The sequence below is a fragment of the Epinephelus fuscoguttatus genome, linkage group LG1, assembly GCF_011397635.1.
Source record: "Epinephelus fuscoguttatus linkage group LG1, E.fuscoguttatus.final_Chr_v1".
Taxonomy (NCBI): domain Eukaryota; kingdom Metazoa; phylum Chordata; class Actinopteri; order Perciformes; family Serranidae; genus Epinephelus; species Epinephelus fuscoguttatus.
The window spans coordinates 20,240,921-20,385,099 of NC_064752.1; the positions used below are offsets into that span (position 1 = coordinate 20,240,921).

The 144,179-nt window shown below is 41.1% G+C and overlaps 4 protein-coding genes across 7 annotated transcripts in view; 1 reads left to right on the forward strand and 3 right to left on the reverse strand.

The window, feature by feature from the left end:
* The first annotated feature begins 2,414 nt into the window (after positions 1-2,414).
* On the forward strand, positions 2,415-26,781 carry LOC125892317 (dual specificity calcium/calmodulin-dependent 3',5'-cyclic nucleotide phosphodiesterase 1B-like). Its single transcript, XM_049582266.1, has 14 exons — positions 2,415-2,623; positions 4,695-4,808; positions 7,347-7,529; positions 7,991-8,057; positions 8,191-8,307; positions 8,710-8,850; positions 10,737-10,837; positions 14,735-14,860; positions 18,376-18,477; positions 18,697-18,817; positions 23,245-23,326; positions 23,501-23,618; positions 25,423-25,559; positions 25,940-26,781. The coding sequence occupies exons 1-14, from the start codon at positions 2,571-2,573 to the stop codon at positions 26,035-26,037; spliced, it is 1,560 nt and encodes a 519-aa protein (XP_049438223.1). The 5' UTR covers positions 2,415-2,570; the 3' UTR covers positions 26,038-26,781.
* Positions 26,782-29,003: 2,222 nt separating this feature from the next.
* LOC125892357 (protein phosphatase 1 regulatory subunit 1A-like) lies at positions 29,004-76,003 on the reverse strand. Its single transcript, XM_049582332.1, has 7 exons — positions 75,592-76,003; positions 58,484-58,544; positions 45,523-45,560; positions 45,280-45,343; positions 39,234-39,416; positions 34,226-34,351; positions 29,004-32,139 (listed from the first exon to the last, which is right to left on the reverse strand). Exons 1-7 carry the CDS (start codon positions 75,670-75,672, stop codon positions 32,060-32,062), a joined length of 633 nt encoding a protein of 210 aa, XP_049438289.1. The 5' UTR covers positions 75,673-76,003; the 3' UTR covers positions 29,004-32,059.
* A 17,086-nt stretch (positions 76,004-93,089) lies between these two features.
* npffl (neuropeptide FF-amide peptide precursor like) lies at positions 93,090-96,645 on the reverse strand. The gene is made up of 3 exons (XM_049582357.1): positions 96,343-96,645; positions 95,402-95,517; positions 93,090-93,455 (listed from the first exon to the last, which is right to left on the reverse strand). Exons 1-3 carry the CDS (start codon positions 96,487-96,489, stop codon positions 93,335-93,337), a joined length of 384 nt encoding a protein of 127 aa, XP_049438314.1. The 5' UTR covers positions 96,490-96,645; the 3' UTR covers positions 93,090-93,334.
* Positions 96,646-99,565: 2,920 nt separating this feature from the next.
* Positions 99,566-144,179, reverse strand: part of itga7 (integrin, alpha 7) — a 52,019-nt gene continuing 7,405 nt past the window's right edge. The window contains exons 2-26 of one of the 4 annotated variants that reach the window (XR_007449720.1): positions 128,763-128,890; positions 127,978-128,057; positions 127,495-127,750; positions 125,409-125,540; positions 119,143-119,350; positions 117,603-117,799; positions 117,251-117,339; positions 116,982-117,109; positions 116,664-116,759; positions 115,629-115,690; positions 115,184-115,353; positions 114,690-114,839; positions 113,894-114,009; positions 111,792-111,978; positions 111,601-111,675; positions 111,273-111,352; positions 110,713-110,790; positions 109,590-109,692; positions 109,219-109,434; positions 108,827-108,943; positions 108,584-108,697; positions 107,596-107,694; positions 107,200-107,325; positions 106,205-106,369; positions 103,585-103,718 (exon numbers count right to left, since the gene is read on the reverse strand). Coding sequence is in view for 3 of the 4 variants with exons in the window: in XM_049582222.1 (XP_049438179.1) it covers positions 103,563-103,718; positions 107,200-107,325; positions 107,596-107,694; positions 108,584-108,697; positions 108,827-108,943; positions 109,219-109,434; positions 109,590-109,692; positions 110,713-110,790; positions 111,273-111,352; positions 111,601-111,675; positions 111,792-111,978; positions 113,894-114,009; positions 114,690-114,839; positions 115,184-115,353; positions 115,629-115,690; positions 116,664-116,759; positions 116,982-117,109; positions 117,251-117,339; positions 117,603-117,799; positions 119,143-119,350; positions 125,409-125,540; positions 127,495-127,750; positions 127,978-128,057; positions 128,763-128,890 (3,163 nt within the window). In the remaining variant the exon portion in view is untranslated. Of the gene's footprint in view, positions 103,719-106,204; positions 106,370-107,199; positions 107,326-107,595; positions 107,695-108,583; positions 108,698-108,826; positions 108,944-109,218; positions 109,435-109,589; positions 109,693-110,712; positions 110,791-111,272; positions 111,353-111,600; positions 111,676-111,791; positions 111,979-113,893; positions 114,010-114,689; positions 114,840-115,183; positions 115,354-115,628; positions 115,691-116,663; positions 116,760-116,981; positions 117,110-117,250; positions 117,340-117,602; positions 117,800-119,142; positions 119,351-124,567; positions 124,676-125,408; positions 125,541-127,494; positions 127,751-127,977; positions 128,058-128,762; positions 128,891-144,179 lie in introns of all 4 variants that reach the window. The other 3 variants (XM_049582227.1, XM_049582222.1, XM_049582232.1) reach the window with 3 other exon arrangements.

Below are 144,179 nucleotides of genomic sequence, written 5' to 3' on the forward strand. Positions count from 1 at the left end.
TCCATGATTTATCCCTGTTTGTTATTTCATTTCATTTCATTTATTTAAAGGACAGTGCACATTAATCAACATTTCTGTAAATGTGCCAGTGTTAGCCAGCAGGCTAATTTTCAACTCTAGTCCTTTGACAAGATGTTAAGCTAGACACAGGATGGCTAAAAAATAAAAACATATTGCACTGTCTATTTTGTTGTGCTAATGACTACTGTATGTATCTCAAATTGTCCCTTGGAGACATTAGAGTTTTTCCTTACCTAACCTTACCTGACCTCACTGTAGTGATGTTAAATGTGTTTAACTCAGCTTTGACTTTTGGTTTCCACATGGGACACAAACCCTGTTCTCCTGAGGCAAAGTCCTGTATCTGCTTTTTGTCTCATTAAACATTGATAAACATTCCCTTTGGTGACACAATTGCTGCTGGCACAACTGCTGATGTCTTGCTAAAACCCCTGCTTTTGTTGTTTGTTGGTTTTCAACAGTGATCTGCAGCTTTGCAGCCATGTCACTGACTTTTGGTTTCACACGTGACACAAGCTGCGGTCTCCTGGGTCAAAGTCCTGTGTTTGTTTGACCCATCTACCACCCCAATCATCCTCCCTATGCAGACTCTGTCGCTCTTTATACCTCGTGACTAGACTTCCTCCTGTCATATGTGGGTGGACAGCCTGCAGCGCATAGGTCACATGATCACACCCCCCTGGCTCACAATTACATGAGTCATATACAAATTATAGTGCATTACTTTTCTTCGGTAAAAGTACGAACAGTGACAGAGATCAGCCCGCCCAGAGACCAGAGGAAGTTAAGATAATTAACCATTGACCCTCTGGCCATTGTAATCAGTGAAAAAAAACCTCTTTGAATTGGTTAAAATCCGTTGCCCCTCAGCACCCTCAGTCCCTTGAACATCCAGTTCCCACACTGAGACACGTCACAGTTAGACGTGATTTGTGGTGCCACAGAGTCAGATTTCTCTCTGTCTCTCTCTGAAGTGTAGGGCCGGGTGAGTAATAACTGGCTCGTGTCACTGAGTGGTCAGAGAGAGAGGGATCGTCATCATCAGAGGGAGACTAAGAGGATGACGGACTAATGGAGAAAAAAAACATAAAACAGTTTGGAGTTTAAAGCAAGAAGCTGGCAAGCAAACAAAGGAAATACAGTCTTGAGTTTTTACACAAGATGAATTTCTCTTCTGTGGTCTTTCATTTATATTTTTAACTTACACCACAGTGTGAATGTGAGAGTAAGACTATTAGGAGCATCATCCTCTGGCATTCTCCTCATTCTCACTGCTTTTGGTGAAAACTAAACAGCTCAAAGTGACACAGGAGATGGAGAATCAAACATCATGATGTTACTTCTTTTCATTTTTGCAATATGTTGAGCCATGTCAAAGAGCATGGGAGCATGGGAGCATGAGAGTCAGTCTGACCCAGCAGCCAAAGCAGGACAAGCAAGGAGGGACAGCAGGCAGGGGGTTTTCCCATGCAAGCCACGTTGTCACACAGCTCTCACAATGCTCTATAAATAAAGACGAGTAATGGTTTTAGGACCTTGGACTATAGAAGTGTTTAGGGATGACTTTCATTGTCTTGTCTGAGCTTGTAGTTTTATGTGTTTTCCATTTTTGGCGTCTTGGTGGATAGAAAACCTGTATTTTAGCTCGATGCTGCTTCGAAAGCACTCACTGACATTTAGTGATGTGACATTTTCAGTGAAAATATTTTGACTCTGCTGTTAAAGCAAATTATTGACATGTTTTTTATTATGATTTCAGCCTCTGTGCTGTTGATTGAAGCTGGCTCTGTCTCTGCAGGTTTTGTATTTTGTGAAAAAGGGAAGTCTCTGTCACAGTGTTTATTTATTTTTATTTTTTTTGCATAATGAATTCTGTGAATCAACTTCAGCTAGAACATAACAGTAAAAAAAAAAGAGGCAACCTGTCAAAGCAGTCAAAGAAAAATTATTTTCAGTGTAAGAGTGCCTGTTTTTTTCGCCTCTCATGTTTTCTGTGCACTGCAGTATCGAGAACAGCAGTTAACCTATCGGGCTGTTGTGGGTGGCTTTCGAGGACAAGCTTTGTTTATATAGTTTGGTTCGGGTGACTCTGGTGGGTTTCTGTGAAAGACTCTCTGTGTGGTTCCCTAATTTGTGGCTGCGGTGGAAAATTCTCATTTGGGATTTGAGTACACGCGGCTTGAAAGCCTCGCAGTCAACACTTCATCAGTGAGTGAGGTCAACTCACTCGCACTTCACACAACGAGTGTACACATATACACAAACACTCACTCACTCACAAAGACACTCTCTCTCAGACACACACACACACACACACACACTGACACAGTTTGGGCCTGCTTAACCAATCAGAGTGAAGTGGAGTAGGTCCCCCCAGAAGTGGGTGGGAAAGCTGTTGAAACAGAAGTCTGTCTCAGGACACACAAAGTTTGCGTTGGTGGTTTGGAGAACTTTTCTGCTTGCAACTTCTGCAATAATTTTCCTTTTTTGTCCTGTTATTGTTTTTTTATTGAACTCTGGGGTCCATCAGGGCACAGCTTGAGTGTGGAATGGCTGAACTGGTGCGAATCCGTAAGAAACGGCTGCAGATCCCCATCTCTAGGTAAGACAGGGGGTTAAGATCGATGCAAATGAAGTCATAGTTAGTTAGCCTGTCTTGCATAAATAAGGCTGGAGGACTTTACCAAACATGCTACATCTTTAAATTTAAAATGATTGATCACTGCTGGGTGCAGTAAGGCTGTTTGTATCTCACTCTGCTGTAAGGGTTTTCTTGTTTTGCAGCAATGGAAATATGTGAGTCAAAATACACCCTGTGCTGCACACAGTGATGAGTGATAATGAAGCAGAACTCTGTGGTTTTTCTGACACATTTTATATCTGCAGATCACTGCAAAGCAAACAAAAAGAAGTTTTCGCCTACCTTAAAAAGTCTCCTTTTTAAAAGATACTTGCCCTCTGATTTGTAATTGTAGGTTTGACAGATTTCATTAGGATTTTCTACAACTATACTTAGCAGCATGAGAGCTTGTCACTCCAAGTTGTTGTGTGATCACTCATCTTAGTCATGCTTTGGCTGTGGGAGGAAGAAGTGCTGCAAAGGGTGATGGGTCATGTGGTTTTGTTTTGGTTAACACATTGATGTATTAGTGTCTACAGGGTTCAGAGCTCGACGTCTTGTTGGGTGTTTGCTCCATAAATTCACACATAATTTGCGTCATAGCAGTCAATATTTACAGGTGTCGATTCATAACACTTTTATGTTGACATTAGATATGATCTTATGTGGATTTAAGTTTTTATTTTCTTCTTTATTCTCAAAAAAATTCATGAAGGCACAGAAATCTATTTAGAGATTTGTGCTGACAAAGCTGATACCATTCAAGCTCTGTAACACTGCTGTGCTCCGAGTAACGATGACACTACGCAGCATGTAGATTCAACAAAGCCCGAGCCAAAGGAAGATTTGTCATTTCTCTCTATAAACACAGTTTCACGAGTGCACTTGACGAGTAATTTCCTGTAAACGTCCTGTCAGAGGCTCTTCTTCTCTGAACAGTTGAAACAAAAAAGGCCGTGTTATCACGAAAGATTACTTGAGATTGAAAGTGAGCGGTGGCATTCAGATGCATGCTATTTTTATGACTCAACAGCTTTTGAAAGCCCTTGCCAGCGTGATAAACACTTGAAAAGCTGTGAGCGTCTCATCCCCAGGAGTTGGCTCCACGGCGTGGCCTGGCGCAGTTTGAGCACAATCATTCTGGTCACAGCGGTGCAGACACCAAAATGTTTTGGAGAAATGATCTGTGTTACAAATGTGGTATCAGATCAAATGGATCTCCCTTTCACATGCTCGCAGAGAAAATAAAACCCAATCAAAAGAAGAAAGATTTCACTCCTATAAACGGAGGGTGAGATTTTTCATCAGAGCTGTATTATGCTATGACAGCTTTTGGATTTGTTACCGTGATGAGATTACATTAACACGCTGCAGGTGGGTTACACTGAAGGTGACATGTGCTCCAAGCATTTGCTTTTTATTACGCTGCAGGAGATTAATTCTGTTCCACCACTTCTCTATTGTAATTCGATTAAAAGTTTAAAATTGAGCAACATGTTCTCAGACAAGATCAGAATGTGGCCAAGACTTAAAAACTCCAAAACATCATTTTTCACGGAGCCCACTTTGACAAAATGTGGGTTACATAAGACCTCAACCATGGGAAGTTTTCCTCTCATGGAAAATTTGGCACTAATGATGCCCTTTTGCCACTAGCTCTCTTTGGACAGCTTGGCATTTAAATCACTTCCAAATGAACTCTTTCCTTTCACGATGATTTCTCAACCTGTTAAAGCACTGCTCGGACCTTGTTTCACTCCCTCGAGACAATGACAAGTGCTCTCGATTTATAGAGCTGTTTTAGAAAGCTTGTAAGTCCCCATTTTGTTCAAACTGCGCTTTCTTCCGGAGCTATAACTTTTATGGCAGTACCCAGTGTGATTTAATGTGAAGACTCTGATGCCAAACTGCTGTAACCTCCAACAATTTTCACACCACTATTACCTCTCAGAGATTGCTGTTTTGAGAGCTGAAAACAGCATTTCCAGTGCTTTCAAAAGAATTATTATTTTGTTGTGATCAAATCCAAATAAACAATTGTGTTTCCTCGCAGGCTGAGGAGCATTCTGAAACAGCTGGAGGAGAAAGATGTCGACTTTGAAGAAATCAAAAAGAATCTGGATTTCACGGCGTCGTTACTGGAGGCAGTTTACCTCGATGGAACAAGGTAGGATATTGTGGAATAATGTGATGTTGGTGTTTTCTTCTGAGCAGATTTTTATACCAGCTCTTTCAGTAAACAGTTTATTACTTCGAACTTTCTTAGTACAGGTCCAAGAAGAGTGTCAGATAAAAGGCCTTAATTTGTGTTAGAATACAGGTTGACAGTGGGCAAGAAGCGGAGTACACCCTGGACAGGTCACTGGCCGGTCACAGGGCTAACACCCATTCACACTTACATTCACACCAACAGGCAACTTAGAGTTATCAATTAACCTTATCTGCATGTTTTTGGTCTGTGAGAGGAAACTGGCACAACCCACAGCAGGGTGTGAGGTGACGCCCCGCTGCAAACTAATATAACTTTTTATTGATTTAAAAAAAAAAATTATTTACTGAAAAAATAATAAAGTAAGCGACTGCTGTCCTTAACCTGGAGCCATTACATCACCAACTCAAGCCTGTCTCCTTGAAGGTGTACATGTAGGTTACTAAACTGCTTTAATTATGTTGTGGCAACGTAATTGCTGCCTGGATTGTGTTCAGGGACAACATTATTTTAAGGTAATGAAACACTGCATTCATGCAAGGAGGTGGTTGGGGAGGATGGTGGCCATACAAAGTACAGGACTGTGACACCTGAACCCTGGGTTTGTGTCCAGACTCTTGTCTTAGCTTAAGACAACAAAGCATTTCGGTAAAGGTTTGGAAAAGATTGTGATTTTGGTTAAATGTTTCCATAAAAAGTAATCAGAAATAATGCTTTAGTCTATTTGAGTGAATACTGTATTGCAAGTTTGCCTATTCTCGTAGACAACATCTGAAATACTTTGTCATTGAACATTTTATTGATACATTCAGTATCAACATTTTTGCAACTTGTTAGATATGTTCATAAGAAACATTTCCTCATTATCGTTAATTTGTTTCCCTAAAAAAATATATATGTTGTTAGATGAATATAAACATAATTTCTAGGAGACATGCATGCACATACTACACCCGTAATTATCAATATAACACTGATTATCAGGTGCCAGAAGAGTTATAAATCATTAACAAATGTGCATTCAAAGAAAAGTCCACACCGCCTATAATAAATCACTTTTAGAGTTTTAAGAAAACAGCTGATATGAACTTTCATTGTTCCGCTCTTTACACAGACAGGGTTTGTATCTTATTTGCAGGAATGTTCTGAGAAATCGTCGTAAATGTCGACACAGTCATTCTACAACTTCCTTCAAGTTTTACTTATTTAATCCTAAGATACCAACTCTGTATCTTAACAGATAACAGATAATTACTCCTTACTTGTATAGTTCTGTGATTACGGTTATTTAATGTTCTATTTTCCCTTTCAAACTCAGTAACATCGCCTGTAAAATATAGTCTGATGATGACTTCTGGTTAACTGCCATCATACAGCGGCATGTTCCAAAGAAGAGACCTAATATACGACATTATAGCACAATAACTCTCCCTAGTTCTTTTATTTACTACACTCAAATCCATCAGCTATCAGTCTGACAGCGATAAGCCTCAGGGGGCAATGGTCAATATCTTAAGGGATCCAGTGTATCCAGCTGCTCTCCAGACCAAAACTTTCTCTTACGTGTGCCAATTTTGTTTTTTCCTCGGATTGCAAAGGCATGACCCGTCCTATTTGCACTCTGATTGGCTAGTACTTGTTTTCTTAGTTAGTTAGGTTTAAGCAAGAGGAGTGTGTTTGGTTAGGGTTAGGGTAACAATGGGTAAGCCAGTCAGAGGCAGGCAAGGTAAGAGTAGGCCAGGTCATGTCGTTACCTCGTGCACCACTAATTTCGGCTAGTCTCTTTATACAGAGATATTTAAACAGACTTTATTGCTACCTCATGGACTGTTTACTTGCTGTTCAAAAGTAATTGGTCAATACTACTCTGGCTACAAACAGATATCAGCCTGCTTCCAATGACAAAATCTTGTACCGCTGCATACAGAATCTGCATACATGTGCAAATACCTGTTGATAGAGATTAGCACTCCCTCTATACAATTGTAGAAGCTCAATAGTTTACTCTGTTGTAAGCAGTAAATTAGGATTTCGGACAATCATTTTGCGTCATCACTGACAGCTGTAGAGTCACATGACTGTTCACAAATTTTCACAATTGATTTGACACCAAAAATAAAGAGGGAACAATAATGCATATTAAATAGGGACTGATTCTGGACGCAGTTAGTGATCCTGTGGTGCTTTAATCCAGTACTGATCTTTGACTCTGTGCAAGGGCGAAGTTTTTGTTTCAACATTGGGGGAGACACATATGAAACAGGGGGTTTGGGCGTCCACAGTTTTCCACTCTCAAAGACTTAATTAATTGCGTTCTGGTGAATTTTTATGCACCAGTTTTCCCTTTTCTGAATAAATTTATGGTGAAAATGTCTTCAGTACCATCAACATAAAAGCCCTCCACTATTTCCCCCCTGAAGTCTACATCCATGCTTCTGTTTTCTTATCATCTGTTTAACAGCCACTGTTTGTGTATATGCGTGTTGTCTCTCACAGGCAGTGTCTGGAGTCTGAGGACGACCTTCAGCAGCTGCAGTCAGACGGCGTGCCTTCAGAGGTCACCGATTGGCTGGCGTCCACCTTCACACAGAGGGTCCGGCGGCCTGTGCGGCGCTCGGACGAGAAGCCCAAGTTCCGCAGCATTGTACACGCGGTGCAGGCAGGGATATTTGTGGAGAGGTAAAATAACACATAGGTTCACTCTGTCTCTATTTCAGCATTATAAGATCATGATTCTTTAGAGGAGGCCTGTGTGATTCATCAGGATGCCTGTAACAAAGCAGCTGCTGCATGAAAGAACCAGTCATACGGCTATATGTATTATTTATGGGACTTAAATACAATAAAATAGGTAAACTATAATCTCATACCATAAAACTCCCATTGTAAATGACTGATCTCCATGGCTGTACTATAACTCTAATGTAAGCTCATACAGTGTTGTTACTATAACAGCCACAGAAAACACAGACAGCTGCACTGGACTGTGAAACATTAGCCTCCTTTTCTCTTTAAAACATCCTTCCAAAGGGGACAGGGACTTTGGAGGATTTATATAAACAGCTCCTGAGACGAGTTCGCTGCACAGTGTCAACATCTGAACTTTACCTGAACTCAACATAAACATTGCATTATTTCAGGATGTTCAAGAGGGCTTACACGACAGCCATGCCAGACCAACCTGCAGCGGTCGTAAACTGCCTCAGGGTAAGCCTCCACTCATCATAAATCTCTCCGCGCGTCATGTGTTTGTGCAATAAATCGGACATCACAAAAGGGATCATATACACACCACAAGTATGCATCAATAACGCAGTCACTTTCCCCTCCTTCTCCTCAGGATGTTGACCGCTGGAGCTTTGACGTGTTTGCTCTGAACTCAGCCAGCTCTGATCACGCTCTACGAACTCTGTTCTTTGAGCTGATCACCAGATATGGCCTCAACAGCCGCTTTAAGGTCTCTTTGGATTTCTTTGCACAATATATATAGTGCACTTCACATTCAATATGTTATGATAGAAATGCAAGAATGTGAGTGCTTTGGATAAAAAAAAAAATAACAGTAATATTTTCATTACTGCCCTTGTACTTGTAACCTCTGCTTCTGTGGGAAATGTGTGTTGTAATTGCAGATATCATCAGGCATATGGGTTTTATTATCAGTTTGGAACAATGGGTTGCCAAATTATGTGTGCGGATCACATGTCATCATACCGTAAAACCCTGTCAATCCGAATCCCAACTTTATTAGAACATTAACATCATCACTGTTTGAGCTTTTATTGTTGACACAAACTTTGTGAACCTTGGATTCTCAAACACGACTCTGACTTTAACGATTATGTAATACACTTTGCAGATCCCCATCTCATGCCTGACAGAGTTCCTGTCTGCGCTGGAGAGAGGATACTGCAAACACAACAACCCTTACCACAGCCATGTTCATGCTGCTGATGTGACTCAGACGCTGCACTGCCTGCTGCTGCGCTCTGGACTTGTGGTACTGTGGGCTCATTTTAATAGTCTTTTTTTATTTTGGGTGCTCCATCCTGTTTTAAAAAGGATAAGGCTGGTTTTTGTATAGTGTCCCAACTGTCAACAAATCCAATGTCCAAAATAGACCTGCTTTTCATTCCTTTACCTTCATTTGTTTCCATTTAAAACGCTGCACTTTTGATTTTTAACATGAGCAGATAACACATTACAAATTCATTGTGTTCAGAATAATGGACATAAAAAGACACAGAAAGTATTTTTGTTGTGTGTGGGAGGGGTCCAATAAGCACAGGACTTTGACAAATGAGGCTGGTGTTTGTGTCCCGTGTGAAACCAAAAGTCAGCGTTTTTTGTGTGACAAGAGTTGTTAGTCAGTCGCTCCTCAGTTTTTAGTCAGGTGATGGTCACATTAATTGACTAATGTGAATGATGTCAGCAATGATATTTTCCTAATCCTAACCAAGTAGTTTTGTGGCCTAAACCTAACCACTCATCAAGATACAACTCAAAAGGTTGCCCCCACCATCATTTTATGCTGCTGGAGGCTTCTGCCCAAATGACAAAACACAACAAGATCCCATTAATTGGATGGTTTGCCATCAAATGTGATACATACATTCTTGTTCCTACAGTATGAACAATCCATTCACTTTAAAGACACCACAATCATCAGGTCAACATGTTAATTTGTCCAATACTTAGCATGCTAACATACTAAACTAAGCTAATTACCATGATAAACATTTTACCTGCTAGCTTAACATGTTCATGTTAGTATTGTCACTGTAATCTTGTAGCATCCTGACATTAGCGTTTACAGCTAGCATGGCTGCAGAGTTATAGTGTTTGGTCAACATAAGCTACATCAGGGTTTTGGCTACACAGGTGGGGATGTGTAGGGTCAATTCTTTGTTGGTTTTGACTTTTTATTAGCCTGAAAATCCAGACTCAAATCTAGAAAGATTTTGAGTCTGGCCCTCACCGATACACCCTTCCTACCCAAGGGGCAGCACTAACTGAGGCATTTCAAATGCCGCCGCACAAAATTTGCCAATCAGAGCAAAAAACAAGGTGACCTATTCATTGCACTAAGCCCCATTTGTTTGCCGAAAAGTGGGGCTAACCAATATATTATGCTTTTGCCGTATCCCGTTGGCAAAACTGCAAAAACGTCCTTCGGGCAGTCTTCTGTTCCTCTCTCAAGGAAAAAGATAAGTGTAGTTGGCTTAGAGTTTCTTCCAAAGCTAAACTGAATGGACGTGGTTCTTCGGCAGCTGCCATCTTGGCTGTTTACTTTTCAACTCCTACGGTACCTATGGTACAGCGCTGTCGTCATCATGTTACGCCCGCCCAGAGCCCGCCTCTGTCAGATAGACTGATCAGATTGGTCCGATGGCGATTCAGCGGGCTCAGCTCGTCGGGGCCAGATCTCCGTGCAGAGCAAATTCTAATTTGCTAGGGGCGGGGCATCTGGATTTCCAGGTTAACTTTTTATAGGATTTGCTGACAAAAAGTGCAGGAACACTATGGTGGCGAAAAGGCAAAACAGTGAATGGTCCTATCTAGCACCAGTGCTTGATTTGTCCATTCTGTGCTGCTGTAGAGACAACATGGCGGACTCCGTGAAGAAGGGCCCTCTTTGTATGTAGACATAAATGGCTCATTCTAAAGTAACAAAAACACAACTGTTCTTATTTTCAGGTGAGTATATACTATGGAAAACATAGTTGTGAAAATAAGATACAATTTTCTGCCAATTAATGCTCCTAAATCCTACACTGGTCTTTTAAACCTAAGTGATCTAAGGACATATAAACTGTAAACTCTGTGCACCCTGCTACACACAGTTCGTTTTTGTATTGATTTGTCCTGTCTCTTGTGTCCATCAAGCACTGGCTGACAGAACTTGAGGTGATGGCGTCACTATTTGCTGCAGCCATCCATGACTATGAACACACGGGAACCACAAACAACTTTCACATCCACACAAAGTAAGCTCTTTTCCTGAACCTACTATATCAACCCAGTCGTATAAAGAACCAGCTATATATGCTGCATCCTGTTTTGACTTTTGTAAAAAGGGATTTCAGCGACATAGGAATAGTAAGGTAGTGTTTCTTAGATGTAATTTTAGGGGGAGTGGAGGGAGAGCGTGCACTCTAAAGCAAACACATCTTCATGGAGGGAATGCAGTATTTTTAGATGTCCATTTTCCACATAGGAGGGCCGAAGAACGCAGTCTCTTGGCACCCATCATCATCATCATGCTTTATTTTGGGAAAAATAATTGCCCACAATAAGAGAACATGTCTTAGATACAGAATCTACAGTAAACCCCTGAGTCTTTCTTAAGGTCACCCAAAATATATAAGTCATACTCCACCCAAAATATGTCCTCTCAGTGTCAGACACTGACCTCCAATAGGCTGCAAATACTGGCTGTTATAAATTAACTGCTGTTTCCTTACTAACGAAGAATAGTGGCTGCAGTCAGCTTGAGAAAAGTATCAAAAACATCCAAAGAAACATTTAAAACCACTCCTGCAGCAGAAAGCACTTCTCCACTGTCCACCTGTTTGCTCCAAACACTAAACATTTTGCCAAAATATGACTAAATAAACAGCTTCATGTGGTGCACCATGGGGCTCCTCAAAGCTCTGAAGCCCTGACTGAGGCTGTGTATAAATGCTGCAGGACTAAACTGGAATTCATTTGAAGTTTCTGTGTATGTCTAAAAAAAAATTCCCAAAAGAGTTGAGGTTCAAATGTTAAAAAGCATTTGTTATACTTGTTTCTATGCACCGTGACAGTTAATTTTATGGGTGCTTTAGTAAACTATAATTTCCTGAAAGGGAACTGATAAGTGACTTGAAAGCCATATGACTGTTCCTCTATCAATGACTGTGTAATTTGATGGTAATTGTAGGGTAAAAGGAAACAGTGTTCAGCTGGTATATTTCCAGCTAATTCATTAATCACAATTAACTGCCAGCATGAATTATTTTGTCAGTAGCAGCTCAGTTGGCATTTAAAATGTCTCTACAGGTAAGCATAAAAGAAGGATTAAGTTCCAAATAGTGAAAGTTGATAATAAAAAGTAAGGCTGGCACGATATCAGACTTTCACCACATGATCATCGCGGCCAAAAGAGTTCATGATAATGATATTGTTGCGGCATCTTTATAAATGTTGAAAAATAATAATCACATTGCTATAAATCAAATTCATTTTTTAACTTTGTTTATTGTGCATTTTGTCTCTCTCTTATGGCAAATTAATTACACTCACAATATGAGTATAGGGAGGTGGAGTGAGAGTCTGTAACCATAACTATACAAAACCGCACCAAAAGACCAGTTAGGCTTTATGGGGAGTAAAACCAGGTGGTGTTGGGAGAGGAAGACAAAGTGAGAACAGAAAGAAAGGGAAATGATTTAAAAAGGGCTTTATTATATACACAATATTATCATCTGTGTGTTATTAACATAATATAAATATTTCATTAATAATTATCTTGTCAATAACAGCATATCGCAACATCCGTAATAAACAGTAATAAAAAAAAATATTAAAGATGGTTTAAATGGAGCAGTTCTTTGTAAAAAAATTCCTCTGGAAATAAATGACGCCTTATAAACTTAACAAAACTTGCAACAAAAGGTGCAACAACTAATGTTTCAACCAAGGAGCGACCTCTGGGGCTGAAAAATAAAGCCTACACGACAAGTGCCAAAAACTGTAGTCCATCAAATAGCCACTTGAGGCTGTCTACAAAAGAGAGTCAATCCCCATAGACTAAAATTTAAAAAAAAAAAAGCCCATCTTTACAACAGAAATAAACATGTTTACAGCCTTTTACAAAAAACGATTTTGGTCTCTATAGCTAGCATAATAGGTAGCATTTTATTAAGGGGACATTGTGTAATATTTTCAATTGTTTATTGGCAAAAATCGATGTCTGCATTCATAAATATGTCATCATTGGTGTATTATTACCTCCACCAATAATCTGACTTATTCTCGTAAAAGGAGAATTTCGGATTTGTTTGTACATTGTGCGGGTAAGTCGTCTGGGGCGGTTCCATAACGTTTTACCGGTAAGGGACATACAGCCGTTTTTGTTGAGAGCCAGGCCAGCGCTGCGTGACTGAGAAGCCAAAGGAGAGGAGCAAGAGGTGCTTTGCTACTACCCCGGCACTACTGCAGCATAACAAAGTCCCACTCTTTGAGCATAATGCAGGATCATACATATGCAGCATCACGGGAGACAAAATCCTCGTCGCCAAGAAAGCGCAAAAGGAAATCAAAAAGGCAACGTGACTGGTGAATTCAAAAATTGAGGGTCAACAGCCGGTTAGCCTTTCCCAGGTGGAGAGAGCTGCTGAAGGAGAAAGGTAATGCAATCACAGGCCAGTGCCGCTGTCAGCGGCACAGTGATGCGAGGAGAGGGATGAGATGTGTGAGGTTGAACATCTTGTCAGTTGTCAAAGGACAAGACGTGATTGGTTTGTTTCAGTTTCCCAGGAACCCAACAGTCCTACGTTGTAAACACAGCCAGCATGGTGACGAGGGGGTTTGTCACTTGTGTCGCGTGTGTCCGTGTAGGAGCCTGAATGAATACTCCATGTAGTATCGGATGACATGGTTTCATCAATGTTATCATAGCTTTTTGGTACACAGCTGCTACTGTTGTTGCAATATGCGTTTGAAACAGTGAGGCGCTAGAGTGCGCTATCCGTTTGAATGCAATGTGTGATTTCAGTGTTAGATGGGAGAAATTCCTACACACTGTGGCTTTAAGGCTTAAAGTTACTCATGTTTAAGGGCATGGCTCTTTGAATGACAGGCTTTCTGCAAGGCGTCACCACAATCTATGAGTCAGATCCACCTCTCGCTCCTCCCCAGTTTCACCCTCTTGTCCAAAATGGTCACTTTTGGCTTCAAAAATCCAAGATGGCGACGGCCAAAATGCCAGACTAGTATCAATCTAGTATTTCTATACAGTCTTTGGTTTCAACATGAAATATTTCTTTTTGTTTAAATTGCCTGAACACTGGCCAACAATATAAACATACATAACAAAAAACATAATAGAAAAATCATAGAAGACAAGATTAATTTCTTCATTTAGTCCTGTTGAATTGTTTGTTGTTCATTCCTCCCTCAGAGGATGAGGAAATCTTTTCATTTTACTTTAAGTATAATTACAGCCACTCTACATACTTTTTACCAGGACTCTACCATCCTAGGAAATTAAAGGTTTTCGGTAATTACGGATCCGTAAAATAAAGTGTTGCTTGAGTTTATTTTCCACCAAGAAATGTTGGCATTATTTAAAACCATTATAACAATCATGAATTGAAGCTGACCGCAACCACTCTCTCTGTGAAGAATAAAACTTTTTAACAGCCCCCTGAAGGCCATTTAAACACACAGCTCAATGCTTCCTTTGAAGACATTTAACAAGTGTTTTGTTTTATGTTTGCTTTAACAAAATAATCACTAATTGGAAAACTTCTCACATCGTACTTTGTTACCCATTTCAATAGTCTAATAAAGTAGATTATGCAAATTGAGTGGACACCGGATGCCTGATTGAGGAATAAGTTAATTAACTTGCTATACTGAGTCATTAATACCCACATGGTGCCAGTTTTTATCACATCCCACTCCGTCCTCAGCACTTTAAATTCATCATTTCAGACCACAGTCATAGTGCTTAAATTACTCCCTCAGGAGTCTCTTTTTTATCTCATCCTCACCTCCTCCTCCCCTCACCACTACAGGGTTGTAAAACTACACTTTAATGCATACTCACACTCTGTAAACTTCTTCTTTGCTCTGTGACGATCAGCTCCTGTTTTGCTTTTTCTCTGTCTTTGTGCCAGGTCAGAGTTTGCATTGATCTACAACGATCGGTCGGTACAGGAAAGCCATCATCTGAGTGCAGCGTTTCGCCTGCTGCAGGATGACCAAATGAACATCTTCACTAATTTGAGCAGAGAGGAATGGATGTAAGACAACTATTTATTTACTTATTTACCATCAAAAAAATGTGTTCTTTATTGTTGTTTCAGTTAGTTGACACTGACGTCAGGGAAATGACCATTCATAGAAAAGAGTTAGGCAGATATGGCAGAAAAGAGCTCTTAAAGAATCCAAGCTCCAACAAGGACTCTGTAGGGTTGGCTGGAAGAGCAAACCCAACACCTTTGTTAAATCTTAGTTAAATCAAAATCAGAATCAGAAATACTTCATTGATCCCAGAGGGGAAATTGTGATTCATTACAGTCGCTTTGATGTAAAGAACAGAGAATTATAATAAGTATAAGCGTATGAAATAAAAGTATGTAAATATAAAGCAGCATAAAAATCTCTGTGCATAATTGAGAGATTAGAATGGTCTCTGAGCTGCAGCAGTAATCAGTGTTGGCATGAGCATCATTTTTAATACCCATATTCATACAAGTGGATGTGACTAATCAGCCTCAAAGCTGTGAATAAACCAGTGAATAATGTGAAGCATAGATGAAACAGCTGGTGTCAGTCAACTAACGCAAGTGCGACTTTAAACACAGCTTAATTTACTATTAACTTAAAGACTTTCTTGAGGACTGGTTCTACATTCAGGGAGGATACAGCAGCCACCACAATTTAAAGGGAAAATCTAATCTTAAACACTCGACCATTTAAAGTTCTATCATCTTTGCCAGTCACAAGCCTGGAGAGGATGCGTTTGGTTGTGTGTGTGTGTGTGTGTGTGTGTGTGTGTGTGTGTGTGTGTGTGTTTGTCTGGCCACAGCTAATCTTGCAAACTATTGGACCAATCAGCCTACTGTTTTGTGTTTCTTTGAGTAATTTAGGATCTCCCATGGTTGCAGTCATTCAAAATCTTTGAAAAACCTGTTTTATTGACTGTTTTATGCAGTAATGCTGCAGTCACTGCTGACTCCTCACTCCTCCGACCGCAAGTCCTAAATAAAAGCATGTAGCAAAAGTATAGACCAAAAGTCATTTCTGTCAATCAGCTCGGCTAAAAACAAGAAACCTTACCATCTGTTGCAGGTCACATAATGGCCTTCATCATGGTTCAACAACTGACATCTTTAGGAAAGTTCAATCTCATTTTGATCCTGTGCATCTGCAGATCAGTTTTATACTCAATACACTTTTCTAGTTCTCATTGTTATATGAAGTTTTTCAACATGGTGACAATGGAAGTCACTTATATAATCAAAGAGTAAAGGTGTCATTGTGGTTGTGTGTTTTGCACCAGTGATCAAACCAGAGAGAAATCCATCACAGAAAAGGCAGAGATAATTAAAATGCACCCAAAAGACCAGGGTGCATTTTGAACAAATGTCATGGCAAGCCTTTTCTGGGAAAAACCCAGCTGATCTCCACCTACATAACTACACAGCTGAGTGTAGAGAGTGTCTGAAAACTCACTTACTGAAAAAGAGAGAAAGCGAATAGTCAACAACCTTCTGAGGTTTGCATCATGACAAGAAGAAAGTAAGATATGGCAAGGCAAGCATATTTATAAAGCACCATTCAGACGCAAGGCAATTCAAAGGGCTTTACAAGGGCATAGAAATACAGTAAACATTAGAAAATCGTGACACTTTCTGCAGCACAGAGTGGGAGATACTTGACAAAATTCAAGAACATATTATTGGCAATATCTGCCTTTTTGTCTTATTGTCAGCAAATCTTATGAAAAGACAACACTTGAAACTCTTTGAGGGATTGTATTAGGTACTTATCCATAGTCAGTGTATCACATACAGTAGTTGAAAGTCAGCACATCCCCAGTTTGGAGAAGCAGGCTGGAGTTCGACATGGAAGCTAGACAAGAGCTGTGGAGGGGTCAGCAACAAAATGTATTTTAGCCACCTACCAAAAGTCCCACCTAAAAAATTGATATAATTTTAAGTGTACCCTGTATTTAGAATATTATCATTGCTTAAAGCCATTCGACCGCTCTCCTCAAAGCCAGACTTCATTGAGAAAAACATTGATTTAAGATTGCTGAATACAGGAGCTGCTGGTCTACTGCTGCCTCAATCATTTAGTTTGTTTTGTGTTATTGTGTGACTTTGGTGTTTGAAATGGGTTAGTTCAGATTCACCAAAGTCACACAATAACACAAACAAATTAACCAATCGAGACAGCAGTAGCCCAAAAGCTCCTTTGTTTAGCAAGCTAAAACTACCGTTTATCTAAATGGAGCCTGGTGGCTTTGACAAGAGCATAGATGGGGAACTGTAGCTGTCAACAGCTTCCTCATTAAAACAGGCTGTCTGACGGAAAGGTAAAGCAGTGAAAATACTCTCAGCATAGCATAAACTTGAACTGTTATTGCTTTATTTGGGTGGGACTTTTTTAGGTGGCTAAAATATGTTTTGTTGCTGACCCCCATCCACAGCAGTGCATGGCCTCTGTGGCAGACTCCAGCCTACTTCTCCAAACTAGGGGCATGCAGACTGACATCTGCTGTATGTAATACACTGACCATGGATAAGTACCTCGTATAACCCTTTTGTAACAATCCCACATTCACTGTCCTGCTGCTGTACTGTTAATACTCACAAGAGCACCAAATGTATATTAATCTGCTGCTTAAAAAAATGAGACTATAAGTTTGTGACCTGTTTTTAAAGATGTACAACTTCAGACGGAAGTAGTGTGTTTGGAAGAAGTAATGGCAGCCTTATGGTTTGAAATACAACTGGAGTGGTGCCGTTGCATTGGTGGATTTAAAATGGATACATGGTGAAATACTGACAGATGTGGACAGGAGGGAACAAATGAGGGCAAATATCTGTCCTTAGATGAGTCTTTGAATCCTTACCAGCGACAAGGCTGCTCCTCACACTGTCCCTGACCTCTGACCTCATAAGATAAAATGTCTCTTTTAGGAATCAATAAAGGATCATGTTACTATTTCTGTTTGGTGACTCATTCACTAATCAGCAGTTGGATAGTGAATGAGTCACTGTGTACTTCCTGTGACTGCACTAACCACCGATCATGGATGTCGTCAGGGAGCTAAAATCATCATATTTTATCTTTCACTTTACCAGTGTGATATGTGACGAATATTAACAATTAAAAGTGAAAAAACTCAACAGAGGTTGATGATATGGGTACTGGCTCACTTTCTCTCCACGTATGTACATATATTAGTTGTGCAAACCATCCCTTTCTGGACTAAAACACAATTTATGATGAGAATATTTGAACTGTATAAACAGTATTTATACTAATGGCAGCTGATGCTTCATACATCACAGATACAGTATGTGACTGTTTTATTCATAGAAGCGCTCTGCAGATATCGCCAAAGATAAACATCAGCAGCATTATATGTAGTGGGCTTTTCTAGCAGTTGGCGTTACCATGGGAACAAGAAAATCCATCATGCAATCTAAAAAGGTTACCCCACTGAATCTGCTGTTTTTACTCTGTACAGTTACTTCCCATAATGCAAGGTCATCTGCTAGACTGTTTGTGTTTTTGTTTACAGGGAGCTGCGATCGCTTGTCATAGAGATGGTGCTGTCCACAGACATGTCCTCGCACCTACTCCAAGTCAAAGGGATGAAATCCTGTCTACAACAACAAGAACGGTAATAAGACTCTGTTCTGTTTGTTCACGCTGTGGTGCACAAATCAACAGGTCATAAAATGAAATGTTCAGAGCAGCTGATTCAAACATCCTGCACTGAGAGACGCACAGTCAAATCAGTGTGACAGCAGCTGGTGTCAAGTCTGCTTTTTTCACACATGTCTGAGACACACAACAAAACAGCAAAAACAAGAAGTGCATCATGTTTTTTCTCTGACAGGATTGACAAGCCCAAAGCGCTGTCTCTGTTACTCCACACGGCTGACATAAGCCATCCATCCAAGCCCTGGGCGCTGCACTCTCGCTGGACCAAAGCCCTGATGGAGGAATTTTTCAGGCAGGTAGGAGCTCTAATGGACCTCAACTGACAATGTGACTCCTTCTCTGCTTCTGCTTCTGTTCTTTTGAGGTCAAGCATTGTATTATCAGATTTACTGCTCTATGATAAGGTCAAACATGAAAAATAAGGTAGAATACATAATCATTAAGGAAATAGTTTGACATTTTGGGAAATAATTAAATATTTAGGCTACTTATTTGCTTTCTTGCTGAATTTGTTTGATGAGAAAATTGACACTCTCTCTCATATCTGGATAGCAAATATGTGGCTCAGCTTGTAATTTTAACACTTCGTTTTTTGTAGTGAATAAACAAAAGAGAAATAACATATTAATTAGTGATATTTTCCCTTCTGAGAGAAGTGAAATATTCAATAAAACAATTTACATCGCCTACCCACACATAAAAACAGCATGAATAGCCTTCTTAATGTCAGACATGTCTAGCCAACGAGCTAATTATGGCCCACAGACCAATTGTAAATGGCCTGCAGCTTGTCTTTCAAAATATACTATATGTGATCTCATGATATTGTTTTTTTTTTTGTTCCCCTCACAACGGCAGGACTATCATACAGTTTTTAGACATGCACCAAGTAGGAACTATGCAGGTGAAAGTAATGTGTTTTCATAAACAGGCAGTAAATAAACAGATGTACAGCTACCTAACAGCAGACATTTCCAGCTAGGTAGCAGACATGGACATTGCAAAGAAGTGTTAAATCAACAGCGAGGGCTGGACTGCTTTCAGGAGTGGTGGAAAGTTGTATACTTTTCAGTATACAGTTTGCGTTTGTCTCATTTGTATGATTTTTCTTTCTTTTTTTTTAATAACTGATATGTTGCCCCCAGTTATTTTCACATTATCTAGTCTGGTCCCCTGGACATCCCTGCATGATTTCTAAGTAATCGCCAGCATAAATTTTTGCAGTGAACGTTTCTGCAAACCACAGATATGTTTCATTTGTACATTTCATACTGTATATAGCACATATGTTGAAACTGTTGGATTAGGCACAGACCCACTCGGTTAGGATTATGAAGATAATGTTTTGGCTTAAAACTCCTGGTATGGTTGCTAAAAAGTGACTTAAATATCTAGAACTGTGTTATTGTTGTTTGTTGGTCTTGAACAGTCTCACCTATGTGTCATGACATTCACGAGCCTCTCCTCCTCCTGATGAAAACTCATGAAAACTCAAATATACATTAAGCTCATATACATTTTACTAGAACTACATTGTTTTGGAAATATTGATATGATGCATATGTACAATGCCAAAACTTTATCCTGATGACTAGGCTGTGTAATTTCATGTAATTGTGATAAGTGATCTAAAGACAGAAGACCAAAGAAACTCTAAATATTCACATTTTATTCACACTTTTTTGCTTAAAAAATGACTGCATCAATTAATCAGTTATCATAATTGTTCCCAATCAATTTTATCTGGATCAACTAATTTTTAAATTGAAAAATTATTTAAACTCTACTGAAGAAAATAAAGTTAAGAAGTGTTTTTGTAACTGGGATAGGTGTACCCCCACAGGGGCACTTTAGAGTGCTGCAGGGGGTTGATGAGTTTTTTTGAAAATGTTCATTTAAAATTTATCAGTCATGCATAATTCCCAACATTTTTAAATAAATAAATAAATTGTGGGTGCAATTTGTTCAGCAGTTTGTTGCAACAGCAATACAGTCTCCGCGTTACTGCATGATGACAGAAATATAACATGACAAATATAATATGGCATAACAGCTATGTACAAAAGTATAACAGGAAAAGGGACACTATTATAGAACTATCATATGAAAAGCTTTTGAGTCATTGTGTTGATTTTATCAGTGTTTTTCGTTAGTTCTGTAAAGTCTGACTGTGAGTGTAGATGTCAGAGTGTTGTAAAGAGAATATTACTTTCACATATGCGCCGATCATTTCTACTCTGCTCTTTCATGTCCTACGTACCTCTATTCTTATCTGATGGGTTTGATCTGTAATCATCTCTGCATGATTGATGAGTCAAAAGGTTGGATGCGAAATAACAGCTGTTCAGTTTTGTAAATGACTCATCGGAGTCTGAAAGTCAGAGTGAGAAACCTTCAAAGAGGTTTATTACGTCAGAGCTAAAGAAAACGACATAAATAGCACCTCAGGTATGAAGCAGAGACAGTCAGAGAGAGGAAAGTCATTTTGAGAAGTTTATTGAACATGCACTTTGCATAGCTGAAGCCACACTCGATCTTACAAGCTCAGATTTTGCACAAGATTTAAGCCTGGTAAAAAATCCACAAAGAATCAATGAGCCAGATACACCAAATGGTGATGGTGTTTTTCAAAACTCCCAAACTTCATAAAAAAATGGAGCCTAGAGAAAGATTGTTCTTGACCCTTTGGAACAATATGTGTAACAAAACAGCACAGCGATATCTCTGTAAAAAACAAACACTTTTATTTGCACTACCCCTGCTGAAAACACAGCAAATTGCTACAAAATGTCCATATTTGGTACCTTAAAAGCCACTGGAAAAAACAGCAACAGGTCACTAAAACACAACTGGTGTAGTTTGTTGGTCTCAAACACTGCTCTGCAGCTTGGCAGGCATCTCACCTAGGTATCACATCATCCACCATCACCTCCACCTCCTTTTGACAAAGCCAGCTCATATACATCACCTCAGAAAAATTAATAGGTAACACTTTACTTAAAGGTATCTACATAAGGGTGACATGACACTGTCATAACTATGACATGACACTGTCATGAACTTGTCATAACATTATGTACATGTCATAAACTTTTATGACTGCTGTCATTAAGTGTCATTCGGTTTTTGTCATGACAAGTTGACATTGTTTGGGTTGTCTTGATTATGACAACCTGACATTAATCAGGATGACATTACCAGAAGATATCTTTGTATCAATCATTATGTCAACTTGTCATAAACACAAAAAGAGGTGCATTTCTTGTTAATGTCAAATTGTTATGACAAAGACACGTTTTGGTAATGTCATCCTGGTTAATGTCAAGTTGTCATTATAAGGACATCCGAAACAAACTTAATGTCAACTTGTCATGACAAAGACAACTTCTGGTAATGTCACTTTAATTAATGTCAGCTTGTCATAATCAAGACAACCCAAACAATGTCAACTTGTCATTACAAAAACCGAATGACACTAATTAACAACAGACATGAACGTTTATCACATGTACATAATGTTTATGACAAGTTCATGACCGTGTCATGTCATAGTTATGGCAGTGTCATGTCTCCCTTAAGTAGATACCTTCAAGTAAAGTGTAACCAATTAAGATAATATGAATGACATGTACAAATGTAACGTATTCATGGTTTGCAGAAACATAAAATGCCAATGCTTTCCTCTGGGGACTGGTCTGTAACAACCGGCAGTGCTACAGGAGTAGAACAAAATATGAATGAGTAGTTTTGAAGCTAATCAGCTGAGCTTAGAGTGGAAAACAAAAGGTTTTTGACCTTATAACAGATGACAACATTGTTAAATTTTTTAAAAGAAGCTCAGGGGGATTTACCTTGTCAAAAGAAATTGAAACCCTGAATGGATCTGGATAAAACGGGAAAACAAAGGGACTGAGTTATTAATAAGTAAACAAGAGTGCCCACAAGGTCCATTTAGCAGCTGTTATGGAGCTTTACAGGATATAACATGATCCTAATCAGCACATGGTGGTGTCATGGAATTAGTGTTTGCTATTTATATATTTCTAAGCTGTCATCTATGTGAAGTCCTTCAAAAGCTCTGGAAATGGTTGTTTGAAAATCTAGTTTCATGACAAGTCGGAAAAATCTGGATCACGTGATGTAGAACTGCAACTAAACGGACCTTGAGATGAGGTTGTTTGACAAAGTGTTTAGCCTCGTTGTTACAGATATCAAGTGACGCGTGGCTCTGCAACTCTCCTGATTGAGGCTGATTTTGTTTATTGCTCAGGATACATTTGGCCAAAGTTACTACAATTACACGTCCTTACAAATGACTTAAAATGTCATTATTTTCACACGAATTCTGAGTCTTGCCAGATGTCAGTGAGAGAAGCAGCTGCTACTTTGACTGAGTGGATGTCCAATACATGCAAAAGCAATACGTTTCTGTGCTGGCATCCTCTCTGCTCTATTTTCACTGCCTGGACTTGAAGAATAAATAGAATAGAGGAGGTGTCGGGCAGCCCTACTCTCTTTGAAAAGAATGTGTTTGAAACTGATCTCAAAAAAGGCTCTTTAATGTTTGTTGTGTGACTTTAAAAAACAAAAGCAGTATATGGTATTCTCTGAACAATCTGAAAGCCGCAGGTGCAGAGTGTGCTGGAGTCAAATCAAGTTATTTTCAGGTGACGTGTGGGATGCCCTTTAAGATATCTTCTCTCTCTCTTTCTATCATTGTGAGGGTGATAGAGAGGCGGAGCTCGGCCTTCCCTTCTCTCCTCTGTGTGATCGAAAAAGCACCCTGGTAGCTGAGTCTCAGATTGGTACGTTTCACAAAAAACACTTTCTTTCACTCATTTTTCTCACTGATATTCTATAAAATAGATTTAGTTACCATTCATACTTCTGTTTGGTGAAGTCGTGAATCTGCTGTAACATATATGAGCTTGGAGGCATTTTAACTTCAAATGTTAATATGGCGATATCGTCTTTTGCAGGTTTCATAGACTTCATTGTGTATCCTACATTCTCTCTGCTGACGGACATGGCTGAAAAGATTGTTATTCCTCTGGTGGAGGAGAACCCAGGTCCGCCAGACCCCTGCAACAGACACAGGTAACAACAGAGAACACTTAGTTGTTGGAAAAGTACATGTACTAAATTATTTCTGCCTTTGTGAAAGCAACAGCCGTACCCAGAGGCATTATGTTTTCGAGTTCTCAGTCCGTCCTTTTCTCATGAATGTGATCTCTCAGGAACGCCTTGAGGGAATGTCTTCAAATCTGGCACAAATGTCCACTTGGACTCGAGGATGAACTGATTAGATTTTGGCGGTCAAAGGTCACTGTGATCTCACAAAACACATTTTGGGCAGTAATTCAAGAATTCATATGCTCATTCACACAAATGTTTAATCGGATAAAATGTTGAAGTGATGACATTTTATATCCAAATAGTCATCTTCACAGTTACATGAATGTAAACTGCAACTTGACTGGTTGGTGGAGGCAGTAGTTGTAGTTTGGTTGGATATTCAGCTGGTTTGATTTTGAGGATAAAGACTGGAAACCATGAATGTATTAAGAAAGCTGTATACAACGCCTCCACTCAGTGTTGTGACCAGTTTGTCCCAGTGGCTGCTTGTGGCATTGCAATGACAAATGCTCTGTGGCCCTAAAAGCATCGTTGCCATAGACTGCGACAGAAAACCTTGAACTGCAAACAAGGTCCATTATTACTCTTTGTAATATCAAAGTCCTTAGGATGAGTGGAAACACTAATGTGCAAAGTGTGGAAGTAAGCTAAAACTTTTTTTTGGCTGATATACTTAGCAAGCGATTTCCTGTGATATGAACCATCTTGGAGTCCAGTATCCACTTCTTAAAACACATCCATGTTGGATACAGGGGGACACAGCTATCCTGGCTCTGTCCACAGTCTGAAAAAGTCTGCCTACCATCACCTCTCACCCAAAAACCCCCAAAAAGCTGCCATATATGTTGTCTGTGCAAGCACTTACAACCCATATTTATGTTTACGATAGGCGGCAACCTCTAGTGACCATTGTAATTATCACAGGAGAAAAGGAGAAAGTCAGGTGACAGAATAAAAGGCAAAATGTCCATGTAAGCAGGAGGTTGGGGTGGATGGATGTGTCAAACAAACAAAGGACTTTCCCCAAGGAGACTGCTGTTCCTATCCTGTGTGAAACCAAAAGTCAAAGTTGTTAACTCAAAGCAACAAAGCAGATAAACATATTTATCAAATGGTTTTGGCCTATGTACAGTTGGAAAGAAAGAAAGAAAGAAAGAAAGAAAGAAAGAAAGAAAGGTCAAGTTTATTTATATAGCACCAAATGTTATTCAAAGTGCTTTGCAGGAAAAATATAAGAAAAATAAAATGATTAAAAAAAAGATGACTGAAATTAGGTAAATAAAAACACAGGCATGTTTAATAAAAGTAAATAAAAGTAATAAAGGTACCATAAAAACTGATCAATGAAAAGCTGTGAAAAAGAGAACAGCATTAAACTTAGTTTTAAAAATGGGCTACAACTGGGGCATATCTTGGTTCAAGGGGAGCATAATGGCTGAAACCTGCTTCACCGCATTTGGACTGAACTCTGGGCACCACTACCTGACCAGTCCCTGCAAACTGGAGAGACTTACCTGGCTTGAACTCAGCACACATATCAGCAATATACTTTGGGCCCAGACCACTGAGTGACTTTTTGACAGTAAGTGAGGCCTTGAAGTCAATGCTACATTTAAGTGGAAGCCAGTGCAAGGATTTTAGATGAAACTGATGAAAAATGTTCGAAAGAAAGAAAGAAAGAAAGAAAGAAAGAAAGAAAGAAAGGTGAATGGTAAAACTGGGGAACATAAAGTATTGCTATGAAAGCACTGTTACATCTCAACAGTAATCTGTGGAAGGAGAGCTCCAGAGGTCTGCAGTGGAGTCTCGCTCATATCACAGCTGAACTGGTGAGCTTCCGCTCCATTTGGACACGACACACCGAAGACAACAAGCTCAAATGGAAGGAGAGTGGCTCCAATGGTATGTCATATATTCATTCATTCATTCGTTGAATGTACTGTATGCACTTTGAAAAGTCACAGCTATCACAACACTGCTTACCATTTAACAATCCTGAGAAACGGTTTTACTCATCTTTCTCAACCATTTGGAATTAAAATGCTCACCTGTAAATGTCTGACATCCTCTGCTAACACAGTATGAAAGATCTTTGTTCTGGATGTGTGGCTGATTTGGCAGACACAAAGCCACTCTGCTCCATGAATGTGCTCAGTGTCCCTGATTTGATTTGTTATCTTCACTCATTTCGCAGTGATCTCATGAGGAGATTTACAGATATTGTTTCCCATTCAGCTTAACAGAATTTTCCAATGCCTTTTCCAATCCCCCGTATCCTCCAGGATTTTCAGACCCCGACGTGACAAAAGAGCAGAGATCCAGACAAGAGGAGCTGTCAGAAAAATCCCTGCAAGAGCCCATTACAGACACCAAACAGTAGACGAGACTTCATGCATGATATGTGCTGTTTGACATAGAATACCTACAACAGTTACCTGAGGTTAATGCTGAGTCACTGTTTGTAACAAAACCACGATGCCTTCTTACGTGATGGTCGAGGGAGCTGCAGGAGGGAGGGGTGGTTTAAGGTTAACATCATCTTCCCAAGGTAAGATGCAGTATAGTCACAGAGATGTCCTCATGTCTTATTTCAAGTGTAGTATACTGTGATAATTTAAATGCAAAGTGTACATGCTGGCCATGTTATACAGTATAGTGCATGTTATTAATTTAATTTGCCACCAAAACACTTGTAAGGAACATTTTACCTTTAATAGTTTGACCTGTACACAAATCATTTAACCATGCAATAAATGCTGAGAAACTCTCCATGTTTTTACGTAAAGTATTGATTTATTATGAGGTTGGCCTAGTTTTGGCGAGATATTGTGCTCCGTTGTTTTTAATTAAAACATTTAAGGGATTCAGCTGCAAGGCCAGACACCCTAATCTTTGATTAAATTGAAGCTGCTGGCCTTGCATCATTTTAACAATTATTTTATTCTGTTCCAAGTCTGTGAAATACAGTAACAGCACATTTAGTGGCTTATTCAGCAAAGCCATAACCATAAAATACAAGAAGATAATGTTCTGCACAAACCCAAGAGCACATTTTGGCTTAAAGGCCGACTAAAGTGATATCTCCACTGTTTTCTACTGTGATATATAATCCCTTTTTAAAAATATCTTGCAATCTTTTTGAGTAGTTTGACTGTAATGCTGAGTTCACACTGCGAGCAGAAGTGCGCCAATTTTCTGTGGCTGTCTGCTTGCTTTCAGTGCTTATGTTGCACAATTATTCTCATTAGAATACACTCTTAGAAATAAAGGTTCCAAAAGGGTTCTTGCTGAAAGGCTGAGGTTTTACTGCAGAACCCTTTTTCTGATGAGAACCTTTTTTTAAAAAGGTGGTGGTCATGGTGAAGAGGGAGTTGAGCCACAAGGCAAAGCTTTCAATATACTCGTCCATCTATGTCCCAACCCTCATCTATGGTCATGAGCTCTGGGTAGTGACCGAAAGAATGAGATCGCAGACACAAGCAGCCAAATTGAGTTTCCTCTGTGGGGTGACTGGGCTCAGCCTTAGAGACAGGTTGAGGAGCATAGACATCCGAAGGGAGCTCAGAGTAGAGTCGCTGCTCCTTTGCGACGAAAGGGGTCAGTTGAGGTGGTTCGGGCAACTGATTAAGATGCCTCCTGGGTGCCTCTTGTTAGAGGTGTTCCATACATGTCCCACTGGTAGGAGGCATCAGGACAGACCCAGAACACACTGGAGGGATTACATATCTCATCTAGCCTGGTAACGCTTCGGGGTCCCACAGGAGGAGCTGGAAAGTGTTGCTGGGGAGAGGCTGTTGCTCAGCCTGCTGCCCTCATGACAGGGCCCCTGATAAGCAGATGAAAATGGATGGATGAATGGATGGATGTATTGAAAGTATAATTGTAAATTTATGTCCAGCAGGCATGGTGGTGTGGTGGTAAGCATTATCGCCTCACAGCAAGAGGGTTGCCCGTTCGATCCTGGGCATGGGAGCCCTCCTGTCTGGAGTTTGCATGTTCTCCCCGTGTCAGCGTGGGTTCTCTCCGGGCACTCCGGCTTCCTCCCACAGTCCAAAGACATGCAGATTGGGGACTAGGTTAACTGATAACTCTAAATTGTCCGTAGGTGTGAATGTGAGCGTGAATGGTTGTCTGTCTCTGTGTGTCAGCCCTGCGATAGTCTGGCGACCTGTCCAGGGTGTACCCTGCCTCTCGCCCAATGTCAGCTGGGATAGGCTCCAGCCCCCCCGTGACCCTCAAGAGGATGAAGCGGTTAGAAGATGGATGGATGTCCAGCAGTTTAGTATTAGCCTACATAAACTTTGGGGACTTGAAAGAGACAGCTTGTTCAAGATTTTTCAAAATTAATGTGGCAGATTTCTTGACTTTTAGTTCTTAATATGCGTTGAGTTCCAAATACATGCCAAACCTTGATCCCATTCTTCTCAAAATGTAACTTGCTGTCAAAGTGACTTTAACATGCACAGTAAAAATGTGAAAGTGCCCCTTTGTCTGATACCTGGTAAACCAATGACTTCAGTTCTCTGCTCTTCCAGCTGGAGGAGCTGTAGAGCAAAGTGAGAGAAGTGGCTCCAGGGTTGCCCAGAGGGTTCAGCTTCAAACACGCACACACACACACACACACACACACACACACACAAAAAGGCACCAATACTGTCACCTTACACATGTACTGTACATAGTGAATATGATCTGCAGAATCTCAGCACAAAAACAATAAAGCATATATTTTCTGTATGACATTCTGTATTTCTTAAGGTTTATATTCTTTTCTCAACCCAATTTAAAAGTTACGATCAGAGCGTTTTTTACCCTGATATAGAAAATCAATAAAAAAAACTGCAACTTTAGTCTTTTACTCTCAAAAAATCCTGCAGCCTATCCACCTAAAGTGATGACTGCAACGTGCTTTCACAGCAAAAACGTGAAATAGAGGTGATCAGTCTCTCTCAGGCTGTGTTAAAAAGGCAACTGGAGGTGTATTGATACCACATGTAGCTTAAATTACTGCAGTGTTTCAACATATATTTGTGAAACCAGTGCCGTGTATGAAAAATGAATGTTTTTATGCTTCCGGCTCTGAGTATATTGAATTATTTATTGGCAGAGTGCCTATTTTTAGGCAGTCAACCTCTACCGAACACATAACTAGTGGTGCAGTGTTGTCAGAAGCTGTAAGTTAAACTGACTTTAACTTGAGAATTTCCCCCAACACACCTCTTTTTTATGTTTATAATGGGAAAGCAGATTTTATCTTGACTGGATGCAGAGTTCATAGACCATGCCTGGATGTTAGTGTGAAAGAAAAACAGCCAATCACCAATTTAAACTTTTTTATTGTATCAAACAAATTTAGATTACATATGTAATCATCAATCAATTCAAGTAAAACTGGAACAAAACTCCCCAGATTAAATCCATGTAAAGAACACTATTACCATTCAAAAACAGAACAAACATTACAGGGTCCATAAATACACTGCAGAAGAAAAAATCAAAAGCTTGCACAGGAATGTTTTTACTGTCTTTCTTGTTCTTTGTGAACATAGTGGTCGTAGTTGTTGTGATCAGTACTTCGGTGGCTTTAGTTTTCGGTTTCAGTTTTATTTCTTTCAGGTATGTCGAGTATAATGTGAAGGTTATGGGAGGATTGTCACATACTCTACATAATAATGCCACTTCAGTGATACAATTAACAGATGAGATAACATTTAAGAGTGCGGTGATGACTTTATAATGTCCATGTTTCATACAAAAAAAAGGGAATGTCGGTAATAACAGTTTGTGTACTGTATTTAAAATGTCAGATTCAATGTTTTAGTAAGTTCCCATACAAAATGAAGCACAGTAAAGAAAAATCACCGTTGATTCAGTGCCATGCAGGAAAGTGTTTCATGAGCAGGATTAAGATTCCCAAAAAGCATTCCAGTGTCAAATATAAGGGTGCAATTTGTTCACTGGAGAGGGGTTTGTCCTTGTTAGCTCCAAATATGTAAATGCATCTGCAGACGCACCCCTCATTAACATCCCTTCTTTTAGAGATGTACAACCACACAGTTAAGCTGGTGAACGCTGGTTATTAGTGTATTACTGTAACCAGACATGATAATAACTGATGTTTTTAATTGGGATTTAGCAGTAATTACTTCCCACTTTGAAGTCCAACTGACAAAAATAATGTTTTTTATGTATTGTTCATAGTTACAATGTCAAAGATAAGGGTCTTGAATAAAAATAAAGAAAATATCAGATGTACTTTCGCCTCAGCAGCTGAGGGTGTGTCTCTGTTTGATTGACAGCTAGCAGGTGACAAACTGATATTGTAGTCTACATGTCATAGGCAGACAGGGTGCTGTTAGCAGTGGTATTGAAGACTGAGGACTACACCAGCATCTAACCGGATATTTGCAGGTAAGTTTACAAGCTGTTGCAGCTGAGTGACTAATCATTATGGAGCCCCTAAAGTTTCACCAGACATTTTCTTATCCTGTGCATATAAATTAGCCTCTTGTGCTTATGATAGGCATGGGTTATTATCTCATTAGCGCAAGATAATAACTTGTTCCCACAAAATAATTATCTTGTATACAAAAGTTAACTGTCTTGTGGGAAAATAATATCACCAGGACCTCAGGGGCTCCATAAATGAGTGTCGAGCCTGCAAAATGAACTTAGCAGAGTACTTTCCCTCAGTGGATGTTTGTTCTGTCACTCATTCAACAAGCTGAACGTTCGGGGCAAGGCGTGCGTTCATGTTTGCAAGTTGGATAAGAAGAAGAAAGTTAATGTGGGTTGTTTAAAGTTTGTGGCTCTTGTTGCTCGGGCTGCTGTCTGAGGTCAGTGCTTTATGCAACTATAGTTTAGAATGAAGTGATCTGATTGGCTGTATGGGAACAAGGTCCCCATCCACTTGGATGAATATCAGAACAGTATTCCAACAAATTTATGCAAAGATAGGGGGAACCATCATCAAACCAAAAACTGTAAAATATAAATAGTTTTCCCTTTTGGTTTACGTTTTTGGTCTTTTTTTTTCTCAAAGTTGAACACAGGACAGGTGATTTACAGAGCTTTAACAGCATGATGTTCGGGCTGCAACTGGCAACTGATAATTTTCTCGATTAATTGATGAATCATTCTGTCCCTCAGTGCCCCTCAGAGTTTTTTAAAGTTAGAGTTCAAAATGATGTCTTCAAATGTCTTGTTTTGTCCGACCAACGGAACAAAACTCCAAAACATAATCAACGCAATCACCATAAAAAATGTTCACATTGTATATTTCTGCAAACCATCGATACATTATATTTGTACGTTAACTTGTAGCAGGTTCATTGAGACTTTCTGTGTGGTGATGTTTAGGTACACACACCACTTGGTTATGATAAGGAAAAGATAATGCTTTGGATTAAAACACCCACATTTGGTGGCACAAAAGCCGCTGGAAAAGCAGGGATGAGACAGTGAAATAGGCTCTGTGGCTCAAACGCTGCTGGGAAACAACCAGTGTTGTTGTTTGTTGGTTTTGAACAGTGATCTGTAGCTTGTGAGGCGTCTCACCTAGGAGACACACCACCCACCATGCCCTCCACCTCCCGAAGACAAAGTCATCTTATATATTATATCACTTTAGAAACATTAGTATATGTGTAAAAAGTGCAAATGTAACATATTTGTGGTTTGCAGATGTGTGCAATGCAAATATTTTCTACTGGCAACTGGGCTGTGTTTCTGTTGGTGGAAAACTAAGGAAAGATGATAGATGGAGGATAAGGATAGCTGTCCAATCCAGTGCTGTAAACATACATGAATATTTTAAACTGTCAGTCAATCCAGATGTGCGAGCCACTCATTTCAGATTCAGTGTCTATCTAACTAAAGGATTGCATTTGAATTTAAAAGTGATGTTTTGGGTCCCAGTTATTTATGAGGTACTAATTCATTTTTATTGCTTTGAGATGGAACAATAATTGCAGGAGTCATGGCACATATTTAATGATAGAAACTGACTAAAAGGATTGTGATAGAATATTTGTTGCCTTTGAACATTAAGCGGGACATTATGCATGTGAGCGTTGGTGGTTTATGATAATGACTGTGTGACTGGGACAGGAAAAGATGCTCTCTTTCCCGTAAGGTTGATACATTAGGCTAGTTTTAGTTTAGTGCAGGAGAAGCTAGAAAACCAATATATCATAATTAAATAATTCACACAGGATTTTTGACACAAAATAAGTGTAGAAACCTTTGTTCTTGTTCTCGGGGTGGTAACTAAGGCCTGACCGTAGAGGAACATAGATGCCCTGATGTTTCTAAAAAGTGGATCTGCAGACACAATCTTCTGTCATTGTGCTGGGCTGGCTGAGCAGACTGAGCAGCTTTGTGTTGTACAGAAGAAGAACGCTTTATTTTTCTTTCTCCAGGCTGCATTTCTTTGTCTTCTCCTCCGCCGGCTGACTCGCGCTGGATGCTGCTGCTTTTGTGTCTGCAAAATATAGACAGAGACATAAAAGACTGGAGGACAATAAAAGAAAGAGAAGAGGCTGACTCAAGGGATTTTAATGGACTCTTGCAGCTAAACAATAAATAAACATTCAGGAACACTTTTTTATTCCAACAAAGGCATGGTTGTTTCTACAAATGGAGAGCAAATTACACTCTGTTTTCTGTTTCTTGCTCGTTGAACTATATAGAAAAAATATATACATTCACCTTGGCTTTACAGTGGAAGGTAAAGTTCTGTAATTTACTGTCACTTTCTCTTTTTATATTTTCTGATATCATATAGATATGAGGGTAAAAGTCATCCTTAGACTTTTCATTCAGTGTGGTAAGAGTGATTATGAAGCAATTATTTATCTAATTTGGGCAATTTGGGCAACTGTGCTCACACTCTAGTGACAACACAACAACATGACAAGCCACATTATCACCAAGTTGCTGCTGAATTGCTGTTCAAGCACTCGGAAATGTAGTTACGTCGTCATGGGCTTGTGTGTGTGTCTCTGCTACTTGCCTTAAAGTACCTTGACTGAATGTCAACCACTGTCTGTATTTGGTCAAAAGAAATCTGTGCTTTTCTTAAATGTCTGAGCCTCATTTTAAAATGACATTCTGTCTACGTATTGTATCCCTGTGTACACCACAGTGCACAGATAGCTGACAGTCATTCATTCATTCATTCATTTTCTGTATCCACTTATCCTGGTACAGAGCTGGGGGGGGGGCTGGAGCCTATTCCAGCTGACATTGGGTGAGCGGCATAATACAGTCTGGACAGGTTGCCAGACACAGACAACAAGACAGACAACCATTCATGCGCGCATTCACAGCAATTTAGAGTCACCGATTAACCTAACCTGCATATCTTTGGATTGTGGAAGGAAGCTGGAAAGAACAGACGCTGACATGGGGAGAACATGCAAACTCCGCACAGAAGTGCCCCGCAGGCCTGTGGATTTGAATCTGCAACCCATGGAAAGCTAGCATACTATCAGCTAACTGAGCAAAACAACAGTACCCCTGCTAGAAACAAAAACAACTGGTTGATGCTTTGCTGTCAACCAATCAGTTGCAGCCAGCTCATCTCTGATTTGTAACACGTTACGCCCAACCACAGCGACAAGTGTTGGGTGTCAATGTGTCGCTTCATGTCATCAGCCTTCACTGAAAATGACTTATGGCCTGTTGCTGTGTCGTTTGTATGTTGTCACACAATTAGACTTTAGCAAGTAAAACATACTCATTGGAAATATGAATATTAAAGAAAAAATCTAGAACTAAATCACATGGAAACATTCAAAAGTCAGTTGATGTTACTGACTTTTTGGCCCTCAACCTGACCTGGGTCCTTTAGAATTGAGTGTCTGTCAATTCCATGTCCAATCTGATCCTTATATTTACCTAAATGTTCATCAGTTATTCATCAGGACATGGCCTTTTACATAGAAAGCCACTGGACACTCCCCCATAAATGATCCTGAAGCAGTTTTTTTTTAACTTGCTCAGAAGCATCAGCGCTGCAATTTATGCTTCCAATCTTTATCTTTCTGTTTATTATGTATCCGATTGTGCCGCCTCTACAATTAGCTCTGTGAACACACAGTAAAACATCATGATCCATAATGAAGGTTCAACAATTAAGCCTGACTTTTATATCTACACACTTTAATTAGCTTCTCACAGAGTTAACCAGTGATTTGCAACAAATTATATTTTCTTGATTTATATTTATATGTCCACGTAGATCAATGCTTTAGACAAATAAACAAACAAAGTCTACGGTAATGACAGATCAGCCACAGTATCAGCTCAACCCCATCAGCCCTACAAACAAATTTTTCCACTTCCATACGAGCTGCCTCCCAGGGCATTGCAGCCACTGCAGCGCTCTGTGAAGTGCGGATCAAAGCCACTTCACAGATGTTTGTTGACAAGCCATGATTACATGACACCAAGCCAAGCCTGTTGAACTGTTTAACATATCGAAATAAACCCGGCCTAGTGAACGGGTGATGAAGAGTCCCCTGAGGGAGAGGATTCCTGTGTAAATGCAGCTCTTTTGACTCTACCTGCTTGTGCGTTGTTTTGTTGCGATGAGGGATCTGCTACGTTGGCAACGCTGGAGCAATCAGCCTTCTCCTTGGAGAGGGGGCACTCGAGTCCACCAGCAGCTTCTAGACTCTCCCTTGAGAACTCTGCAGGGGGCAGAAGGACAGACAGAGGACGACATGAAGGTGAAGAGCGATGTAACTAAGCAGAGACAAAACAATGCACTTTCAGTCACCCAGCAGTGTGGATAAAAATAAAACATATTTTCTGTTAAATTATATTAGAGTACCAAACTTAACCACCTCGTCACATCAATCAGCTTCACCTGACATTTAGTTACATCTATTTTAGTCATGCTGAGTGAATTCAAAAGGCTCTTTGAGTGAAAACACCCCTCAACTGCACTGGTGTTAATGGTCATCGATTTGTTTCCCCCAGCTTCCCCCTTCCTCCTTTCATCTGCACTGAGAGCTTAATTAGCAGCTCCTCCACACCATGCGAGCAACCCAAAAAATACATGGTCATCTTATCACACTGGGAGTAATTTTTTTAATGCCCTAAAAAACATGTGTCTCAGTGAAAAGTAAAATACTGTAGATAACAACAAAAATTGTAAAATATGTCGGCACTTCAGAAAAGCAGCCCTCATGGTGCATTAGTGCTGGGTAATTACTGCATGTGTGTACAGTACGTGCTGTACTCTCTGACCATCCACTCACCTGCCATTAAAGTGAATTATTTGGCCTGAGCTCAAAAGCTGATTCTGTTTTTTCTCATCGGATATTTGGCACAGGGAGGAGACAGCATCTGCCAAGGTGGTACTGAACCATGTTAAGTGTTTTCATTAAAGTAACAGTTCAAGTAATCACTTTCTCTCAGGGAGTTTGATGAGAAGGTCAATATCACTCTCATGTCTTTACGGTAAATATGGAGCTACAGCCAGCAGCCAGTTAGTTTAGCTTAGCTTAGCATAAAGACTGAAATCAGGGGGTGACCACATGTTCAAACCTCAAACCTAGGACTCTTAAGTGCACCTCATGTTCATGTGCTTATTCGACACATGCGCTTATTCATGCAACATAGGCATTGTCATCAGGATGGGGGCTAAACAGCGCTTAGCATATCTACCTAGCACACCTTTCAACACCCTAGATAGTGCCTCAGCAGACGAAAATGTATGTTTTGTCTCTCCTAATACACCCAAATATAGTTTATTTGAAAACCAAAAAACAAACAATCTCCGGTTATGTTTTACCAGATGGTTTTCGTCATGGGAACTTACAAGGGAAGGAGCCTCTTGGAACTCTTTAGGAGAGATCAACTTTATCTGTAGCATGACAGCTAACCATTACAGCAGCGGTCTCAATAATATGATAACACATTGACTGAAACACATACAGACAGTGTGGCACATTGCTTGTTTCTACATTGGGTTAGGTAGTAATGAGTGGGTCAGAACATGATAAACATCAGGTCTGTGAGCATTAAAACCAAGTATAATCTTATTATCCACTCCATCCAGGATGGATGGAATCGCAATCGCAATCGTAACAATTAACTCCAATTTAGCCAATCCTTGTGAACTCTGTATGACCTTGCAATTTTGTACAATTGTGGTAACATTACTGCAATGTTGACTAGCCTATTTAAAACCAGTAAAATCTAATTTCATTGTAGAGCTGTGCGCAGACTATTGATTCTCTAAGTCCCTCCTTCACCAGAGCTCCGTGTCCTGGAGGACAGTCACACATACAGTGACAGGGGTAACTGTTAGCATCACACAGCTAACGTTACTGAATAGTTTAACAGGTTTAATGGAAGGGTTCGGCTGTTTCTGTGTTGGTATGAGATTCACGGCTTGGTTTCGGATGGTAACCGCTGCTGCAAGGCTTCTGCTCAAGCAGCAAAATATGACGAGTAGGGATGAAATCACGTTGTGCTGTGTTAGCTTGTGCTAACCGTGCAGAGAGAGCAGGAGGAGAGAGTCCTTTTGGGCTATGTTGTCCATTTTAACTGTGGGAAACACTGAATGCTCATAATAAAAGGTTTTAATATGCTCAACTTTTTTGTTTGTTGCAATTTTTACCTATAAATATCGCAACATGGATTACATTTTTTTTTTTTTTGCTGCTGTGAAATCAGGCATTTCCGGCCACAAAAATCACAAAACCAGGCCGTGAAATCTTGTAAGGACTGATTATTGTTTTAGTTGTGGTGACATTTTAGTGTTTTACACATATTTGTCAGGATTCTCCACACCCAACTGGACAGCCCTGAAATAAAAAAAAACAGGACATCTGGTCACAGAAAACAGGAGGAAATAGCTAGCTTGGCTCTGTCCAAAGGTGACAAAATCTGCTTACCAGCCCGCTAATTATAATGTTTACAAAAATGTGTAAAAATGACACTGCCAGTGTTGCTCTGTGTGTGTGTGTGTGTGTGCGCGCGTGCATGCATGTGTATGTCTTTTTTTTTTTACACCTCTTGTGCAGACTAAATAAATGAGAAAACATGTTAAATTGTGAGCATTTCAGATGCTTGCAGGCTGATTTTGTTACCTTTGGACAAAGCCAGGCTTGTCTCTTCCAGTCTTCTATGCTATTCTATTCTATGCTATGCTAAGCTTACTGGCAGCTGGCTCAAGCTATACACAATATTTTACCATACAAACATGGTATTGATCTCCTCACCTAACTTTGGTCAAGAAAACAAATTAGCATATTTCCCAAAATGGCAGAACATTCCTTTAAGTATTCCTCTCCATTTCCCCTTTTCCCCCAGTCCCTTTGTTTCACTCATTTTAATTTTCCTCTTCCTCCATAACCCTACATCATTTACATACATCCCCTCCAGCCTTCCTGCTTCTTTTCTCATTCTCTGCTTTACTCTGCTGCTTCTATTTTCTCCCAATTCTACACACTTCCCTCATGATAATAAGCTGTATTTGGATTCATCCCTCCCTTAACATTATTCCTCAACATCCCCTCCCTCTTTTCTCATGGAACAACACCATCCATTTTTCAGAGGCCAAAGCAATGACCTCCTTTTCTGTCTGTCCTTGCTTCACTCCAGCATCCTCATGTGTCCCTCCTGGGTTCCTCCTGGGTCCACCCTTGCATTCTTTTTCTACACCTTTTCTTGCCCTCGACATGCAGCCTCCCTTTTGGCCCTGCTCATATATTCATTCATGTTCTTCATTCATCTTATGAGTGGACTCTAACCGAAATGCAGAGAGGAAAGTACATTTATTCAACCACTATGCTTAGATTAAGTACAATTTGTAAGTACTTGTACGGCACTTTACTTAAAGCCCCTACAAGGAACTTTAATTTTGAGTTGATTTTGGCGACCCTGTGGACAAAAGCGGTAGTGTTTTGCCGGAATGAAGCCTACATCATTTCCCATGAGCTCTAGCGCGTATTGTCGTAAAGACGCTTACCTGGCTCGGGCATGTGTTTGTTTTGGGGATGAATGAAACAACTAGACAGGAAAACTTTGCCCCCACTCCTATCGGGGTTCCCAGCTCACCTCTGCCGCGCCCCAGCTCCACCTCTCCAGCATAAGCGCCACTGCCGCCGGGGTAAACGCAGCGGTCGGCTGGTAAGGCTGAAGGCCTGTTTGGCGAGCACTTCCACGGCTTCTTGGACTGAGTATGGAGCGGTGCCTTGTCTCTTTATTTCTCGGCACTTGCTGGACCCTGTCGACGCCTGGCTGGTACCTGTCGTCGGCCCCGATGAGGTGTTCCAGCCCTGCGGCCCCTGCTCTCCTCGTCCCCGCTGGTACGGGGTGAATCTGCGCAACCTGCGGCCTCTGTGTGTGGCTCCCCGGACAGCTAACGCCGTGGACCCGCCGGCTCCTGCCAGGATTGGCTGGTAAATGCTTGATCGCTAGCAAACAAAACATTTATCCTGAAGGATTTCCTGACTTCCCGAGGATTGGATTTTCTCTGTGTGACTGAGACTTGGATGACTGTTGGTGAGTCCAGTGCTTTCACAGAACTTTTACCCGATGATTGCTGCTATTTTAACTCCCCGCGGACGTCAGGTCGAGGAGGAGGAATAGCGACTATTTATAAGAGTGACTGTATACAAGTATCTTTGCTTTAAATGTAAGCAGCTAGGGAAGATGACGTGTGCTGTCTGAGTGCCGTAAATCGTTTCGTCCTGGAAGCAACCTGGGGTGGACCCGGAGACAGTTTCCTAAAGGTATGGATATACACTATACAGAAATAGCTTATCTCCACACCGATGGTCTCATTTGCTGTTGTAGGTCACGCACAGACATCAGCAGAAATGAGAGACTTTTGCATATCCAGTTAAAAGTTCCTTGTAGTGGCTTTAAGTGTTTCTACTTTCAGCTTTTACCACACCACATTTTAAATGGAAATTTTGTTCTTTTTACTTTCATAAACTGCACGTCCAGATTGACAAATACTCACTAAACTTCATACCTTAATGATCAGTTTAGAGTGCGTAAAGGAAAAACGCATGAACATAAACAAGGAAACTTCATACTGTACAAGGGGCCGAACACTAGCCATGTTTTTTGCGCCCACAAATTCATTGTTTTCAATGAAGATGTGTGGCAGGTGCACTCAAACGCCCGAGCGACGCCAGAGTGACGCCAGAGCAACACACAGGCTTTTCCGAGCACCTATTTTTCAGGGCGCGACGGCTGTGCCCCAAGATAAACCGAGGTCAACTTTTGGAATGCAGCAGCACACACCACATGCCATGTGACGAGGAACAACCAATCACAGCCAACAGATATCATCCCAATCTATGCTCTTGAAAGCTGGCTCAAAAAAGGCACAAAAGTAGTACCCAGTGCCCGATCTTGCGTTTTCCAAGCAGTTGAAGACGTAGCGTGTGTACACCTCCCAAATCCACACATTTCCAGATAGTATTTCATTTTACAGAGTGTTGAAGTGCTCTCATTTGTGCCAATTTTAGGTTTAAAAGGAGGTTGTGTTGCTGAAAAGACAGCTGCAATCCTGCAAGCATGCAAATTCACAGTCTCAAAACATACCCTCCATTTGGCAGCGCAGTTTCTCAAAGGCCTCTGCAGTAGCCTCATCATCGTGTGGGAGCTCCTCCCCGGTGGGAACAGAGTCGGGGCTGGGACGGTCCGACAGGCAGCTCTCTGAGGAGCACTCGTCCCCGGCGCCCTGCTGCTGCCTGTACAGGTGGTGCTCTACCAGGAACTGCAGCTCTGGGAGGAGGAAGGTGGAGATAAGAAAGATGAGAAAGAAACAGGGAAAAGAAAAGTTGGTTAAGACGAAAGAGGTAACAGGGGAGGGAGATGAGAGGGGAAAGTAGTGGGTTTGAAGACATAGTGGGAAGTAAAAAGCACAGAATCATTGGGGAAATGTCAGAAGAAGGAGGACAAGCGATAAAGGAAAGTGGAGTGAGATGAAGGGAACAAACGGGAGAAAAGACAGTGTATGAACAGGAAAGCAAGATAAAGGTGGAAGCTCAACGAGAAATCCAGCACTTCAAAAGATTATTTTAGGTTAAGCTTTTTTAATAAACTAGTAAGATTTAATTAACATCCAGCAGTGTGTGGAGTGAGGGGGCAGGTAAAGATACATCAGAGTTGGGAGGTGATTAGTTTAATCGCCTTCTTCGACCTCCTTCATCCACATTTATATTAGTGTTAATCTCCTTGTAGTGGGAAACTAAAGCCCACCGCTCTTCGCCTGGGTTCCCTCTTAGAAGTGACTCATCACACTAGGAGCTGTTTAGCTGTGAAACTAATTGAAGAATAAACATCCTTGAGCACCAAATTTCACTTATCTTCTCATAATTGTTCCCTCGCTTCAGTTTCTTTGTTGGAACTTACTCTCTGTTGTACTGCATGAATCAGTACATTCTGTATTTGATCTAATTGGAAACTGACACTTAAAATATTTGAATTGCAGTCACAAAACCAGCCGACAGAAATAATCAGGTGCTGGAACACTTTTCAGGCTCTTCGGGGGCACTTTAACGTTTGTTATTCAGGCTTTCTTGCAGTGGTGCAGGACCTCAGATGCCCCAAACTCACACAGACCCACTTTTAAGCTCAGAAAATGGAAATTGGGAGAAATTCTGGTAAGAAACTAATGGATAATGAATCCCTGCTGAGGCAAGTGCAGCACTGATTGGCTCCAAGGTTGAAATAGGACATTCAAGATGGAGCAAACTTTCATCATTAGCTCAGCTGCTTCACCAAGTAAGTTTCCTGACATCTGACATGCTGGACTCTATCGGACACACTAACAGCGTTGTCCCATTAAAGGGCCATTGTGTAAAATGGGTTGAAAACCGTTGAAAACAGTGACATCAGTGGTCAAATTCTAGATTGCAGGGCTCACTCGCTCACCCCTCCCGTCGGGTAAATGACGGTGGCCTCGTAGGGACGAAAAAGCCTTGCACAGACATGAGTTTTTCAGGAGTAGGTCTATCTAGCAACGAGGTGAATGTTTATTTAGAAATCTAAACCATGTTACGATATTGTAATGAATCCCTCACGAGCAGGAGACCAGAAGAGCGTTTGGGGAAAAAGGCCAGTTTATTTGAGCACTCCAAAAACTCCAGTAACACTCCAGGGGGTAAAAGACTCCGTCCCAAACTCTGACTCTTCTAGCATAGCACACACACTCCATACACATACTCGTTTACAATACCTAGCGGGACTCCCTCCCCTCTCTGCTCCACCAATCTCCAGCCCGCACACTGACTGACAGCGTAGCCAGTAAACAGAGCTCGGCTGTTTATTTAGCCTAGCAATATCTCCGGACTATAGTAGCTGCAATGGACGACTTTGAATGCGATTTTGAAGAGTTTCTTTTAGCGGACACAGACCCAGAGCCATACCTGTTTGAGCCGGAGCATACAGATGAGAGCCGGAGTACACTGAGCGGGCGAGAAGAAAGGCTGAATCCTCCGTTCCCATTCTGCTGCACAGAATGGGATTTGGTGCTACCATCGTTGGGGAGATATATCATCAGGAGGAAAAGCACCGCAAAGAGTGCATCACAAGAAGTGAAGTTGCGTCTTCTTTTCCTCGCTGATGACGGTTCGGGTTCATTCTCTCCTGTTGTGTGGTAAGTGTGGTCCATTCACAAACTTTATAACTAAAAAAACTTTTCACTATGCTCTATCAACGAACTACTAACACTCTCTGCTGTTTCCTCCTCCTTCTTCCTTCCTTCCGTTGTCTTCGTTGGTTTATTTATACACGCAAAACGCGTTCTCTGGCTGGCTGGATCGTCTGCTCAGTCTGCCGTACATACATGGCAGCGCAAGATGGCGACCTCTCTAAAGCAAGGCCCTTGCAAAGCATAATTATAAGGCTACGAAAACCAAACAAATTTTATTTTATAGCGATTATATACTTGTATAAACATATTAATGGGTAGAATATTCAGATTCAGATTCAGATTTGACAATAAACCATGCCAAATATTACGCACTGGCCCTTTAAAGGATCGGCTGGCATTTTTTAAAGTTTGTCTTATAACAACAGTGACATGCCCATATGTAGTTGAGAAACAGGTTTTGGTTGCTTGTCTATACTGGCCATGAGAAGACCTTTTTCAGGCATGATTCAAGAGTAAGAGAAGGAACAAAATTCGCTGCTCTCATTCTGAGCAAAAATCTATTATAAAGTTGCTCAAGTTCACACTTTCGAATCAGTCCACCCACTCCAGCGAGTGGACTGATTCGTTTAGCTTTGTGACTTGAAACAGCAGTTTCTTGGTTGAAATGAAAAATGACCAATGAGCACTGCAGGGGGCTCAATCAGCCAATTAGCGCCACAGGCAGGACTAATGCCATTATCAAGCTGTTAACAAGTGTTGTCAAGTGGTGCACCAGAACCAATAAGATGCGATAAGGACAATGGTAAGCTCTATAGACTGGATAGACACTGCTATTGAGGCTGCTCTAAATTAGTCCTGTCTTCTCAGTATTGTCTGACATGGTACTGTGTTTTTACACTCCACTCTTAAATCTCCAGCAAAACAGACATGTTGGCATGGCAACTCATGAGTGTGGACTTAAAATGACATTAGATTCAGGCGGATATTTTTTCTTGTTTCTCTAGTGACTGGTTTGACAAAAATCAAATCCTCATCCCCCAGTGAAATCAGTTAGAGCAGACAAAGTGTCAGACTGAAGATGGAAACAGAGTGCAACACCTTGGAAACTCTGTCTGATATCAGGCAAATTATAAAGTTCAGCTGGAGTTGATATGAGGCCTGATATGAATGGGTGTCTTCCAAAGCTACTTTTTTGTTTTTGTTTTTGGTACAAATTTGCATAATTGTGTTTTCATCTTGGTATGATCAGTTCAAAAGTGGACCCAAATGTAGTGCAGCCAGCAGGCAGGGGGGTTAAACGAAAAGCGAGCTTTGATGAAGCCGATAAAATACATCCAAGACAGTAACAAAACTGAGAGGCAGGCAGACATGACTCGAGGTAAAAAAAGAAAGACTAAACCGAAAAAAAAACAGGATGGCACGATAAACATTGGGAAGCAATCAGCACAGACAGGAAAAATGAACCTGAGCTGAACACAGACAAACTGACAAAGGGCAAAGGGAAAGACACAGGTTTATATACACAGTAAACTAATCACAAGAACATAGATACAGCTGGAATAGGTGAGCACGGACGAAATGAAGGAAACTCAGAGACTGGCTGATAACAAGGGTGAGGTAGGGAACACTAGGGTGGAGTGTCGGTGTAGATTCTCAGTCATCCAGGTCATGGTAATCATAAGTGCTATATCATTGGAAACTGGACTTGCTTGAGTTTCCTGAAGATGTTTCGCCTCTCCAAGAGTCTGGGTTCACACCCACATCCAGTTAAAAGCCTGCGACTCCACACCAGTCCATCAGAACTGAAGAAGCCTCTTGGATGAGAGGTGAAACGTCTTCAAGAAACTCAAGCAAATCCTACACTCCTAGCACTCATGACTAGGGTGGAGCAAACAAGGCTAATACAAGCCAGGTGTGCAGAGAAAACTCTGGAAACAGGGAAGGACTAATGAGACAGATAGAAGGCAGGTGTGTCAGAAAACAAGCGATGTGATACGTGAGGGGATGGACTTTCAGAATAAGGGGCTGTCCACACCAACCCGGGTATTTATAAAACCGTGACTCTTTGCTCACAGTTTGGTCTTTCATCCACACGTAATCGCAGTTTTGGGCCTCTGTAACTGGAGTCATTTGTAACCAGAGTCCAGGGTGAAATTTATTGGAAAAGTCCGGCATCAGCAGTCATGTGTGGACAGGATAACCGCAGTTATTTTGTCTCGTCTCCATTGTATTACGTCACAGTGTGCGACGTAAACAGAAAACAGCTGTGTTATTACCCGATCCAGTGTGTGCGAGAGACGATTTGAGGATGGACCTAAACAAAATACTGCTGCTATTTAGCAGCATATCAGCACTTTGTGGCTGTATCATACAACTAACGCTACTCAACCACATCCAGCAACAGAGACGCAAGATTGTGCTATTACGGAGACTGCTCCTGCTGCATAATAGTACGCTTGTTGTTGTTTTTCTGGTAATGACGTTTTACTGCCTTCTGATTGGCTACAATGGCCTTACAGTTAGGAGTTATATCGCCACCTACTGCTTTGGAATGTGTATTACATTGCTTGATAGTGGAATTTGTGGTGTCATGTGGACTGAGGTATATATATTATAAGCATTTTCAACTGGTGCATAAAAAATAGGATTGAAATGCCAGAAAATGGAAAAAAAAGAATCACAATACTGAATATATACATATTTTATATATCATATAAAGTCCTTGTTATGCTTGTCTGAAGTGGAAAAGATGCTTTATCATTAAAAGCAAAGTGCAGGGGCGCTGGTGGCTTAGTGGTAGAGCAGGCGCCCCATGTACAAGGCTGTTGCTGCAGCAGCCCGGGTTTGACTCCAGCCCATGGCCCTTTGCTGCATGTCTCTTTCTCTCCCTCTTTCATGCTTGCCTGTCCTATCAATTAAAGGCTAAAATCCCCCAAAAAATATCTTAAAAAAAGCAAAGTGCAAATGCCAACTACTGCTTACATCAGTGAACCTTTCCTAATATTTGCATCACAGTAGTGATGAAATTTGGTTAAATTTTATGCTACATTTGTATGGAACAATGGCTTGTGTTTTCTGGGTATGCTCTGATGGAATAGTAACTGTAAAATAATGTGTACAGTAAGCAAGAACTGTTTCAATTTACATATTGATTGACATGTACATGTTCATGCACAATTTTCGGTTTAGTTTTTGAAAGTGTTTTTTTCCCTATCAACTGTACTTATCCTGTGGCACATGCAGCTACAAGGTGTTTTTAAAAGCCTCCCCCTAATTTTTTTTAACAATATTATGCAGCACTGCTGTTCCCTGGGTTGGAAACTTTTGCTGGAGGCTTGTACAGGACATCCTATTGAGACGTTGGGCCATACACTTGATTTGACAGGACTTGCATGACCACGTGCCACACAGGTAGTCTGTATCAGTTTGGTTTGACTAATTCACAAATAGCACGAACGGCAACCTCCTTGTTGTCCTACAGCTGTGAACACCTGCGCCCTACTTCACTTTAAAATCTGACTGATGTGAGTAATGACAGAAACAACACAACTGTTTCTAAATAACTTTTTGTATCTCATCTTCTCCTGACCTCTGTCATGTCATGAGAGCCATAAGGGAATCAGTTTGGCATCATACGCTGTTGTATGAGATGGAACGAATTACAAGATGAGGTCTTACGTTTAGCTTTTGTACAGTTTATAAGCTTTGCGGTCTCTAACTGAAGTATACCGTCATTTAACTAAATGCAAGCGTTGCCATACATTGACAGCAGGTGGAGTTTTTACTGTGGGTATATATTCATTTCAATCAACCTGATAATTAGACTTAATTACGAGTTTAAAGAACAGCTGAGAGATGTAGGTGGTTATTCTGTCTGGAAATAGGCCAATATAGAAAGCAGAAAAACTTGCATATAGTGAGACTTTTCACTGTTGTTTCTTGTGTACCCACAGTGTGATTTCACACATATAACTGGAAAACTGATTTTACCTTTCATCGTGGGCGTTCCCTTTTGCCCTTTCCGTCGTTGTCGAGGGGAGTTCAACAAGGCTGCCTGTAAAACATCAATGTTTCATGTGAGCTGGGCAGAGAGCACCGAGATGGAGGAGATTGTTTAAATACAGATGGAGATACTAAAAAAAAAACAAAAAAAAAACAGACTTCACATAATTCTATTTCTGTAACCTTATTGTAATAAAAAAAATGACCCTCATATAGCATAAATTAGATTACCTTGTACAACTGGTTTGGGAGACGATCTTCATCTATTTCTGCAAGAAAGAAAATATCCAGTTAAGTGCTGCACAATCAAACCACTTAAAAGCAAATACAAAGAACAGACTAACATGTAGTCTGGCATACTAAGATCGTTGGTCCAACATATTGTGCAGCCTGTTCATAACAGAACTGTTGACCTCTTCAGTACATCAGTGTGCTGCAGCTGGAGTGCTGCTGTGTTTCCAGACAGTGCAGAGCAGAGTGGATATAAGGTGACCTCTGGCCAGATGGTTATCTGACACATCACAAGTCAATGCAGTGTTCGCTCATTTTTTTTTATCAAGCATGGTGGGTGGATTTTCTTTTCTTTTTTCTTTAAATTCTCCACTCTCATCATGAATAAACACAGACTCTCTTGGTGATTGTTTTTGTTAACAAAGGGGATGCTAATCCGCTCTCATCTTCTTCCTAATAGAGTCCCGCATGCAGCCAACTGCTGATGGTAGATAAACAGTAAGACACTGGTTATCCAAAACCCCTTAAGGGAGGTAAATGTGAAGCATTCTCAAGTGTAGTCTGGAGCTGAGTTACACTCATGGGTGAATTTACAAAAGGATTGTGCGGCTGCGAAACCTGCACAAAAAAGACAGAAAGAAACAGTTTGATTCTCAAAGCACCTGCAAAGGGCGAAATGCACTCATAACTGTGCTGCAAAGCAAATACCATCTTGGTGCTTCTGTGTTATTTGCACCTATTTAAATACGGTAATATGCATATATTTGATGCAGTATTGGCCCTTTTCTATGCAAATGAGCCTCACTGCAAAAACAGTCCAATTCACAAAGATCAGCACTAACAGCCAAATGCAGTTACAGTGAAATTATTAGCATCTTCACAGAGCTGGTGGTAACTGAAGTGAATTTATAGTAGGTGCCATGGTGCTCTCTGTCACGTTTAAATTCATTGCCTGAAGTTTTGAGGAATGCTTCTGCACCTCGTCAGTCACACCATGAAAATTTCAGCTGTCTTTTTTCTCTTCCATTTTTTTTGTCTGCTGTGCTCTTGGCGCAAAGGCATAATTCATACAATGCCACATGGATATTGCAGTGCAACACAAAAAGGGGACATAGCACTCTGCTGCAAAACTTTCTGTTGGTATTTGCGCTGTAATATCATTACCAAAATATCTTTTGTGAATTGAAACTTGAGATGGAGCAGATAGTAGTTGAAAATGATGCGCAATTGATGGTGTTATGAGTGGCTGCAATCTGTTCTTTGTGAATTGGTCCCTTAGTTGGTAGTGTGTTAGGTACACATAGCTAATGCTAATGTCGTCTACAGTCTCATACCGCAGTCCTGCAGTAAAGTCTACCTTCATGTCACGTTATAAGTTGGTGCTACCTTTAAAGTTGAGTTAAAAATTTCACTAATAACGTAATCACTTTTTAAAAACTTATTCAAAGTTGAGTTAGAAATTTAAATGGGTTTTAAAAAAGTGATTACATTATTAGTTAAATAAGTTGACAAGTGAATAATTTAATAAGTTAAAGTTAAAATGTAAAAAAAAGTGTCATCTCCTTCCACCTACTGGTCAGGTTGGGGTAATTCTTGAGGCAAATGCATTCTTTCGTTGAGCACGTACAGGCAAGACAGACAGTGTTGGATTCATGTTGCTGCTGAATGAATTCCTGATGTGCTTTTGCCTCGGAGTCTGTGTTTCTACAAGTAATATGTATGAATAATTATCAAACATTTGCATTTTTAAATGTCTGCTTTAACTGTCTCTTGTTTTTTGTAAAACATGCTTGGTAGTGAGCAGTTGCAGCAGCTGGTTAACTGTTGTGGTAGATGAGCTGTGTTTTTCATGCAGTGTACTACAGCAGGTTATTTGCCTCATATTTTTAACAGGAATTGTGTATTTACATAGTAATACACTATTGGTTTGCGTTTTTATCTCTGTAATGTTTCAGTTTTACAAACAAAAGTCACAAAACATTGTTAACTGGCTGTCCAGCTATGCACAAGAGAGATGCAACAAGGGCAGCACATACATTTTTAATATTTTTCCCATCCCATTTATATCGATGATGGTAGGCCAAGTAACAGAAACGCCTCTCTGTGTGAGGCAGTGCAGTTCAACAGCACCACAAACACCATCACTTGAATCATCTTAAAACCATTTCAATAAAAACTGAACATTATGTGAGGGTTTATTGCGGGACTATTGTATGAGACTGCATTAGTTTTAGCTCGTTGTACTTAAGAAAGTAGAAACTGAGTGTATAAACTGAATCACAACATTAATCTGAAATAACTTCAAAGTAGAAAACAGACATAAAATCCAACAGCGCTGAGCAAATGCTGCCTTAATAATTAATTTCAAACATGTCAAAGTTATGGCTGAAAATGACAACAGAAATAAACAAGTTTGCCGTATTCACATATCTCCAAGTTCCAGTTGTCTACCGGAAGTGACTGTTCCATCGTATTTGTTGAGGAGAATACGGAGACCCCAACATGATACTACGCTCATGTGAAGCTCATGTGACTCCTGCTTGGTAAAGATTTATCATCTGTACTCAATATGTGAAACACGACTCTGTGGTCACTATATGAGAGGCCTGAAATAGAAACAACGATCACTTGGCTGGAGAACAGTGAAACCATTAACTGTGATCAATAGTGAGTGCGTTGAACCCACATCCAACTCAACGTATCCAGCTTTGGAACTTTTTTTCTAGGACACCACCTTGTTGCTTGGCAACCTATGCATCCCTAGGCACTAGGAAGGCACTGTGTGTGCTTGTGTGTGCGTGTGTGTGAGCATGTGCATATATTATTCCCACTTAAAAGTATGCGCTACGCTGCTCAAAATGCCACTGATGTGCTCAGTTCTTTATTCATCACTCCCTCTCCTTCTCTCTGCACCAAACACAAACTCAGCGGTGTGTAATAACCTCACACGTTTACCATTACATTTCATTTCACGAGGGATTCATCTTTACGGCGCCATGCGTGTTTACAGTGATGCTCGAAACTGAATCTTATTTTTAGCTTCTCCCAGGAGTTTGAGAGGGTTCATACAACTGTTATGGATTTTGTTTCAAATCAATCCGAGGAAATGGGCCATGGTCCTTCAAGTTACAGAGTGAAGCTTACGATTTACAGACTGGTATTTGACAGACAGCTGTCAAACTACATGTGTCTGAAATTAAAGTTTCATCTCACCTGTGCAAAATTATCTGACACTGTTATCTGTCAACTGTGTAGGCACCTATGCTTGATAAGCTCTGGTGTCAGCCCACACCTTTTCAGTCATTGCTTTAATCTTTTTTTGACTGATTTACTCATTATTTCATTGCTTTTTCAGCTGTTTGTTACGTTTAGACATAAATAATAAAAATGGTTCCCCTCTGGTGATGTTGGCCATTTTAATTACAGAATTATTGCATCTTAAGTAGCTCTAACAATCCAATGTGTGCAGAGAGTCAAAGTAGATACTGTAATTAAAGAAGATGAAGGTGTCTTGACCCTGATGAGATGAACTTGGAGTAGCGAACATTTGTGCACCAGATGGGATGAAATAGGAGCTCAGGTGTCTTCTCAGGTTTTCATTTTATGTTTAAATTGGCTCAAAGGATCAATATACTGCAGCTGAGGACTTAAAATCTTAGATGAGTGAGCAGCTGTGCTTGAATTAAAAAAAAAAAAATCATTGTTATTGTTAGTAGTAGTAGTATTAGTGGTAGTAGTAGTGGCAGGAGTAGACATGTTTCAGATATCATTTTGGGTCAACAAAGATAAAATATGGCTTTCACTCGGCTGATATTAAAATTGTTTTCTCTGTGTGCCGAGCCCATCTGTGCTGCAAAATGAAAGAAAAGGCCAATAAAAAAGGCCGTTTCGACTGTGATGAGTCTATCACTGCAACTCCCAGCTGACTGGCTGTCTGACACAAAGCCAGACGAGAACACAGACAATCTTCTGACTCCACTTCATTCAGCCAAGCCACTTTAATTTCGCTGCCAACTGTAGCTGGTGTCAATTTATATTTTCTGTACTGCATTTGTGGAGGAAAAATTTGAAAATCGAGAAAATGGTCTCATCGTGTGTTGATGGAAAAAGAAATATGAGTCCACACGCAGTCATTCATTCATTTCAAAGGTTGTTGGGTTTTTTTTTTTTAACTTTTTGCTGTTGTTTACTGTTGCTATGCACATGGCAACAAGAGTGGGGGAGGATGTCTTTCTCCCTTTATGCACAAATAATAACATGAGCCTCCTTTCTTTTAATTTCAAAGAAATCATTGTTCTTCCTCCTCAACTCCCACTTCATTTAAACATACCAACCAGGAACTGTTTTCAAACACAGATATCATCTCCTCAACAAAATAATTAAAGGTGTGAATTATGTTACAGCCTGTTACTTTAACTACAGAATGTATTTTCCTTAAGAAAGTGTGAGTGAGGGCTGACAAGCTGCAGCTGTTGTTTGAAGAGCGCATGTTGACACGAGAAAAGCTGCATTTACTGGAGAAACAACAGACAATTTAAGGTTATAGCTCATAAACACGACAGAATGTCTCAAACTTATATGTCCTCAGGCACTGCAGGGACTTTAATTTTCAATGCTCGATCAACAACACGCACGCAGTACCAAGTGAGATGATGCTCGAGACAGAAATTAATGTTGTTTTTTTAAATAAATCAAGAAAGAAAGAAATAAAACAATATACAGAGTGTTTAAATTTGATTGATTTTGTGGGCCAGAGAAAGCAGGAAGTTGCGTAAAATCAATGAACTTCATTTCCAAGAGCACCGTTGTCAGGATCATCTTTGTCAGCTAAAATTAAAGTTGCCTGACGCAGCACATGTTCAGTTTTCTTTAAAAAAAAAAACAGTAAAGCTTGTAGCTCCGAGAATTTGGAGAATCTGTGAGTTGAATAAAAGGAAAGGTGAAGGAGGATTAGGCCAGCAGTTTGCATGGTAGTGAAGAGTTTGTGGTACACAATGTGTATTTGTGGAGAGGCTCCATCCCTCAGTCACAATGACAGCAAAAGGAGGAGTGACACTGTTTTTCATCACTGTAGCCTCTGAATCCATTTTAAAATAAAAGGCAGTGTAAAAGCTATTTCTGTTGTTTTTTTGTCAATGTGTGCTTGCAGTATACGGTAGGTGTAATATTCATTAAGGTCGTAATACAAAGATGAATCACTCCATCTCGCCTTTTCTTGCTTAAAGGGATAGTGCACCCAAAAATGAAAATTCAGCCATTATCTACTCACCCATATGCCAATGGAGGCTCAGATGAAGTTTTAGAGTCCTCACAACACTTCCAGAGATCCCAGGGGAGAGTGGGTAGCAGCACAACTCCACCTAATGGAGGCTTACGGCTCCCCAGATTCAAACGTCCAAAAACTCATGATTGAAACCACAAAATATCTCCATACTGCTTGTCTGTAGTGATCCAAGTGTCCTGAAGCTGGGGACGGTCTCACGCAAGCTTGCACACGTGAGCGCGGTGCACAGAGAGGCAGTTAGAGCTACAGGCTACAATGAGGCTAAAAACAGAGTTCACATAACGTTTTTCCAAACAACTTTTTATGTCAGGGCTTCAGGACACTTGGATCACTATGGATGAGCAGTATGGAGATATTTTGTGGTTTCAATTATGTGTTTTTGGACGTTTGAATCTGGGGCGCCATCAGCCTGCAGTAGGTGGAGTTGTGTTGCTACCCACTCTCCCCTTGGATCTCCGGAAGAGATGTGAAGACTCTAAAACTTCACTTGAGCCTCCCTCTGAATTTTCATTTTTGCGTGCACTATCCCTTTAAACCTTGTTTCCACAGTTTTGTTTTGTGTCTGTATTTTCCCAAAGGAAATGCAACTCTCTAACTAATCCATAATAACACTACCACACAGATGGTTGCTTTTGAGTGTTCTTTGACATCCAATCCTGCGGTGTATATGCATTAAGCAGTACAGAGACAAAAACATGACCAATAATTAATGGCACCACAGGTGTGCAGCCAGTTTTGTGACTAATTTTGTGAAGAAGCATGATGATTTTCTAAGCATGCACTCTATATGTTACGAGGCCAGCAAGCTACCAATGTTAGCTAGCTAAGCATCCCAGGGAATTTTAAATGCAGATAAAATGTATAAAAAGAAATGTATTAATGCTTTCCAACCAAGCGTGTTAGTGCACATACACATTTAAACACAGGAAAACCTGCCAACCTGCTATAACAAGAATTTTCTTATTGCCAGTAGACTAGAGCCATGTACACGGCTCTGCAGCAGACAAACAGGCATTTCTGGGTTTTTTTATGTTTTTACTGGTGTGTCGTGTTCACCATCGAGGAGACCAGAAAACAGGTAAGTAAATAGTATAAAGCAGCATGGAAGGATGTGAAAACTGTGAAAAATCCAGTGGTTACGTCTTTCAATATATCTCTTACTTATTCAGTCTGTCTTTCAAACTCGATGCAAACTAATTTCGATCAATTTTTGAGCGCGACTTGGGGGGAGATGGAGCAGTATCTTGTGGTGGTGCATCAATGCATCTCGCCGGTAAAGGGGCTAAACTTAACATGTTCACCTGGGTGTTGTATTTCCATCATTGCTAATCATAACTGGAGCCGATAAATACCCATGAGTACTGCAGAGTCATTTGACTTGGGTGTGAATGGCGACTGTAACCTTTCCAAATACGTACAAAGGCCAAAGGGGGAAAGGGGCTTTACATTCATCAGTCCATTAGCTTATTTGTTTTTATGCTTACTTCCTGTGGCACAGTGCATACAATCTGTCAGAAACCTGCTGCTGAAGTTCTCTTTTTTTTACCATACACGAGACAAATTAGGGACCGAAAAATGAAAGGAAGAATTAAAATTCATCAGAGATCACAGAGGTTCTCATAGGAATCAATGGACTTCCGGTTAACAAGCATTTGTACACAGAGCTACACAGAAACAAGGTATTAGGGTTTCATATATTTGCCAAAGTGTTTTCAAGTGGCAGTGCTCACTCACCACAGACCAGCTCCGGCTTGTAGAGGTGAATTATCCCATTTAAAGGGCACTACATAACGCCATCGTTAAATGTGGCATTTGCAGTTATTTTCTCCCCCTTTTAAAGGACTATAGCGGTGCCCTGCTGCTGCTCCTCAGGAAACCAAAATAGACACTATTATAGAAGGCATTCTGCCAAGTTTAATGTACCATAATGAATTTAAATATTCTGTTTTTGTTGAGCTTTATTTAACTCTACTCAAGTTGTCTCTTTGTCTCTCTTGAGGAATTAATAAAGACGTGAATCACCCTCTTCAGGGAAGATTCAAATCAGGCACACTCTTGAAACAACTCCTGCTACCTTGTTATTTAGCTCGCAGCCTGCATCTTAGTTGTCTGTACATCTGAGGCTGTTTCTGTGATGTGCTATTGGGGTTCACAGTGCACAGGGCAGAGCAATCTGCAGAGCATTAAATAATGCAGGGCTCTGTCTGATGTGGGGCACACCATTACTGCACCAGCACAACACCCCTCCCTCATCATCATATCTATTCCTTCCCATCCCCCTCCTCTTTGGCACACACACGCACAACTGTAAATGTCTTGGTCTCTGGTTGCGTCTCTGTGTCTGACTTGATGTTTGGAGTGTCAATTCTTTCCATGGCACAGCTGTCTTTCTCATAATTTCTCATTTTGAGGACACACTCACAGTGAGATGCCGCTGGGCGTGAGATTATTGCAACTACAAGGAGTGTGAAACAGCCTCAAATTAACACTGAAGCCTCTATATGACCTACATACGCCAATAAGACCATCAGTGAGAAGATTGGCTATTTCTGTAGAGTTATTCTAAATGCCTGTCACCGGCACAGATTCCCCGCGTAATTAGATGAAATAATTTACAGCACACAGACCAGAGGAGCATATGTTAACATTTTCCCAGTCAAAGTTTTGCAGTAAGTAGTATGTTAGCCAGTTAAAAGGCAGCGGGAGGAGATTTTTCTGTAGACAATGTTATTTTTGATGTTGTGTTTTGTGGTTGTGGTTGATACTGAGGCAGGGGAAAGAAAAGGAGAAAAAGAAAAGAATTGATTGAAAAAAGAACAACAACAAAAAGAAACTGAACTGGCCCTCTTCCTCACTGACAGGTATGTATTATGTATTTTATTTATAAAATACATAATGAGACATGTTTTAACATCAACATATGAGTTTATGTTGGTGGCTTAAACCATCATCATATTAGAATTATTGATCTCACATACCCACAAATACCTACATCTCCATATCACTATGTGTAAACAGCTGTTTAAAAAAGAAAAATAGTTTTAAAATTAAGTTACATCTTTCTTTCACTCGCTTCCATAACAAATGCACAAGTTCACAGGGCTGTGGCTCTCATGGAAATCATCAAAAAATTAAAGTTCCTTATAGTTGCTTAGAATACCAATCCATTAAAATTAAACAAATCGCACAGCTCTTCTCTAATATACGTTTTAGCACCCAAACACTGTCACCACCCTGACGAGGACAGACTAATTTGATTGCCTTGTCCAGTGACAAGTTACAAAAAGTGTTTGTCCAAAGGTCCAGTGAGTAAGATTTAGTGGCATCTATTGGTGAGGACTGCAGGTTGCAACCAGCTCAAACCTCTCCCAGTCAGAATTCCTTCGGCATTCATTGTTGGGGAGGTTTTTCCTGAGAGCCAAATTATCTGCAGAGGTCTCTTCCTCTCTAAAACAAACAAACCAGGTGATTTAAACAGGTAAAAACACTGAAGAAAGCAATTTTGCCAATGCCGCTCGCCCTACAGAGGCTGCTAACTACGATGGCCAACATGAAAACAAAAGTAGCCCTATCTAGAGCCACTGTTTGGTTATCCCGTTCTGGGCTACTGTAGAAACATGGTGGTGAGCATGGCGGACTCCATCGACGAGGACTTGCTTCCTATGTAGATATAAATGCCTCGTTCTAAGGTAACAAATACACAACGATTCTTATTTCAAGGTAATTATACATTAAAGAAAACATACTTATTTTGTTGCATTTCATTTCTGCCAATATTTCCCCCTAAATCTTTCACACTGGACCGTTGAGGTCTGTTCCATGACATTTTTCCAAAAATATTGCAGGTATTGCTTTTATCCAAAGGCACTTTCACACTCTTCATCTGTTCTGTCATGAAACTGAAATCAAATCTGAATTAAGTTCAAAGACTTTTCTTATCATGTCATTTTTTTGTATGTTTTTGTTCTTAATTTATAGAGTCAGAGAGCTATACAAGTAAAGGAACAAAAACAAAATCAAAGCAAGTTTAAAACTCATGTAAAATAATTATGACTGAAAAATAACAGGTAACAAGATAATATATGATTCAACACAGAATACACTTCCTCTTTTCCTGTCATCTTTTATACAGTATCTCAGTTTCTTCTAGTTGTTTTCTCACATTTCTCTACTTGATTGCCTCGCGAGTCTCTCCTTTCTCTTTTCTCTCTCCTTGTCTCTGATCTACAAAGCAGGGCGGATTATTGAGGGTTTTCTCTTCACTTTCATTCAGAGATCAAGGTTGACTCTGAGACACTCCACATGCTCAGTGTCCAATTACTGAATCAAACACATGTAATCACACAGAGACACACACACACATACACACACACATACACATTAAGCAAACAGATCACAAGCAAAGACACCAATTTTCAATCACACCCAATTAGAGAGACTGTTGTTTTCAAGATAAAACACTAATTGCATCGACTTTCAGTGATAAAATGCAGTGACTTAAACAATGTAACAATGGCTGTCTCTGCTGCTCTCCTCCATGACGCATCAGCTCTTCATTTATTCATACAAAACAGAGAATACCACCCTCCGTTCTCTCACCTGGAGAACATTACACTCGTCGCCCTTTATTCCCAGCTGATCATCTTTTAATTTGGGTCACATTACACACTCATACACCGAAGTACAGCAGAGGCAGAGGAGGGAAGCAGGGAGCCGCTGGATGACTCATAGAAGATGATAACTCTCCAGAGGAGCGCTGTTGTGTTTGATCATTGAGATCCCACGAGAGGTTACACACACGGCTGTTTTTGTTGCTCTAATGCAGCAGGAACACTCATTTGGTGCATAATAGACTTGAGACGCTGCATCACAGCAATCAAAATAAGGAAATGAAATGTCAGGTACAGTGTAAGACATGTGGCTTAGGCAGCTTGTTAGTGTGTGTGGGCCTACGTAACTGCATTAATCACACTGTGGGGGAAAAAGCAACTGACAAAGTCACACTGTGGGGACTCACTCCCCCAATAAAGTCGGCCCCTCCAAGGTTAGGCATTTATTTTAGTGTCTATGTTGGCTGAGGGTTAGTTTGAGCTGAGTTTAGGCATGTAGCAGTCATTGTTAAAAGACAATTCTGGTTTATTACAACTTGGGTCTTATTTTTGTTGTGTTACCAGTCATTTTTTATAGATCATGTGAGCAGAGTGCAGTGGTGAGAATTTCACTTCCTTACTTACAAAGCTGTTCGTTCTATCAGCTCCCCTGCTCCAGGCCGCTCGGCTCAATATCGCTCTGCGCTCAACTCAGATTTCACCCTGCTCCGCTCGGATTCCTTTTGAAAGTACTTTGTAAACTCCATTGTTGAGCTTGCAGCAACCAATTTTTTTGACAGAAAACAGTTCATGTGCGCGTTACACAGATGCATTCTGGGTTGGGCATGCTTTGAACTCATGGTGTGAGCGGTACCAAAGCAAAATTGGAGCAGGATGGAGTGGGAGGTGAGGCCAAGCTCCAACTTTTTTTTAAAAAAAAAATCAGCTCTGCACTTCATCCAAAAAGGGGGCAGCATGGCTCAATATTTCAGAACAACTGCTCATTTTGTGGTAAAAGCACCAAATCTGGCAGATGTGTTAATAGATATATGGGGAACTAAACTGGATACTGGGCCATCACAAACCCGGACCCTAATGGCTGTGGCAACTATTTTTCAAAATGGATACTAGCTATTGGTTAAACTTTCCTATCCCATTGGGCCCACATGCAATAATGAACATGATCAGATCCTGGTAACCCTGAGAACCAAATAAAACACTCAACACAATTCTATAGACTTTTACAAAGTAATTGGCCATTTCACTGTATTATAATTTGATTACGCTGTGCCGTGAATCAGTAGAAACTGTTCTTGTATTATTTTGTTAGATGGTGGATACTAGCGCAAATGTGGCACAGAGGATTTTTATATGTAACTGCCCACTTACTTATGTGTTATTATATGTATGCGCTTTATTTAGCATGTCTACAGACACCACCACTCAATTTCATGCATTTCTATTGTGAATATAGAGTGCTGAAGTCACGCCCCTTCCGGTGAAGCTCATGGGACCTTAGATCGGAAAAATTATGAATGGCAGTGAATGAGGAGAGAAATATTGTCTTTTGGTCCCGTTTGAGTTGTGACATGAAATCCAAATATGTCATTAATGAATTTAAAACATAAATTTTAAGGTCAAGAAAGTCATACTTTGTGGTAAAACTGCTGAGATATAAGCTTTTGAAAAAAACGTAATTAGAAAAACTACACAGGAGGCGGTCACGTATGTGACGTCATAGCTTTCGCTCGCTTCCTGCAGCTTGGAGTGACTGCAACCTGACACAAAACACACAGACATCTTCAATCATAAATCGATTAATCATAAAATAGTGGAATTTCAGCGGGGAAGGCCAAGCTGCAGGAAGCAAGCGAAAGCTATGACGTCACATACGCGACCTCCTCCTGTGTACTCTTGAGTCTTTCTAATTAAAAAGCTTATATCTCAACAGTTTTACCACAAAGTATGACTTTCTTGACCTTTCTTGTTTTAAATTCATTAACAACATATTTAGATTTCATGTCGCAACTCAAATGGGAACAAAAGATAATATTGCTCTCCCCATTCACTGCCATTCATATTTTTTCCGATCTAAGGTCCCATGAGCTCTACCGGAAGGGGCGTGACTTCGGCACTCTATTAAAGGCAAGAGATCACTGCACTGCTTGCGCTGGGAGTTAGCGCCTAATACCAGTAACACCACTGAAGGCAATTCACTGATCGTTTTCCATGTATTCTTTTAGGTGGGTAAATGTCACATAAGCACTTTTGGACTAGGGGCGTAAAGTCGGAGGGGAGCAATGGCCCCTTCCTTACTTCCTACCCCCTATTTCCCATGTCCTTGCTCAGACCATGGCAATCTTTAAACTCAGCCTTCATTTTGATCTTAACTACTTGGCTATAAAGTTTTTTGTGTGCATCCTGCATGGTCGTGACGCTATTCTGTGGCAATATCTATCCACAGACAGAAATGTAAACCCCTGGAAAATATAAAACAGCTTCTGTGGTAGTTCCCGTGCCAGTCACCAGAACCACATTTTGCCATGGTGACACACACACACACACTCACGAGGTAAAAGCAATACCAGCAACATTTGTCCTGGCTGGTAATTACCTGTGAATTTTAGGGTGGGCTTCAAAACATTAATTCATTCATTTTCGATAACAGCTTATCCTTTTGGGGGTCGCGGGGGGCTGAAGTCTATCCCAGCTGTCATTGGGCCAGTACACCCTGGATAGGTTGCCAGACTACTTCAGGGCTGACACATAGACACAGACAACCATTCACAAAAGTTAGGGTCACCAATTAACCTGCATTTCTTTTGACTGTGGGAGGAAGCTGGAGTACCTGGAGAAAACCCATACTGACACAAGGAGAACATGCAAACTCTGCTCCCCCATCCTAAGGTTCGAATCCCCCCACCCTTGGTTTGAATCAGGAACCCTCTTGCTGTGAAGCGACAATGCTAACCACTGCACCACTGTGCTGCAGCCTCAAGACAGTGAATACAAATCAATAAAATGGCCTCACAAGTGATATAAATAGCCTATACATGTGTGTGCGTGTGTTTATGTTTCAGTGTCTTACCAGGTGATGATTGATCACTGGATGCCACTAAAGTTGCAGGTGTGGGTCTGCGTCTTCTGATCTGAAAAAGTAGAGCAGTCTCATTTTTAAGTGACAAAAACATGTTCTATAACAAATGTTTGCTGCTATGACAGTAAATCACATTATGAAGCTTTTGAAGCAAAAAATCACCTTAAACCCTCCATTTAAACATCTGTTCTTGGATAGCTTTAATTTGGAGTGTTGACTGATAAATCTCAGTCACTTCCAGGCTGTAATTTCACACAGATGTTGACCTCTAACTGTCTTAACCAATTAAGATGCTAAGCAGTAGGCTGATATTTGCACATTCTCATTACTCAGCCAATCAGGGAGAGCCTAGCCCTGCTCCCTCAGTACCAGTCTTGTGACCAACTCAGCACTGAGTTTCTCTCATGATGCTGGCAGCTCATAACACAGGCAGTGTGATCCATATTTTGGGTTTGGTTGTCTGTGAAGATGTCTGAGCTGGTTGAGAGCTACACTGCATCTCACAGTGCTGTGCAGTAAGATCAGCAGGGCAGCCTGCCACCACCTACTTGCTTCTTGGCTCATGACTAGCAGAGTGTGGCAGCTATGGACCATTCTGGGATAATACATGAAAGAACATGCACATTTCACTGAGCTGTGCAGGAGTTGGACAGTCCAAGCCTACTGCAGAGCTGCTGCTAGAAAGCTCTCTGAAAATTAGAGCTGCAATGCATAACCTCTGTGATTTTTTCAACTGCTACAGTAACAGGCAGAGGTATCCATTTGTATCCATTCATAAGAGTGTGTTGTGTCTGTGTATTAGAGTACTTCTATTCTGAAACTTTTTGCTAAACAGAGCAGGCACGAGCTGTCCTCGTTGTTGCAGCCCAACCCAAAACTCATGTTAAAATAACGAACAGTACACTTAGACAAAGTCACAGAGCAGAGGAGGCATATACCCGTTGATTGAGCTCATATTCCCTCGATTTAACACAACCCTCCTCTCCCCTCTATTGTTATTGCAGCAGCACCTGTTCCGACATTTTAGAACGTAATATTCACTTTAATTTCAATCAGTATCTTACTTCCACTTACTTGTCTTAACAGTGGCAGCACCTACTTTGACATTGCAACGCATGATAGTTAGTAATGTTTAAATAAATGCAAGGCTTGTGTCAAACACATGGCAGTTCCTCAAACTAACTGATGAAGTGATCCTCTCTTTCCTCTGTCAAAAACCGCCATTTCGCCAACAGGTGGCTGGTTAGCTAGCTAGCTTGCTACTTTCCCCATACAATCATGCTAAACTGGTTACATAAAATAAGGAATCCAATAATACAGGACTGTCAGCGTCCACAGCTCTGTCAGCCTGTCAGCACCTATTCATTTCAAGAGATAGAGAAACAGCATCACATCACATCACATCACTCACTCTGACCAATGGTGTAACTTCATCACACTCACTCAGTCACTCACTCATGGCCAGACTTTCACATTAATATGGCTGGCCTTGCCTCTGTGGTCCAGCCGAAAGAATAGGTAACCCTCTTGACTGTGAGCAGCAGCAGTAAATTCGAATTTATATTGCACCCGTGCAATAAATTGTGTGTGTGTGTGTGTGTGTGTGTCCTAAAACACCCAGTCAGCACTGTGTGTCACCATGCCCTGTGTTGGCCGAAAGAATTATCCAGAACTATTAACTTGACATCCATTAATGTCAATTTTCAACAAAACTGCAGCTTGTTTATGATACATGACATAAGAATATACAATGTTGAAAATTTTAAATGATTTATGAAAGCTGCAAGGCCGATGTGTTCAATCATAAGGTCAACATTTTTGATAACAAAACACCTACAGTTGATTAATTCCCTCACACCTGTGAAATGGTTGGGGCAGTTTCTTTTTAAACTCAATGTTAGAAATAATGGTGTTGAACGCTCCTGACAAAGGTCCAGGCGGACCAAAACGTTAGTGTGTACTAATAAATTGTGAAGCTGAGCAAGAGCAGTGTGCTGGATTTTCTGCTCAAAGGCCAAGTGTTCCCCCTGAGCATGCCTGCATTATTACTGCCTGTAAGTGCTGCACCCACAATCTAAAATGTATTTCTATCCCAGGGCTGATGGCTAGTTTTGCAGTGAAATATGCACCAGTGCATATGCATATGCATCAGTTCTGCATTTATATCTCCAAAATTTTGGGTCCAAAGATCTTTGAGGGAGACCACAGTGATTAATTTTATTTCACCTCCAGAATCAGGTGATTACTTTTCCATTTTATCGCTCCGTAAACCCAAAAAGGGCTGTGATGTAGAATTTAAATAGGGAGTCAATTGCACACACACACACACACACACACACACACACACACACACACACACACACACACAGCCACAGAGAGCGAGAGAGACAAACACTAATGCACTCCTCACACATAGCTGACAGGGTTGCTGACTAATGCTAGAGGGCATGCGGGCTCCAGTCCTCCATGCATCTTTTCTAAATGCTGCTTGTGTGCTTACAAAGCTGTGTAGTCTTTTCCAGTCAGCCATACAGCTTAACCCCAGCCTGCACAGTGTAGCATCACACTGTATTTTCTGAGGCAGTTTAAATCAGCTAGCAGCAAAACTCTTTCTTATCCAGATGAGAAACTCAAAGATTAAAGATCTAAGCGTGCTGTGATTCTACAATGGAAAGAAAAAAAAGGTAGTTATCCTTTTTAATGCAGGTGCATGCAAAGCTGAAGGTAGAAATAAAGTCACAAAGGAGAATCAGGAAGTAAATCATTGCCCTTGGATCCAATGTGCAGGTTTGACTTTGAGGCTTTGCTGTGCTCAAAAGAACACGTGAGGAAATTGTTAAATAACACAAAATGGTTGGAGGCACAAGACATCACTTTAGACTCTGCTGAGTAAAAAATACAGATGTAACTGCAGAAATGATGTGCAGTACTGAAAAATGAGCAGTCAGTAGTATCTCAGTAGCAAAGTCTAATTACGTATTCAGAATTTAAGATGTTTTATCATCCATTACCTTTCAGAGCATAGATGTGGAGTATACAAGAAGGATGTGTGTGAATAAGAAGAGGTATTGAGTGACTTTTCTTTTCTTTACCAAGCAGGCAGAGATGTCTTTTCATGTTTTTCCAAGAGAAGCATGTCAACTATTCAATGTCACCTTTCCGTGGCATTGCTACCGTCTTTTCTGTATCTGTATGTTCTCACAGCAATGTCTGTGTCTACGCCGACATAAACACAGATACAGGTAGATTTCTCCTTGCATAAAATTGTGTTTCATGTCACTGGATAGCATTCCAATGCTCAATTGCTCAAGCTACATTTGCACCTGCATCTGCCCACGTACAGTGCAGTGTGTGGAGTAAATACAAATGTATCCCCAAGATGTTAGCTGGAACTGGGCAAAAAAAGAACAATTCTTCCATATACAGTTGATTTATCTTTGCCAAATACCTGGAACAAGCAATCAAGATGAGATTAAGTATCTTCCACTGTTCTTGTCTTTGCCTGCATGTTGGAGTGTAACCGTTTATTTTCCTGGTTTAGCAGAGGTCCCATTTTTTCAGCAGATAAATAAATGTCTTATACTGGGGAAGCAAAATGCAATCACAAGTAATCTGGATGCAGCACTCAAACTTGAGCCATGCAATCTGTGGATTGAACTAAATTACTGTTACACGGATAACATCTTAAAGTATCTTGAGAAATGGTGATCTTACAAATGTAGTTACTTTGACATAAACATCATGCTGAAATCAATGAATGGCTGATTCAAAACTTTCTTCACTTAAGGCTGCTGTAATGGGATCCAATGGACCCACAGAAAATCAGGGACAATATGTAGTGATGGTTACTGTCACAGCTCAGCCGGTACAGAGCAGGGCAGCAAACAATACAGTTCAACCCTCCGAAAAAGTCTCTCCACAAAGACCTGGCAGCCCGGCTGGTTTGGCAAGCCGAACTAGGCTGAAAGGCAGGCGAGTGAGCAGGGACGATAGCCCAACAGCAAACACAGTTTAGTTCAGCAGCCGGCAACAATACTGTGGAGGAGCAGGCAGGGGACATGGTCAAAGAGGCAGAAAATCTGGAATCAGTTGAATATACAATCCAAACAGATGAACCAGAAGGGAGCAGGCAGATGGTTGGTCGAGGCCGGGCAGAGGGTCGAGAAGCCAGGTGGTGAATACTCCCAAGAGCACACACGATGGCGGGTGTGGCGACATGGTGAAAATCTCTGGACCACCAGGAACCACAGGTAAGCATACTGGAACACTCATACTGTAGCGTCATCATGGGACAGAAATGCCAAGCAGCTAGAGTCAATCAGCAACCAATGACACGGAAAGGTTCACGAGGTCAAGGACAGAGGGCTGAAGCACTTATCAGGAATCAGATGAGGCAGGCAGGTCAGAGGTGTCAAAGTATACGCATCAAACATGTCGCTGAATCTTCACAGAATGCTGACGCTGAATGATGAACGATAACAAAGCCCATCTGACAACACCGAAACCTGCTTGAAGGCTGTCAGGCACACCTTGTCCCAACTCCAGAAATAACCTATCTTGGGTGCGATTTAGCACAACTTGGTGCACTTAATCTGATAATGAAAATGCAAATCAATTCCATGTCGCCAGAAGTGCCAATGGAAAAGCCCTTCCAGTTTCCCTTCTGCTTTAAGTAAAAGATCTGAAAGTTCAAAAGGCTCTATGCAGCTCTTTAAGTCTGTCACACTACTGGTCCTCTGAGCAAAGTGGTATCACAATCACAGTTTGAGACTACAGATGATTGTGTTTGGCACTCCTGGGTTCCAGGTTATTGAGCAGTCACCCTCCGCAGCTAAGGTCAGAGTTATCAGTGCAAAGTTTTGAATCACATCAAACTGTATTTATTGACTTCTCCTGCAGGAGTTTTGTGCCAGGCTCTGTTTATCTTTATTTGATGCTTTCTGTATATTTCCGTGAAGCTCACTGGGGCTTGGGTTTTAAAAACTGAAATAGAAATCAAGATTTATTTAGACTCTTGTGTATACTATAAATCCATGTAGTAATATTTTAGTATTGTGTGTGTTTTGTTGCCCTTCCAGAAAATCCCCCTCCCGGCCCACATTAAAGCACAACGAGCCATGGCTGTGTAGAACTGATTATGCCCAGAGTCATTGTTATTCTCCTCACCCGGCAGCAGAGCAAACTCCCTGATCCTTCGCTCACACAAATACCACTGCTTACTGGACAGGCTCACCCCTCAAACCACCGTGCCTGCCTTTCAACCCACAGTCCGTTTAAAATGCACTTGTGTCACTTCTCACAACAGCGAACAAAAACAGCCTTCCAAAGTGATGGGTGGGCAGGAAGAGCCACGCATGCCTGATATTCTTGAGTGGGGGCAGCAGGCAAAATACCCTTGGCTGGAAAATATAGGTCAGGTCAAGAGACAGCAGGGACAAAGTTCTTTTCATAATTAACACTCTGTTTAGTTGACATGAAGTGTTTTCAGGCCAAACAGTTCTCCCTTAGAGGAACTGCCCACTGGGAGCTCCCCCAAGAATAAGAGACCTTCAAAGGCTTTTTTTTTCTGTTTGGGTTTACAAAGCCAAGAGGAACACTGAGGTGGTGTAAGCTGGCAATCGAGGATTCTTATACTTTGACAAATCACGTTGTAGTTCCCAATCGCATATATGCTCAGTGAAGACTGGACTGCACTGTCAGTCCAATTGTACGTGTTTGCTGTCATCTCTTTTTATTGATGTTTGAGTTGTGTGTTGTCTGCTCTTTCACAGCTAACATGTTTTTCTTTTTTTTTTGTTTAAAGGCAGTTAACGGTGCTGTACTGGCTCATCTATGTGACCAATCACTGTACAATTATGTCACTCATGGTTCCTCTCATGCTGGGAGATTATCAACTCTGAAATAGGAGCTAAAAAGATCCTCAAATGGCGCTCTAAGAACTTCAATTGTTTCTAGCTCTTGCGGTGTGGACACAATTAAAAAGGGGGGTTAAAACTGCTTTCAATATTCTAAGACAAATCAGCATCACTACTGCACTCAGTATTAGATACTGACACATTGGTGATTTTAACAAGATAAACAACAGTTACTTTGCGAGCAATCCTGAGCCAATAATTCTTGTATAACCCAAGTAATCAGGAAGGCTGCGATCATGTGACCAATGCACTGATGGAGTAAAGAGGGAAGTAGGTTGGGGTGGTGGATGGGTCACAAAACACAGGACTTTCTAAAAGAGAACTTTCCCCAGGAGACTGGAGTTCAGAGCTGTGTGAAACGAAGTGAACGTTGAGTTACTTCAAGGTACGTCGTCACCATGTTTCTTTTCCTAAACCTAAGTGTAGTAATGTTATGTTAGGTAACATCACTCGTAGGACGCTAATTTCTTAGATGTCATACAAACTGGTGTATGAGGATACTTTGAATTTGCTGTCCTAAAACTTCTACAGCATTTGCTTTTCTCTGTCCTGCTGTTATTACTGATGTGCCTGAACTAACTGAAACCTCTCGACATAATCCTCTTGTCTCACTTGCATATTAAATGAGATTTTCTTGCTTTTGGAACAGAACACAGAAGTTCCTGTTTCACTTTGACTCTCTATTTTCATTTTGTTTTCACGAAGTAATTTATAGACAAAGAAATGTTTGTCATCCTACACAGAGATAAACATATGTTTGCTCTAACACCTTATAGACCTCTTATGAGCAAACAGAAATTTTAAATGGACATATTTGGAAGGTGGGAGGATATTGCTGTGTAAAGCTACCGTCAACTCGCAGATTTAGAGTATATAAACATCCATTGTATCCAGTCTTTTGAAATATGGCTACATTTCACAGTCATGCTTTTAAACGACTAATAAAATTAGGACAAGTCATGAACTATCAAGCTGATAAAACAAGGACAGGTGTGTTTTTTGAGCTTAGGATCTTAGGATGTGACACGGGTTAATAAATTAGGTTAAATTAAATACATGAATAAACAGGAAATTAATGTGATGTAATGTGTAGTTTTTTGTTGGATTTTGTCCTTGCATTGTATGTCCACTGTCCTTTCACATAAAGACATTTAAATTTCAGTGTACGTGAATGAAGAGGTTCGGAGGAGCTACAGCTATTGTTCAGGTTTGACGCAGCTCTGAACTTGTGAACTCTTGTCTTATCGTGGCACAACCAAAGTCATAACTAATTGAGGTGACAGAGATGGAAAAAAGGTTTACAGTTCACAATGTACTCAGGGAAATTCTGAGGTGTAAAGCCTTCACCTCTTAACCCTGATTTCCCTTTGAGAAAAGTCAGTGGTAGTTTTGTAATACTTGCGCTATCAGAGTTGCCCTGTGACCTTCAGCAGAACAATGTGTTTGCACCAGTCAGCGCCATGAATCAGAAAAAAGGGCATTCACACCCAGTAGATTGCTGCAGGAATAAAAGGTTAAATAAAACTTTCCCCTACACCTTGTTATTGGGTGGGCCGAGGCAGCACTGGCCTGTCAGAGATTCGGTACGATGCACAGACATAATTAATGTGATTTCTCATCCTGTCATTTGAAATATGGTCTCGGTATTGTTCGGGCTAAAACCAGCCTCAGCCATTATGAATCCTCACAGTGTCTCCAACTGTGGTCTCGTTTGTCTCTGAATGGAGGAAATTACTGTATTCACAGGACACTAAAAACCCAGATCACTGACTTCCACATTCTTTATCTCAGTTTCTTCAGTCCTCGGCCTCCCTCTCACTTTATATCAATCCTTTGTCTTTCCCCCCCTGTAACACCCCTCTTATCATCATCTCTCACTGCATATCATACAACCAGCTGCACTGGGAGCAGGAGTTAGATGCTGCATACAAGCTGTAATTTCATTGCTGTAATAATAGATTTTTGCTGCAGCAGTTTATAATAAAATATAACTTAGGAGCAATAAGGGCTAAACATTATGTTTTCAGTGAAGACAGCACAGACTTTATCTGCTGGGGCCTGTTACTGCAGCAGCTGTGAACATGTTTGAGTGTCTGTACTTGTGCCTCGACTGGCAAAGACACCAACTGTGTAACGGAACTGGCAATTGAATTAGTGGGTCCTTGATCTCAGACGGAAAAAGACAACACAAACGCTGGCTTCTCATTTCTTGCTGTCAACTGTCGGTTTTTCTCACTTAACAGTTAGCTAGCAAGCTAATTAAGCTAACAAAACCTCTATGAGTTGGTTGAGAAGTGTATCTCTATTTGTCTTTTTCATTTTTACAGCTGACTCGTTTTAAAACAAGAAATTGGTCTTAGATATGAACTTGGTGATTACTTACTATGCTGAAAGACTGACCTTGACACAGTTTCAAGACGTTCTTTTGCTCTCACATAACCCTGTTTGGCTGCTTAGCTTACAGACTTGTTCATGTTTTCAAACTGTAGCCTGTTTTCACTTTTAACTTTAGAACTGGAGTGTTTTTTCAGCAAAAGCCAAGGTATGGCAGTATGACACGATGTCAAGGACCTGCTGTGCTACTGACAACTGTTTTAACAGATAAACAGCTCTCTTTCACATTCACAATACCTAATGTTTGCAAATGATGCAAGACTAAGAGAGAGCAGTGAGAACACCTTTCATTGTGTCAATTTTGGCACATATTTTAGCACCACAGACAAAGAGCGGAGGTTTAATTATCATTAGTAGTTCATTTAAACCTAAGAGAAAATAAATATTTGCATTGAATTAAATGCTAATTTCTAGGTAACCAAGAGATGGTCTAAACACATCAAGATAAAAGGCAACTTTGGCATAACATAGGTGAATTGATTGTGGTTTTAAGTGAGGCCTGACCATATACATACAGGGTGATTTAAGTCTTCTTGAAGACTTGTTTGAATTCATTCATTACTGGAAAAAATATCTGTTGTGGCGGGCATCATTTGCTTAGGCTGTTGGGCAATTATCTGAAGCAACTGGGAGAAATATTTCCATAACACATTGTCAAAAATCATGAAGGAACAATTTTTCTTCCCGTTAAAGCTGATAAGTTTAGTACTGTAGTTTAATACTGTACTATATGTTACAAATTACTACAGACACACATACACTTACAAACTCTCAAAACATGCAATATTTAAAGGCAATGTATTTTTTACCCTGGCAAGATTTGTTGAGCACAAATTACCAAATTTAAGGCAACACAAGTAAAAAATAGTTTGTTTTTTTATTTTCATTTTATTTTATATATTATAAGAGGCTGAGAGGATGAGGACAAACCGATGTATCTGACAATGTTAAACTACCTCGGGTAACACTGACCAACTTCCCTAACACAATAAAGAGCAGCACAGATCTGCAGTTGTTACCTAAACTTATATGAACATCCAGGACAAACTTAAACACATTAAGGAAATACCACAGCCTATATGCTATTGGTGATGCTACATTCATACAGGAAGTGAACACTGGGCTCCTGGGTGAAAGTCCAGTGTTTGTTGGACACATCCATCACCAATCCCACCCACCCAATGGGGACTTTCCAGCACCTTAAATTACGTTGTTGATGAGTGGTGTTTCAAACTGACACTGTCCTGCAGCTTTATAAACTACCATTACCTGGCAGCCATACCGGCGCGATAGAAGAGCCTTTTTTCATTGGTGTCTGACGCAGAAATCAGTGACCAATCAGCGATATTTGACAATGTCAGAGTGAAAACAGGCTGAATTAACAGAAAAGAAAAGAAATCCAAAGCTTGACAGGCCAGCTATGCCTAGTAACAGTTGCTATGACATGACTGGACAATCACTACTCTGGGGAGGTGTTTAGCAAATGGCCAAAAGCACTATGTCCTGGTTAAAACCATATATTTCAGTTTAACAGGTCTTGATTACCTTAATGTGCAAAAGCGATATGCATGGTGTGATAATAAATATAATCTACTGCAGGTCCTGCAGAATTTCTTCTTGGAAAATGGCCCTCCTGAGGCAATCCTGAGTAATAGTTATGTTCTCACTCAAGGACAAAGATGGTCTGACACATCAACGTGGGGAATACGTGGGAGGAAATTGTCAGCCTTGTAATGTCTGTAATAACAGATCACCTCAAAATGTCATGATTCATCATCTCACCAAGGACTAAATTGCCCTCATCTATGAATATAGTGTTCTCTTTATCTAAATAATAGAGGATATTAATTAGCTCAATATGAATTGTCTGTTGTTGCTGGAAAAGTTTTAGTGTTTATTTTTTCTGTAAACAACATTGTCACTTGTTATTCTAAACAAGCAAAGATGAATTTAATGTAGAGGTAAACCAGCTGTCAAGTATACTCTGTTTACAACCTTAATGTGAGACAACAACCTGTTGTTAACATGGCGACCTCACTCGTCAGACTGCTGCGTCAGTCTGGCAGTAATGGATTCATTAGTGTGTGTACGTGATATGAATATAATGTAGACATCATACAGAGTTAAAGCAGTAGTTTGACATTTGGGGCATAGCCACTTCGTTGTCAAGAGTTAGAGGAGAAGGTTGATGTCAGATTCATATCTGTCTGTTGAATTAATGGCTACGTCCAGCAGCCAGTTAGCCCAGCACAAAGACTGGCAAACACTTGAGTGGTCTACAACACGTACAGTTCCTCTATCATATTCCCCGATCTTTTCAAAGCTTTTATTGGCCTCTACTGAGTATTGTACAAGAAATAGTTTGACATTTTGAGACACATGCTTGTTCAGTGTCTTGCTGAGAGTTAGCTGAGAAGATCAATACAACTCTGATGCCTGTGAAACATAAAGCTGGAGGTAGGAGAGCCCCCCTATTGACAAGGGGTGAAACAATGTAGCCTGCACATAGTTGGTCATTTTACCGTACCAAAGGGGTTATTTGATCGTTTGTTTTAAATTCTGAAGAGTATATGATCGGGTACCTGTGAGAAAATATATGAAACAAAGACGATTGAATTTAATTGATGACATTGCAACGTTATTACATCAGGTCACAGTGCACGGGTCGGGGTCTTTTGCAGCAGCTGACGCTGATCAATGGCGCAGAGAGGCTGAACAGGCTGAGACACTTTTGAAGCAGCTTTTTAAATCCATATAATTCTTGGACATCAGGGACTTCCACTGCAGGGGCACAGTTACTGGGACAGAGTTTTATGGCAGCTAATGATGGAGTGGATGACAAGCGGACCTATGATTTGCCCATGGCACATGAGTGGCTTCAGCGAAGAGACAACTGATATTCGACTGCCAGAATGACATATTAGAAATGCTGTCACATGCAGTCCAGAGAGAATTATGTCTGAGGTGAGGGAGCACACAATCTCTAAGTCTTTAAGCATGTCTGAGCAGTGTGTCTGTACCTTCTGTGTAAGCGTGTGAACATACATACTGATGTGGGCACATAAATAAAACTGTGCAGCACCCCTCGGCGAAAATATGTTCACGTGTGAAAGTAGGAGATAATAGTTAGCTTAGCATAAACACTGGAAGCAGGAGGAAACAGCTAACCTGGCTCTGTCTGAAAGTAACAATATACAAATACTAGCACCTTTGAAAGCTCACTAATTTTCACATCTTATCTCTTTTGTAATACAAAATCTATGTGGACTATATCTTGGCCAGGTGCACTGACTCCTTGCAGTGTTGCTGTCGGCAACCATCTGATATTTTATTTATCTTAGGACAAAGCTGGGCTAACCGTCTCCTGGCTCCAGCTTCATATTTAACACACAGATAGGGGAATGGTATCACAGCAGAATATTTCCCAAAATGTCTCACTATTTCATCAAATAGTCAAACTGTTCCACAATCTTTTCAAAACTAACACGATGTGCTTCTACTAGTGAAAGAAAATCTAAGTAACTGCATAAAAATAATCTGGAACCTACTATCCCCTGTCACCAACAGGTCTTGGCCTCTAATAGGTACAATCAGTTTGTGCTCCTAAGTACACAGTGAGCTCTAACGCAAGGTTATGATAAGGGTGGCACACACTGTATCTGTGTGTGGATAAGAGGATGAGTGCGTGCTGTTGCTGTGAGGGTTAGACCTCAGGGAGGCCGCTCTGACTGACGTGCAGGTCTCCACGGAGGCTGATTCACCATGTTGGTAGGAGTCAGGTTGCAGAGATTAGTGAACCATGGGTGAAGCCCCCTGGCGTGACATTTTATAAGTGTGCTTGTAAACACGGACACAAGCACATACACACATTTCGTTTTTGTGTTTTTCTCCCTTCTTTTTCTTTGAATTTAGTGCACACACACTCACACACACACACACAACCACTTAAGAACCAGTATGCCATGCATGCTCACTGACCACTCACAGTGGTCCTAGAATAAATAGCAGATGTATCCTACGAGAGTAAAGTCTCAATGGCAATCAGCCAAGCTTTGGTCAAGCTTATTGAGGCTGAGAGCTAAGAACTCTCTTGAGTCTTTGCAGAAGATGTAAAGTGAATTTTACTTGCAGCTAAAAGGCGATTTGTCTGCTGGTAAAGACGAGTAAGTAAACACCAGGCTGGAGGTGTTTAAGATCCTATATTGAATGGCTGCAGCCTGGGATCAGACAGGCAGCTAAATAAATAAGACAGTGGACTCCAACTCCCTGACACCCAGACACAAACAGGACAGACAGGGAGCAACTTTAATTACGTCTGTATGTACAGAGCAGAAGGAGAACACGTAAGAGAGACAAATGCACTGCAAGTATGCATGGACTCAGAGACATCGATGCACACACACAATTAGGCAAGCACACTTTTTATAAATGTACCACAGGCACCAATTTACAGGCACAGTGTCCCTAATATCACTTGGCCAATTACACACATAATGATGTTTCTTAGTTCAAACAGCAACATGATCAAACCACACCGGCACAAACTAATAAGTTTCAGGCCTGGATAATCACGTCCATCCAATCTTTATGCTCATCTGCTGGCAGTTTCATTAAAGTTATAATCCTGGCAATTTCAGTCCTGGTTGATTTGGCGATGCCTGCTGTTACCGTAGTAACAGCAAGTGCTATGTGATACTACAGATTGCAGGATTCTCATTCATTGACGTCTCCCGTTATAATAGCATCAGTGACAGTGGCAGAGTTGCTCAGCAGTAGTGTTCAGATCAAAGAAATAACAGAGTGCTGCACTTTGGGATTTTTAGCAGAAAGTAGCGTATATGCCCTGGACTCTACTTGTTTCATTTCATTGTAGAATTTTTGAGGGAACGACATAATGGATAAACATGGACACTCTAATAATATGGCGGACATCAGATATAGTGCACTATGTAGTTAATGGGGAGGGATTTTGTACACAGCCAGTAGATAAAATTAAAGCTAGGCAGATCAATAGAGTACTTTATTAATCCCAGAGGGATATTGCAGTATTACAGCACAGCAGTTACTTAACATGAATTACAAAAAACAAATGAGGTATGTGAGAAACAAATACAATTAAAAGGTCAAGTTACATATGATAAGTAAAATGTAGTAAATTAAATATAAAAATATGAAACAGAAAAAATGGAAAAGTGAATACACTGTAGAAAGTAATATAATGCACATTAGTGATAATAATGAATGGAGTTGTTATTACTGAATATAAACATTGACTGCACATGGCTCTCAACATGGAGGTGGCTGAGCTGGTGGCTATCAGCAAAAGGTACTTACAGCGCTAACACTGCTAACAATGGCTGACAGAGCTGACCGGAAGGAGGGCATCAGAGGGTGGGTACAACATTTCCATGACGACGCCATTATGCCACAGGGGGTCGGGACAGCATTATCAGCGGTAATCGCCATATGAGTACAGTGCAGAGTGGCAGCAATTAGCTAACCAGTGGGATGCACACACAGGGATTCACATGCATTGACATGCAAGCACAGGCTACCACAACAAAGAACAGAGAAACTCCAATTACATCACACAGAGGTAGCATGATTTCATTATCTACTCAGGACACCATTACTCCACCACATCTTTACATAGTAAATAGCTGTTTGCTGCTATATTAATGTTTTGAATGTCACGTAGAGCTCCTTTAATAGTAACATTAATAACATCCACACTGTTTAGGTGAGCTACTCGCTGGCTTTGATATTGTGCATGCTGGCTCACTGTCATGGCTTACTGGGACACATTGAGACTGAGTCATCGCTAATAAAATTAGTTTCACCTTTGCTTTCCTGCAATAAAACCAGTCAGAACATCTGCTGTGTAAATGGCCTGTTGGCTGCGCCAGTGGTGATTTAGGTTCGTCCTGATAAAGGAGATAAAACAAATATCCTGTTCTTGTATTTTATTTATAAATATAGATCACTTTGTAGCGGTCTGTTTTCAATTTGACATTTGAGTTTTGGTGTCATTGATTGGTATCAAAAAAGCCACATTAAATCCTCTTTTATTCAATCTTGTTTAACCATGAAGCGTATGGTTTCTTACAGGCACTGCAGTGTGGATGGGATGTTACACTGACAGTTACAGTATTACTGACAGGCACAAAAAGTCAAGGGTCAAAGCTAGTTTCATATTACTGGGAAAAAATAAATGTATCAACAGTAAATTTCATAAATCAAACTTACATAAGTTGGTCTTTTCTACATTAAAGGGGGCATATTGTGCTCATTTTCAGGTTCATACTTAGTATTAGAACATGTTTACATGCTTAAATGTTCAAAAACATTTATATTCCTCATGCTGGAACGCCTGTATTAGTGTTCTGTCTGAGATGCTCAGTTTTGGCGCCTGTCTCTTTAAGCCACCCTCTCCAAAAAGCCCAGTCTGCTCTGATTGGTCAGCACATCCGGGTCTACTGCATCTTAGTGTCTCTGCATCGTCACTGCAGCCAAGGGTATAACTGTAAAGGAGAATAGCGGCTCCTTCTACCATAAAAATTACCAATAAAAGCTTCTGAACACACCAGGGCATGTTCCTGCAGCAATATAACCCGAAACCAAGGAGAAATCAAGAACATCGGCAACCAGTATTACTTGTTTCACAGATGCTAGCATGTAGCTACATGTGGCTACTAACACATTCTCAATCCAACCTCGTCACATATTGACGTTTGATCATGGACTTTTCAAACCCAGATACGATGTACAAGGTACCCTGGGTTCGTTTGTTGTTGACGTTCTGGGACACCCTGTCAAGTTCTGCCTGTTACATGCATTGCCTTCTTTCAAAATAGCCTTCAGTTTTCACGGGAAATTTAACGTTTACTTACAGTCTCTTTCAAAATAAACACACTACATAGGTACAAGACTGCAAATTGACGTTTTCTTTCCTTCAACAACTAACGCACATGATTGGGTTTAGGAAAAAAAACAAAACAGGGTAATCTTTATAATCTATGATCATGAGCACCACTCTCCCTGGTGAAAGTTGATTTTTGCCACCTTAACGTTCCTTCTTATCCTGCTGTGTTTCCCCCTGATGCCGCCAGCCACCGTTAAACTATAACAGCAACCAGCTGCATATCATGATGACGTTAAAAGATGGCTTTATTGGTCAGTGTTTGATGCCAGAAGTCACTGCTCAAGCGCCAGTTTTCGATGACTTCGGAGTGAGACAGAGTTGAGGCTATTATTTAAACACTTGCAGTAGCGTGCTTGGAGCAGATTACCATATAGAGCCATCTGTCATGATCTGATGTCATCTTGTTGCCAAAGTAAAAAAAATTAGTATTCAGAACGGTCTGAGGTTTTTGCTGACATGGAAACTTTGGCCACGTTTTATATAAACATCCGACATTGTAAGAATTTACATATGACAGAAAATAAGAAAAAAAAACATAACACTTTGCCTTTAAGAGGAGCAGTAAAGCCATTAAAACTATTCTCCTTTCTATATATGGAGGGAAGTTATGTCATTTAGAGGTAATTCCAGCTGAGGGAGAACATTCATGCAGAGAAGGACATTATGTAGTATAATGGTGACAGTACATTCTGCACGTGAGAGGTCTGCACGTACAGTTCCTCACATCTGAGCCTGACAAAGTTATCATACTTGCTCATACCAGTAGCTCCAGCTCAACCTGAACCTCACCCCTGAATGTGCTGTATTCCCAAACCATCCCATTAAATGTCCTCACAAGGGCAGACTCACATACACACGAGCAAAGCAGTCCTCCTAACATCTCGTTTCTTACAGTCACAGTGGAGAGAAGAGCGACCCTCAGAAAAAGAGAGAGACGTATAAATGGGGTGCAGTCAGACTCATAAATCTTTGCCAGTTTTACTCCAGGCTTATTCGTTATTAATGACCTGTCCTGTTCATGATATATTTATAAAAACGAGAAAATGGGACAGGTTTTTTCACAACAGTCTCAAAAGACACCTGAACTGCACCCACTGGGTTTTTCAGCCACTAATAAGAGTTCTTTGCCCTTGTGATATTGAGGGACGTTGAGTTTATAAGACCCTAAAATAAGTGAATGAAAGATGCTTCCATCTTTTCAAACTTTCTCTTTTGAGAATTTGGTTTAAACCAAGTCATGTCATGCAGTAACAATCTACATGTCTTATATATATATATGAGATTTAAAAGCAGTTGGAATTGGAAGAAGTTTATCTTCTCATACCAGGCAACTTAATCAGTATCTCTCTGCCGTACAGTGTGTGCAGCCAGTCACTCAATCCAAAACACCACCAAAACCCCTGGAGACGCATCCATACACTGCAACATCCCTTTTTAACACTGCTGAGATACTGTGTTTCTAACCTGCTCTGCTGTGAGTGGAGGTGGAAAAATCAATCCTAAATTCATCATGATCACTTCAGTGCTGCATTTAAAAGAGACAGCTTGCTAATTATGTGCAGGGGGGGAGAAACAAGACACTGAGAATGTGGTTTCTTTTAAGCAGCAATTTGTCATCAGACTATACGCAATTTGGACACAGCACACTGCGCTTCTTATTCCAGTTGAGTTGCTTGGCTCCGTCTGCACCCGCTTGCCTTGATGACTGGAATTAATGTTTCTCAGTTCTCTGTGACAAGCATGAAATCTGAAATCTTTTCCACAATTATCTTGCTGAAAGTCCATTCATGCCACCGATGCATTAAAGAAATATCTAAAAGCCTGACAGTCCCACATCACCCAGACCACCCCCTCTCCCTCCTCCTCACCTGTTCGGCTGCCTCTGGGTCCAGGTGGGTGTCCAGTAGGGGGACGGTGAACTGTATCTTCCTGGGGCTCCCGGTGTCCATGGTGGCTCTGTCTGTCAAAGAGGAGGACAGGATGAAGAGGAGGAGGAGGTGGGGACGATCCGAGGAAGAAGAATCCGTACAAGAAAAGGAGGGTAAGAGCTCAGTGAAGCTGGCAGAAAAAGAAAATAAGTGGGATCCAGCTCAGGAAAATAAAAGATTATATTCTGGTCTCTCTTTAACTATTTTCTATTCTTTACTTTTATCCTTTAACACACTTTTCCCTGATCATCTAGCTTTTTTTGGCACCCTGTTTGTCTCTATCCTCTGCACCTGCTGGTGTCTCTACCCCGGCTCCACTCTCCTTCCTCTCCGTCTCCCCCGGCTCTCAGCGCTGAGGCAAGGGCATTCTGGGCTAGGAACACCTCTCCTTCGCTCTCATTCGCTGGGCCCGACTCCCTTTCACGCTAGTCCCACCCTCTGTTCACATTTCTTTCTGTCTGCATTGGATGTCTGAGATCAGGGCTGTTCTGCAGCAGCCCCTGCACAGCCAGCAGAGAGAGGATGACAAAAGACACACACACACTCCCTCTCTCTATCTGTTGGATGGGTTGAAAAAGATGCATGATCCAGCCTCTGCTTTAAAAGAAAGTATTTTTAAAATCACCTTCCTACACATGCATATATATAACCTACATGGTATTGTAAATGAGAAGGCTAACTCAGAATGAGTCATCTTTCTTGTACTTTATGAATAAACACCTCTATATTTAATACACTTATTTCATCTGTGACTCACAGACAAATATGTTTGTGAGTTCTCTAATGAATAACAGCTATTTTACCCAGATCACTACGTATATTTTAGATATAAGTAGGTCATATAATGACAGTTTTCAGGCCCAATTTATAAAGCTGATAAAGCTGTTAAAATGATCCCCTGAGCTGTTCATATTGTTCATATTTGTCCAAGCTTGTCCTCGCTGCCGCCTGGCCAGCACAATCTTTATCGATCGTCTCTTAGCCTGAGTGTCCCTACATCACACGTCTACTGGGCCCTGATACCTGACACCAGTCAAGAGGCATATGACTGCTGTGTTGTTACAGATTTGCAGTATATTTTTGGAGGGGGGATAAAAAAACGAAACAAAAAAAAAATGGCAATTACATCCCCAGAAATATTACTTTGTAAGCAAACATATCAGATTAACTTGTATTCAAAATTTCATTCACATTAACAATTATAATTTGATTCACTAGCTTGAGGCTCATCTTGAAAACTGATGAACAGATGTTTTCACAGTTTTCTCCACACACTGACTAGTAGCTTTTCGGATGATTAATAGAGGATGACAGCCAAATTTAGACCACTACTATAACTGTAACAACACACACAATATGATAAATTTTGCCTTTGTGTGTTAATTCACAGTTACAGACTGTGATATGGACCGATTCAGACAAGAAATATGAGAAATGAGCAAGGGAAGGGAGGGTGTGGGTTCATCGACAACAAAGGTTCCCAGCTGGAACCAAACCAGGGACACTGCAGCCATATGGCACAAGCCCCAGACCATTACACCAGAGGGGGCCTTTAATTTATGTCTCTAAAGTCGAGTGGCAGTTTTTATTTTGCCTCGTTTAAAGCGAGCGGGTACAGTAAGCTGAATGAAAAGAGTACTTTAATCATTTGCCCTGAAGAACTCCCTCTCTCTATATTCACGTATAAATAAATGAAGACTACACTGAAACCCTTTTTTTCTTTTTTTAACTCGGCCACTTTGTTGCTACACTAGAACCGCACGCACACCGTTCACACGCAAAGGACGCATTTTCTTTTTCTGGTAGCTGAAAGTGAAAGAGCGAAAGTGTTATTAAAAAATCGTAACTTTAATAAGACTTTTTCTTTGAATTATGTCTTTGTCATCAAAGCAGAGAAGGGAGTTAATAAAAGACCACATGCCCTGTGCATGTGCGTGTGTGTGTGTGCGTGTGTGTGTGTCTGTGAGAGAGAGAGAGAGAGAGAGAGAGTGAGAGAGAGAGCTGACAACAGCTGGCTGCGTATTCTCCCACACACCCTCTTTCCTGGAGGGAAAACACTAGTAGAATTGTACAGTCTGTGTTATCTCATATTAGCAGCATATTGTTTGTGTCTCTGGTTGGGATAGCTTCAAAGAAAACCGCACACAGCCACATATAGCCTCCTACAGACTGCTAAAGGTCCTGTTAACCACTAATTAAATACTAAATGTTGTTTCATTATTTTATGTTTATGCAGCTCCTACCAACAGCTGTAATTTTTATAAGACACCATGTAGTGAGTGTGTGCTGTCGCATATTATACCCAAACCACAATCTTCTATATTATTTGGTGTTGTTCTATGCTATAGTGGTAACCATTGTAGGTCATGGGGAGAAAGAAATAAAAAGCCACTAACAAATACTGCTTGGAATCATCAAAAACAAAAACACCCACATACATGTGCAACTGCCTTAATCTAGCCAATTATCTCTCAGTAAATGACAGTGTGCAGCATAATGTGAAGTTGTGATTATCTTCCTTAAAACAAGCCTCTCCATTGCCCCCTTACAGCACCATATCTGTGGTTTTGCAACTTTTACACGCCTAACTGCAAATTGCATAGGCTACATTTTCCCACAGGGTCTGAAATTAACATCCGCCAAATGCCAAATGCCAGATTTTCTATTTGGCAAGTAAATCTCAGAGGGCTATCAGCCAGACTGGCAGGTAAATGTTTGTATCAAAACAGTCATTAGAAAAAACTATGCTGAGAGTCTCTATTGTGTTTTAGTGTCATTTAGGGGCGCGTTGCTCTGCTGTTCCCCTGTTATTAGTGTCAGAATTTCACAGACACAAACACACACCACATATGAGTTTTTCCACGTGTCTAAACAATGCTGAAACTGAGGAAACTTTAAAGCTGCCCTAGTTTTACAGCACTGTTTACCGATGGTTTAGCTACTCTGCTAAACAATCACCTGTACTCACCTTGTGATCAGCATAATACCTCGTTATTCATGAGTGAACATGTCTTTCTCATCCCAACTTGTCAAATATGGCTGTTTTGTCAGTAGATCTAAACGTCAACTGATGACGCGCTAGTTAGCCTCCTGCATCAGTTTTTGATGTACATGGATGGCATCTCAGTTAACACTTGTTAAGTGTCATTTCAAAATACATATCTGTTTTCATAGTAAATGTACAGTTTCAGTATGCAGTCTTTTTCAAAGTAAATTTACAGTGTAGGTAAAACACTTTGTTTTTTAGTTATTTTGCTGAAGTTGAGGCAATAAAAGTTCGTAGTTAGGTTTGTGGGTAGGTCTTAAAAGAAAACTTCATGGTTTGTCTTTAAAGGCCCAGTGTGTAAAATGAGTTGAAAACAGTGACATCAGTGGTCAAATTCTAGATTGCAGGGCTCACTCGCTCACCCCTCCTGTCAGGTAAATGACGGTGGCCTCGTAAGGACAAAAAGCCTTGCGCAGACATAGTAGACACAGTAGGTCTATCTAGCGACAAGGTGAATATTTATTTAGAAATCTAAGCCATGTTACGATATTGTAATGAATCCCTCATGAGCAGGAGACCAGAGTAGCGTTTGGGAAAAAGGCCCGTTTATTTGAGCACTCCAAAAACTCCAGTAATACTCCAGGGGGTAAAAGACTCCGTCCCAAACTCTGACTCTTCTAGCGTAACAGACACACTTCATACACACATACTCGTTTACCATACTGAGTGGGGACCCCCCTCCCCTGTCTGCTCCGCCAATCTCCAGCCCACACACTGACTGACAGCGTAGCCGGTAAACAGAGCTCAGCTGTTTATTTAGCCTAGCAATATCTCCGGACTATAGTAGCTGCAATGGACGACTTTGAACGTGATTTTGAAGAGTTTCTTGTAGCTGACACAGACCCAGAGCCATACCTGTTTGAGCCGGAGCATACAGATGAGGAACTCCATGTGTTGGATGCTGAGCGGGCGAGAAGAGAGGCTGAATCCTCCGCTCCCATTTTGCTGCACAGAATAGGATTCGGTGCTACCATCCTTGGGGAGATATATCATCAGAAGGAAAAGCGCCGCAGAAAGTGCATCACAAGAAGTGAAGTTGCGTCTTCTTTTCCTCGCTGATGACGGTTCGGGTTCATTCTCTCCTGTTGTGTGGTAAGTGCGGTCCATTCGCAAACTTTATAACTAAAAAAACTTTTCGCTACTCTCTATCGACGAACTACTAACACTCTCTGCTGTTTCCTCCTCCTTCTTCCTTCCTTCCGCTGTCTTCGTTGGTTCATTTATACACGCGAAACGCCTTCTCTGGCTGGCTGGATTTTCCACTTGGGCTGCCGTACATACATGGCGGCGCAAGATGGCAACCTCTCTAAAGCAAGGCCCTTGCTATATATATATATATATATATATATACAGTACAGGCCAAAAGTTTGGACACACCTTCTCATTCAATGCGTTTTCTTTATTTTCATTATTTACTATTTACATTGTAGATTCTCACTGAAGGCATCAAAACTATGAATGAACACATGTGGAGTTATGTACTTAACAAAAAAAGGTGAAATAACTGAAAACATGTTTTATATTCTAGTTTCTTCAAAATAGCCACCCTTTGCTCTGATTACTGCTTTGCACACTCTTGGCATTCTCTCCATGAGCTTCAAGAGATAGTCACCTGAAATGGTTTCCACTTCACAGGTGTGCCTTATCAGGGTTAATTAGTGGAATTTCTTGCTTTATCAATGGGGTTGGGACCATCAGTTGTGTTGTGCAGAAGTCAGGTTAATACACAGCCGACAGCCCTATTGGACAACTGTTAAAATTCATATTATGGCAAGAACCAATCAGCTAACTAAAGAAAACGAGTGGCCATCATTACTTTAAGAAATGAAGGTCAGTCCAGAAAATTGCAAAAACTTTAAATGTGTCCCCAAGTGGAGTCGCAAAACCATCAAGCGCTACAACGAAACTGGCACACATGAGGACCGACCCAGGAAAGGAAGACCAAGAGTCACCTCTGCTTCTGAGGATAAGTTCATCCGAGTCACCAGCCTCAGAAATTGCAAGTTAACAGCAGCTCAGATCAGAGACCAGATGAATGCCACACAGAGTTCTAGCAGCAGACCCATCTCTAGAACAACTGTTAAGAGGAGACTGCGCGAATCAGGCCTTCATGGTCAAATAGCTGCTAGGAAACCACTGCTAAGGAGAGGCAACAAGCAGAAGAGATTTGTTTGGGCCAAGAAACACAAGGAATGGACATTAGACCAGTGGAAATCTGTGCTTTGGTCTGATGAGTCCAAATTTGAGATCTTTGGTTCCAACCGCCATGTCTTTGTGAGACGCAGAAAAGGTGAACGGATGGATTCCACATGCCTGGTTCCCACTGTGAAGCATGGAGGAGGAGGTGTGATGGTGTGGGGGTGTTTTGCTGGTGACACTGTTGGGGATTTATTCAAAATTGAAGGCACACTGAACCAGCATGGCTACCACAGCATCCTGCAGCGACATGCCATCCCATCCAGTTTGCGTTTAGTTGGACGATCATTTATTTTTCAACAGGACAATGACCCCAAACACACCTCCAGGCTGTGTAAGGGCTATTTGACCAAGAAGGAGAGTGATGGAGTGCTGCGGCAGATGACCTGGCCTTCACAGTCACCGGACCTGAACCCAATCGAGATGGTTTGGGGTGAGCTGGACCGCAGAGTGAAGGCAAAGGGGCCAACAAGTGCTAAACACCTCTGGGAACTCCTTCAAGACTATTGGAAAACCATTTCAGGTGACTACCTCTTGAAGCTCATGGAGAGAATGCCAAGAGTGTGCAAAGCAGTAATCAGAGCAAAGGGTGGCTATTTTGAAGAAACTAGAATATAAAACATGTTTTCAGTTATTTCACCTTTTTTTGTTAAGTACATAACTCCACATGTGTTCATTCATAGTTTTGATGCCTTCAGTGAGAATCTACAATGTAAATAGTCATGAAAATAAAGAAAACGCATTGAATGAGAAGGTGTGTCCAAACTTTTGGCCTGTACTGTATATATATACAAGCATAATTGTAAGGCTACGAAAACCAAACAAATTTTATTTTATAGCAATTATACACTTGTATAAACATATTAATAGGTAGAATATTCAGATTCAGATTGACAATAAACCATGCCAAATATTACACACTGGCCCTTTAAAACAACTCCATTGACATTTGGTTTTACATAGGAAATGAGCAGTGGCCTCCTGGGTGACAGTTTGGTGTTTGTCTGATGCATCCATCGCTCCTCCTGTCCACCCAATACAGACTGGCTCTTTATACAATGGCAGTTGCCGGCGGCGCCACTGTCCGGTGTATGTCATGCCACCGCGAGGACTGTCTCTGTGCATCAGTGTCTACTGACGACAACTACCACGACACCGCGGCACTATTTGATGAGTTCAGTTCAGTTCAGAAATGGCTGCAGCCCGGTGTGTATCATACCGCTGCGAAATGTGCCTCTGTGCGTCAGTATCTAACGCAGAGATTCCTGACAAGTGGCGATATTAGACAAGATAGGAAGAGGACAGCTATGTTACACAGAAAGGCCAGTTATAAGTTTGCCAGTGAAAAATATGCTAGGCCAGTGGATTTTCTCATCTACCAATACTCTTGGCCTAGTCAAAAAGCGAATTTCAGAATCTTTTTCAAATTCATGCAGTACAAATTATGACTGTATTGTGTTCAAGGCCGTTACTGGTTTCCATCTACGTCAGCATGGTAGGAAAGTCCCTTAACAGCAACTTGAATCTTGCTTGGCCTTCACACTATGCATTACAGTTATGGATCAACGTCTCACAGAACTGGGACATTTTTGTTACTCAGCAGCTCAAAATGTATTTCACTTCAACACTGTGGTAAATACAGACTCACTGAATGGTAGCAGTTGTCCTAGCAACTTATAGGATGGGAAAACATAATGTCAAATAACACAATGTACTCCAATCAACAAAGATAACTTTGTTTAGAGTCAGTACAAATCATATAAAGTCAAAGGTGGCACCAGATGTATTTTCTTGCTCACAGACTGCAGCATAGTGCAGTTAGATCAGCCAAATCCTTTATGTATTTTCTGGTTCTCAGTTGCAACACTGAGCTACACTCTAGTAAGTAAATGAAAAAGAAATACGCACCATATTTGATTTTTCATTACAGCTAAAGAGTCTGCTAATAGACTTTCTCTGCATAAAAATGGGAAACAAGGACTGCCTTGAATGGTCAGAAGAACCTTAAACACAGCAGCGTTTTTTGCAAAATGATTTGCTGCAAGGTAAAATAACTCTTTGCGCTTTTTAGTTATGCAGGAGAGCACGCCTCTGCAGTTTACCCTTTACACTGACATTGTTTTGTTTTTTTCACGGGATCCTTCACTCACCCTGTAGCCATTAAAGCCTGTTGTGTGTGACAAATTGTGCTGTGTCATGGTCACGGCCGATAATGGCTGAGACCTCCCTCCCTCTCCACTGTTCAAGATGGCTGCCATCCAAGATGATGACCATGAGGGAAAATGGGAACGGGGGTGGGGGTGGGGGGGGGTCGAGGAAAGGTCAGCAAGCCATACAGTGGCCAGGGAAGGACATGGTTTCTGGAAGGTGAGTGCAGTTTATATTTTTGGTAGTTATTGCAAACAGTAGGTGGCAATAACAATCACTCTCCCTCTCTCAGTGTGTCATCCCTCTGTCTCTCTCTGTCGTTTATAATTGCTGCACACACAGACTTTTTGTCTGAGCCCCCCTGCAGACTCATGAAATTCAGATGAGCTGAATCTTTCTTTAACTCAGCTGTGCAGATCAGAGGCTACAGCTGTGTGATCAACAGCACCCACGCCCTGATCTCTCTCTGTCTTTGTCCTATCTTTTTGTCTCAACATGTTTCTTGTTACCTCGTATTTATTTCTCATATCTCATTGCCATTGCCCTTGTTGCTACACAAGTGTACACCTACTGCACACTCAGACATCCTGGCGGGGGATCCCTGTTTGAATATTTTAGCTGACAGTTTCTCTCTCTCTCTCTCAAATATGATTACTAAGAGTTTCCCTTGTCTTCACTGAGGTTAGTGAGGTAGGCAGAAATGTCTTCATGCTTTTTTTCTTTGTGTATTGTATTGCATATTTGTGTTTTCTGAATGGTTGCTATATGGTTATATCTAACTAGGTGTATTTTTAAAGTCCCTTTGAGTGTTTTCTCTTGCAAAACTAAAAAACACTGTTTCAAAGCGCTAACAATAAAGCATAAATCTTACCTTTGTTTCGCTTGTCCATGTAAGTTTTCAAGTGCTGTTTCTTCTCTGCCTTATTATGGTGCAACAAGCTGTAGCCTGAAAGACAGCTGCAGGGATGACAGTTTTTCTAGGCCAACCTGGAAGTTAGCGTCACCCTGCTTCCCCTGACAAAAATCCAATGGGATTTTGGATTATTGCAGAAATTAAAATCTGTGGCAAACAGAAGTTCATGATACTTACATGTTACGTATGTTAAAGGCCCAGTGTGTAAAATGGGTTGAAAACAGTGACATCAGTGGTCAAATTCTAGATTGCAGGGCTCACTCGCTCACCCCTCCCGTCGGGTAAATGGCTTTGGCCTCGTAGGGACAAAAAGCCTTGCGCACGAGTTTTTCAGGAGTAGGTCTATCTAGCGACGAGGTGAATGTTTATTTAGAAATCTAAGCCATGTTATGATATTGTAATGAATCCCTCACGAGCAGGAGACCAGAGTAGCGTTCGGGAAAAAGGCCAGTTTATTTGAGCACTCCAGAAACTCTGGTAACACTCCAGGGGGTAAAAGACTCCGTCCCAAACTCTGACTCTTCTAGCATAACAGACACACTTCATACACACATACTCGTTTACAATACCTAGCGGGCACCCCCTCCCCTGTCTGCTCCACCAATCTCCAGCCCGCACACTGACTGACAGCGTAGCCGGTAAACAGAGCTCAGCTGTTTATTTAGCCTAGCAATATCTCCAGACTAAGTAGCTGCAATGGACGACTTTGAATGCGATTTTGAAGAGTTTCTTGTAGCGGACACAGATCCAGAGCCATACCTGTTTGAGCCGGAGCATACAGATGAGGAACTCCATGTTTTGGATGCTGAGTGGGCGAGAAGAGAGGCTGAATCCTCCGCTCCCATTTTGCTGCACAGAATGGGATTCGGTGCTACCATCCTTGGGGAGATATATCATCAGAAGGAAAAGCGCCGCAGAGAGTGCATCACAAGAAGTTAAGTTGCGTCTTCTTTTCCTCGCTGATGACGGTTCGGGTTCATTCTCTCCTGTTGTGTGGTAAGTGCGGTCCATTCGCAAACTTTATAACTAAAAAAACTTTTTGCTACTCTCTATCGACGAACTACTAACACTCTCTGCTGTTTCCTCCTCCTTCTTCCTTCCTTCCGCTGTCTTCGTTGGTTCATTTATACACACGAAACGCGTTCTCTGGCTGGCTGGATTGTCCGCTCGGGCTGCCTTACATACATGGCGGCGCAAGATGGCGACCTCTCTAAAGCAAGGCCCTTGCTATATATATATATATATGTATGTATATATATATATATATATATATATATATATATATGTACAGTACAGGCCAAAAGTTTGGACACACCTTCTCATTCAATGCGTTTTCTTTATTTTCATGACTATTTACATTGTAGATTCTCACTGAAGGCATCAAAACTATGAATGAACACAAGTGGAGTTATGTACTTAACAAAAAAAGGTGAAATAACTGAAAACATGTTTTATATTCTAGTTTCTTCAAAATAGCCACCCTTTGCTCTGATTACTGCTTTGCACACTCTTGGCATTCTCTCCATGAGCTTCAAGAGGTAGTCACCTGAAATGGTTTCCACTTCACAGGTGTGCCTTATCAGGGTTAATTAGTGGAATTTCTTGCTTTATCAATGGGGTTGGGACCATCAGTTGTGTTGTGCAGAAGTCAGGTTAATACACAGCCGACAGGCCTATTGGACAACTGTTAAAATTCATATTATGGCAAGAACCAATCAGCTAACTAAAGAAAAACGAGTGGCCATCATTACTTTAAGAAATGAAGGTCAGTCAGTCCGGAAAATTGCAAAAACTTTAAATGTGTCCCCAAGTGGAGTCGCAAAAACCATCAAGCGCTACAACGAAACTGGCACACATGAGGACCGACCCAGGAAAGGAAGACCAAGAGTCACCTCTGCTTCTGAGGATAAGTTCATCCGAGTCACCAGCCTCAGAAATCGCAAGTTAACAGCAGCTCAGATCAGAGACCAGATGAATGCCACACAGAGTTCTAGCAGCAGACCCATCTCTAGAACAACTGTTAAGAGGAGACTGTGTGAATCAGGCCTTCATGGTCAAATAGCTGCTAGGAAACCACTGCTAAGGAGAGGCAACAAGCAGAAGAGATTTGTTTGGGCCAAGAAACACAAGGAATGGATATTAGACGAGTGGAAATCTGTGCTTTGGTCTGATGAGTCCAAATTTGAGATCTTTGGTTCCAACCACCGTGTCTTTGTGAGACGCAGAAAAGGTGAACGGATGGATTCCACATGCCTGGTTCCCACTGTGAAGCATGGAGGAGGAGGTGTGATGGTGTGGGGGTGTTTTGCTGGTGACACTGTTGGGGATTTATTCAAAATTGAAGGCACATTGAACCAGCATGGCCACCACAGCATCCTGCAGCGACATGCCATCCCATCCGGTTTGCGTTTAGTTGGACGATCATTTATTTTTCAACAGGACAATGACCCCAAACACACCTCCAGGCTGTGTAAGGGCTATTTGACCAAGAAGGAGAGTGATGGAGTGCTGCGGCAGATGACCTGGCCTCCACAGTCACCGGACCTGAACCCAATCGAGATGGTTTGGGATGAGCTGGACCGCAGAGTGAAGGCAAAGGGGCCAACAAGTGCTAAACACCTCTGGGAACTCCTTCAAGACTGTTGGAAAACCATTTCAGGTGACTACCTCTTGAAGCTCATGGAGAGAATGCCAAGAGTGTGCAAAGCAGTAATCAGAGCAAAGGGTGGCTATTTTGAAGAAACTAGAATATAAAACATGTTTTCAGTTATTTCACCTTTTTTGTTAAGTACATAACTCCACATGTGTTCATTCATAGTTTTGATGCCTTCAGTGAGAATCTACAATGTAAATAGTCATGAAAATAAAGAAAACGCATTGAATGAGAAGGTGTGTCCAAACTTTTGGCCTGTACTGTATATATATAAAAGCATAATTATAAGGCTACGAAAACCAAACGAATTTTATTTTATAGCGATTGCCCGACACACATAGACACCGCTTTTATGATCTTTGAAGCATAAATGCAATTACCAGAATTAAAAGCTAACATTAGGCTATAAATAAACAGTTGCATGACTTCAGCATCACAACCATTAACTCTGCCTGATGACCTTAAATGTCCTCAACCATCTCTGTATACTCAATTAGGCACTTGTTAGCAACAGACACATAAGAGCTTTAAATTTTGCAGCTGGGGTTTAGTGATGTATTTTAAATACATGAAAATCCCTTCAGCTTTTGTTAACCCCAAACCTTATTTCAGGCATCAAACTAAAAATCCATTCAAAGACACCCATTGACTTTGAGACAAGGACACAGTGAGTGGTAAAGTGCTAACTCATATTCAGCTTTGAGGACTGGAGAGTAGAGCACCGGCCTTTGAAGCCAATTTTACAAAGTGGCCAAAGTGTGAAATTACAACACCGCAGTCCTTCACGTGACTTCCATTGTCAAAGAGACATCTGTAAAGCAGTGGATAATTTTGTGTCACAAGACCTGCAAAATGACACGTTACACCATCGAAATAATGTTTTGAAAGTATAGGAGAGCCATACAATTAAATCATTTAATCCCTATTCAAGTAACGAGAGGGCTAAACTGAAGGTCAGCCTCTCAGCTTGTAGATGTTAGATGCTTAGCCGGTGGAAGTATCTAGTTGGCTTGCTCTATGGGCCCTGCGATTTTTTTGGCTTCATGCGCCACTGAGCAGCTTTCACAGGAGTAAATCTGGTCCCACCTCTAGTGCTGTATCTAGTACATCCATGAGTGAGAGTGGCTTTTATAGTGGGTGTTTTCAGTTTCATTTTCAGTTGTTTATTGGCAAAAATGGATGTCTGCATTCATAAATATGTCATCACTGTTATACTTTTACCTCCACCAATAATCTGACTTATTCTCGTAAAAGGAGAATTTCGGATTTGTTTGTACATTGTGCGGGTAAGTCATCTGTGGGGTTCCATTACGTTTCGCCATCTTGAGAATACACCCGCCAGCAAGGGACATACAGCACCGCCTTTGGCGTTTTCGTTGAGAGCCAGGCCAACACTGCGTGACTGAGGAGCCGAAGGAGAGGAGCAAGAGGTGCTTCGCTACTGCCCTGGCAAATTTGAAACAAAGTCCCACTCTTTGAGCATAATGTAGGATCATGCATATGCAGCATCATGGGAGACGGAATCCTTGTCGCCAAGAAAGCGCAAAAGGGAATAGAAAAGGCAGCGTGACCGGCGAATTAAAAAAACGAAGGCCCACATCGGGGTAGCCTTTCCCAGGTAGAGAGAGCTGCTGAGGGAGAATGGTAATGCAATCACAGGCCAGCGCCGCTGTTGGCTGTTAGCCGCTGTTAGCGGCCAGTCGCTAACAGCCTCATCCCTCTCCTCGCATCACTGCGCCGCTGTTAGCCGCTGTTAGCGCTGGCCTGTGATTGTATTACCTTTCTCCTTCAGCAGCTCTCTCCACCTGGGAAAGGCAACCCCAATGCTGACCCTTGTTTTTTTAATTTGCCGGTCCCGCTGCCTTTTTGATTCCCTTTTGCACTTTCTTGGCGACGAGGATTCCGTCTCCCGTGATGCTGCATAATACATGATCCTGCATTATGCTCAAAGAGTGAGACTTTGTTATGCGGCAGTAGTGCCGCTGGCCACTAACAGCTGTTAGCGGCACAGTAATGCGAGGAGAGGGATGAGGTGTGTGAGGTTGAGCCACTTGTCAGTTGTCAAAGGACAAGACGTGATTGGTTTGTTTCAATTTACATCCGCCCCAACAGTCCTACGTTGTAAACACAGCCAGCATGGTGACGAGGGGGTTTGTCAACTCGCGTCGCGTGTGTCTGTGTAAGAGCCTGAATGAATACTCCATGTAGTATCAGATGACATGGTTTCATCAGTGTTATCATAGCTTTTTGGTACACAGCAGCTACAGTTGTTGCAATACGTCTTTGAAACAGTGAGACGCTAGAGTGCGCCATCTGTTTGAATACAATATATGATTTCAACGTTAGATGGGAGAAATTCCTACACACTGTGGCTTTAAAAAAAACTTCAACAAGCGACACAAAAATCAGATTTATGCTTTATCTGAAGTGTTTTCAAATAGTGTTTTTCAGCTTTACAAGAGAAATGACTTTAAGAGTGAAGACTTACTAGTTATTTTGGTAAATACACATCAGGTTAAGTACCCACCTCCGTTAAAGCGCTCAGCCGTTTCCATGAGCTTTTCTATGAAACCATCCAGGGCCATTAAAATGGGTCTAGCTAATCTTTTTTGTGATGGAGGACTGGCTCTGCCTTGACTGCAACTTTTCTTTTCCTTCCCCACAACTTTTTCAAATGTGTTTTTTGATCAATACTTGCTGAGGACAAGGAGGATATGCTTTTTTCCTCTCAACCTTGAAATGCACCGTCACAATTAGGCTACATTAACACTGGGTTACAGTGGGCTGGATAAATTAATCAGCAGCTAGTGTATAACCCAGACCAGCATCTTTGCCACCTTACTGTTAGTCCCTAGTAGCTAAGTAAGTAAGTAAGTAAGTAAGTAAGTAAGTAAACCATATTGCTTTAAAATATAAAGAAAAATAAATCTTACCTTTATGTGTAATCCTTTCATTCTGTCACATTGTTACACACTGGTTAAAGCTGGTGGTTTTTGAAGTGCAGGTTAACAGTCACACTGTACACAATCAGGAACTTGCTAGCCTAGCAACATTAATGCAACAAAGAGCCCATGATGTAATGCCATCTAATGGTGACAGGCAATGTCTAGTTCTTGAATACTACACCAGTGTTTCAATTTTTCATTCTGTTGGCCATGTTATCAGGTCTAGCTAGCTACAGTGGGCAAATCTGTGAATCCTAGGATAGCGAAGAAATGACTCGCCCTACTCTCCTTGTGATTGGCTGGTAGGCCTACCTGTTTCCTTGGATTGGTTAGGTTCAGTGCCGTAGAATAGAACAAGAGCTCTGGTAAGGTTTAGGCAAGAGGAGTGGGATTGGTTGGGGTTTGGGTAAGACTGTTAGGGCAAACCAATCGGAGGCAGAGAAAGGCGGGTCATTCCTTCACTATCCTAGGATTTGTACCTTGACTTAAGTACTATTGTTACTCCACTTGGTAATAGTGTTACCATAGAAACAGTCCATGGATACCACTGAAAATCATTAGAAGCTATGCTAACTGATATTTCTATAAACTAATTTCTCATTATACCTCTAACTCTGCCTATAAACCCCCTGCATCATGTACATAATGAAATGGCAAAAACACTGCCTTAGTTACTTAATTAGTTAGTTTTAAGACACCAAACAAAAAGGCCCTCCTAAAAAAACATTACAGCTCAAAATAACAGAAATCCACAAAAAAAAAAAAAAAAAAAAAATAGTTGACTGGCTAATTGAACCAACTGATGAAAGCTACGTTATCATGGAAAATTGTCAACATATCTGACTTGACCCTGATTTACCTCACATTGAGATGTGCGGCTGACGCATCAAACTAACGCAGATCACGCATAGTAGCCATGACGCCGTCGTGTTTGCATTGTTTGCAGCAAGTATATCACTGGCCATAGTCTAATCTATGGGTATACTTTCATTTTATTAGTGTATTTGCTGCTTATTATGCTGCTTCTTATGAGGTTTTGTTCAAGCTTGGTTAGTGGAAAATATTGTTATGCACAGTAGCCTATGTCTTTTTTTAACCCTGAAAAGTACTCTAGATGGTTAATTGCTGAAAACTACACATTTAGAGGAGAGATAAAAAGACAAATTACGCTCTACTTGTGATGTAGGCTAAATGTTGCAACAATACACCCTGATTTAACCATAAATGGTCAGAAAAACAAACCAAACAAAGGTTAACAAAGGTGACCTAAATAAAAAAAAAAAAAAAAAATCAAGTGGTCTTCTGTCAGCAGTCTCCAATCAGCACCAGTTATTCTCCATTTTGTCTTCTGGGCACATAATGAGGAATGGGAGGTCAGGCTAATAAAAGACTCTTCCTAAGAGGGATTGACGTGCTTTCCTTCCCAGTAATTGGCTGCGGAAACCGTGAAAGCGTAGAGTAATTGCATGTTGCTATGTTTTAATTAGTGCCGAAGCTTATTGCATGCTGCTTCCCCAGGTGGCCTGTAAATTCACCACACACAAAACCATAACAGCCACTACTAGTCTGTGGAGAAGAGCTGTGCATCACTGTACATTAAACAGATGATAGCTGGATAAAACATTCTCCATCCATGTCCCATCAAACCTAATCCTGCACGTGGCTGCCTGTGGTCTGTGGAGATGAAATTGCAGCAACTAAATGTCCACTGATATTTTGCTAAACAAGATACTGTATTGCATGTATAGTTTGCAGTACATATATTTTTCTGTGTGTCCTTGTGTGTCCTCTGTGTGAGCCAAATCTTAAGTGGAAAAACAATGATGCACTTGTATAGCAGATGTTCGTGCTCCAGAAATTGACAGCAATTAGTGTTTAAATGATAATACAATCTCTTGTGACAATATTTTCATGTTTTCTGCGTACCTGACACACTCAGCACTGTGCTATAGACATCCTGCTAATCGATGTTTTATAAACAATCACACCTAAACAGCTGTTATAAAGCCACAGAAGTTGTTCAGCAACCAAATCCAAATAAACTGGAAAACTAACAGAGTAAACACTGCCTGCAGACTAACATATATTTCAACAGTACTGCACAACATCACAGTCAGTTTTATGATATTAAACATGTTATTATTAGATCATTAGACAGTTATCAAGAAACACTTGCTGGTTAAAGCTTCTTAAATGTGAGCATCTGCTTTTTTTCCTCAATATTATATCAACTTAATTTTGGGGGAAAAAAAACATTTGAAGATATTGTATCTCCTTGGAGTTTTAGAAATTGTAAGGGCTTTTTTTTTATATACATTTTTTAGACTAATCAGTTCAGAGAATGTGGAAAAAAGATTAATTGATAATGAACGTATTAATCAGCCTTAATCTGTATTTTAATAGGATTATTTGTTGAAGGGGTTTATATTACAATCTCAACATCTATATTTGTAGTATTCAATAATTTGAGTTTACACCCTTTAATTGTGACCTTTTGCTAAGCCCCGCCCCTTTGTGATGGTCTGACAAGCTGTCGGAGTGAGCATGGAGCCCTCACTGTAACTAAGAGCACTCCCTGAAGAAATGTTATGCTATTTTGGGGTCTACATTCTGTGTTTGAAGGATATATCCAGGATGTCAAACTGACTCAGCAGCAACAACAGGTTAAAAAGACAAAGATAGTTAGAAGCTAAAGCCGAACTATAGGCTACAGATCACAGTGTAAAAGTGAACCACCACATCACTGCTGATAGCCACACAAGACAATGAATATAAGGGAAACTTTGCTGATATTGAACCAGCTGTGTGGCATCACAGTGTGTGCAGATGAGCAGTGTTTGGCTTTACCCCCGTGCTGCTGCCAACACCGGAACCAGACGAGCAGGGATCTCCAGGGGCAGCCAAACAAGGTTGATCTGCGCACAATGCGATGACACACAGCTGGTTGAATATCAGCAAAGTTTCCCTGCTTCCCTTCACTGGTTCCTGTACAGCAGGGTCGGACTTTTTTCACTGTTAAAATCATTAAAAAGCAAAAGCAGCATGTGTATACATTCAGTAGGCTATATCTTCAGTAGCTAGCTAGCTAACCCTACACTTTTTAGGGTTTGATTTTGGTTTTGGAACAGGGAAGAAGCGTTTATCTTTTTCCAACCTCTCCAGGTAACAAGTATCATTAATACACGACGTGCCCCAGGCGCAACATTTAGCTCCAAATCCACAAAACCAGCCTGAAAATGAAGGAAATCTGAAACGACTGCTTTAGAGTCAATGGAGCACAGCTGTGCTGTTGTTGGACCCTGGTCTGATCCGGCCTGATGCTACGTTACTGTATGATTGGCCAGTCTGCGTCCAGGGGTGGGACTTAGCGAAGGGTCAGTTACTGTGATCCTGATCCCTCTACATTTATCATTTTGAACACACACACACGAGTTTATTTTATCCAGGTTCAAAGCTCTTTTATTTGACCAGAGAACAGAAGAAAAACAAAAAACAAAAAGTAGCCATCAATTTACAGCAAACACTTTTGGTCCTAAATAACATTCCAGTCAAAACAAATGAAGTCTGTTCAGAACAACAGGCCCCAGTCAACATGCTTTGTTGGAAACCAGGAAGAAAAGCAGTAAAATGAAGCTCATATCATGTTAAACTGAACATCGGGTGTCAAGCACGGCCCAATGGACAGTGTTGAACAAAAAGTTTATTTTAATTATGCATTCAAAATGTGTCTCTGTCTGCTTGGCCTTATGCCAGGACATTGATGCGTGAATCTGCCAGCCAGATTATTTCTTGCCGAATCTCTGGGGCACGGCCATACTCCAGATCTGACCGGGTGCAGCCTCCCAGTCACGGGTGTGCATCTGATCCTCCGACACTACCTGCCCTCTGGAGCCGCGACCAAACCTGCGAGGGAGGAGAAACACAGGCAGGAACCGATGTAATTTAAAGTATTGTGGACTTGTGCAGGAACACAACATGCTTGTGATAAGGGATAAACATGGACAAACATAATACACAAGATGCAAATATAAATGAATCCTGCATATTTTGCAAGCCAAAAACTCCAGGGCTGATAAATGAAGCCAATGTGAAGGTGTCAAAAACTGCAGTTCTTCAAATGACCACTTGAGGCTGGCCCCAGAGGTGAGTCAATCTTCATAGACCCTCATTATAAAATGCCGAACTCTCATCCCCATTCCGGACGACTGAGCAAGTAGTGAGTAAGGCTTAAAGTTGTGCAAAATTAAGGCCGTGGTCACTTTGAGTGACAGGCTGTCTGAGAAGTGCAGACAACCACAGTTTATGAGTCAGATCCATCCTTCACTCATCCAACTATGGTCAATTCTGGCTCCAAAAATCCAAAATGGCGATGGCCGCAATGCAGAACTCATGCAAAAGGGTTTCATTTTGCCTGCACGTGGAGCAGGCCACCGGAAACACCACTCGGCCTTGCTTCCAGTTTTTCCCAGTGGCTACTCGCGGTATTGCAGAAAAAAAAAATCCCCTGCGGCCCAAAAAGCATTTTTCCCATAGACCACCATTATTAAAGAAACATCTGTGTAACTGTTGAGAGGACACCTCGAACTGCAAACAGTGGTGATTATGACTCATTCTGTTATGAATTTTTGATCCATGAAGGTTTTACATTTGTAAACCATTCCTGAAACTGAAAGAAGACATTTAAAATCTGTGATGTCATCACAATGTGGAGTCTATGAGCCGTGTGGGAACTTGCAGGCAGGGCCAGCAGGAGAAACACTACTGCGCATATTCATATACCACAAAAGTAAACCTGGAACAAAGAAGATTTTTATGACATATGCACCAGGCCAGCAATTACACTGAACTGAATAGGCGCCATCTCGAGGTCCAGTATGTAGTTATTATGATATATATGTATGACATTAGCTACATAGATTAGTCAATGATTAGTCAGTTGACAGAAGAACTACTCTGATTAGAGTTTAAGTCAATTTCAAGCCAAAGACGTAAATCATTTGCTTTCAGACTGTTGGTCAGATTAAAACAAGGCAATTTTCAATGTTTTACAGGCCTTTAATCAAGAAAATAATAAGCAGATTATCAAAGGCTCTATGTGAGAATTGATGCAGCTGCTGTGGTGTCACCGATTGGTTTGTGCACTACCGTTTTTGAACCTTGAGTTTGACATGTTGGCCGTTGCTATATTATTTTTCTGGGAGCCAGAAGTGACCATATTTGGACAAGAGATTGGATGTTTTGAGGAGCAAGAGCTGGATCTGATTCACAGAGTGCTGTAATGTCACACAGACAGGCACTAAAGCAGCCCCGCCCTTAATTATGCGTAACTTTAGGTCTTACAGTTACCATGAACATTGAAATTAGCTGTAGATATCCAAACCATTTTCCGTACCAGGCTGTAAACATGTTTATTTCTGTTTTCTGGGCATTTTAACATTATGGTCGATGGGGCTCTGTTTTAGAGCCAGCCTCAAGTGGCCATTCGTTGAACTGCAGTTATTGGCACTCCCGCATTGGCTTCATTTTTCAGCCTCTGAGGCTGTCACTTGCAGATTATTCGATCATGAATATAGGCGAATTATTCATTGCAGCCCTATCTGTATGGCTCTTCCAGTGATAATTTCAGACATCAGGGCCTGTTCAAGTTGTCAAGTGTTGTTTTTCTCAAACAAACTCAAGTAAACCTACTGCACCTGCATTTCCTGTCACATTTTTCGACAGTAGAATTAATAAATATTTGGTTTAATTCTGAGCTTAAAGGAAACTGCCATACAGAGGGTTGGAATAGCACAGTGTTGTGCTAGTTATTATGTTTGTGTGATAAATCGAGGCTCTGTAATGGCACTGACCTCTGTGGCTGATGGAGGACAGAGTCCCTGGTTTCCCTCTGAGATCCGAGCAGCAGAGCTCTCAGCACTGTGGTCAGCAGACGATCATCGATGCTGTTATCTGTGTTTTCACTCTCCTGGAGCACAGCAGCATGCACACAAACAAATGCAAAGCCCAGCATCAAAAGGCTTGTATTCTGTTTATGAAATCCCCACAGAAATATCTTGGGACAATATCAAGATCCCAAACTGCATTCAGTTCTGGGTTGCAACACAAACCCCAGGGGTGGGAACTGCAGCCAGTCAGTCCTGCTGTGGCGAGGGACCTTGAGATGGAGATATCAGTGTGCAGAGACAGAAAAATGGACCACATGCCTATCCGAATATCCATACACCCTTATCTTTATGCAAAATAAAACCCAGATCTGTCTGTCTCTGCCCGCCACAGCGGGAAAACCTTATAATTTTGCCTGTGCTCTGAATCCTCCTCCTTTATCCTGCTCTGACTGACTTTTGACCCCAGAATGCATTACAGTGTATTTCACACTGTTGCATGAAGACGAGCACTGTCTGAAATCTAAATGAGTTGTGTGATTTAGCTTGTCTCACTTGATAAAAACGGCTCACATTGCATTTACATACTTCATCACACGGAGTGACAGACTTCTCTGAAAATGTTGGCATGTCTTCTGGTTGTGCACAGAATGTTTCATTCAGTCTAATGTGGCAGAGCAGACACTCCATATTTAAATCCTGCCTAGAGACAGACAGTATATTTAACACATAACCATGTGTAACTGAGATATGCCTCAAAATTAGATTTTTATTTGTGGATGCCAAAATTATTTTTGGCAAATCGGATTAAATGTATCCTGAATTATATGGGAGAAATGGTATGTTTACTCGTCACAGCAAGTTAAATCAAAGACTCGAAATGGAGTGTGAGTGGTTCGTTGTCTCACCAGCCCCAGCAGGTGGTTGGCCACGTCCTCCTCTGAGCCTGGCAGGATGTCATTTTTGTCCAGACTGCCTTGGATGTGAAGAGCCTGACTGACGCCAGCCATCGCCACAACCAGAGCCAGAAGAGTCACCACCGCAGCTGTGTCCATGGTCTCAATCTGTAGGGGAGGTCAGATGAATTCTGATGATAAAGGCAGCGGAAGGATTTTGGTCATCCAGTTGCACCTGTTGAAATCAAGAGGCTTGGCTCCTGGGAGACGGAGGGAACACTCGTCCTGGTCGGGGTTAAGTGTCCTCTTTGTGCGGTGTCCTGGCCGACTTCAGTGGCGATAACATCCTTGCCTTGGTCTTATATACACCTCACGGTCACTGGCTGAGAAGCCCCAGGAGAGCTGGAAAAGATGCTACTGTACAAAGGGGAACAAGGGACAGGATGGGGGAAGAACCAACTCCCTAATATAAGAATTAACCAGGTCCATTTAGCAGGATCAGGGCATTAGTGATGACTGAGCGCCAGAGTGCATTATTATGTGGCCCTTAGGGTAGTGCAACACAACTCTCCCAGTTATTAAACAGATAAATCCCTGCAAATGGACTCTGATCCACCAGTCCCCGTTGCCCAGTAGTTCAAACTGCATGTACAGACAAACAATATGTGAGAGCACTCATCACCCACTTAATCATGCACCAATGTTAAACAGATCAGCCTGGACGACCACAGTGATCTTAAACAATAAAGTAGCAGACACAAAGGAATTCCAAAAGAAATGAACAACAGAGTGAGACATTATTAGAGTTTTTAATATCTTGCTCCAGACCTTATTTTTTTCTAAACTAGAGGATAAATCTACAATATCATCTCACACCTCAGGGTTTGCAATAATGTAACTGATTCATTCATCAGTGACACATCGACAACAGAGTTTGTCTGTTAATGGAGTCTCAGTTTGATGTTGCCGATCTTTATTTTCATTTAAGGGATCATTTTGTAAGCAAAGGCTGACTTATCATGTTCAAGATAGTGTGTGTGTATAAGGATAATCATTTAAAACGCCCCACACATGCTCTCTCTAAATGATTATTGGAAGAAATATAAAACAAAATATGGTTCAGTCGTGACGTTATGGGTCATCAAAGCCTTTGCTTACACAGTGGAGGAGACGGTTTTATGAGTTTCTCCTTCTAACATGCTGATGAAGGGGTTTCAGAAACAAGCTTCTCCCAGAGGAAACAGCGTCTCAGAATTAAAAATAAAAGGCTTCATTTGTTAAATGTCAGCTTCCTTCATTTTGTTAATTTCAAACAAAGACTACTTTAGGCTTGATTTGTGAGAGTGACACCGGCTTTATTAAAGCTGTATGTGTCCGCTTTGTCTCTGTCTTTGACTCATTGTGTGTGTGTGTGTGTGTGTGTGTGTGTGTGTGTGTGTATGTGATAATTAGTCACTTCCTCAATACTGGATGAGACATCAACAGATTTGGCTCATCAAAGTGCCCTAATGGGTGACAATCCGCTTACACTGGTTCACAAACACACACACATACACACACGCACACATGCGCACAGTCCAACTGTCCCTGTTTAACTGTCATGGCAACCAGGATGACATCTGACAGATTCTCAGGGAATTAGTTTTCACTACTATAATAAGATCATAAGCTTTTGGATTACAGAAAAATCTAATTTACCTCTGAAGTGACAATAAAAAGTAACATGTATGTTTAGTCTGTTTTGTTTAAGATTAGATTACTATAAACAGGAGCAGACATTTGCCATTTAATTAGGTACACCTATACAGTGTAGTGCAATCCAATGCAACAGCTCTGCGGTAACATCTACTCTTGTGATGCTTTTAATGTTTTGCTCTTGTTGACTGGAGCTGGGTATCAGCACTTGATAAGTTTAAAATATGGACCAAAATAAACCCAGTATCAAAAAGTAAAACACTAAATCATACCTTTAAAGGTTGCTGGTATTGGTCCTGGTAGGTTACTGTATCCAGCCATACTGTTGACACAGTCAGAGAAGCATTAATTAATTGATATGTTTCAGCATTTAGGGTAGTAGTTAGTAGTAAGCTAGTGATGTGTTGTAGTAGACTGAATTATATTGAGAGGTGTTTCTAAACTTCTGCCTCCCATCATGTATGTAAATAGGGAGGTCAGAAGAATACACTCGCCCATTATAATGTAGTCCAGTATGACAACACATTTAATCATGACCTCAATAATAAATTTAATTAACACATTTCTAACCGCGTCACCAAAACCTGAACATTATGGGCTTTGTAAAGGTAGAATTTATGGCAGATCTGTTGCTTTGGATTGCTCAGGTGTGACTGTGCATATGGCACAAACTATTATAGGCTGCATAATTATTTATCATTCAGTGTTATGAGTTTACTTTGAGTTTTACGCGATAACAATGATCAAACAGTAACTGGGTATAGAATTGGCTCAGGTCTGATTAAATGTCAAACATTATCAGTCACCATAACTTCTTTTGCAGACATCCTCTAATAGATAGAGCTAGGACAAAACAATGTGCAACAATTACACAGCTTGAAACAAACAAACAGCTCTCAGTCAACAATATTTTGGTATTTGATGCTTTAAATGTTGCCCATCAATTTTCAGACCTGAATATACTGCACATCTGAATGATCCTGAATGGTGTCTGCGAACATAAAGCTGCAGTCTAGAAAACTGAGACAGAGTTTCATATATTTCCATTGAGGAGATCAGAAATAAATGCATTTCTATACTCTTTATATCCTGAGAAGGTCATCTACGCTCATATCCAATCTTTTTTTCACTCTGCTGCAACACTCAAACATCTCTCTCAAACACCTCCCGCTGGTTCAGCTGCATTTTAGCTGGACCTAGAAGAAAAGACAGTGTATAACCAGTGTAATCATCTCCCTGCTGGTCGCCACTTAGAACAGGAATGAGCCAAGGATTTAAAGCCCAAGTCAGTCTGACCTCCAGCTATTTATGGCTGACCTTTTATGTTCTTTTATGAACCAAAGCAAAGGCTGCCTGCAACATATCCTGATGATGACTGTTATTATCATGTCAAAAAATCACTTAAAGTTTCCTATTCACCTGCTTCTGTTTTATTTCAGTCACACACACACACACACACACACACACACACACACAAGATCTACATATTGTAATCAGAAACAAAACAAGATGCTTTTATTCCTTATTCAAGAAGGCATGCTTTCAAGAGTCGCCCTGGTCCTCATTCACAGGGCACAAAAATACACCGTTCGGATAATGTCCAAACAACATCACTGTCCAACAAACACCAGACTCTGACCCAGGAGACCAGTGATGCCTAAACCTGACCACCGACCCCTTCTTATGACCACCCTTTTCTGTGTCAAAATACAATGCAAAAGGCTGACTCATTTCAGTAATGCAGGGGCTTCTGCCCAAGCAGAAAAACATGAGAGATAAGAAGTGAGATCACGTTGCAAAAGCACAAAAAAAAAGTACCACCAATATCTGTCCTTGTGATGAAATATGTCTCTGCTCATGCTGACAAATTCAAGTCACACTCACAAGGGTATGGGCAACATTACCATACAAATAAGGAACAAAATAATGCAAATTTATTCCATACAAGCCCTGTTATTATCCTATAATTGTTTTTGTTCCGTACTTACTTTGTATATCCATTTTAATTTACTTTGTGTATCAAATAAACACCAAAAAGGCCCAAATAGTGCAGAGACCAGAGGGGTATTTCAGTTTCCAGACTTTTGTCTCCACCTGGTGTTCACTGAGTGAACTGCAGGCTAACCAGTCGCTGGTCACTGACAATGACGCGATGTATGTTATCTGATGGGTTTATTTTGTTTCCTTTTATTTTATTTACAATGTTAAAACAATGCAGCCAAACATAAAATAAATAAAACACTGAGTCATGACAATGAGGGGAAAAAAAGGGACTGAACAGCAACAGGAGCTTCATGCAGCTAATACAAGATTGTCCAGCAATACCTAAAAAACAAGCTGACTCTTCATGCTTTACAGCCACTTCATCGACCCCAGTTAGATCCAAAGAAAGTTTGTCTGGTTCCTTGCTGACATATTCTGTTCTTCTGGAAATCTTCTCTCCTCTCATCATGCTGTTTAACTGCTGGAAGGATGTTATTTGTCCACAGGTGTCCAACAGATGCTTCACAGCCTGACCCAATTTGCAAGTTGCCTTGTGTTCTTTACCAGTAGCTCACAATCTGCCACTTTTACCATAAGGCACTTGTATGCAGTTAGAAATGACTCTACTGAAATGAATGTACTATCTTACCCTGGCAAGTGTGGCTGAAGCACAGTACCAGGAACAGTGTAACAAGCAGGTTAATGTAATCCAGCTAAGAAGTATTTATACAAAGGTCATGATGTCTCCTGGTGAAACATTGTTACAGCTCAGTTAAAAAAATGAAATAGAGGTGTTGCTGCTGAAAACCTCATAATTATGACATTTTGAATTTGTGGTTATGTATAGTATTATAGGCTTTAAAGGTTCAGTGTGTAAGATTTAGAGGGACATATTGGCAAAAATGAAATATCGGTATGTTTTCTTTAGTCTATATTCACCTGAAAATAATAATTGCTGTCCTTTCATTACTAAAATGAGTTGTTTATATCTACATAGGGAGCGAGTCCTCATCTACGGTGATTGCCATGGTACACCACCATGTTTCTACAGTAGCCCAGAACAGAAAAACCAAACATTGACTCTAGATGGGGCCATTTGCGTTTTCATGTCGACCACCGTAGTTAGCAGCCCCTCCACATCAATAACATTGGAAAAACATGTATTTTTTTAACGTGCCACTGCCGTGTGTTCTTACTGGTGTCAATCACTGAGTCCGTTTGTTTTGGAGAGGAAAAGACAGCTGTAGATTATTTGGCTCCCAGATAAAACCTCCTGAACGTCTGTATCTGAAGTTATCAGAGGCAAAAGGTGAGCATGTATCAACAGGTGCTGGGCTAACAGCCCATCTCTGACATGCCAAACTGCTTCAGGGAAACACTTGCCCCTTTTACACTGCCAGATGTTCCATGAATGTTGGGTCATTTTGACGGCAAGCTGCGAGCGTTTAGACACACAGAGCCAGATTGGCGAGTTGATCCAAGGTGTCCAATTTACCGCCTCGTAGGGTAGTCATATTGGTGGAACCCTTTTAGTTTAAACAGACCGAGGCGGCCTTCCGCAACAGGAGGGGCTGTTGAAGACTTGTGGGAGGAGCTGTTGATGACGCCGCGCCTGCGACCCACTGGCGGTGGATAAACAGGAAACAGCTGATAGCAGGAATTAGCGAGCAGCTAGTAGCAAGAGGGAAACGCAAACCTGACAGACACTGTAAAGATGAGCAACTGGGGAGACAAGGAATTGTGCAGCCTCCTTGTCCTCGCAAACAAAGAGGCCATTAACCGTCTGATGAAGAACGGGCTGACTTATGAGAGAATCGCCGAAGGACTGACCAGCCGCAGCTTCCCTCCCACGTCACTGGTTACATCACACACTGAGCTACACGTTTTGTAACTTGCTCACGCCCCCCATTGCCCCGAAAAAGGTGCATTCTGTATAAACAAAAGTAGGCGGGCGGCATTTTGCCACACTCCCCGATTTTGTTTTTATTCTGCCAATGCTGAAAAAAGACTGACTGGGCTTTCCTGCAAATTTGCACAATTCCCATTTTAAAAGGGCTACAGTGTAATGTGAAACCACTTTATTCAATGTTTTTACCAGCTTAAATCACCAGGGGTCTCTTTATAAAACACTGCATAGGATCCATACTAAAAATATACATACGGACAAAAGCCAAAAATGGCGTGCACCAATATAAACAGTTTCTTCAATCAGGCTTCCACCTCATCATCTGCATCGCCAATTTCCTTTCTCCTGGGATAAAGTTTCCCCCATCGTCTTTTTTATAGATCACAACTTTTGCGTGGGAAGTGGCATACATCTTTCAGGCCTCGTTTTGTGCATACACAATGTTTATAAATGAGACCCCTGGTCTATTTGACCTCTGCAGGTAACTCGGCTTCTCGTAAAAACCTCCTGAACAATGAACACTGACTGCACAAAGACTGACAGAATTCTAACCAGAAGTTTCAGCTGGTTGCAGTCTGCAATCCTCACCACTAGCTGCCACTAAATCCCTCTAAATCTTACACTCTGGACCTTTAATTTGAGTGTTCACACATAATTCTTTTATACACCAATTCAGAGACTTAAATGCTTATATTACAAATGTGCAGACCATATTTTAAATATTGCTTTTTCCTTTACACATTTGATTTTCATGCGACTACAGTGCTATGGCCGTGGTTGTCATATTGTGGTTTTCTTGCTCTTATTCAAGTTCACTCAGGCAATAAACGACTTATGTACAGTACATTTGACTGACATGTTAACAAAAAGTGAAAAAAATTTTGACACAAAAAGGCATTTCTTTTCCTTGAATAAGGAAATACAAAAACCATCAGGTGAACTTAATTTCAGAGTAATCAGCAAGCCCAGACAACAACACTCAGTGCTCTGCAACATGTAACTGATATGATATCTTACATACTGTCATTTTCCCAATGTTTACCAGTGCTAACTAAAAGAAAATCCCAAAACAACAGTTATATATATAAAAAATGCATTTTTCATTGCCCATATCAGTCGTCAGTCTTACAGTAGTTATTAAGGCAAAAAAGTAGTCTTTGTCATGGGCAGTGGCTTCTTCATTATTGTCCAGTGTGTCTGTATCATCTAAGATTATACTGTATGTGCATTCATGCATGTCTTTGAGTTGTGATTTTCTGACCTCCTTTGTCCTGATGACAGACAGTGAAGTCCTTGGGAGCATCAGTGCTCCTCCTGCAGGCTGCAAAGCATCTTGAGCAGCTAGACTGGTTCTAATATTGTAGTTGGCCTTCAGTATTAACAGTAACACACTGATATAGATGCACAGTATAAATAGACTATGCTAGGCCAGCCATCAGCCATCAGGCTACAGAATGGAAGAGTATAGATCCAGTCACACTGTAACAGGCCACCAATTTACAAGTACTGACACAGTACAGAGTGCACAAGATGTCACGATCTCAGTCCATGTGCACTTTTTTTAGTCCGTTAGTTCCAATGCAAAGACAGAATGCGTGCCACACATGGTGATTTGAATTAATTCAGTCAGTCAGTGCTTCAAAGCGAGTTACGAGGTCCCGTCGGTCCAGTGCGTGGCCCATTCCTTTTTATGGACAACTCCTGACTTCTCAGTCTGGAACTGTGGCCGGTCCTCGCGAGGAATCTTCACCGCGTGGTACTGAGGCAATTTGTCTTTGTAGTGGGCCCGCTGGAAGAAGCCACACTGTTGGCGTAGTAAAGAGGAGTGCAGGTAGGCGTGCACACAGGGATGGAGGGGCAGGAAAGAATGAACAAACAAAGAGTTAAGGGATGTCACATATAAAAACACAACTGCATATGACTTGCATTTGTCTGCCCATATTGACTTGGTCTAGATTCCAATATCATGCCTTCTAACAGATGGTTAAAATTCTCATTATTTGATGACCTTGTGCAATCAAAGTGACATTTTAATAAAGGCACAGCCACCCAAAAAGCACATCCACATGCTCTGCATTTCAAATTCAGCATCAGTCTTAAGTGTCCTTGATTAACACGCTGCCAAGTGCCGTTAAGAAAATGTGCACATGTTAATGTGAACGAAAACACCTGCTGATATAAATGACAAGTTGATTCTGGCACCTGAAAAAAAGAACACTTGGTCATGAGATGAAAGTCAATAGGAGTGTTAATAGATTGAAAAGTGCATAACAAACACATCACGAAAATTAATGGTCCCCAAAGACTGGTGCCAGAATGAACAAGTGTGGTTAAACCGTAACAGCAGAGGCACAACACACAGCAGGCACCTGAAATGCCCTGAAGGCAAGATGGCTGGATGGTGTTAAATAAGCACAGATTAAAAAGACAAACAATGCTAAATAATAGGAATCAGTGTTGCATTCACTGACACAACAAAACTGTTTACTATTCGTGATCTAATAACAAACAGCATCACAGTTGCAAAAGTGAACAGGTTGATTGTGGGTTAAAGAGACCATAATCTGTACACCATAACTGACCATTTGCTAAACCCCTCCCAAAAGCTGCAATCGTCCAGTCATAGCTTAGCAACCACACTTAAGCACTGGTGCCATCTTTGAATGTCTCTACAAGCTGTTTATGAAAATGGCATTTTAGCCTGTCCAAAATAAAAACACAACAGCAAAAGTGTAGAGGCTGACCAAAGTGTTTGTCTGCTCTACTGTAAGCACCAAATGCTAGCATGTCAGACTTATTATTTGTTTGTTTGTTTTTTAAAGCTGGTGTTGTTCTTTTATTCTTTGTTGTCTCTCTCCTTTATTGAATTTTCTTAGTATGATGTTATTTTATTTATTTATATGAAGCACTTAATAACTCTGGTTTAGAAAAGCAGCATGAAAATAAATGTTGTTATTTTTGTGGGATTACGGGTTAAAAAAAACAGCCATGTTCATGAATAGTACATCCAATGTATAGTATATCCTCATCAGGGTTGGAAATTAGCACCAGCCACCACCATGATGCTCGTAAAATATGCAGGTGACTGCTAGATTTGCTTCACTCACCAACCAAAAACAATAGTAATCTTTCGAGTGAGAGGACTAGATTTTGGAATCCACCAGCCACAGCTGCAGTTGGACAACTCGGTTCCTCACTGTTTGCAAAATGATCCTGGATGCTAATAGTTCAGGCTAACATTTGCAGCTCTGTCCTGCTTTTATTAGCCAGATCTGGGTATCTTTACACTGTAGCAACCCCAGCCAAACAATAGCTACATAACATAATACTGAGCCCGAGCTCATATTTGATGCTCAGGCTGAGCATTAAAAAAAAAAAAAAAAAAAAAAAAGACCAAGTCAACTTCGAACACCATGCCATGGACCAGCTTGGTGGATCACTGACTCTCCACACTGTATTTCCCCGCCAGAAAAGCTTCTTGCTCTGGCTGGGAGGAAGGACAGCGAGCCCAGCACGGAGCCTGGCTGCTCCCTCTCCTTCAGGGTGAGAACAGCAAAAGAAACAGTAGATGATATCAATCAATCAGTATTTGATATCTATAATATATGTTGGATTTACATTTTAAATAGATAATGATTAAATAAATTAAGTGCAGAGTGTCCACTTTTTAATAATGTATTTATTAAATAAAAGATATTTATTTTATTTTATTCATTTATTTATTAAAAAAATATATTTTCAGGCTTGGGTTGAGATTGAAAATATTGGGGTTAGTCTGATCTTTCATCAGACTTATTATACTATGACTAACTACCGCTTGACTGCAATATGAAAACATTAAAATTGCTGCAAATTTAATTTGAGCATGCCTAAGTGTTTGACTCAGCTTTTTAGTACTATGTGTGCAGCTGTCAAGAGTTTTTTAATTGTTAACAAAGTTAACAGGATCAAAAGCTAGGTGAGTGTCCTCTTTTACAAGGCCATTGTTTTAAAATGAGTCAGCTGGAACATGAAAAACTCAGCGTTTCCAACCAAGTCATGGAGCTAACGTTAGCTAGCTAGCTAGATAAAATCTGCCAGTGTCAGTTGTCATGAGAACAGAATGCCAAGCATAGCAACAGTTACCAGAGGGGAAGTGCGGCTTAACAAATGGTCAACCCACCATCCCGCTGCTACATTTTTACGTTATTGTTAATTTGTGCCAAACTGTGGTTATATTTCACACTGTGATGAACACCACCAGCCACACCAGAGTGCATCAAGGAACAAAGCAATCGTGGGTATTTTTACCGCTTGGAGGGAGAGGCGGAGGGGAGAGCAGGCCAGAGAGAAACACTTTCTACATTATAGTTCTGTTGCCTGCTTCTCCGCCTCCGAGGGTTGGACCCCCAAATGGGCGCGGTAGTACTCCGTCTCATAGTGCCGGCGGCGCTCACTGCGTTTGAAGAACCCACACTGGGCAACAGATCACCACGGGGAAAGTAAAACAGGGGAAACAATGGGAAATTAAATACAAAGGGGATGGATAGTTCCCAGAAGGGTTAGTTAGAGAGAGGAGACAAAACAAGAGGGATGACACACAGAGAACAAACAAAAGAGGAAAGGAGCAGATGAGAGTGAGCTGGAAGGAATAAAATGATTATAGGACAGAACAGAACAAAGCGGACAGAACTAATTGGACTACAATGAACAGTGATAAGAAAAAGCCAGTGTAATGGCCAGTGAGGCGACAGGGATGAAGTCTGTCTATAAGGACCTCTTTTGTGTGAGCCACTGGACCACGTTTATCAATACTGGCTGTTAAAGCCAACCCTAACTCATTGTTTTGGGGACTTCGACACAGAGCACAATGGGGTCTTAGAAAGCACAAGTGTTACCAACATGTTCTCATCCCAGTGGCCTTTCACGTCTACATATCACTCACTAGTTATACTTCTGATGTTCAAGGATGCCCCCTCCTAGCCGAGACGTCAACAAAATGCACATGGTTAGATTTAGGAAAAAAAAAACAAAAACAAAAAAAACCCATCATGGTTTGGCTCTGTATTCATACCCAAAGCAAACAATTGCATTACCTGCAGCATTTCAACTTGATGCCATCCAGCAGTGTATCAAACTGCTGGTGCTGGCCACGTTATATACTGACGCTGCCTGTCCGTGTATTATACTGCCCCTAAAAGTGGCTTTTGGCATCAGGTGTCTGACACCAACATCATGGACAAAGCAGCAGCATTCAACAACCTCAGAATACACTGACAGTTAGAAATCCTGTATGTGTCCATTACCTTCCACAGTATGCAGACCAGCAGAGTCAGCAGCAGGATGCCTGCCAGAACAGCGATAAGGATGATCCACCAGGGGATCCAGTACTGGTCAGCGAGACCAGGTTCAGGATAGATCATCACTGGAACCTGGAGAGGAATGGACAACACAATCAAAACACAAAATTTAAGGACAAATCAGTAAGTCAGGCCTGAGTCACACATGCCTGTAATGATAATAGATGCATTAAAAAGACTTCAAATGTTCAATTCAAATGTGTGAATTACAAATTAATTAACTTAGTCTATTCTGCTGGTACGAATGTGTGAGTGTTGCTGCTAATTTATATGCTGAATTACATGGAAAAATGAATTAAGCTTGGAGGAGACATGCTCAATGGACTGAGGTGTGAGGAGTACCTGTGCAGCTGCGTCCTTGAGGACCAGGTGTTTGATGCTGGACTTCACAGTGATGTTGGCTCTGACCAGCAGCTCCAGAGCACTGGCGGATGGAAAATCCTGACAGATGGAGAGAGGAATAATGATGACAACTTGATAAACAGGTTATCAGGCATCCGAGTAACACTTTGCTTTGTTCAATCAGAAACAGTTCTTAAAGTTTGTGAAATTAAATACTACCCAGTCTAATTTGTCTTCCTATAAAACATGTTTTTATGTTGGCTAATGAGTTATTAATATTGCAGCCAATAAAATGTCACCATAGATTTTGGGTGAACCATATAATGAAGATGGACGAGATGACAGCTCCCCATAAGGGAACCCAAAACATCTCGATTGCCCCCTGGTGGCTGGCTGCAGTATAGGTCATATAGGGGGGTACATATTGGGGTACACTCACCACATCATATAAAATGATATACATCATATTCAAAAGGGAATTTCAATTCTTCTTTAATCTGGTGAAATGTTTGTGGTTTTGGCCATCATTCATAGTGGCCTACACATTCATATCATACCATATAATAAGGTCTACAGCCTTGACAATAAGACCTATGAAAAAAGAAGTATTTAAATTTCAGTAAGTTTCATGAGAAATTAAGTCCATCCACAGAAGAACACTGCCATCTAGAAACCATGTCAGTTGGTGTTCAAGAAAAAAAAAACCTCACCATGTTGGTTGTATATTTCTTGTCACTCTTGGATCTGAATATCAAACTGGCAGCTGCTTGCAGGTGACTCAGCGGTCAGACCTGACAGCTGTGTTCACAGTTTGCCGACTGCCTTAACATCAAAGATCTCTTGTTAATCATGCTGCAGTTATCATTCCCTCAGTTGCATCAGATCAACGTGAGCTGCCAGGAGCAGCTGTAACAGCTGGAGTGAATCTGAGGTGGAGACTAATGTGCAGTGAGATGCTGATGTAACGATGACGAGATTTTTTATTTACCTCTATGAAACTGCTATTCCACAGCCTGGCGTGAATCTTGAGGACAGCCTGACCGGAGAAGCTGTGGAGGGGACACTGGAACAGAACACAGCGTGCCGACCCCAAGAGACAATCCTGGAGGAAGAGGTGACAGCTGAGCACTCAGGGAATGTGTAATGAACTGGAACAGCTATAACAGCAGTAAAAAGGTGACAAAGTCTGCATCTTTTCTTTTGTGCATCTATATTTTCCTCTCCCTCTTACCAGTTTGAGCGACTTGCGTCTCTCTGAAGCTGCCACAGCTGGGGTGGTTCGCCCCACATCGCCCTTTGTCATCACTTGACCTTCCTCCTCTGGGTGGGAGCGGCGTGTTCGCCCCGCCTGGCAAAAGTGACACATTCGTACAGGCAGAGATAGATCAGTCTCTAAAGATGGTAAATTTAAGATTAAAAAAAAGAGCATTCAATTGTCAGCAAGGTCATGATGTAATTATTTATCCAGCTCTTTAAATGGCTATAACTCCGAACCTTCCAGATCAAAAGACATAAACAACACAAGTTAGATGCAGACTGAGTGTGTCCTCCATACTGGTGGTGTTAGAATAAAATGTCCTTGCTGAGTCAATAATGAGCTCTGCTCTGCTCTGCTCTGCTTACCACATGATTGACAGGCTGTGGGAGTTCTGCAGATGAGGAGCTGTATAGCTGCAGAGGATTTAAGGCCCCCGTCGGGGTGCACTGGGTGTTTGGGTGACCCTCAAACTTCAAGCTGGCAGGATACAAGAGCCATTTCTCATTGGCCAGCTCGTAAGGCCACATGATGTTGAGGAAGGCCGAGCCGAGTGTCTGCAGGACTTGTCCAGGATTAGCAACCTGATGTAAAAAATAGAACACGGATGTGTCTTCTTTTAACAATGATATGTCCTATGCTTCTCACCTGTGTCCATGTGGCAATCAAAACACACATATAGAGGGTCCTGAATACACACACACACACACACACACACACACACACATTAGTTCCTTACCACAAACTCAAAATCCACAGGGCTGCCGATTTCCTCTAGACTGGTCATGGCACTTTCTCCCCTCACTGTGCCACTGAAGAACAGCTGGTGAGGACGAGCAAGCCTACCGTAAAACACGATCACATCAGTCAGTCTGACAGCTGCATACACACGCACACAGCTACATATAGCCTATATCTGTTTACTATGTACAGCAGCTGTACTGCTTAAGCCCATTGGTAAACATGGGATTACAGCATGCCTGTAATAGCTGCAAGAGCACAAGATGAATTTTAATTATTCAAAGTCATGAATTGCTAATGAGTTTGAATTGTTTATTTTTGATTCTTAAAGAGATCCCAACATTTCTAAAGACACTAAATATGCATGGCTGGATTACTGAAAGGGCCTACCAGGCACGGGCCCAGGGGCCCAAAGTGTCAGGGGCCCTCGCCTTTCAAATGCAATATATCACTCAAATGATGAGGAAAAGACTCAAAATGACCACAGAGAGACACAAAAACAACACAAAGAGATGCAAAAGAACTGCAAAGAGACACAAAATGATGTTAAAGACAGACAACAACCACAAGGAGACACAAAACAACCTCAAAGAGACACAAAATCAAAACAAAGAGATGGAAAAGAACTGCAAAGAGACACAAAATAACAACAACAACAACAACAACAACAACAACAACAAAACAGGAAAAAACAACCACAAAAAGACACAAAATGACATGAAAAACACCCAGCAACCACAAGGAGACACAAAACCACAAAATGATGCATAACCACCACACAGTTTGTGTCTTGCTTCTATATAGTAGAGGTGGTGGGGCCTTTTGCATATCTGTGCGCAGGGACCCATTGTCTCGTAATCCACCCATGCAAATATGTCAGGCTAAATTTGAGGGGAAAATATATATAAAATGATGCCCACGATATCCAGAATATCTCAGAGTAAACATCATATACTGTCAATGAAAAGTTGGATCAGGCTGATACAGAGTAAGATCGATTAAGCAAGCTTAAAGCTAAGTGAAAATAAGGGTTTGATTAAACGAAACTAAGATAGTTTCTGTCTGTGAGACATACAGTTTTAAACATTGATGGACAAACTGTTTTAAAATGTGTTACTCACCCACTGACAGACAGAGGGAGCTCTATCACAACTTTAGCAAAAGCTGTGACTGGTGCCAAGTCAGGCTGCTCACTGATCCTGAGGACAAAACCAAGAACAAACACTGATCAAAGGATTATTCTGTTTTAACAAGTCAAATATCTGCAGTGAGGTAATCAGATCTTGATTTGAGTGAAATAAAATGCCATAGTCCAGTGGTTTCTAACGGGACCAGCCACAGGGTCCATGTATCTCCTCAGTCATTAGCTCAAGGTCCACACAGTGCAGTATATTCAGTGTCATACTTGCATTTGAGCATGTCGTCAAGCTAGTTTGCTGTCTCTGTTATGTAGCTGTCCGTTATTCACTCACTCTACAGCAGGAAACGGCACTTGAAAATAAAAGCTTGTGCCGGATATTCATTGTACTTCCAAACAAAGTGTGTTGACACGTTTGCAAGTAACATTTAGAAAGGACCCACGACCCACTTTTGGACCACGACCCACCAGTTATGAACCACTGCTATAGTTCATTATGGTGTCATTTGACTTTCCACTGTCAAGAAAATGTAGAGGACTTACGTTGTCAGTAAGAGATCTGCCGTCAGCTCTGTGGTCTCAATTGTGATGTTGGATGTACTCAAGTTGATGGTGAATTTCAGCTGAAAAACAAAAACATATATTAGATATTTCAGTCAAAACAAGGAGTGAAAAGGCAAAATAATTAAACATTATTTCACTTAATGCTGAAATTATGCTGATTTTGTTTCACACCGTAGCAGAGAAATATCAAGAGGTATGAAAGTATATGAAATTAATAAGCATTATATATTTTATGGCAACAAGCTGCATCTTTTAAACCTGACAGTGCTCTAAGCTTGAACTAAATTCACACTGTTTGTTTCTGTACCTTAGTGTCTCTTTTCACAGGGTTTCCCAGGTCACATTCAACTTGGGAGCCATTCTGGTTCGCTTGGCATCTCATCTACAGTCAGTCAGGATATCAAACAAATACTATCAGCAAAAACAGAAATCCAAACACACATATTATTTGTATATGAAACTCAACTCAAAAAAGTTTTCCCTCATTAGAGCCCATACCTGAGGTGGGACCCTGGAGCCAGCATACGACAGGGTGTTTGGAAAGGAGATAAGCAGCTGAGCAGCGTGGGCATCATCTCCATCCTCCTCCGGCCTTAGAGGGTCAGAGGGCATGTTGGTGACGGTGATCTCCAGCACCACCAGCCGCTGGTCTGACAGGGAGAACACCTGCACATCATCCTCATCTCTACATGAAGAGAGAGGAGGAAAAAAACACATTTACAGCTGTCAAGAATAAATTCAACAACATGCTGAAGTAACTTCACATGATTTCATTCTATAACACATGAGGATATATGACCTGATAAGCATCACTTTCACGTAAGTCATCCTGTAATTAAGGGTTTATAAGTAACAAAACTCTTCATGCTGATGTTTGTTTTGCTCCAACATGACACTTTTAACTTCTTGGTTCATCAGAGACTCCTTCAATAGAGCTTTTCGTAGATATAATACTTTTTATATTTGTTAAAAAGTCAGACGCTTGAGAACATTTGCAGTTACAGACATGGTGACCAGCCAAACTTTTCACAACCTAGCAACATAAAAGGCTAAAGGCTTATTAGCATTAGTAAATGATTTCTAACCATTAAAGAATACTTCACCACAAAATCACAATTTGTATGTCAATTACTCACCCAGTGTTACTTAAGAAAACTGTTTTTCTAACATGCTTCTACAGTGAACGAAGAGTCCAAAGACTGAGAAGATTCTTGATGAACTCAAGTCACAGGGGACTGTGACTGTTTAACCAAAGCAAACTTTATCAAAACACCGGTTTACAAACTTTCACACAACTTGTGCAGTGTAATCCAAATGCCACTGATCCAGTCATACACTCAATACTTCTCAAGCACATGAATTTTTGCTAAAACCGTACTATTCAGAACACTTCCACATAAAAAATCTGGTGCAAGGAATCTGGACAAGAAGCAAACATGGGCAAGCCCATGTGTTTTAACTCTGTTCAACAGAATGCACAAGCAGAGTTCAAACACATGCACTTCAAAGTGCTTTGAATGGTACAGTTTTTAAAGAGTTAAAGTTCCACTGATTGTCACACACCTGAGTGTGTGAAATTTGTTCTCCACGTTTGACCTATCCCCTGAGGGAGCGGTGAGCAGCAGCGGTGCCTCGCTCGGGAATCATGTGGTGATTCCAACCCCTGATGCTGAGTGCCAAGCAGTTTTAGCAAAAATGCATGGGTTTGGGAAGTACTGAGCATACGACTGGATGAATAACACTTGGATTATACTGCACAGGAAGAGTGAGACTTTGTAAGCAGACTTTTTGATACAGTTTTGCAACATATCCTCATACAATGGTTCATATGTTATCTAACAAATTAGCGCCCTATGAATGACATGACCTACTTAACATAAAGTTACGTACTTAATGTACTTTGGTTAGTTCAAGGAAAAGAAACATGGTGACGTCGTACCTCAGAATAATTCAAAGTTCACCTGGATAGTTTCACGTGGTTCCAAAAATGGGTCTGCAGGGAGAAGTTCCTATATTGTTTGACCAGTCCACAGCCCCATCATGCCTCCTGACACTGTCTTTACACCACTTCTTTCTTAACAGCGCATTGGTCACATGAGCCTTTCCGATTATGTGGGTTACACAGGAATTAGTGGCTCACAGTTACGTGGGCTATATACAAGTTGCGATGCTACTTCGTAGGTAGCTTTTGTTTTGCTGTTTTTAAATGTGGACTCCCTTCCCTTCAATTAATCAAGAATTTTCTGTTTTTGGATTTGTTCACCATGGAGACATGTGAGAAAAAAAAAAGTTTTCTTTACGACTTCACCGTAACACAGGGTGAGTAATTGATATATAAATTGTCATTTTGTGGATGAAGTATTCCTTTAATAAGCCCATCAGTATAAAGTTATGAACCCTTTATAAAGGGAACCTTATTATCAGTTCTTACCAAAAGTTGAATGTCAGAAACATGACAGTAAAACAGGCATTATAGTCTCATGATAAACACTGCACACATATAATGACTTGTGTTGGGGGTATAGGTTGCTAGGCAGCAGACAACAATTGACATCATCATGGGCACCAGCTCACTCAGAGTGGGCTCTGCAGACACTAACTTTGGCAGTGGGGTGAAGAGGTCAGAGGTGATGGGTCGTGTTCCAAACTGGTAGCTCAGCTTCAGGTTGCTCTGGCAGATTTTGTCTTCGCCACATCCTTCTCGCAGGAAGTTCACCTTCAGAGGGTAAATGAGGCAGATGAGAGGGTGTTAATCAAATCCCGAAGCACATTCAACATCTAGTTTTTAAAATTTTAATGCAAGGTTAAATTATGTAGCATGGTAAAAACTGAAATGTTTGTAAAAGTACTGAAATGTTTTATTAGTTTAGTAAAAGTGCCAAAAATCCACTAATTCCAGCTTCTTAAATGTGAATATTGTCTGGTTTTCTACAATAGTAAGTTGAATTTCTTTGTGATTTAGACTGTTGATCAGACAAAGAAGACATCTGAAGGCGTCACCTTGGGCTCTGGAAAACTGAAACAGCATTAATCAACAAAAAAATAAATGTTTGTTGCAGCCTTAATTGTATTGTTCTTTACTACATCAATATGGTTAAAATGCCTGTTAAGCAGCAATCGAGGGTTTACAGCAGTTTAAATCCCATAAAAAAATCTCATTCTGCATGTTTATCCATATTATTATTATAAAGTTATAAATATAAATTAAATTTTCAGCTAGATAGGTGTCATATGTTATCATTTTGGCTCTAACTAGCCTGAATCACTGCAGAAAGATTGTTGATAAAAAAGTGTCTCATCAAGCTCAACTTCTTTATCCAGTAATCTGTGAGCAAGTGTAGCCCATTAAAATTAATCCCAACCATAAAATACTTCAGCTTCCTTTTTGCTACAGACCTCCGTATGCAGTGTATTAGAAGGAGAAACACTCAGTACAGGCGCCAGCTTCTCCAGCCTCTTGGCACCTGAGTGTCTGCGTGGTGGCACAGGCTTGATGGTGTGGGTTATTGCCAGAGAGATGGGACGAAGTTTGTCACGGATGTTCTCCTGCATGGACAGAGGTTTAAATTCAAAACAGAAAAAATTAAAAAGATTAATAAACAAGAAAAGATTTATGGTGCAAAATAGTGTGGATTTGGGATTTGGATGAGCATTTTAACTCATAAATGTTAAATTACTGAATGAAGGTAAACTGTTTAATGAAGCTTAGCACAAAATGTTTTTGCTTTCAGAGTAAAAAAAAAGACAAAAATGAAGACCAAGAACCACAAACCTTGTTTACAAATACCTCAAAATTAACAAAAAACACTATGATTTTAGCACCACAATAAAAAAAAAGCAGCAGGTGATGTTTCTGATCTGGAGAAGACGAGCAAATCTAAGTAACTGACGTGGAGCTGGAAGGTAGCAGTGGTGCACACGGGGTGACGCTGCCGATGCAGCTCCACCTCTTCTGTCTGAGTGTACTCTGGCTCCAGAGAACTGCGGCCCAGGAAGTTAACGCGGTGTGGGAGGCCCAGCTTCCTGCGTTCAGTGTCGGCTTCAAAGAGCACCACTAGGGCTTGAAGGGAGAAAAAACAGGAGCGATGCACGAGGAGAGACAGAGGGATGAGAAAATGTCAGGACACACACAGAGAGCACTTAAAGAGCCCACCAGGGGCACAACATATATGAGCCCCCCATCTAAAGGGAATACAGTATCACAGCTGTGATTTCATCAAAATAAAGTCTAATGTTACGCCACAGATAAGGTTTCTTTCTACTGTAAATAGAAATAACTCCTGTGTCACATGAGAGAAGAACAAAAATGGTCTTGTAAACTGGAGTGTGACTTACTAATGTGTGGTGAGTAGTGTTCTGGGTGGGCTGTGAAGGTGAAGCACGCCTTGACCTCCACGCTAAAAAAAAAGGCAGACAGCAGACAGTGAAAAACATGATCTGTGCTACAGTAACATGTGATGATAAGTTATTCTGCAAGAAAAAAAAATCAAAGAGAAAAATACATCAGCAGCTGGTTTGCTTTTTAAAGTGAAACTTGACAAGTCTTTTGCTTTAATTTTCCATTATGGAGTAAATGTTGATTGCACAATGTAATGGCTGTAGAATAATGACACTGCTGGCATTTGGGTTCCTTTCTTTACGAGCCTCGCTTTCACTTCACAAATGAAGGTTCAATTTATGGCACAAAGGAAGTGTGTTGACCAGTGTGCCAACCCGGTAGCTATGGGTAGAATATCAGTGTACATTAGAAAGTCCTGATTGTTGTGTAAAAAGTTTGTCTGTCTATTGCATTAGTTTGTTTGCTTTCTCCTGATTGTTTACACTGCTCCTTTTATACCGCCTCTTCACTGGGAAATTTCATACTGTTGTGCTGCCTCACCGTTCTATATAAAATGCACAGTTGTGGAATGGGGGGACGAAGTTGTCTTGCGTTTAAGCTGGCATCAGAGGTAGTAACAGTGCCAAAACGCTGGACAGCCAGCACGACTGGATCATGGGCAGGACAGGTGTGGCATTTTGATGACATGTTATGCATGTGCCCCCTGATAGAGGTTTAAAAAGTAGATGGCAGTAGTTAGCAGCTGACTCAAAAGGCAGAACAGTGGCCGCAATGTCCACAAACTGGGAAAACAATGAGTACTGTGTACTCCTTACCCTCTGTTCAGAGAACGAGATCAGCCACCATATGACAGGGATGGTAAATTATTTCTATTGACACATTTTGCCATTGTTATTGCTTAAAAAGCACTGGCAATGTGTATGTTATATGTCACACTAGAGGCACATGCTGTATTTTGTTGTCTGTTTCCACTTTAAAATCTGGGTTTTGTTCAGTTATCCTGGATTATCTGTCACATTAGCAGCTCTTACCAGACTCCCTCTCTGCCCTTGCAGTTGTTCTGTTCCAGATCAATGTTCTGAGGGTCGATAGATTTTTCTCTGATCACATGGATGACTGGACGAGACCTTGGAGACACATAAACACAAAGACCTATGTCAGGTATAAGACATGATGACTAGATAGTGGTAAAAATGAATTGTAAACATGTAGGATTTACGACGAAACTTATATTTAATGTGTGTCTTATGTGGAGTTTGATCACTATTTGTCCAACAGTTAAAATTTAACATCAGGCCATTTCCTGTCACATACATGTTGTTATCAAAATGAGGATCTCATTTTCTCACCTGAAGAGAACCACTGAGTCATTGAGAGAGCCCACCGCAACATCTGGGTACTGGTTATTATCAATATCCAAACCGCCTGAGATGGAGTATCCAAAACGTCTCACATCAAAGTCGCGACCGTCCAGCACCTGATGGGATAAGAAACACTGATCGGTCATCATTCATTCAGACAGTGACTCTTGTTTTTTTTCTTCATTTCCTTTGGTCTATTCATTTTGGTTCTTCCTTCCTTCTCTTCGCTCATCTGCTAACTGCTGTATGAAACTCACCTGAGCAGGTTTTGTTTCAATTCCAGCATCTGAGCCTCTGTAGATAAAAACTTTGCCGTCTCCATCAAACGGTGCCCCCACAGCAATATCTGAACAGATATGGAAATGACTGAGAACAGTTTTAAGCATATAAACATTCAATAAAACTATTTTTAGTTTACATTTTAACAGTTTAAAAAAGAAACCACCACAGTATGAAAAGGACAACGTGTTGGCTGAAAGTAACACTTCATGAATGTTAGCTGTATCGAAACCATTTGTATCCCCATATATTTTAAATGAAATCAGCCTCTTTCCAGTATTTATATAATAAGAGAAACTGATGGTGAACTGTGTGAAAAAACCTTCTCACCTCCGTATCCGTCCTGGTCCAGATCTCCTATGTTACTGACTGTCATTCCAAACATGGAGTCGTACGTCCCGTTGAGACGGATTGGCCGAGCTTGATCGTCCCAGTGACCGAAGGGGTTCAGGTACACATACACAGCTCCACCAATCTCTGCCTTACGGTCAAAGAAATTTGGAGCTCCAACAATCAGATCTGTCCAGCTGGGACCAGAAACAGAGGATTAGAAATGAATAATATAATTTTATAAAGCACTGAATTGAGTTTTGAGCACCCCAATCTAATTATCCAGTCTTCTTCAACCACCCCATCTCATCTATTGTTAACCAGAGTGGTTTGCTCATGTACCGTACTTGAGGTAGTATTTAACACTTCTCTACATGTCTGAGGCAAATATTGTGCTTTTCACTCCTCTACATTTTTTTTCCACAGCTGTGGTTTCTAGTTACTTTTCAGCTTAAAATTTTACATGTAAAAACATGCATCAACTTGAAAAAATCTGATTCATTAGAATAAATTAAACAACCAAAAATTCTATATGGCAGTTCAATTAGCTCCCCTTAAACCAGCTACAGTAAAGTACTGTATAATATTATATTATTATTATATTGTATAATATGTAATATTAATGGCATCCATTTTAATTCTCCACTGACATAGACTTTACTATCGAAATTTAATGAAGGGAACAACGCGTTTCGCGTTTAGCGTCATCAGGTCTCTTTTAATTTTGACTTTTAAAGTCACAATCTCAAAGATTTCTTTTTTGTTCTCTTTCATTTGTTTGTTCTTGCACCTCGGGCAATAAGCAGCAAATTACTGGTGTGTTTTTGGATCTCACACCCCAGGTCATAAAAAAAGGTTTACTTGCAACACTCCATTCTGTTGCATTTGCTCCACCTACCCTGTTTAGGGGATAGAAAATGTGTCACTAACTGTGTGCTGCTTCTAATTTTTCCTGGGAACATTGCCACAGACACCCAGGTCGTAATATTTCAAATGCAAGGCCTTACATCAGTGGGCCACCGGCTCAATCACCATTGCATTCCCTAGTTTGGCGATAGTGAACCCATCCATCCATCATTTTCCCAGCTGACATTGGGTGAGAGGCAGGGTACACCCTGGACAGGTCGGCAGACTATCACAGGGCTGACGCATAGAGACAGACAACCATTCACACTCACACTCACACCTACGGGCAATTTACAGTCACCAGTTAACCTGCATGTCTTTGGACTGTGGGAGGAAGCCGGAGTACCCGGAGAAAACCCACGCTGATACGAGGAGAACATACAAACTCCACACAGAAGAGCTTCCTCCTGGGATTAAACCAGGAAGCCTCTTGTTGTGAGGCGACAGTGCTAACCACTACACCACCGTGCTGCCCCGATAGTGAACCAACAGACATTTATTTAAATTAAAATCTTTGAGATTATTACTTTAAGTACACTTTGCTGAAAACATTTGAGTATTTAAGTAAAACACTGAATACCTCTTCCATCACTGTACACCCCTAACTATTTATTGATGATCAGCATTTCCTCACCCGTCCTTGTTTAGATCCGTCGTAGCTACCGAATACCCAAATGAAGACGCCAGCTCCTCCCCCCAGAAGATGTGCTGTGGCACCAGCCGGTATACGTTGTCTTTCCTCAACAGCACCACGGCCCCTGTGTGATTGGCCCGAGGTGCACCCGCCACAAAGGTCAGCTCTCCAAGGCTCATTATCCCCATAGCCGAGTCCACAGAAAACCCTGGAAGACGGAAGTCAGGACATAGTGGAAGACGGGGGTAGGAGGAGGAAGAGGTCAGGGGTTAGTATTGACCGTGGAGGCTCAGAGGCTCATCTCTTCTCTGTGTAGCATGTTCTACTCATCTTCTTACTAATGAAATGTGTGCCTTAAGTGACTATTGATTTTATGCCAAACTCATGATGGGTGTAAATGTCCTGTGTGCATGTGTCTGAAGGCCGCTGGAGCCCGGCGAATGGTTGTGTGTCCACTAGTAAGAGCAGAGAAGGGCTGATTGTGATGTTAAGAGAGGGAGATGTATCGGGCCTCGCCTAATGTCCCATGAGATTCATGATGCTGCAGCTCTGTATCAGTTGCCTCAAGTGAAGGCAAGATGTAAACATAGTGGGTGAACGTTAAATCAGATTTATAACCTAAAGCCTCTTTTGTGTGGAAGTGTATGTCTGCGTGTGTGTGTGTGTGTGTGTGTGTGTGTGTATAGGAATGTGTGTTTGCATATAAATCAGGAGGAGCAAAGGAGTGAAGAAGTGGAAGGGGGAGGAGTGTGTATGTGTGTGTGTGTGTGTGTGTGTGTGTGTGTGTGTGTGTGTGTGTGTGTGTGTGAGAGTGTTTGTTTCATATCAAAATGTACATTGAAATTTTCTCATCCAACTGTGAAAAATAGCACATCATTTCAAACACCTGAACAGAAGCAACCTCATGCATTTGCTTCTCCGGTTTAAAAACATGCAGAGGGGAGAGTGTGAAATAATCTATCAGGGCACGGAGGGCAGGGTCTGTTAGTCCTGAGTAAACATGCAGGGGGAGACACAACAGAGACAAACAGTGAGCAGCTCCAGGGTGGCAGGTGAGGAATGCAACAGTCTGCATCACAAGTCCTGTAAAAACGACCGATGGAGACAAAGGTGCTACTTTTTCCACACAGGGTAGCTTTTAACACACAGGCTCGCTACAAGGTCGTCTCTGTAAAACTAAATGGGGAATAAAAGCTAAAGGCAGCAAAGGATTTATAAGGGGCTGTGCTACAATGATAATGTCTCTGCACAACCTTCATTCAAGTTCTTGCACCAGTTACATATTGCAGTGATACTGTATCTATTTTTACCAGCTGCAAAAATGTCACAGCGGCTGGTATTGTTCTCACCTTGTGAATCTGTGTGTGTGTCATCAGGGCAAAATATGGTCCTGGAAAAACCTATTGTGGTTTTGAGTACTTTGCCAGGTGTTTATAGCCCTTTTCACACCTGCTCTGCAGCCCTGAACTTATCTGGACTTCACCCAGAGGAGCTGTAACACAAATGTCCACTGTTGGACTGGACATTAAACAGATTTTATCCTGCCAGCTCCCTGGTACAAAGTCCTTGTAATGTTTGATTAAGCCCATGTGTGAACAGAGCAGGTAATTATCTGTAGAATTCACAGCAAGCAAGTGACCATGTTAATGATGTTTCCATCTGGAAACTGGAAGAATATGAACATCTGAGGGTGGGGAAGAAGGTTCATTTACATGAAGACGCTAATAAAGATGTCTAACTGGAGAAATAAGATTCGGGACCTTTTGTCAGTAAGGGCCAGTGCTGAAATTGTCAGACAAATTCACAGATCACTGTGTCATGGCTGTAATGATCCTATCACAAGATGGTCTCTAGGCCGTAAATGGTTATTTCTTCTTCAGTACTTCTTTTTATATTCTCCTTAGTTCTATTTTAATGCCTATTGTGTTGTTTTAGTCTGCTCAAATTCAAAATATCTGACCTGTTAATACATTTTCTGTGTGTGTAGCATTGAGGAGGCTGCCATGTTGGGCATACCTGTGCTGTATAGTAACAATCAAGCTGAACCTCAAGCTTCACTGTTTGGTTCCACTCGATTTCATATGGCCTGAGAAATTATTTGAAATAAGAGGGTGTCACTTTTTAAAAAAAAAAAAATAAATTGTATAACATATAATCTTGAGGTATTTTTTTCAATGTCATATACTTGCTTTACTCTGTTTGTTCGTTCTAGTGGGACAGGTGCATCCTAAACCAGTGTGCAGTTACACGTTACCTTCACTTTTATTCACAACTGATGTTGTTAACCTGATTATATATTTCACTCCACATTTTATTCTTTATCTTCATCAAGCTTGGATTCCCATACATTTTTATGCTTAAAGTATGGTGGCAATAGTTTGATATAATTGAAATGCATGTTTTTGGAAAGGCATATTGCAACTTTACTCTTTTATTTACTCTATTACTTTTTTTTCTGTTTTATCCCATCAACTAGATTTGTAAGTTGAATTTTACCAAAACTGCCACCAATTAGAACTAAAATAAAGAAAAACTGATAGCTTTTTATTGCCATTTTCTTTCATTTTTGACACATAAAGCAAGATAAAGTCAAGACTAAAGATGGTGAGCATAAATGCTGTTTTAACCTGAGCAGTATATGAAAAAAATACATGAACAGGCAGTATTTTTTTTTAATGAAAACCTGGACCACAAAGGTTGTTCCACGTGGATCAAGCCCTATAGAAACCTGGCTTTGACTGCAATAAAGAGATTCCTTCCATTCTCTCTGACTGGATTTGATTTGGCCTTGGTGCAGGTAAAATGGACGTATGCTTTTATTCAACAACATGCTGCTCCTTAGAATTTAATGTATGTATATAACCAAAAAGAATCCTTTGGTATTTTGGAGTTAATGATGAATATAATCAGAAATAGCTACAACACTGTCTCTATCATTTTAGTAAGCATGCAAAGGTGTAGCACATCATCTGGTTAGGATCAATGGAAGCATGTGAGTTATAAATGAAGGCTAAAAGGTCATGTGGGAATTAGTGTTGTCAAGGAGACGGCTCAATGTGGAGAGCGGGAGGGTAGGCAGGCTTGCAGGTATGTGAATAAAGAGATTTATGGCAGATCCACACACTTGGTGAGAAGCAATAACTGGAACAATAACAATAAACAGGTCGTGTTGAGCAGGCGATGAGCCATTACACATGGACACTGGATACCAAGAGATTCATAACAAATCAAATACAAACTTCAGTCCACCACTGAAATATCTCAACAACTGTTTGATGGACCGCCATGAAATGTTTTACAGACATTCATTGTCCCCAGAGGATATATCCTACTGACACTGCAATCTGCTGACTTTTCCAGCAGGTCAAAATCTTCAATGATCCAGATGTACTGGAACACAACTCTGTGCAGACATTCATGGTTCTCAGACGATTCAAACAAAAATGTTTCAACAAATTGAGCATAGTGTTAGGTCAGGCACAACACAATGTCAAGCTCAGCTCACATCAGCTGATCTCAAACAGCCCAATCAACTGATGGAGCAGCTGATTGATTGATGGAAGGGAGTCAGCTGATAGATCACATGATTCCTTTCTAGGCAACCAACTGGCGAATCTCATTCAGGGCGCCCTGTTTAAACTGCTCTGGCCTGCCTACTGTTGCCGCTTCCTCTGCAAGCCACTTTGCAACCTGCTCCACCCCAGCTCCTCCTTTTGTGTCTGACTTATCAATGTCATTTCTGTTTGTCATTGATGCTACCTCTGTTCAGTTCTCTGGGGGGTCTCTGCTGCTGCTCTCCCTACCCTAAGCTTTCCTTGTAGATGCATGAAAGGGCAAGACAGTTTGCTCTATCTGCCTCAGGCTGTCCTTGTATGCACATGGAAGGGCAGAGGGGTGAGCTCCCTCTGCCTTAGGCTGGCATAGGCCTGATGAGGGGCAGAGAGGTCCCAGAATAGAGCCATACTGCCAAATCTAATACTACATTGGAAATAAAGTTTCTTTGACTGATGTGGTCCTGACTGAACTATTATTGATTTCCATAAAATTTGGTGAACACATTCTTGATCCCCACAGGATAAACGGTAATACCATTGGTAATCCCTAAACTTTTCATCTAGCCCCATTACCAGGTCACAATTTTAAAGGTACAGTTCACCCATAAATCAAAGGACATATTTTTTTCTCTTGTCCCTAATGCAATTTATCAATCTAAATTGTCTTGGTGTGAGTTGCAGAGTGTTGGAGATTTCGGCTGTAGAGATGTCTACCTTCTGCCCAATATAATAGAACTAGGGGGGTGACATGCAGCAAATGGCTGCAGGCTGGAATTAAACCCATGGCCGCTGTGGCAAGGACAATGCCTTTGTACATGGGACATCGCCCCGACCACTGAGCTACTGGGCGCCCCATGGATGAGAGTCCTATGCCCTTGGTAGCACAATAGGTAAACATTAATGGCATCCTCCTTGGCTGAGCTGTAATGTTAGCTAGCTCAGTGGCGCTAGATGAGCTAGCAGTAGATGCACATGTCCTTCTGCATGGTGATACAATGGCAAGTGTAGTTCAGTAGAACGAAAATAGTTCCTACACGAAACTGCTCACAACGTCTGTGGATTATCTTGAGTAACCAAGTCATGATTTCTCTCCAACACTCGACAACTCTAACAGCACTACAGGTAAGTGGGAAAATATGTATTAGATTTGGGGTTGAACTGTCCCCTTAACATCCAATACTTTGGATAACGACCAAACCTGGATAAGAAATGACATTCCCATCAGCCTCACCTTTACACTGAGTTTAGAGCTAATTAACTGTTAGCATGCAAACACGCTATACTAAGATGGTGAACAGGGTAAATTTTATACCTGCTAAACATCAGCATGTTAGCATTGTGAGCATGTCTGCATGCTGATGTTAGCATTTAGCTCAAAGCACCACCGTGCCTACGAGCTGCTAACGTGGCTGTAGATTCTTTGTTGGTTTGTTAGTTAAACCATATTAAAACTACGAGAAAACCACCACCCGGAAAGCTTCGTACCGACACACACATGCAGACTGACTCAACACACTACAGACGACAGATATCTACAGACAGAACAGACAAACACCCCGCTGCTACTCAGAGAGACAACCATCTCACTGTCACTGTCAAATCAGCAACTAAGTGAACAGAAAGTGAAAAATAATCAGAACAAAAAATCTTATCAAATTGAACTATAGTTTAACAGAAAATTTTGAGTTTTGGATGGCTGTCTCTTTATAACAGTACAGGTGATATGGTCCCACATAGTAGATAACATTACACACTAAAATCTATCTGGAATTAGCAGAAAGGATTAAGACGAAGACAGACGAAGAGGGTATAGGACTACTTCCACTACAAGCCCAGTCCGATCCAAACAAAAACACCTCACGCCTACAAACCTAAGTAGCTATTATGAGCTACATCCTCAAACGCTGTGGGCCGGCTGGAGGGCTCCAGAGTTTTGTACAGCAGTGCATCTTCAATGGGGCTAGCCATGAACAAGAGCCCTATGGCCCAAGACAGGAAAAAGAAAGACAGAAAGAGGAAGAGGGACAGAGGGACAAGTGTAGGAGGGGAGTGATGGGGTGGTGAAATGGTGAGGGAAGGGAGAGGAACAGTGAAAAGAGAGGAAAAAGAAGGGGAGAGGGAGGTGCAGGTGAGACAGGCTGTGATTGATTGGTGTTTTGTCTTGGTGGCGCTGCAGCAGTCCTGCAAAACCACTGGGCACCTGGTGGAGAGACGACGTTTCAGGCTCAGACTGCACCCTGACTGGATCCTGTACCACCCTCTTTGAGTTTTGACATGTTTTGCTGTACTTTGTTTTTAGAGGAGGGCGGTGGATGGAATGCGGATAACGTCATGGTTGTTGGGTTGATTTTTTTTGTGCTAAATATTTCACTTGTTCGTCCAAGTAGGGGAGAAGCACTGGCATCATAAGAATTCATGTCAGGCCACAGTTAGCTCTGGACATTTTTCACATGTCCACCCACATTCACATGGTAAAGTGTTAAAAAAGAATGAGGTGGAGTCACATTCAGAGCCCTGTGAGTGAGTCACACATAGATAGGCTCATCCAGGAATAATCCACAGGGGTATGACCAGTTTGAGGCAGTTTGGCAGCTGCTACTGTAACCAGCTCCTGTGGTTTTGGCAGTCTGAGCCCTGGTGTCGCCCTCCTCCACTGGCCCTCTCTTTCTCTCCTGTGCGCAGGCAGCAGTGAGCAGGGAGGGCAGATCCTACCCAGGTAACTGTGGGAGGGCACAGGGATGAGCTGGGCATTAAGTTGTTTCTGATCTGCCACCTCGTAGGGCCCGTCGTCATAGAAACCGAGATCGAGCAGAGTCTGGTTTAGGAGCTGGACGCGCATCTCACCTGGAATGGAAACAGGTGAGGGCACAGCAAAGCAACAAGCACACACAGCAGACATCAGAATACACTCATTTACACTCATTTACATACATGCACACCTTAGGGTTCAATGCTAGTATCGGGTAGGGACATGTTCCTTCCAATGCCCAGCAACAACTGAATTGTCCCTAGTAGTAACACTGTTGTTGGCCAGTGTCTAGTCAATGTATGCATCCTGTGTATAGTGTGTCGCTGCATGTGCTTCCCACTGAAAAGCTGAGAGAAACTGTGAGCTGCACTTTATCAGAGGCAGTGAAGTTGACATTTGTGTGTTTATTGTGTGTTTTCAGTTAGTTTCCGTTTTCCATGTCTACCCTGATGAAGAGCAGCACAAAGCCATTAAACGTCTGCCTCAACCAGAGAGTCCCAAGAAGGGTTCTGCATCTGTTGGACAGTCTGAATAACAATGCACAGCAGACTAGGCACCAAGGAAATATGTCATCTTTATTCTCATTAAATTTGAGCTCATTCTTGTAATGTTATTACGTCTTATAATTTCTTTACATAGATAAAGACATTTCCACCTTTAACTGGTGCATAAAAACATCACCAGCAAAAATGACAGATCTGCACAGCCGCAGATAACATTCAGCGTTTTCAGTCAGACATTTGATCTAATGTTACAGGCAGAATGGTGACCTGACGTACGAGTAAGGTAAAGAAATGAATGTGCAGTAAGGTATCTACCAATAAAGCTGTGCATCACAGCTAATCTCTGTAGTCTGTGCATCGCATAAACGTTGACAAACCCAAACTTCTACCAGATTTTCACTTGGGCGTTCTATTTAGACCTTATTTTACATCATGTTTTGTTTTTTGTTTTTTGCAAGTACTCGAGTACTTTATAATGGTATAATGCATGTACTCGAATATGGAAATACTTCAAAATGCCCATCCACACATGGCACATCCTAAATTTATACAACTTACTAATTCTATACAGTATGTGCTAAGTCATTTTAGCAGCACAATTAAATCAATATATGTTACAATTTTATACTAACAGGAAATGATACAATACACATGACGCATCGGACTTTGTGAAGACAAAATTAAACAAACAAATAGCAAAGTGTTTTTCTGAAGATATTATCAATTTTCTGTTGTTTTTCATAGCTTTTTTCTGGAGGTGTCTCACCACCATTCACAGTTGACCTACTTTTTTTTGCCGATAAGTAGCTCCTCCGTTTCTTTTTTTGCATTGTGTGAGTGAGTAGTGTCCATCAACAGCACACTCAAAAATTGACTCTATATATTACGCATACTCTCCAAAGAATTGCTTAGATTTTGTCTATAATATAAATCTGGGAAAGACCGACACTCACACACTCACACACATCAAACACTTTCTATCAACTGAAATACATGTTCATGGTGTACACAGTGGAAACAGTCTAACATCAGGCTTTGTGGAATAACATTCAGTAATATCAGAAATATCACTCACATCTAGCGTCATATTTTAATGTTTTAGAACATGAATTGTATAAATTAAGATGAGCATTGATCTCATGTGGCAGACAAAAGAAATCAATGCAGTGATTGATTACTGCACCAGATAAATCCCAATGCTTTCTGTGATTAAGTGCATGCTGCTGTGCTGCATAATGTCTGCGTCCAATCACGAGATTGGTTTATAAATCAGTTTATTTTTTGAATCTCCAACAGTCCTGTTAATTGTCCTGTTTTAATGAGATAGTTTACTGTACATGGGTTGGCTCTCGTCTGTAGCTCACATTAGTTAGTACAACAATAAGACTTGCTTTTACCAAAGATCCCTATTGCTGCCACCTACTGCCCTAAAAATAATGAATGCAGCTTTAAAAACTGCAACACCACAGTGGTACAAAAATCTTTCATCCGTGTAACTGCCTTGTTTTCGTGACCCAGCTTTCTGCAGGTCAGTCAGACACCTTACCTTTCCAGTTGTAAGTTCCTGGAGCCCCAAACAGAATGAAGTTGTTGTCTGGAGTGAAACTGACAGACAGTCCCTGCTGGCAGAAGCCAAACTGCTCGTGTCCCTGTGGCCGGCCCTCGCAGAACTTCCACTCCCCTCCATCCAGGTCGTCTCGCTCTGTCAGGTCCTCACTGAGGACATAGCAGCGTCCAATGGGGTCACGGGTCTCTGAGGGTTGACTCACGCGTTGCCTGAGCTCGTACAGGTGAGCGCAGGTCTGGTGAGGGACAGGAAACGGCATCAGAGTATTAATTCATAGGATTTACCATGCTTATTAAGATATGAAAACTGGTCTTCATTCTTATACATATAGGTGTAAAAGTTGGGGCAAAATGTGCCTTATATGTTGACAAATCATTGGGTCAGAGGCAGAACAACATTAAACACAAGACAGACCTAAAGCTTCCTACGCTGATGCATTTACAGGATGTGGTCTGTACTTACCACCACCTTCCCTCCAATCCCCTGACTCTTGACAGTGACTCCCAGCCACTGGTTGTCTTTGCTCTCTCTGTCCAGACTCACTGAAGGAAAACACAGGAGGAAATGGCAAACATAACAGTTTCCATATTGTAAACCAATTATGATCTGAGCCACAGCAAGCAAACAGCACTTTGTTATTCAGTGGAGTTCTTCAAGCTCAAATTAGAGCCAACTTCTCTCTAATGCAGTGCAAATTACTAAATAAGTCAAATTGAGAGTAAGTGGATTTTTATGGCAACATTAGTGAGAGGTTTTTGAATAAAATGGTATGACAGCATTCATAATCACGTCATCTTAAAGTAACCAAATGAATCTCGAGAGGCTTATTCTGATAACTACAGTCAGAGATGGAAGATGTTGAGGATAATCTCTGTGGGAATTAAAGAAAAGAAAATGCAAGGAGTTTCCATTTTCTTTCAATCTGCCAATTATTTTCTCAATCAACTCACTCATTTTTTGGGCAATAAAAGTCAGAAATTAATACAAAATGCCCATCACCATTTTTTTGTAGCCTAAATTGACATGTTTATCTGATCAACAGTTAAAAAACAAAATACTCAATATTTAAAGTATTCAGTCAACTAGTAACATTTTGAGATGCTGAAACTGATCAATATTTTGGTATTTAGCTTAAAAAATAATTTAAACAGTTAGTTGATTATCACAGTTGTGGCTGATTAAATTAGCAGCAAATTGTCGCTGCTAATCAATTAACTGACTCATCATTTCAACTCTGCTTTCCTCACCTTCTCCATCAATATCCACCCTCTCACAGTCGTACTCCTCTGGCGTGATTGGACACCTGAACAAGGCTCCTGGCCGGCTCCCCCGCAACAGGCCCTGCCCCGCTGCCTGCGGTGCCCCCACGAGGATCCTGAAGAAACATCAAGAGGAACATTAACTTAGCAAAGACTGATTTCTGATATCACAGAGGAGTGTGTCACAGGCTCATGACAGACACTAAGCACGTCATGTGAGTCTTAGTTTTACTAATTACATTGTATATAGCTAAGTATGTGTGTAAGTACATTGATACCCACACTCTATACTCACCCCATGGGACATTGAATTTGTGAAGAAAACTTTGTTTTTCTCACATGTGAACAATGAATCCAAAAACATAGAAAACTCTTGATAAATTGGAGTAAAGGGGGGAACATGTTTAACAACTGTAAAACTATATCAAAGCATCCGTTTACAAACTCTCACACAGCTTGTGCAGTATAATCCAAGTCTCATATATCCACTTATATGCTCAGTACTGTATTTATGTGTATTTGAACTCTGCTTGTGCATTCCACTGAGTTGCTGAGGTGCACTCCTCGTCCATGTGTGAAACTGGTCATGTGAACTGTTTGAAATTCCAAGTTTGTAGTGAAAATGCACTTGTGTGGGAAGTACTGAGCATCAACTGGATAAATCAGACGTAGATTATACTGCAGGAGTTAAATGAAAATTCAGAAATGGATGTTGAAGCGGATGAAACGGATTGTTAAACCCGGCCCCCTTTTACTCCGGTTCATCAAGAATGTTTGCCTTTTTTGGATTCTTCCTTCAGTGTAGTTACACGAGGTGAGTAACTGGTATACAAATGGTCATTTTGTGGTTGATGTATGCCTTTACAGGCTTTTACTAACACTATTATTTCACATGACAGGTGGCAAATTTCACACTTTAGCCTCAGCTGACTCGAGCCACCATTAGTGTGAAGCAGAAAAAACCTGCAGCCCAAACTATTCAAATCCAGCTGAGACCACCCGCAGTTAAACATGTTATCTTGCCTGTAAGTTGACTGAAAACAGCCCTGTGGCGCCTGCGTGTACTGTATCTCGTTTGCATACCTTATCTTATCACGGATCATCTTTTATTATCAAGGCAAGGAAAAGTTTTATTCTCAGTGAGGTGGTTGCTGATATTTTGGGGCCAGTGTCACTGCCCCTCTGCCTTATTAGGAGCGGCTGATTCAAGCTAGGATGCTATTTAAAAACCGAGCGTTGAGCCACATTCCACCCAACACTGTCAGCCATGGCATATGCATGGGAGCGAGACGTGGGGAAACACAGGCCGAGGAGAGAGAATAAAGAGCAGATTGTAAGGTGGGGGAAAAAGTGAGAGGGATCAACCTTAAACTGGGTGCCACAACAATAGCAGTCACAATGTGCCTTCTGCTTATACAGACTATAATTATAACAATGATGTATGAGGAAAAACAAGCTGCAACCTCTGTAAAAAGTTCCCACCAGCCCCCCCGCCTTCATATCTACCTTGTTATGTACACACTTAAATTAGAGTTATCTCTGTGGCTGGGAAGTATTTTGCCTATAAATACAGTGTAGCAAGCTGATAGCACTGCATGGGCTACACATAGACAAACAGAGAAACAGACACAGACACTCATCAGCTAGCCACAACAGCAGCAACTCACCCAATCCAATCACACTACGGATACATTACATTTACACATTAGCCTATACATTGTATATCTATGTTTAAACAATGCTGTGGTTCATGTGTGGGTTAGGTTAGGTTTAGGCAATAATAACACTTGGTTATGGTGAGGGAAAAAAATCTTGTTTTGGCTTAAAATATGCAGTCAGGTGAGCACAATCCTTGCAGGAAAAGCGATGTTTTATTTAAAAAAAGTTAGCTTTTTGGGCCACTTTGCCAACAAGAAAAGCAGCAATGTCTCAGTAAAAACACGACTGCTTTTTGGGCCACAATCGCAGCAGGTAAAAAGCAATGTCTCGGAAAAAAGCAAATGCTTTGCGGGGCACTATCCTAGAAGGAAAAGCAGTGATGTCTGGGTAAAAACAACTGCTTTTCAAGGACACTTTCCCAGGAGAAAAGCAGTAATGTCTCACTAGAAAACACTACCTTTTGGGTCACTATCTCAAAGGAGGTAACAGCAACAGGGCCACAATGCCAGCAGAGAAAGTAGCAATTTTTAAAAAACACAACTGCTTTTTGGGCCACTATCCCAGGAGGAAAAGCAGCAGTGTCTTGGTGAAAAAACAAGTGCTTTTTGGGCCACTTTCCTGACAGGAAAACAGCAATGTCTGGGTAAAAACAATTGCTTTTCAAGGACACTATCCCAGGAGGAAAAGCTGTAATGTCTCGCTAGAAAACACTACTTTTTGGGTCACTATCCCAGAGGAAGAAACAGCAATGTCTCTCCAAAAAACAACTGTTTTAGGGTCACAATCATGGCAGGTAAAGCGGCAATATCTCTGTAAAACACAACAGCTTTTCGGGCCACTATACCGGCAGGAAAAGTAGCAATATTAAAAAAACACAACCGCTTTTCAGGCCAAAATTGCAGCAGGAAAAGAAGCAATGTCTCAAAAAAAAGAAAACACTTTTCGGGCCACTATCCTAGGAGGAAAGGCAGCAATGTCTGTGTAAAAAAAAAAACAGCTTTTTGGGCCACTGTGCTTGCAGGAGAAGCAGCGATGTCTGGGTAAAAAATGACCGCTTTTCAAGGACACTATCCCAGAAGGCGAAACAGCAACATCTCTGTAAAAAGCAATTGCTTTAGGGCAAGTAGTGATGTCTGGGTAACAAAAAACAAAACCCGTTTGTTGCCTAAAAAGCCACTGGGAACACAGCAATGACTCACTAAATCACAACCTTTTTTGTTGAGGGTTTTGAACAGTGGTCTGCAGTCATCTCACCTAGGTCACACCTAAAAGTCAGCCTCTATATTACGTCACTTTATAAACATTGATATTATACGTATAAAACTTCAAATGTAACATATTCTTGGTTTGCAGAAACATTCAATGCCAACATTTCCCTGTGGCTACTGTGCTGCATCATACCAGTTTACTCTTGTACTGGACATTGCAGCTTGATACAGTTCAGATAGTTTGAAGGTGATGGGAAAGTGGCTCAAACAAGGTGAACCAGTCTGCTGCACATCACGACATCTTACTCATTTTACACCATAACAATAGCTGCCACCCAGACTCAACATCTTTTCTCTTTCAAGTGTAAGAAAAAACTGCAGTCCTCACTTTCATCCTAACACACACTGACACAGAAACTACCACTGATACCACCCAGACTGCCTGACAGCTCTACTTTCTATTTTCTCCTCTTCCCTGACAAGTACTTCTGTCGAGGTGCAGCCGTGCGTTGCCTCAGGGCTGATTCCCCTCACCTTAATGAGTAAGAACACCCAACACCAGACACCTCATGTGAAATAACGACTGCTACACATCACCGGTGGTCCAAAGAGAACCCTGACCAGAGGGTGTTAAGCTAACGCAAACTCATGTTAAACAAAAGGGATTTAAAAGGAAGAACATATCACTGAAAAAACCTGATAAGATCCGATCCCTCTTATAGCTCGACATTCCTGGGGAGCTCTGGTTTGTGTTTAGGAGTTGAGGTGATACAAATCTTCCCCCCACATGTGCATACACACAGGCAGGTGTCAGGGTGTAAGGTGGGCGGTCTGTTAAGCTGTTATACCGCCAGTATTTGGAGAAGAGAGTTGGATGGCTCCCAGCCTGTCCATGTGCCTAAACATTATATTCAGCAAGTCTGACAGATTTAAATTATTACGCAGAGTGAAAACACCTCAAAAGATATAAATTATGCAGCTTTAAAACAATACGATTAGGAGCCCCGGCCATCTTTCACCACATGTCATATAAAATCAGTGTTTGTCTAACTTAAGTTGATGTAGTCATAGTCATAGAAGTGAATTGAATATATTTGGGCATTGGGTGGACTATTGGTTAGACAAAATAAGACATCTGAAGATCTCACTGTGGGCTTTCAGAAGTTATGATGGGCATTTTTCACTGTTTTCTAACATTTTTTCAAACAATTAATCGATTCATAAGAAGTGAAAATAATAACCAGCCTTTTTAATACCATCCATTGCCCCCAGTCTTTGTCTATAAAAGGCATCTTTGTGTGAAAAACTTAATAATCTCCGAAAACAAGGACATTTTGTTTGTGTCTTCAACAATCATCAGAGCCCTGAATATTTTCTGTGTGAATCTGTTTGTATGAAGTTAAGTGACTGAGTTAGTCAATGCTGAATAATGCCCAACATACTGACAGGCACACATGTCCCAAATTTGACACAGATAAAATGTCACGGCTGAGTAATGCCTTCATTTGTTTGCCCCTTACCCGCCTCTCAGTTCGCTTCATTGTTCAGGATTGAGTCAGCACGATCATGATCTCCATGGCCAAGCTCATCTTTCAGTAAACCCACATTTGACATGGAGTATGTGTGTATGTAATATGAGTGGTTGTGAGTCTGGATTGGAGATATCAGGGAGCTGAGTGTGACGGTGACGGTGAAATACCCACATGAAGTCAGACACCACAGACCTGGCACCAGTATGGCTGAAGTGTGTGTGTGTGTGTGTGTGTGTGTGTGTGTGTGTGTGTGTGTGTGTGTGTATGTGTGTGTGTGTGATTTACATTGCGAGGTTCTAAACACAGATTAGATAGTACACCTGGGCCCCGCCTGCATTAGTGACCCCCGACAAACTGATAAAACAAGACTATAAGAGTCTACAGGCATACACAGTTACAGTCAGTGGCTCCATCAGGTTCTAACAGCAGTGCTTACAGCGAAATGCTAACACCTGCATGCTAACGTACGCAAAATGACAATGCTAAGTTGGTGGTTTACCATGTACACCACCTTAGTTTAGCGTGTTAGCGTGCTAACATTTGTTAATTAGCACCAGGCAAAAAGTACAGCAAATGTCGGCCTGACACCAAACCACTTTTCCAGCCATTTCACCATTGCAGAGCAATTGTCAAAAGAAAAACACGAGAGTTTTACCTACCGTAAAACCATGATCTTGACCATTTGGTGCAAGGTGGTCATAAAACTCAGTCAGGCTGTCTCAAATCAGTCTTTTTGTTGTCTTGACATATCGTAAAGTTCCCCAGTCTTTTTAAAATCCATAGTCAGTGACTAAAAACTTCTGATGTGAGAGTGTGTCAGGCTTTTTAGTCTTTTCAAAGTCTTTTTCAAGTCTTCTAGGGTTTGGTAGGCATTAGGCTGATTACATGGCTGTCCACATATCCATGGCACTATTAGCTAAAAAATATAGAATACAATCAAACAAATAGTTTAAGCATGAATGCATGTACTGATAACAAATACAGACATCATACTATACCCATCACAAGTTAGTAGGATACTGAATTGGTGATTAAGAAGACCACCCAGCCAATCACTCATTGTTGCACAATAAATATTTTTATATTTCTGAATATATATATTCTGAAACTTAAAACAATAGTTTATATAATGTAATAACGCACAATGCACATATTACTATCTTTTTTATATACTTTACTGACTCACATTATACATATATATATTCTTGTTTTTTTATTTTCTAGTGTTCAACATTGCAGCATAATGCACTTTTTTCATTTTATTTTTATTTTATTTACTTTATATTTACATGCTTCTTATTTTGATATTCTTAAAATTCTCTATTTTTTACATTATTCTTTACATTGGAGTGAGTGTAACGAATCACAATTTTCCTCCAGGGATCAACAAAGTGTTTCTAATTCCGATACTGACGCATTAAGCTGTCACTTTTTGTTCAATCAAGAGAGTAACACCAATTAATAGTTTAACGCAAGATTTCAAATCAAGGTATCTCAGTGTGAGCTAGGGTGTACCCCAGGGTTCAGTTTTAGGTCTGCTCCTTTTTACCATTTTTCTCAATAGTCCTTCTTTGGATATCTCAGACAAAAACCTTTATGGTTTTTGTCCTATGTATTGCTGCTGTCTTGGCAAAGAGACATTTAATGTCAGTAAAGCTCTTCCCTGGTTAAATGAAGAAATATTGTTTATTATCATAATGTCCAGATCAAAAGCAAAAGTGCTTCTTTGGCCAGACAAAGCATTTGAAATATTTTTGAAGCAGCGTATGCTGTATTTTTACATTTGTGTGGTTTTGATTGCATCTAGGACTCATGAATAAAGTATAAAATAATTGATTTGTCAGCTGCTGTCGCCAAAACAGTAACAGTGTATTACACAACATCCTTGAAAGTGATTTCTAACCCCACCCTCCGCTGTCATACAAATCATCTCTGTTTTTGTTTTTCTAGCCAATCATCACTTAAGACGATCACACGCAGGACCCTCACTACACTCATACCCATGTATCCACTGAAGGGAGCATGTGCAGTGACCCCAACACTCTCCACCATCCTGTCCACCCCTCCCCCATCTAAACCCCATACACATGCATACACACACAATCCCATCCTCCCCCATGCTCAGGAGTCACATCCCTGCGTTCATCTTCCCATACAGGCAGACAGAGAGTGGGAGACAGACTGGACAACAATGCATTACACATGTAACCAATAATCACACCAGTATCCTTCCCTCCAAATATCAAGTAAACAAACAAAAAGAAGAACTGCTACACCCAGAAGGATTGGTCAGTCTCATCTTATTGATGACTCACCATCTTAACACATAATTAAATCCAGCACTCATAATACATTCACAGCTTGTAAAATCCCATGTAGTTGATTTCCATGTTCTATGGCAGGATGCTCCTCATGGGGCTGACAAAATCCCCAAACTCTTGTGCTGCTAAAAACCTTTTCAGATCAATTCGATATACTCAAAAGCCTACTGGCAGTAAAGCTAAAAACTGAGGCTGCTTTTTCTTTGTCACTGAAAACACCCTGCAATAGCAGCATGCCTACACATAAACACACCGATACACATTCAAACAAGACACACAAACATCTGCAAAAATGGTAATTTGCAATCCCGGATGAATCCCTGAAGCTCTCATTTGTTTGTTTATAGAAAGTACTGACTCTCACTTGGACACACAAGGGAGGAAAATAAAAGATAAATGATGTGAGAGGGAGACAAAAGACTGGGAAGCAGTTCAGACGTTAACGAGATGGCCACACAGGCTCAGTTTGTAGAGGGCCTCCATGTGACTGAGCACATCATCCCAACAATGTGCTTGAGGGGGCAGAGGCTTATTCACACTTAAATTTACAAACTTTTTTTAAAAACCCATCCCTTCCCTGGAATTTTCCAGGCGTGGGCCTTTAAAGGCTAGTAAAGCTTGTAAAATGTTGAATCAAATACACCCCAAACATTTCCAATATTAGTTTCAGGACCATTTCAGTAGAGCCCTCCTAATCCGTCTGCTCACACCCTTTGACATCTGTCCGTTGGAGAGCAGCGTGAGGCTGTTGCTCTATAGACAGTGGCTCTACAGGATCAGCATGGGGGCCAGGGGCTCTTTAGGCCTTCTGTTATCCTGAGGCAAGACTGCAACCTCTGACCTGGACACACAAACACACACACGCACATATACACGCAAAGGAAAACATGTGCAAGCATGCAGACGTTAATAGAGGCACAAGTGTACCAATGGATCTGGATATTTGTTCATAAACACACACATGTGCAGATACACACCAGACAACAAAAGGCTGTGCAGCAACTGTGTAAACTATGGATCAGCACACTGACTGCAGCCTGCCCGACGTCGTCGGCTGTGACTAAAAGAGCTAAAATGCCTGCTTTCACACCTGACTCCAGTTTCTCCTCTTTCGGTTTTGCTAATGAGAAAATGACAGCTGAGAATGAGGTGACCGCGCTGTGAATCATCACATTTTTAACATCTCAACTCTCTTCCACTCTGGGCAGAGTAGGAAAAGGGGTTGGGTAATGCACAATAAAGGGCAAAAAGAGAGACAGAAACAGCTGCCAGGCCATGCAAACACCCCTTTGGGATATTGCGGTTCACTGCCCGCGGACATGACTCAACTTCCTGCTTTGACGATTTGTTCAAGGACATTACAAGGGCAGTTTTATCAATTTAAAACAAAACGAAAAATATATACAAAAAACCCTTTGAACTATCCAATGATCAGAGTATACTTCAGGAGGTAGAAGGGTACAAACACGATGCTTTCAGAGGACAATGGTAACCCCATACTCACGCCACATGCATCTTTAACAACCCCTGAGCTCACCACCTGCCCCTCTGCTGATCAATAAGTGAACAGTCATTTCCAGGCATAGATGGGGCAATGATTGGCCCTCAGGTCCACAGTGTAAAGAGGATGCAACCCCTTACACCATCCCTCCCCTTGTTCCTTCTTATCTCCTCCTTTTCTTCTCCTCCCCTTATCCATTCATCCATCTATTGATCTGTCTATCTAGATACACTCTGTCTGTGTCTCATACTTTGCCTCTGGTCTAATTGCTCTTTCTTTCCCATTCTGTCCATCCATCTATCTTTTTAGGGGAGAGTTGGGACAAGCAGCATGATTGAAGTGGGTCTATGACTCGGACAGACAAACATATTCAATAAGTCACACCTGTGATCAGTGTAGAGTTTCCAGGTCACCTGACCTGCATGTCTTATCGAGGAGGACACTAATCATGTTCTGTGTGTGTGAATGTGTGATAAGGCTAGACACATGGAAGAAAGAAAAACAAAGAGAACAAAGAGAGGAGAATAACTGCTAGAGATTCATTTTCCACCTAATTACAAAATAAAGATTGAAGAGAGTGGCTACTAATTGCTGCTTTGCCATTCTAGTCATATCGGCTCCTGTTCAGCTTTCTTTTCATATCACTGACATAAAAATGTGATGTGGGGCCTTTCTATTAAACTTGACTGCAAATCCATTGTAAATATTGGGATGTTTGTTTGATTTTGATACGTGAGAAATGTGTGTGTCAGATTTAATATAGTATAAAATAAAAAATGATGCTAATCCAACCAGTAAAGTAATTTAGTGTATCTAGCATTTAAATTTAATCTTAAAGGTATACTATGTAGGTTTTAACAAAAACATGTCTCTCAATGATCACTTACGACCCATTAGAAGTGTGTGGTGGTATATTTTTCTGCAGAGACTCTGCCCTCTGACTCTTATTTCTCATTTCCTGTGTTCCAGATGTTCTGGGTGTGTATAAAAAGGAAGCAATCAGGTGCCAGACTGTAAGCAGCAGGCATCCAAGAGACACAGCACCGAAATATAGCTAGCCGAAACGCCAAACAAGAGTTAATCTGAGGTTTGCTTTTACTTTCACTTTCACAGACAAGCATGTTTCAAACAGTAACCAACAATACTGCATCGTAAAATTTTAATATTTCATAGATTTGTTTCATTTTTGTGAAATGTAATCCCCTCAGTTTGCATCATAGTTTAGCAGCATTTTGTCAGGTCATATTCTATCGCATCTTATGCAAATTCAAACTAAGCAAGTCATTTATTAGCAAACTAACATTTCATCTGTTGAGTTAACATTAGCTATGCAACAGTTACATCTGGCGGTTACAGGCGTGTCTACTTAAAAACTATAGTTTGTGTTTAAACACCTTTACACACTGGGAGCGTGACGAATGAACAACACGAAAATGCATAATACTTGCATGTGAATATTCTGCAGCGAAACTATTCATACCGGCAGTGATACAAATTGTGACATCTGGGATCCTATTGACCCACTGCAGTGACTGGCAGTCTGTCTGAGGTAAGTAGTTGTATAGCCTAAGCTACTGTAAGCTGTTTTATTAAGTCTCCTTTTGGCACAATGCTCTGAGCAAATTTGTATTCCCTCTGGTTAACAGTTACATATTGTATATATCTAGAGCTTTTATTGTGAAAGGTAAGAACAGAAGGAGTGGATCTGGTATGTGCTGACTTAAATGTCTGCCATCTTGGTTCAGACTACGGAGCCTCTGTGTTGCCCTTATAGGTGTAATCCTCATAGGTGTAACATGATTGGTGAATAGATTGATTCAAGGTTTGAAAGCTCATATAGATTGGCCTCACTTCTAAAAAATGTATGTTAGTTTTTCTCCTTGTAGTCTTTGCATTTTGTGCAAAAGTACTCAACAATACAAAAGTACAAGCAACAGTCTCAAGAAATATCTGACTTGTGACCTTAAGTTGGAACTTGTGAAAACTTTGAGATGGTTATATATATGATAGATTCTACACGGATTAATTTAGAAATTCTCTTAAACCTGACACGCAGTACTAACAGTGATGACGCATGCTAAGATCCATGGACCTCTTCAACCAACAACTGTTAGAGGAAATTAGAAAAGATAAGTGACAGTGATAAGGTCATCTACATAAAGAATATTTTATTGTCAGAGTTATTTGACCATTTGTATCCGAAGACTTTCCTGCATAATCAATCAGCTAATCTCCTTGAATAAATACAAACAAAAAGCCTCCACATCCTTTGTAATTTCCTGTTCCTGTCTGCCTTTCACAGCTTCTTTCCGATCTCAGTTGTGTATCAGTTCCCAACAGAGCGGGCATCAGCTGATTGATTAAACTGCGTCTTTACAAGAGCGGACCCAAATGGAGACACACACACACGCACACACACACACACATATTTAATCAAAGGGGAGGACTTCCATGATTTATTCATTCCCACAGCTCCCGTCCCCATCAGACCCTCAGACCCTCCCCCACATTATTCAGATCATACCATATTCATAGTCAACTCAAGGTAATGCTTTAAACGCTAATATAGAACACAAACATAACTCATTACTGTATCACCAAAGACAATAATTATTTATTCTGATAATGCAAAATGCCAGAAACCCTCTCAAGACTTTATCTGCCAACTACCTCTGAAGTGCAGATGCAGAATCAGCTCCTGCTCCTCCTACACTGCCAACATCTTATCCCTATAGCTGCACCTTCATCAGATCTAACTTGTATGTTTCCTCCCTGACTCTGCAGATTGTCCCTCTCCCTCCACTGAGCACGTGGTCCGCAGAGTAATATTCCTGAAAGCTCTCTGCCAGGCAGTGCTGCTTCCCACCGAGCTTTTGTCCGGGCAGCCCAGCGCGGAGGAATGGGAGAATGTTAAATAGACAGAGAGTAAGTGGGAGCTAGTAAAGAGTATTAATTGTATGTGTGTGTGTGTGTATGTGCACGCTGGACTGTAAAGCCCATGCTATATACCCTTTGCTCCTTCTGATCTCTCCTATAAATACGCACTGCAACAGCGTGAGCTCCTACATTTACGAGGCTGTCTTGTGAATGGCCTTTGGAAGATTTAGCAACAAGGGAGAGGGAGCAGGAGAAAAATCATGAATTGAATTAGGGAGGTAAAAAGGGGGAAGGTTCATTCTCAACTCTTAAGCTGAGGCTGAAAAAGAAGCTTTTATTTGGCTATTGTAATGCAAATGAACCCCAAGAAATTCTTCATTGTGTTATGAATGTGCAAGGCAGTTATGCTGGGCCCCATTTACACACATTTATATGTGTATTAAACAAAAGGAATGGTACTGAAAGGTGCAGCGGGCATTGTGTTTGACTCATGGAGGCAAAAGCCAAACACATCTGAAAAGCAAAATAACTTGGCAACCTTAAAGGTAGGATCTGGAGGATTTTCAAATAAAACAAAATATAGACATATACAAATGAAATCCTGCTTAATCATCACCTTTGGGCTTCCTCTCATGTGTGGTGGTGACTCTGTTTGCAGACCTGCCCTTTAACTGTATTTTGATGTTTTTGTGAGCTCGGACCGCTTCTGGGCGGAGATTTCCCCAGCCAATGAGAGAGCGCAGGTGCCGTGCCCGAGCGTGCACCAGCACGAACCTTGCCTGAATCTCTTCTGTGAAGCCTTCTTCCGTACCTCCAGGCTCCGGCGGAGGTGTTACCAATGGCGGATACAGACATACCCACGAAGAAAAGGAAATTAAATGTGAGTGAGGCAAAACGCCGAGCCGATAAAGCACGAGCCAAAACTCGTGTGAATATTGGGGTGGCTTTCACCCCGATATTCACACACTGAAGGAGAGGCTCGGGATGTACAACGACGCAGAGTTGGCCTGCTTTCTGTTGGACAGGTAAATCCCAAATACAGGCCGGTTAGCTTGTGCTAGTTTGCTAATTTATCAACTTTTCCATTACAACAACTGTAATTCCTACGTAGTTTGTTGTGGAGTCTAATTCCGACTATCAACCGATGCAAATAACTTTACGTTTAGCTAATATATGGCTTGATGTAGTGTGAGGATTGAGCTTTGAATCATTTTGTGTAACACCCAACTGCCGGGAGGGGTAGGGACAGCGTGCAGTTGAGCCTGATAGGAGGGGCCAAATTTGAATGTGTGTTTACAAACAGCAACTGGAAAATCCTCCAGACCCTACCTTTAAAAAAGACTCAAAGGACTAGTTTAACATTTTGGTAAATACTAGCTTTCTTGCAGAGAGAAGATGGATACCACTCTCGCATCTGTACAGTAAATATAAAGCTGCAGCCTGTTAGCTTAGCTTAGCACAAAGACTGGAAACAGGTGGAAACAGCTAGCCTGGCTTTGTGCAACAGAAAAAACCCCACCTACCAGCGCCTCTAACCTCCCAGAAAAAGTGTCTTGCCATACCTCAGTTTATTTTACCAATGTTTTAGAGGTGCAGGTAGGTAGATTTTGTTTTCTTTAGACAGAGCCAGGCTAGCTGTTCCCACCTGTTTCCAGTCTTTATGCTAAGCTAAGCTAACCTGCTGCTGGCTTCACCTTTGTGTTTAGCACACCGACATGAAGGTCAGTGTCAATCTTTACATTTTAGGGCGTTTTCATATTAGGTAAGATAGATTCATATCATGCGATTGCCCCCTCTCCACTTAGCTTTCATATTATGTTGTTCCGGACCCAATTACATATGCGTCATCATCTACGTGACATTTTTGTTGTGCTACATTGTAGAAAAGGGCGCTGCAGACAGACGCTGCTGCCCCAGAGACTGTGGTCAGCAGGGGCTGATAGAGCAGCGAGGCAAAGCTCTGTTTGGCGCTCTGGGCAAGGCTTGTCGCGTCCCACCGGAGCTCCGACTACAGGTAGAAGGTCGCAGTGAATCTGGGTCTGTCTGCGGCGGGCTACACTGCCGTCTGATATAGAGGCAGCAGTGTTAAATTGTAAATATTTCATAACTTTTGGTACAGCTAGTGTTTACATCTGATGCGTACCGTACAGGAGCGCACATGAATTATACTCAAGACATCCTTTTCAAGTGGAGTCAGGCACACTTCAGTGTACTGTTCCTGTGAATGTTACACAGTGCTCACATTAATCAAACAAACTGGACTTTGGTGTCAAGTGTACTCAGATTGTGAAAGCAAATAAGCACACTTCCGAAAATGTCAAACTATCACACAAATAAATGTCACCTCCTGTGACTACGGAGTTTCTTATCTTTTGCAGTTGACTTCTCTTGCAATCTCTGTAACCTTCTGGAGGTCATCCAAACATCACTTCCACGCTCCACTCCTGTTTTTTAAGCTGTGTTAATCAAGCCTCTAGTTCAATAAGAGGATTTGTTCAGCTTCAGATAGCTCTTTTAGATTCTTAGATTATGTGTCTGGGATTATTTTGGCTACCTGCGGCCCCACTGGAGCTGAGGCTCTCTTCAGAAAGGCACCAAAGCAGCTCCTTGGTAAACATGAACCTCACTGCAACCTGAGACTTTCTACTTTCCCTCTGACAGCAATGCAACACAGCCAACTCTACGTCTACTGACATCAACAGCTCGACACTCAGATAAATCACACTCTAATAATCTTGTCAGTGTGTGAATATGCTACATCCACAAACAAACTGACAGGATGCAGCGTTACCATTTTCCAATAAAAGGTATATCCAGAAAGAGAATTACTGCTTTGATTAAAAACCAAACACAAAAGGAAGGGTGAGCTAGTGTAGGCACAATAGATGTCTTTCGAGGCCAGATAGAGATCCATCACACATGATTTGTGGCTTACATCAGACCTGCCTTCCCCCACCTTTGTCAAAGCACTCTAAAATAGAAAAGACCTTTGCTTTAAATCAAGAGGCTGAAATCAATATAAAGAAGTGACATGAAACTGTAAGTCTTGAAGCGTTCCAGCATACTTGTTGGATACACTGTGATTTACAAACCTTTGGCAGTGAGCTAAACATTTATATATGCAGAACACATTATGCTATATCATGCTGTCATGGGTTTGCTCTAAGTATATTGATGTATGACATTAAAAGCTTGCAGAATCAGCTGTTTCTGAATTTAGACTATCAGCAGTGCAGCATCGGGTTTTTATTAGGAATGGCAGTAAGGGACTATCACTCCACCACTTTGGTCCAGAGTGAAATCTCTAAACAACTATTGGGTGCATTGCCAGACATTCGTGGTCCCCAGAGGATGAAGACAAATGAGTTTGATGATCCCATGACTTTTCCTCTAGCACTACTATGAAGTTTTTTTTTCGTATTGAGCAAAATGTCAACAACTATTGGACGGATTTCCATTAAATTTGGTACACACGTTCGCAGAGTCCCAACAGCATGAGCTGTAATAACTCTGATGATGCCAAAACTTTTTATCAATCATCATCATCAGGTCAAACATAAACTGTTCCAGTGCTTTGGAAAACCACTGACATTCCCACCAGCCTCACCTTTATTTTGTTCTAGTGCTAATTCGCAACTGTTGCCATGCTCATGCGCGAAACTAAAATTCTGATTGTGGTAAACATTTAACCTTGTAAGCATTAGCAATTGTTAAAAAAAAGCATTGTAAGCTCAATGGCATCCTGAAGTAAGCATTTAGCTCAAGGCAACACTGTGCCTAAGTACTGTAAATTCTTAAGATGACAGGACGCTATTTCAGACGTGTCTCAGACATTTCTGACTTTGGAATTGGTCCATAACTGTAACTTAACAACAGTCCGGGTTTGAACCTCTCTCTCTCCAGCTTTTATCATTCTTGACACAACTATTTCTGTCACACAACCGAGTGCCACACAATGAATGTCTTGCAGGTTGCAGTGTTGCCAGTGTTTTCCAATGACAGTAGCTAGCACTAGCTCCAAAGTCACCCAAAGTCATCAGATGATGTCATGTGCTCATGTGCATATTGATAGTGAAATCATCACACATCATTAACGGAAGCATTAAAACTTCTCATAAAAACTGAAGTCAACCATGTTCTCAAGCTTTGAAACCAGATAGTGAGAGCGCCCATTTTAACTACAGAGACTCAGTACAACAGAACTCCCGTGGCAAGCAGCACCTCCTCTCCTCCTGCCTGTCCCACACCTGGTGCAAGAGGAGAGAAGTGGAGAGTCCCCGCATTGATGGTGGAGGAGCCATGGACAT

Excerpts from the sequence above, each read along its gene's own strand:
- LOC125892317 (XM_049582266.1), top strand. The coding sequence starts at position 2,571 with ATGGCTGAACTGGTGCGAATCCGTAAGAAACGGCTGCAGATCCCCATC. Across the intron at positions 7,530-7,990 it reads GCAGGGATATTTGTGGAGAG|GATGTTCAAGAGGGCTTACA; the intron begins GTAAAATAACAC and ends GCATTATTTCAG. Across the intron at positions 23,619-25,422 it reads GACCCCTGCAACAGACACAG|TAATCTGTGGAAGGAGAGCT; the intron begins GTAACAACAGAG and ends ACATCTCAACAG.
- LOC125892357 (XM_049582332.1), bottom strand. The coding sequence starts at position 75,672 with ATGGACACCGGGAGCCCCAGGAAGATACAGTTCACCGTCCCCCTACTG. Across the intron at positions 45,561-58,483 it reads CAGTGATCAATCATCACCTG|AAATAGATGAAGATCGTCTC; the intron begins GTAAGACACTGA and ends TCTTTCTTGCAG. Across the intron at positions 45,344-45,522 it reads TCCCAAACCAGTTGTACAAG|GCAGCCTTGTTGAACTCCCC; the intron begins GTAATCTAATTT and ends GATGTTTTACAG.
- npffl (XM_049582357.1), bottom strand. The coding sequence starts at position 96,489 with ATGGACACAGCTGCGGTGGTGACTCTTCTGGCTCTGGTTGTGGCGATG. Across the intron at positions 95,518-96,342 it reads CCAACCACCTGCTGGGGCTG|GAGAGTGAAAACACAGATAA; the intron begins GTGAGACAACGA and ends GCTGTGCTCCAG. Across the intron at positions 93,456-95,401 it reads GTCCTCCATCAGCCACAGAG|GTTTGGTCGCGGCTCCAGAG; the intron begins GTCAGTGCCATT and ends CCTCCCTCGCAG.